Genomic DNA, 121,896 nt, shown 5'->3' with positions numbered 1-121,896 from the left:
TATTTCCATCTTACCTCAAACACAACACTACAACTATTAAGCATGATAACGTAATTTTCTGTGTATATCCAAAAAGTATATTCAACAGATAGTTAAGGGTAATGGGGGAATATCAGTAGATGTCCCTCTTCGACAGCTTGTTTCGTTTTACTTTTAAAACATAGAGAAGAGCACTAAATGGCCAAGGGTTAATTATATTTACATTTTATCCATTCCTGTGCCCAGCATGTTTCTTGTGCTCCATGCTGTCTCTCTGGGTTCACCATGCTAGATTGTCACAAATCATTCCTTAGAAGCAGGGTGTAGGCTGTAAAGTCAGTCCTAGGTTCAAATCTCCTCATCCTTTTATTGGCTGTGTGGCGTTGGACAAGTTACTTAATCTTTCTCATGAGATAGTTTTCTTCACTCTACAATGGGAATAGTACTACTTAACAAGGCTTTTGCCCACTGGCACATAGAAGGTTTTCCATTAGAGCCTGCATCACATTTTAAAATCTCATTAGCCTGCATCTCATTTTAGTATCTCATTGATTTTTTTTTCTTTGAGGAAAGATTTGATACTTTTTAAATTGATATAATCAATTCATGGAGAAGTCTTGTAACATGGTGAGTGATTAAACTGAGTAATACTGTCTAGGATTTTTTAAAATGAGGTGTTAAGAGGCTTGTTTTCTCATGTATCTTGTGTACTGATGCTGAGAGCAATTTCGTAAGAGAAATTTCAAAAATGCTTTAGCAGCGATTAGTGCTTGTGGTGTTATTGTATAATATCCTGAGGTGACTTCACCATGTGGTGTGTGAATTCTGATTTCTTTTTTTGTTTGTTTTGTTTTGAGACGGAGTCTCGCTCTGTCGCCCAGGCTGGAGTGCAGTGGCGCCATCTCAGCTCACTGCAAGCTCCGCCTCCCGGGTTCACGCCATTCTCCTGCCACAGCCTCTCCGAGTAGCTGGGACTACAGGCGCCCGCCACCTCGCCCGGCTAATTTTTTGTATTTTTAGTAGAGACAGGGTTTCACCGTGTTAGCCAGGATGGTCTCAATCTCCTGACCTTGTGATCCGCCCACCTCAGCCTCCCAAAGTGCTGGGATTGCAGGCGTGAGCACCGCCCCTCGCCATAAATTCTGATTTCTTATTCTACATCGTATCTTTCCCACTATTTGTATATACCTTATAAGCACATAAGCATATTTATATATATCTTATAAGCATCCCACTTCTTTCTTTCTCTTGCCAAATATTTTTCCTAGTGGATTTCTGTTTGAGGTTGTACTTTTTTCCCCTAGTCCAGAAAAGCCACTATACTACTAAACCCAAGAGACAGAGATAGAGCAGCTTTGTGCTCCTAGACTCGGATTCGAAAAGTGTGGGTGGAGGAAAGGGAGGTCAGAAAATAGGTTGTTATTTCCATTGCTGGCAATTTAGATTCAGAGGCATTTCATCTGCAGTTCCCTCAAGTGTTGAATTGAATAAAAGTAGTAGCAGAAACAGTGAAAAGGGTGGTTGGGGGAGGGGCTGTGAACACTTCCAGCTAAATGCAAAGAGACAGGCAGCTTGTAAGCGTGCATCCTCAGCTTGGAATAAAAACCGCAAAAAGCTTGAGAGCCAGCCGTTATTGAAACAAGATGCTGCCATAGTGAAACAAAATACAGACTGAAATCCATCTACACGAGCAGAATAGTGTGATAACTTGTGTGTGCTCCAACGACCAGGGTGGGCTGTGTATACGACCGTGTGAATGAAAGGAATAGAGCATTTGCATCCTGCCTAACGTGAATGATTTTATAATAGACATGTTTCACGTGCACCTTTACTAAGGATCAATGTGTCCACAAAGATTTACTCCATACATTACGTTTGATTTAACCAGCATTCACATTTGCATTGAGCTAAGCACTACAAAATACAGATTGTGTACAGGAAGCTTGTTGTTTACAAAGACATGATATCCCAAATTTCCTGTTTAGCCATTTTAAGCCAGTTTTCCTTAGAAATATTGTTACACATTATGGTAAGCATCATAAACTAGCCCTCAATGTTCTTTTTAACAAGTAATATTCCTAAAGGATAAGACAAATACAGGGAAAATGAATAGAAAATAATGTAAAGGAAAACTAACAATTTAGGGGAAAAAATTGGATACTGATTTATTTATCCTGTTTGCTTGCAATACTGAGAAAATTAATGGTTTAATTAGGAAAATGAAGAAAAAGACAAAGATGTAAATGTATAAAGGACATTTTGATGTGTTTCAAGGGTTGTAGAAGTTTGTAATACTGATCCTTTATTGTACCTAAATTTACCTAAAAAAACAAGACTTTCTTTTTCATTGGTATAGATTTCAGAGTTATATAATAGATATTGATTAAGCTCCTTCTACACAAAAGGCACTGCATTATGTGCTATAAGAGAGATACAAGAACTGTTAAAGACAAGAAACCCTTCCTCAAGATGCTGACAGTTTGGTTATGGAGATAAAATATACATGGTACGAAAGTGTATATAATCAATACCATGTACAGAAATATAGACTAACATAGAGACGTAATGTGGGTAATTGGGAGAAGCATGACCTCGAAGTCATACAGCCTTTGTTTTTAGTATAGACTCCACTGCCTAACTTGCTAAATAACCATGAATAGATTTCTTAATTTCTTGGAGCTTTGTTTTTCTTACCTGTGAAATGAGGATAGCAATATCTACCTTATGAAATGATTGTGAAGATTAAATAAACTAATATTAAATAGTTGACATGAGAGGTAAAAAGAATTGCTGTATGCTTCTTTTAGTTTGTATTTTTGTTTTTTAATCAGCACCTAAGCACTGTCTCTCTCTCTCTTTCTTTTTAGTAGAGATAAGGTCTCACCACATTGCCCAGGCTGGTCTCGAATTACTGGGCTCAAGAGAGCCTCCTTCTTTGGCCTCCCAAAGTGCTGGGATTACAGGTATGAGCCACCATGCCCAACCCTAATCCTTTCTGATAACTGGGAAATTCCTTTCCTCATAAGTCGTGTAGGAAACACCACTCAATTTCCACGTCTGTTTCCAGCTCGACATGACCAATCAGCCCTTGTAACTATTAGCAATATTTTTATACTTCTGTCTTGATGTTTCAACTCTGGCTGGTACCAAATAGATTCCATAATAATAAAGGCTGAGGTTCTTTGTACATTTAACATTACTTTCTGTCTTCTTTTGCACATCTCCTTCCCTACCCCCAATATTCGTTAGCTATATATTTTAAATTCGTCTAGCGGTTGCCTTCATGATTTTAAATGACATATTTTTTAAAAACCTCTTCCTTGATTTCTTATCCTTTGAAAACCTTTTTAAAATATTATAGAAATAGTGCTCCACCTTTCACTTCTCTGCATCTGCCACCAAATTTTTGGTAGTTACATTATTTTTATTTTTTTCAATATTTATAACATTTATAATATTTTCTATATAAATCTTACATGCATTGTCCATAGGGTGATTCTAAAGACTCAGGATAAAATGCAGCTTTTAAAAATCTTTTAAGTTGAGGGGTACATGTGCAGACTTTGGTATTTGATTTTCTGTTCCTACATTAGTTTGCTAAGGATAATGGCCTCCAGCTTCATCCATGTCCCTGCAAAGGACATGATCTCATTCTTTTTTGTGGCTGCATAGTATTCCATGGTGTATATGTACTACATTTTCTTTATCCAATCTGTTACTGATGGGCATTTAGGTTGGTTCCAAGTCTTTGCTATTGTGAACAATGCTACAATGAACATACTCATGCATGTGTCTTTATAATAGAATGATTTGTAACCCTTTGGGTATATACCAGTAATGGAATTGCTGGAGCAAATGGTATTTCTGTCTTTAGGTCTTTGAGGAATTGCCACACTGTCTTCCACAATGGTTGAACTAACTTACACTCCCACCAACAGTGTAAAAGCATTCCTTTTTCTCCACAATCTTGTCAGCATCTGTTATTTTTTGACTTTTTAATAATAGGCATTCTGAGTGGTGTGAAATGGTATCTCATTGTGGTTTTGATTTGCATTTCTCTAATGATCAGTGATGCTGAGCTTTTTTTTCATCTGATTGTTGGCCGCATGTATGTCATCTTTTGAAAAGTGTCTGTTCATGTCCTTTGCCCACTTTTTAATGGGGTTGTTTGTTGTTTTTCTTGTAAATTTGTTTCAGTTCCTTATAGACACTGGATATTAAACCTTTTCAGACACATAGTTTACAAAAGTTTTCTCCCATTCTGTAGGCTGTTTACTCTGTTGGTAGTTTCCTTTGCATTGCAGAGGCTCTTTAGTTTAATCATATTCCATTTGTCAATTTTTGCTTTTGTGGCAATTGCTTTTGGCATCTTCGTCATGAAATCTTTGCCCATGCCAGTGTCCTGAAAGATATTGCCTCTGTTGTCTTCCAGGGTTTTTATCGTTTTGGGCTTTACATTCACGTCTTTAATCCATCTTGAGTTTTTTTGTATATGGTATAAGGAAGGAGTCCAGTTTCAATATTCTTAAAATGCAACTTTTACATTATGATTGTGCAGTAACAATAGAACCATATCAGAATGATTGAACCCATAGAGAAACAAATGTAATCCTAGATCATTAAAAGGTTGCCATTTGAAGGAAAGTGCCCCAAACCCCAAGATCTCTACTCATTTCTCCTTAAATATCGTTCTAGCTTCCTTTACTTCTTTCACTTGGCCACCACTGTTTTTATATTCTATATAATCTTCTTTGGGTTGTCATTTATTCAAAATAATCTACTTAAGTAATTTTTTATGTAAATAAGTGGATGATAAACTTTCTGAGCACTTATACATCCAAAATTGTGTTAATTCTTCACTCATATTTAATTGATAGTTTAATGTTATATTACTGTCTAGGTCCAGGTCCATTTTGCCCAAATGCAGTAAATCAATCAATGTGACATGGGTTTTGCAAAAGAGAAGAGATTTATTCATAAGGCCACCAAGTGAGGAGGCAGGAGAACATCTCTCAAATCTGCCTCTCTGGAGATAAGGCTTAGAGATATTTATGGGTTAGGGGGGTGAGGTGGTGTAAGGCATGGGTAAAGGTCATTGGTGATGGGGAAAATGAAGTCCCAGGTTCATTATATGCAAGTACAACTGGGTTCATAGCATTTTATAGGGCATATATACAGAAAATGGCAGCGTTAGCATGATCTGAGGGTGAAATATCTGATGTCAGAAGGCCACTTCTCAGGCACTTGTACAGGCCCAGTGGAAGAGTTCATGGTCTCAACTGGTTTGAACTAGACAGGAGCTGGGCCAAATTCCTTAAAAACAACTGAAGTAACCATTACCATGGTGACCTGTGAATGTTATCTATAAAGTAGCCAGTGAAGGCTAAGTTTCGGGATTCAGCAGTGAGATCTTCAGCCACTACCACACTCAGGTTCATGGAAATGAAAAAAAGATAACAAAAAGCAAACAACCAAAAGCAAGCAGGGTAGACAGACCTATTCAAATTCACCCCTTGGTTTCAAATATTGTACAGATTTTTCTTTTCTTCCTAAGAGCTTTGAAGGTATTGCTTCAAGGTCTACTAACATCCAGTATTGCCAGTGAAAAATTTGGCATCAGTTTGCTTTCTTCTCTATTATAAATAACCTTTCCTCCTTCACTGAAAGCCGTTAGGATTTTCTGTTAACTCTGGAAGTTCTGAAATTTCATAAGGATATGTCTAGGTGTGAGTCATTTTTCACTTGTTCTCTTTGATATTCAGTAGTCCCTTCCAATCCACAGGTACATGTCTTTTTAATCACTCAGGGAACGTGTTTTATTATAGCCCATTATATTTGCGATTGTCTGCTCTTCTCCATTATATTTATTTTCTCCTTTTGAGACTTCTGTTAAACATATGATAGAATTCCTGATTCTATCCTCCATGTATTTTGACTTTTGTTTTAAATTTTCTTTCTTTTTGTCTTTTTGTTCTACATTCTGGGAGATTTCCTTGACTTTATCTTCCAGTTCACCAATGCAGTATTCAGCTATGTCTATTTCATTAGTCAACTCAACCACTGAGTTCTTTATTTTTGAAATTGTATTTTTAGTTTTCTGGAATTCCTTTTTGTTCTTTTACTGTTCTGTTCTTATACTTTCTTGTCTTATTTAATAAGTACAGTAGCTTTTCAGATTCATATGAAGGTATGATTTAGAATTTATATAAATTTCATTCCTGTTTTCTCAGATAGCTCTGTTTCTCCCATGGTAAGGTCTTCTGTTTATAAATTTAGGGATTTCTCTGTCACTTTGTTGATTAACTTCAAATAGCTAATGTTCGTTTAATGTCTATGCATCGTATGAATCAGGATCATGGTTTCCTCTGTGATTAATATATTCATTTCCCTGGTAGGCCTTATCAGTGAAAAGAAGGACTGACTTCCAGTTCCAGGCAAGTGAGTGAGTAGATTTTGACAGACAGGTGTGGAGCAGGAAGACTGGCTGGGAACTTCAGTGATTATAAAAGTTAAGGAGACTTTCTGAAGGTAAAACACTTTTGCATCTACCATTCTTGGATAGGATTGTCCTTTCTTTTTCTTTCTTCCCTCAAGGTCTTCCATGGAGGAAGGTCAATCTTGCTCTTCTTCTCTTTAAGGCCCCAGCAGCTTCCAAGAAGCCATCCCTAAGCAGACCAACCACTTTCTTCAGAGAGTAGATCTCAGGCTTTGACCAGAAAGCAAAAGAGCCTACTAACAAATGCTTGGTTTACTTAGGGAAAAGAAAAAAATCCCCCCAAGCTCAGATGCTATTTTTTCATAAGTCATTCAACTCCTGCTATTTGTAATTGTTCAAAAGATTCCCCACTTATCTCTGAGGCCATGGAGCTATTGTTTACACGTTTGTTTGCCAATGTGAGCCTATCCACTGCGTGCCTGTCTGTCTTTCTGTCTGTCTGTTTATCCATCTATCTATCTATTTTACCTACTTACCTAGCTATCTTTTATCTATCTAACTCTATATATGTGCATGTATATGTATATACTATAGCTATTAGCTTTGTGTACCTTTTTATTATAAAATATTAATAAAACACATACAGAAAACTACATGGCACAAATGTATAGCTTAGTGAATTATTGTAAGGCAAACAACCTTAAAATCACCACCTCGATCAAGAAGTAGTACTCTACTAGCCACCTAGATGTCCCTCCATGTTTCCCACCACAATTATAGCCCCCTTCCTCCCTCATGACTTTTGTAGTAGACATTTATATTTCTTTATGTTTTGTCACCCAACTACATCTTTAGCTTCTACAGTTTAGTCTTCTCTACTTTTTAAACTTGATATGTCATTGAAGTCTCTACAGTTTTCCTCTCCATTCCTTTTCTTTTCTTATAATTTATCTGTTAAAGAACCCAGGCTGCCTGACTTGTAGGATTCTCATAGTTTAAGTATTGACAGTTGCAGACTCATGATGAAGTTCAACATGTTCCTCTGTCCTCTGTATTTCTGCAATTTGGCAGCTAAATCCAGAGACTTGACCTCTGAAGGTTCCAACCATTTGGCAAGACCATAGGTGAATTGTGTTCTTTCATCAGTAGGCATATAATAACTGGTTTTTTTTTTTTTCTTTTTAAATGTTGTAACAATTATTAATGCTCAATCCCTAGATCTGTTAATTCAGTCGGTATCACAAAATGGTGATATTATCAATCTATTTCAGTTCATATTTTAACTGAACAATTTTATAAAGAGGTGCTTCTCCTTGTCTATTATTTGGCTACCTAGTAGGACGATTTATATAAAAAGAGCAAAATAAATGCTTGATACTATCTGTATTTTTACTCTGTTGTCAAGATAGTTAATTAGTTCCCTGTTGTCCTCAGAAAGTGACCAGTTAGTTGTTTTTAACGTATATGTAGTTATTAATTCATGGATTTAAACAGTTGATAGATTTCAAATCATTGCAATTCTTGAAGCTCAAAATATCTCATCTTTGCCTGTGAGACGAAATCTCTTCGTGTTTGTTCCTTAGTGTATTGAAATGACCCCAGTAGTCTCTGATAAGCTTCCATGCTATCTTGTATGTTAAGAAATGCAGACTTATCTTGTGTGTTTCCTGCCTCAAACCTAGAATCAGCTGCAGAAGAATGAAACTAGAACCCCACCTCTCACACTATACAAAAGTCAACTCAAAATAGAAAAAAGACCTATATGTAAGACCCTAAAAAATAAACTCTTAGAAAAAAAAAAAATAGGAAAAGTGCTTAAGGACACTGGTCTGGGAAAATATTTTATGAATAATATTTCAAAAGCACAGGTATCAAAAGCAAAAACAAGTAAATAGGATTATGTCAAATTAAAAACCTTCTGCATAGCAAAGGAAACAATTAACAGAGTGAAAAGACAACTACAGACTAGGAGGAAATATTTGCAAACTACTCATCTGACAGGAGATTAATATCCAGAATACATAAGAAACCTAAACATCTCAACAGCAAAAAAAAGAAAAAAAAAAAAAAAAAGGCCAAATGATCTAAACAGACATTTCTCAAGAGACATATAAATAGCCAAAAATATATGAAAAAATGCTTAACATCACTAATCATCAGAGAATTGCAAATCAAAACTACAGTGAGGTATCATCTCACCCATTAGGATTGTTATTATCAAAAAGTCAAAAAATAACAAATGCTGTCACGGATGCAGAGAAAAGGGAGCTCTTACACACTGTTGGTGGGAATGTAAACTAGTACAGCCACTCTGGAGAACAATAAAAAAGTTCCTTAAGAAACTACAAATAGAACTACCATGTGATCCCATGGAATCCCACTATTGCGCATTTATTTAGAGGAAAGGAAGTCATTATTCTGAAGATATATTTGTCCCCCATGTTTATTGCAGCATTATTCACAATAGCCAAGATGTGGAGTCAACCTAGGTATCCAACAAGAAATAAATGGATAAAGAAAATGTAGTATATATGCTATTATATATATATACTATTTTGCCGTAAAAAAAATGAAATCTCATCATTTGCAGCAACATAGATGGAACTGGAGGATATTATGTTAAGTGAAATAAGCCAGGAACAGAAAGTTAAACACCACATGTTCTCACTCATATGTTGAAGCTAAAAAAACTTGCTCTTATAAAAAAGTGAAAGGTAGAACAGATGATACTAGAGGCTAGAAAGTGTAGGAAGAATGGAGAGATAGGGAGAGATTTATTAAAAGATACAAAATTACAACTAAATAAAAGGAATAAGTTCTAGTGTTCTATACCACTGTAGGATGACTATAGTTAACAATAGTATGTTATTTAGATAGCTAGAAGAAAGATATTGAACATTCCCAGCACAAAGAAATGATAAATATTTGAAGCAATAGATACACGAATTACCCTGATCTGATCACTATACATTATATATATCAAAACATTACTATGTACCCCATGCATATGTGAAATTAAAAATAACTTTTTAAATGGGAAAAAGAATGAAAAGAAAAAAAAAAAGGATATTTGATACAGTTTGGCTGTATCCCCACCCAAATCTCATCTTGAATTCCCACGTATTATGGGAGGGACCCTGTGGGAAGTAATTGAATCATGGGGGCAGGTCTTTCTTGTGTTGTTCTCATGATAGTGAATGAGTCTTACAAGATCTGATAGTTTTAAAAAGGGGAGTTTCCCAGCACAAGCTCTCTCTTTGCCTGCTGCCACACATGTAAGATGTGACCTGGTCCTCCTTGCCTTCCACCATGATTGTAAGGCCTCCGCAGTCACGCAGAACTTTAAGTCCATTAAACCTCTTTCTTTTATAAATTGCCCAGTCTCAGATATGTCTTTATCAGCAGCATGAAAACAGACTAGTACAATATTCCAACTTATCGTGTATGTTTCTTGCATTAGACCTGGAATCAACCATTTCTCTAAGAAGCTTCGATTTCTGTTAATAGAAAATAGTATTTCAAGACCACAATCTGGGCACTAAAGATTCTTAATGCTAATGGATTGGTCGTTATTTCCAGGCGTTTTAAATGGATTGAACTATGAAATTTTATATATATATATGGATATTTTTAAATATAGCATTTATTTCCTATATTTATGTTTATAAATATCTAATTACATATACTTATGTTATTATATTTATTATATATATGTAGCCTATATTTCCCATGTAGTGAGATAAATACATCATAAGTATCATAAGTTCATATTGATATCTCCAATTCAAATTCAGGACTACAGGATTAATTTAAATGTTCTGTGTTGCACCTACATCTTTTTTCTTCCACACCAAGAGTTCTGGTTCTCAAGGACATATGGGATGATAGAATTAGAATATCCCATAATTACTCATTTACTTTATACCATATTACATATATGAGTTTGAAATTATCCTTATTCTACCATCAAAAACCATTTTTGATTACTAAAAACAGTTAAATATTTTTGGCATACGTTATCCTTATTTCTCTCTGCCCCTCCACTATTTTTAATGGTTAGACCATCTTTAGATTTTCAGATCACATAGGTATTACATACTATAAACTCTTTTTTTAATCCCCACTTAGTTCTACAAGTAACTATTTAATGTTTAATGCCTCTCTAGTAATTTTAGTCTAAAGTTTGTCCTCTAGTAGATTCCTTAGGAAGAGCTTATGAGTACAATTTCTCTTCCCATCACCTCCACTGTTACTACCCTAATTCAAGCCACCATTATTTCTCTTTTGGTGCTGTAATACTCTCCTAACTGATGTCTGTTTCCAGTTTTGCCTCCCTATGCTTTTCCCCCACATAGTGGCCAGAATTAGCCCTTTACAATGTCGACCAGAGAATATCATTCTCTCCTCAATATCTTCCAATGATTCCTCATCACTATTAGAATAAAATATAAGGTCTTACTTGGCCTGCATGGCCCAATACAATATACCCCCTGGCTACCTCTCTGATTCATTTTCTTCTACTCTTCTTACTGCCCTTCAGCCATGCCAGCCTCCTTGCTGTTCCTTAAATATACCAAGCACATTCCCATCTTTCAATTTAGGACTTGTGTTTTTTTTCAGCCAAGTATATTCCCCTGCCCCACAGATGTTCCCATGGCTCACTCCACTTCAAACAGGTCTGTGCTCAAACGTCACTTCCTCAGTGAAGCCTTCCTTGATTGCCCTGTCTTAAAAAAAAAAAAAAAAAAAAAAAAAAAAAACTCCATCAGTCTCTCTCTTCTGATCTTGTTTTATTTTTCTTCATAGCACTCAACTGTTACTTGACATTATAATGTATGTCAATTTATTTATTTGCTCAAGTCTTTCTCTTCTACTGGAATATAAACTCTGGAAGGCAAGGACTTGATCTCTCTTGCTCACTGCCTTCTAAAGCACTGGGGACCCTAAAGAGAGAACATCCTCAAGGCCAAGAACAGCCTTAGGACAAAACAAACAAAAACATTACAGACATTAAAGGTTTCAAGGCAACACTTTGAAATATTTGTGGGGCTCTTCCACATAACCACATTTATCTCCAAACTCCTAAAATAAGGTAATTTGGGATTTTGTTGTTGTTATTTATACTTGGTTCCATTTTCTGAAATTTTCAGAAAAAAATTTCAAAAATCACAACAGTGGAAAAAAACATGTCTGAATTCCTTTCTAAGAATCTGTGTTTATTCTTAACTTTCCTAGGAAGTATGGGCACGTACTTCACTCCCACAACCTTAACTATTCAGTCCACAAAAAGAAAAACTTTCAGTGGTCCTAACACAAAGCCAAGTGTCTGTGGTGTGTCTTTGTGTTGATCACAGGATTTGTGAGGGTTTTTTTCCCCCATCTTTACTCGCTTGCCATCAAAGAAGGAACCAATTAAGCCAAATAATAATATTTAAAACCTGACAGCCCTCGGGAAGCTGAAATGAAAACCTATATTTACCATGTGGATGCTTTAGAGCCCATGTTCTTTGTGTGACCATAGATTCACCCCAGCTTGATGCCATGTGCATTACCGGTGCCTGGACACAGCAGAACTAATTATAGACAGAGCTCACATTTTCTGTGTCTGAATGTCACTCCTTGTATTTGTTGATGCAACTTAGAATCCCTCTTCCTGACCCATGCCATATGAGAACAAAAACAGAATAGCCTAGAACACAGTGAATAGTGTGGAATACTTAGCTTTCCCCTGTAACTGCGTACACAAAGCAAAAATGGTCTGAGAGGGGTTTTAACATGTGAAGTGTTTGTGCAGAGACCTAGGACTTCTGTGATTTGTACAGAAGAATTAAACAACAAAAGCAATTTAAAGAATTTGTGTATTTTGTTGCTATGACTTCTCCCTATATTTTCTTCCTTCTTTGACTTTATCTCTTTTAGTATAAGAATAAAAATTTTCAGTCTTTTATAAAGGAAGAAAAAATATAGCTTTTAATATGGGCCAGATACTATGCATTGCTTTTATTAAATTAGTCAGAGATCACAGTATTTTTTCCTTGTATCACGCAGGAAAATGTACATGCATAGGACCTAGGGGTACATGAATATGTGCGTGAATATGTACATGCATAGGACTTAGGGGTACGTGAATATTTTCCTGCACACTCCATCATGTGTGTTTATGCCTTAGCACAACCATTTGTGAAAGTTTGTGTGTGTGTGAATGTGGCTGTGTGCAAAGGAAAGGGACTCCTGCTCCATTATTCCAAGCAATTAAACTCCAACAGCACAGGGATGAAGAGGGGGCCCTGATTTTCTTTTCCTTTGCAGTAATTGCCTCAGCATTCATCTTTGATCGGGAAGAGAAGAGGAGGAGAGTCCTGCAAGTTGACATCGCCGGTATAAATATATACATTTACATACACAGGGGTAGCGCAACTCTGGAGCTTTTTACTGACGTCTCTGACCTGAAACCATTGTAGCTCCATTGACACCTCATTTAATTGAATCCTTCCCTAGCAGTGCAGAAGCCAGAGACTTGAAAGGGGGAGGGAAGAGGAAGGATGGGTAATCAAGGCAGACTCTTCTGCCTGAATGTCTAGAAATGACAGGGAAGTAATTTCTTTTGAAAAGCAAAAAACCAGAAATAGCACAATTTGTTCTATTTAGCAAGATGCTAAAACAGGATAAAGATATGGGGATTTTGCCCCAAATATAGCAAAATCCCTACCCTGAGAATGAAATTGATTTGGATTTCTGTGCAAATAGGAATGAAATAGATTTTTTAAAAGAAGAAGAAAGAAAGAAAATACAATCCTAAAAAAAAATAAAAATCCAGAGGCTTTCGTGGTTCAAAATGGCCAGAGACAATAGTAAGATAATTCTGAGCCCAGAGCCACAGCACAGCCCCTTTTGTCAGCTTCAAATCAGTGAGCCAGAGGGTCGAATCAGTTTAACCTGCCTGTGTGACACATCACCCACCCGCCTGACCCAAGAGTGGCCTCATTTTTATGAATGCAGAAGCTCACGGTGTAATTCATTCCCCGGCACACCCCAGTCGTTCAATCTCCTGCCTTTGCCACAAAGCTACACTGCATATTCTCTGCCAGCTGAAGGGATGAGATATCAGTCAGCTTCCTGCTTAATGCAGGAGTTACCCTGCCTTATAGCTGGAGAGTAATGTCCCTTGCACAGCATCAATCTGGGGGCCAAATCACTCATGCAAATTAGCGCATGTCCACAAACTGAGGGTCTTAAAGTAATCCTTCTGGACCTGGAGGAATCAGCAAGTTTAGGAAAAATAAAACCTAAAGGATGATCATTTGGTAATCTTTGCCTCCTTGTCATCAGCTCTTCATTCGTGATTTTTGGTTATATGTTAAATGAGGACACTAGAGCAGGTGCACAGCAGACAGGTGCTTTACCTTTCCATTAGTGCATGGTAAAATGGCAAACAAACAAAAAAAAATGGCATATTAACAATACATTACTAGTATATAGAATCTTTACAAAGTACTCACATACACTGTTAAATTTACATGGATCTCTCAACAACCACGTGTAGTAGCAGAAGCAGCCAATTTAAGACCCCACATGCAGATCAGGAAACTGAGGCTCATATAGGCAAATACTGGCATAAGTCCCCACTGCTGACAAGCAGCAGAGCAGAGAGTCTAACGTACAGCAAGATGGGCCCCAGTTCTGTGCCTCATATTAGAGGGCTCTACTCTGGCCCCACTCAGACTCCATCTCATCCCTTCCCATTGTGTGGGGATTCCATGGGATCAGGGGGACAGGGAGCAGGGTGCCCACTCATCTCTTGCCAGCCTCCCTTCCTCTAGACCACTTTCCACTCCTCAGGACTCTAGAAATTCAAGCGTGCCTGCAAGACCTGTACAGGACTCTTCCCTGGGTCCATCCTTTTGATCTACAACACTAGGCCTGAGGGATATCCAAGGTGTGACTGTTTGCAGGACTGGGGAATGAATGAATTTTGGATGTGTAGGCAGAGTGCCCACACAGATCTGCATGAAATAATTCATAGTGAGAGACAAAGCCAGAGGTAGAAAGAGAAGGGGGATGGGTTGGAGTCTGGGACCTGTGAACTAAATACCCACACTGTCATGGTCCAAAGTCCAAGGGTTCCTAACTAGAATATGTGGTTTCTCAGGGTGTAATGAAGGTATGTATTTGTCAGAGTAAGAAGATACAACATGTTATATGTTTTTATGTAACCATTTGATTTGTAACTTTTAAATATTTAGATATATGGAATACAGACCTCCATTTGAGCTCCCACCTCAGGTTCTGTGACTGTTAACAGCAAGCTGGTTGAAGTGGCACTGGGGTACATGGTAGAGACGAGTGAAAATTTGGAAGAAATTACATAACCTACACTGACATAAATTTTCTTTAGCTCTCCTTAAGGGGCCAAACAATTTATTGGCTTTTATAATATAGCAGTTTCCCCAATAAGTCATTGAAGGCTAAGAACCAATATTCCTGATAGTTAAAGGTATTAATGATGAATCTGATGAGAAAGTAATAATGATTTTATGTTTTCTAAGTGTATTAGCACAAGCTGCTGGTTAATTACCCTGCCATGTTCCTAAATAATATTAAAGTGGCCCAAAAAAGTTAGTACCCTGGATTAAACTGAAACATTTCTTCCAAGCAAATATGAATTCGTCTTCATCAGCAAGATCAGGCTTAAAACTCTGCTGCAGATTCATAAGTAAGTTGATTAGCTGTCCATTTTCAGCAGGAGAATCCATTCTGAGAGAAGGCAGCCCAAAGCAGATGGGACAATGCTATGTATATGGCTCCCTGCAGCAGTTTACATCTGGCTTTTACAGAGATGCTCATGCTAACCTAAGGGGCATGCCAACTCTCACCTCTTCGATGAAGTTCTCTCTCCTAATACTGAACTTTCATACCACTTTGTATCTCCATAGGGTGAAAATTGTGGTCTTTGTTCGCCAGTCATTTCTCTATCTCTTATCTTTCCTAATAGACTGTAGAGGTCTGGGACCCTACAACTTCCACTTTTGAATCCCCACAGGGTGAGGTGCATATAACAGGCATTCAATGAATATTTAGTGAATGAATAGACAGAGGATTTCTACTTTTGTCATTTTTTGTACTTTTTTTTGTTTCTTTTTTGCCACATTTTTATATGTTCTGCAGTATTCTTCATGGTACATCCATGATTTTTTACCAACCCCTGAAGAATGCCATTAAAAGCATAGACAAGGCTTTTCTTTTAGCTTTGGGAATAGCCATCGGCTAAAGATATTCCTATATGTGAACAGAGCAATTTTGTATTAGTTGGTGTAGAGACTGATTGTGTCCCCTACAAAACTCATATGTTGAAGCCCTAAGCCCCAATGTCATGATACTTGAAAATAGGGCATTTAGGAAGTAATCAGGAGTAGATGAAGTCATTTGGGTGGGACCCTCATTATAGGATTCATGTCCTTATAAAAAAAGATCTCAGAGAGCTTGCTCTCTCCTGAGGCACAGGCATGTACTGAGGAAAGACCACGTGAGGACTCGGTGGAGAAGGCGGCTGTCTGCAAACCAGGATGCCCTCACTGGGAACCAACCTTACTGAACTTTGATCTTGGACTTCTAGCCCCCAGAACTGTGAGAAAATCTCTGTTGTTTAAGCCACCTGGTTTATGGTATTTTGCTTATAGCAGCACGAGCAGACTAAGACAGTTGAGAATGCTTTTAGCAGAAAAAAACAGAAAACTTGACATCTGTTAGTTGAGTATGTAATAAAGACATTTAATTTCAGACAGTAAGATGTTGGAAGGTGGTAGTTCCAGAGACTCAATATTATTATCAGAAACTCAAAACCTTTTCCTCCTTCTATCCTGTCATCTTCAGTATATTGGCTTTTTGTCCCTGTGCTTTTACTTTTGGTAATGCTGATGAAGCATCTAATCAGGAAGGGAAACAAGACACACACAAGGCCTGCCTCGTTTTTAGAAAGCAAACTATTTCCCAGTAAGTCAATAGACTTACCCATAAATATCATTGGCAGGGACTCTGTCACATGGTCACCTTAGCTTCAAGGAGCTAGAAAGGTAAGTATCAAACAAAGAGGCATAGATTGCCAAATGGTCCCAGGCCAATTGTGATCCATCCCCTGAGGCTGGACACATTACCGTTTGAACAAAATCAGAGTTTTGTTAGCAAAGAAGAAGAGCTGTAATGGTTGTTGAATGACAAACAAATAGTGTCTGCCACCTCTTCTGTATGTTTAGTTTTAATATTATCAGTGGATATTTTACTCTCTGTCTTAGGCTATTTGGGCTGTTATAATGAGATACCATAAACAGAGTAGCTTATAAACAACAGAAATTTATTTCTCAAAATTCTGGAGGCTGGGAAGTCCAAGATCAAAATGTCAGCAGATTCAGTATCTGGTGAAGGCACATTTCCTGGTTCATAGGTGGTGCCTTCTCACTGTGTCTTCACATAGTGGAAGGGCAAGGCAGCTCTCTGGGGCCTCTTTTATTAGGTCACTAATCCCATTTGTGAGCGTTCCTCCCTCATGACCTAATCACCTCTCAAAGGCCCCAGCTCCCCACACCATAACGCTGCTAAGTTTTAGCATGAGTTTTAGAGTGACACAAATATTCAGACCATAGCACTGTTGTCCCCAAACACTTCATCTTGAGATTATTCTAAATTAAAAGTTCACATTTCAGTAGAACCCTTCCTTTACCATGACAGACATATAGTTTGTCATACATAAAACCCACAAACTCAAGAAAAAAAGAAAGCATCCATGGAAATATATAAGTAACATTTTATAAATCATGATGGATTCTGGAAAAAGACTCCAGAGCTCCAAACAAGACCAGCTAAATCAGAATCTCTAGGAATGGGGCCCTACCATTGGTAAAGATTGCCTTGTGATTCTAACATGGAGCCACGATTGAGAACTACTGCGAGAAGGATTTATAGAAAGCAAAGATACAAGTCGTCTCTACTTTTAGCCTCTCTGGAAATCTTTTCCTGGCCCATGATAAATTTTGTCATTGTTTCTCAGTGTTCATATTTGTTTACTCATTAAGATACTGCCTATGTGTGTACTGTGTGCATATAGCTCTGTGTGAGAGGCTGTGGATATTAAGGAGATTTTAAACAGCCTATATTTCAAGAATTTTCTGTTCTTTGGGGTAAATGAGTGAAATATTTCTATTTAAACAAGGTCATGTTTATTAAATACCAAAATGAAAGATATTACAGGCTTTAGGAGGTCCCATGAAGGCCAAATAAATGTGGACTGGAACAGTTAGTTAAGGCCTCCTCATATCCGTGTTAGAAAACTTTGGATAGACAATGACAAAGGAAAGGCCATACTTGGAAATCACAACATGCTATTTCTAGTGTGTTTGGGATCTGTCTAACTCTATTGATTCTCTTGGGGAATGGAAGATAAGACTAGAAGTATTGAAGGAACTGATGGTTTTGGGGTTTTGTTGACTTTCTAATTTTTAATTTGTGTGGGTACATAGTAGATGTATATATTTGTGGGATATCTGGGCTGTTTTGATACAGGCATGAAATATAAAATAAGCATGTCATGGGGAATGGGGTATCCATCCCCTGAGGATTTATCCTTTGTGTTACAAACAATCCAGTCATACTCTTTAAGTTATTTTGGAAATGGTGTTTTGATGGTTTGATGTCACAGCTGAAGAAAATATCAAAGCAGGCCATTAGATCCTAAGTTTGCAGGAAAAAATTCAGTTTGTTGGGGCTAGGGAATGATAATTTGGAAATGTCCAGTAAGTAGTCAGAAATATAGGAGTATGCATGGGACAGAGGTGTGTTTGGGGCATAGAGATAATTGTAGAAGCTTTGCAGGTGGACACAGATAGAAAACTGGAAGCTCAGTTCCCAGGACTCCTCCTAGCTCACCCCCTCCTTGGAGCCAACACTGGGCTTTGTATATACCATAATGTAAGCATTTGACACCACTGTAGTGCAATTATTCATCAGTCAACAAATATTTATTAATCACCTAATGTGTGCCAGGTATAGGTGATGTAGCAGCAAATAATATAAACAGGACCTAAATTTGGAAGGAGAGTAAGAAATAAGCATGTTCAGGAATGGATAAGTTCAATGAAAAAAATAAGAGAGGATAATGTTTAAATGCATGGAGTTGGATGTGTCTCTGAGCTAGGGTGGTCAGGGGTCCTGAATGATGAGAAGGAAACAGCCATGTGAAGATCTGGGAACCAGCATTCCAAATAGGAGGACCAACATGTGCAAAGGCCCTGAGAAAGGAATGAGTTGGCGCATTCAAGGCACAGAACAAAGGCTAGAGCATAGAGCCCAAGGGGGAGAACAGAAGGGCATTCACCCATTTCTGTATTGATTTATGTTTTACAAATATTCATGAAGGGACGACTCTTCTAGGTTTTAAGGTACAGCAGTGAGCAAGCAGAGTTTTTCCCACATGAAGACTGCGTAAGGTCAACTGCATAGACAGAGCCTTGAAGGCTCTAGTAAGGAATTTAGATTTTCTTATGGTTGCCATGGTAAGTCTCTGGAGGGTTTTTATTGTTGGAAACACATGACCCAGTTTGTGTTTTATTTTTTCCCCATCTACTTTTTGCCAGACCCTGAGGCCCTTCAATGAAGAGACTGTCTTGCTCACCTTTGAATCCCCCAACGTCTGAGCAAAGGGCCTGTCCCTTGGTAGACACTTAATAAATATTTGTTGATTGAAAGAGCCTGTCATGAATGTCTGCACCCTGAGCCTGAGAAAACTGCTTCAAAAAGAGACACAAAAAGTTTTCAAAAAGTTAAACATAGGATTACCATGTGACCCAGAAATCCCCTTCCTTAGGTATATACCCCAAATAATTGAAAACAGGTTGACCAAATATGTGTACACTAATGTGCATAGCGGCACTATTTGCAATGGCCAAAAGGTGGAAGCAGCCCAGATGCCCATCAATGGAATGAATGGGTAAACAAAATGTAGTACATCTGTTCAATGAACTGTTCAGCCATGAAAAAGAAAGAAGTCCCCACAAGCTTGTCCAATATGCAGCCTGCAGACCACATGCGGCCCAGGATGGCTTTGAATGTGGTCCAACACAAATGTGTGAACTTAAAACATTATGAGTTCTTTTGCAATTTTTTTTAGTTCATCAGCTATCGTTAGAGTTAGTGTATTTTGTGTGTGGGCCAAGACAATTCTTCTTTCAGTGTGGCCCAGGGAAGCCAAAATATTGGACACCCCTGTTATAGTATGGATGAACCTCAAAAGAATCCAGACACCACGGGTTGCATATGTATGATTCCATTTATATGAAATATACAGAATAGGCAAATCCATAAAGACAGAAAGTAGATCAGTGGTTGCCAGTGTCTGGGGGGAGGAGGGAACAGAGAATGACTGCTTAATAGGTGCAAGGTCTCCTTTGAAGGATGATGAAATGTTTTGGAACTAGATAGAGGTAATAACTGGACAACATTGTGAATGTACTAATGCCCCTAAATTGTACATTAAAATAGTTAATTGTATCTTATGAGAATTTTACCTCAATAAGGGAAAGAGACAGATAGAAGTATCAGTCAATTTAAATCATGGGAGAAGTATAATTCCCATACTGGAGAAATTTGACAGAGAAAAAGAAGAGTGATATAGAAGGATAGCAAAATGGACCATTGACTCAAGAGAAGGTTTTTTGGGGTAACAGGAAGACTTGTGTGTATTTGAAGGCAAAGAGGAAAGGTGTCAGACTGAGATCCTAGGAAACACACTGAGGTCTTTCCAGGTCTGAGAAGCTGAAGACTTCAACATAACCCTATATGAAGAGATTGGTCATTCACTCAGGTAAAGAATGCTGCAATTAGGATACTTCCAGGAGAAATGTAGTTGGGGGGAGCATTAGAAGTGATCTAGTCCAGGCTCCCTACTCACTAGTGATGCAGTGAACTGACAACCCAGTGTTGGAAGTCAGGTCTCCAGACTTACTGCGCACAGCAACTGTGATGATTTTTACTTTACTAATAGTTTGGGATTATCCACAAAGGCCATTTGCTGTTAAACCTGTATTTTATCCTTCATTTTTTTTTGTTTCTGAATTCAACAAATGTGCCTGGTGTGTGCTAGGAATTCAGAAGACGAATATGTTTGGTGAGTTCCACTTACCCTAATTATAGCACAGGTGTCAATATGTCAGTAACTCCCAAAGCCCAATAGCCTGGTAATGTTGCCGAGAACTTCACTTGCCAAGGATTTATTCATCTTTCTGGGTCTGAGGTCTGATTAGCAAATGAAGTTTGATCTGGGTATACATGTGGTTATGGGTATGTCTATGTGTAAGAGCTATTTTTATAATATATTTATTTATTAAATAGAGAATATATCCTTCGAGTTCAAAAAGCAAAATACGAAAGGATCACGGTGAAAATCCTGTTTCTATCCACCTTGTTCCTTTTCCCAAAGGCAAAGCATGTTATGTTTTTGCGTACCCTTTTAGATATTCCATACATATATGAGCAAACATTAATACATGTGTATGCTCCTCTGTCCAATTTTACACAAACAGCACACTACACAACCTGTTCTACACCTTTTTGTTTTCATTTACAATGTATTATGTTCATAGATATTAAGACCTTTCTTGACCCCTCCTGTCATTATTTTATTTTCCTGCAATGGTTACAAAGAAAGAATTTCTGTTTAGGAGAATACTCAGTGTTTTCATAGCTTCATGATATCTCATTGTGTGGACACACCATTGTTTATGTAACCAGCATCCTACTGATGGCCATTTAGGTAGTTTCTAATCTTTTACGATTACAAAACTGCAATGAATAGCCTTCTACATGTGCCATTTCACATGTGTGCAGGCATATCTGTAGGATAAATTCATAGAACTGGACTTGCTAGATAAAAGGGTAGCTGCATGTAATTTTAGTGGGTCTTGGAAAATTTCATTCCATAGAGTTTGTGCCACTTTCCACTTCCACCATCAATGTATGAAACAAACCTATTTTACCACACCTTCACAAGTTCATTGTATTATCAGTAGTTTGGGGGTTTTGCAAATAGTATCTCAGTGTGGAGTTAATTTGTGTTTCTCTTACTGTGAGTGAGCTTGTTTACTTAATATGATTAAAAGTAATTTTATTTCTTTTCCTATGAACTATTTCCCTGTTTTCCGTTAGGTTATTAGACTTTTATATATGGATTTATAGGAGCTTCTTATCCATATGTTATAGAAATTAACCGTTTGTCTGTTATATGAATTATAAATTCTTCCCAGCTTGTCATTTTTCTGTTTACTTATGATGATTTTTTTCATATAGAAATTTGTTTTACTTTTATGATGATGAATTTATAAATCCTTATGTTTTGACTTCTGGGTTGTGTGTTATATTTAGAAAAGACTTCTCTCCAACAGTATTTTAAAAAATTCTCTCATGATTTCTTCTAGTAATTTTATGGGCCTATTTGTAATATTTTTATTTATCTGAATTTATTTTGGAACATTTGGCGCATTGTTGGATGTTGTCCCAGCACCATTTTGCCATCATCAAGTGAATGCCATTTGTATTTATTCATCTAGTACAATTTAAATCAAAATATTGCTGTCAATTTCCAAATGAAATAAATGTTGATTGAATTCCTACTATGTGTAAGGCATAATATCATGTTTTCTTTCTAATTTTTTTATTCAAGAATAAATGGAGACAGGATTTTAAGGCCAGAGAGCCAGAAACTTCCTCTAATAGGTTAAAAAAATATATTTAGCAATAGTCTCTTCGTATTGGTAGGAACTGAATACAGCCATATTCAGTGAGAAAATAAGCTAGTCAAAACTGCAAGCAGAGAAAAGAAAACATAAGTGATTATTTATAGGTATGAGTTTTCCTCTGTAACCAGGGAAGGAAAATGAAATAGATAACAGGAGAGATTGTCAAAGACCACAATATCTGTGAACATATGATGCTACAATATGAAGATCATAGCTATGAACACTATGTAAATATTCACTTGAAATAGAGCTTGTGAAATGGAGCTCAAAACGGATTAGTACTAAGAGATTCTAAAATAAGTCATTATCTTTTAAGTTCTTTCCTTTGGCATGAGAAAGACCATCATAAAGACTATAAACCTTAAATGCTATATTGAAACAATCCTAGTTATATGACTATTAATAGGAACCCTATGACTCAGCTATTGATGAACTGTTCCTCCAGCCTTCCTTTACCATGGCCTGGAACCACTGGGTGCTCTTCTGCCTAAGAGCTATTATGCTTCTAGCTAGAATTTATCTGATTTTGGGAACATCATTGGAATCTATATCCTAGAAAAGTTTCTAAAGAAAACCAAGTTGTACCATTGCATGGATTCATAATGTGCATGTTTGTGTGATTCATCCATAGAGAATGTTACAGAAATATTACTGGAAGGGGAAGAGACAGGGATAAGAGCCAGTGGTGGTATGAGTCAGAGGCAGGGGAGAGAACAAAATGCAAGGAGAAAATATATAGGATCCCTGTTCTTTTAAAGAACATACAGAAACTGAGGATGAACAGGAAGGTGATGTTTACAGTTTCATACTGCCCGTCTTTAGTGGGTTGAATAATGTCGCCCCAAAATTCTTGTCCACCCAGAATCTCAGAATGTGATCTTGTTTGCTCCTTGCAGATGTAATTAGTTAAGATGAGGTCATACTGGATGTGGATGGGTCCTAGAGCTGATTACTGGTATCCTTATAAGAAGAAGAAAGGACACACAGAGACTACAGTGATGTTGCCACAGGCCAAGCAATGCCAAGAATTTCGGGAGCCACCGGAAGATGGAAGAGGCAGGGAAAAATCCTCCCCTAAAGCCTTCAGAGAGAGCATAGCTCTGCCAACACCTTGATTTTGAACATCTAGCCTCCTAAACTGTAAGAAAACACATTTCTGTTGTTTTAAGCCATCCAGTTTGTGGTAATTTGTTATGACAACCCTAGGAAACAAATACACCACCCTACAGAAACATCATATACCACCCTAAACAAAAGCCTTTCCTCTGTGTATCCTATCTGTCCTTTTCCCAGTGTGACATAAATGAAAATATCCTCGTAAGGTTAGTCTTTGGGCCTTCAGGTTTGCCAGGCCATATTGTGACCTGATACTTACTGGCTATAGTGCCATTAGCACTTTTTTAAATCTGTAAAATGCAGAGAATACTACTTGTCTCTTTCATAAAGTTATTTTGGAAAAAGATGAGTTAATATATAGTAAAGTGCTTTTGAAAGTAGAAAATACTATATTGATGTAAACGTAATTATACATACTGCAACTTCGTAAATAGTAAGCTCAAATAGTTACTAGTCCAGACTTTTATTTTTATCAGTCGGATTTCAACCATAGTTACACATAAAAAATAATATTTATTCTGATTTCCTTACGTAAATGGTCTATCTTGAGACAACAGGCCAAATACTTTCTTTCCAGGGCAGACCAATTAATAGTAAGTTTTCTTAGTCCTCAGGTGTCTCATTTCCTCTGTCTTAGAAGTCATGGATGTCAATGAAGATATGGAATTCACTTCTTCATTCTTATAAATATTGCTTAGTTTCCTTGTGCCTAGCACTGTGCTTGGTCACTGCGATCTGCTGTTCAAAAGCAAGATCACATACAGGGTAAGGTGATGGGATCTGCCTCTGAGGTGCGTAGTCTCTGAGAAGATGGTATTTGAGCAAACACCTAAAGGACAAGAGGTGGGGCAGACCTTGTTGAGTAGACCTTGACAAAGAGGTGGGATTTTAGTCAAAGTGCAATGGGAAGCCCTTGGAGGATTTTGAGTGAGGGAGTGGCATTATCTGATTTCAATGGTAAAAGATGGAGCTGGCTGCTGTGGGGAGGACTGATTGTAAGTTGCAAAGTGGAGGCAGGAATGCCCATTAGCAGGCTTCTGGGGCATGCTATGATTGGTGGTGGCTTGGAACAGGATGATCTTGGGGTGGTGGGGTGTGAATAGCCCAGGACACATCTGAAGGAACAAGAAGCAGATCCTGTGGATAGGTGGGATGTTAAGGTGGGGAAGAAATAAGTGGGGCTCAGATAACCTGACCTTTTCATCAGCAGCCCTGATTGAAAGCAGCCCTACTGGATACACCAAGTTTTGCAAATCGTTGTTGTCTGAAGTATCTCTCTTCCTACCTGGTAAATCTGCATTCACTGCTAGAAGACAGATGAATGTGGTTGAACTCAGTTGCCTAATTTTGGCTGCTTAGAACAACTTGCTTTGAAACCATGCAAAGAAAGAAGTTCTCTATTAGCCCTTGCTCTTCTTAGGGCTCTGAATGACTTTGTCTCTATTTAAACCTGCTAAGGAAGGCTAAGGGCATTTATCCTATCCCTGGTTCTAACATAAGATGAGAATATTCGGGTCATTTCATTTTTCTGTATCTTTCATCCAAGAAGTGGCAATATTAGTGCCCACTCTGCAGAGGTTTTCTGACAATAAGATGAAATAACATGTGGTCAGGCAGATAGTTGAACTTCAATAAAAGATAATGATGATGGTGATGGTGATAAATGTCTCACAAGACAGAAGTGAGTGAAATTGACCTGATTCCAGCTGAGCTTGGAATCATCTAGTTCCGTCTAAGTCTCTCCACTACCAAAAACCCTCACTACAACTTTAGCCTGGGTCCCTAAAGAAATATGCTAGGATTTGGTTCATCCAGAGCACCAGCTCAGGCTGACTGGGTAACCTCTTGAGGTTAGTATATTACTTATTCTCAGTTATTTTGTGAGACATGGGAATAATTTTTGAAACAGTAACAAGAAAAAGTAGTTTCTGGTAAAATAACGAGACTTCCTTATTTTGAGCTTTCCTTTGATGCTTGCCACCTCCCTCCCATTATGGCTTTTTGTCCACCGTTGAAAAGGCCAGTGTCCTCAATTTGTGCCCAGCTGGAGAGAGAACATTGAGCTAAACAGTGCAAAGAAGCAAAGAAATCACACTGAGATGATATTTTCCTTTATGAGACGTTTCAACAACCACAACAGAGAGAATATCTTATGAGCTGATCATCAGTTTTAAATATGGAAAATGTTTCTTGCTTTGGAGCCATCATTATGCCCTTTTATATTTGATGTCACTGACAGAGCAAGCGAGAGATTTGTCCCATATAAATAACATATTTAACAGAAAGAGAGAAAATAAAAAAGTATGATTGCTTCCTAAATCCTGATATCATACCAAGAGTCCTGCACATTTGGGAAGAAGTTGCATTCTTTTTGAGATGGGGGTCTCACTCTGTCACCCAGGCTGGAGTGCAGTGGCATGATCATAGCCCACAGCAATCTCCACCTCCTAGGCTCAAGCACTCCTCCCCTCTCAGCCTCCTGAGTAGCGAGGACTACAGAGGTACACCACCAAACCCAGCTAATTTTTGTATTTTTTTTTTTTTTTTTTTTTTTTAGAGATAGGGTCTCATTATGTTGCCTAGGCTGGTCTCAAATTCCTAGTCTCAAGTGATCCTCCCACCTTGGCCTCCCAAAGTGCTGGAGTTACAGGTGTGAGCCACCATGCCCGGTCTAAAGTTGCATTCTTGATCTGAATGCATGACTTTTATCCTCCTCTAGTTTATTCTCTTTTTTTCCTTCAAAATGCTTTGCTATTTTTGCATGACACTTTCCTTTATGTCTTTAATCATTTTAAGCATACTTATTTGCAGTCTCTACCAGATTGTTCTATCACCTGAAGTTCTCAAAGGTATAAATCTGCTATTTACTTTATCTACATTCACTCTTGGTCTTTAGTTTTGTGATGTGTGGGTACATCCTCACCAGGGCTTTATTTACAGGAATTCTAGGTGCCCTTTGTGAAAGTGTGGCTCTCCAGAGCATTTTGAGTTTGCTCCTGCCAAATGCCACAGGGATATTCCTGGCCTGAGACTAAGTTTGATTTTAATTTTTCAGCTTAGAGGTTTCTCAACTTGGTAGATAGTAACTATAAATCCCCTTACCTTGTAAAGCATAGTCATAGATTCTCAAAGGACATTTGTTTCCTTCCTATGCACCATGAAAAGACAAGCACTGTTGTGATAATAGATGGATTTTTTTCCTCTTAGGCCATCTTTTTAAGGGTCTAGTTTTATGTGAGGATTCAGTTTCCCCTTGCTAGTTTTCATGGACCCTTGTCCCCATGTGAATACTAAAACCTAATCCCTGTAGTCACTGAGTCTGGGCAGTTCTCCTCAAGGCAGATACACCTCCCACAGCTTACTGATTTTGTTTCAGTTCCCTCTTTGTACCTGGCATTTGGGGAATTTTCTACTTGCAAGCTTAGCCCTATACTTAAAAGAATGTGTGTTCTATTTTATTCAAAATAACTTTCTGGTGGAAGGGTTTTTGAGTTATCCGGCCTACCCACCATATGGCTGGAAATGGAGCTACCAATTCATTCTTCATGCTTGCAGCCAAAGAGACCTTTCTACAATACAAGATTTTGTTACCAACCTTGCATAAAACTCTTGAATGGCTCCCCAGTGATCTTAGGACAGACACTGAAATCTATAATCTATAAGGCCTTGAATGGATGGGTTCATACCTCTTTCTCTAGTCTCATGTTGCATCATATCCTTCTCATTCTCTATGTTCTACTCATACTGGGGTTTTTTGGTTTCTGGACTGTACCTTACTCCTCCTTACCATATCAACTTCCCACGTTCTGTTCCTTCTTAGTGGAACACCCCTGTGTTCTCTCAGTATTCACCCTTCATATCTCAACATCATTGCATCGTGGCAGTTGTCTAGGTTGACTTTCCTCTGGCTCATGTTTGTTGCCTCAGATACCTATCCTTTATTATACTTATCACAATTGTGTTTTTACTTTTATTTGTAGTTATTTTATTAATATCTCTTTCACCCACTGGGCTTCAGGCTCTGTGAAGGCAGGGGCCATATCTGTTTTTGCTTTGTATTTTTGTTAGTCAGTAAAAGTAATGTTAGCTTCTACACTCACACTAACATAAACAATCCTAAAATCTCAGCTGTTTAACAACATTAAAATTGGATTCCTTTCACCATAGTCCAAAGTGGGTCAGGGCAGTCTTCTCCAACTGGATCCCCAAAGACCCAGGTTGCACCCCATCTTCAGCATGTCACCATCAAGGGTCACATTGGAAGGGAGGAGAAGGAAGGGCCATGAGGAAGGTTTTTATAAGCCAGCCCAGGCATGCCTCTGTCTCACCTACATTCCATTGGCCAGAGCTCAGTCATAAGGCCCCATTGTAAAAGAGCTGGGAAATACAGATTATCTGTGAGCCTGGGAAGAAGAGGAGAAAATGGTTATCGGCAGGCACTCAAGTCTCTGCCACACCATCCTATTTTTAGCAAAGAGTAGTTCCTGGTAATAGGAAGTTCTTGATAAGCACAAATTGAATGTATCAATGAATAGGTGGCTGGCTGATTGGTTGGGTAGTTGGGTGGATGGATGGTTTTGCTGTCAGTGAATGGCTCATGATTCATTTAGTCTGTAAGCTCTTTAAATATAATGACCATAATAACCATATCTTTAAGTATAATGACCATATCTTAAGTATAATGACCATATCTTTAAGTGTTTTGACCATACCGTATTGTTCCTTATGATATCCCACTGCTAGAGAAGGTTTTGGCACAAGTAGAAGCTCACACAGGAATGCATAATTACCACTGCTTGGGAGATTTCATGAAGGAGATGGAATGCTAGGGGGTCTTTAAAGAAGTGTATGAAAAGAAATTGGGAGAGCAACTTAAGAAATAAATTTGTGAAGACATGGGATGGATAGGGGAAAAAGTAGAAAACATGATGAAAGGTTAGTGTGCCTATAGCCGAGAGTAACAAAGGAGGGAATCAATGACGAGAATGAAGAACCTTAGAGAGGTAATATTTCACCTAGCTAGTGTCATTTGAACACCATGTCTGCTAAGTTGAAAATTCCTTCATTTTCTCTTTCGATGTATGATAGCCTTACACCTAGGAATAAAGTTGTCAGTGAAATAACATCTTTCCCTCTCCCTTCTTGACCCTTACTGACTAAAATGAGTACTATGTGCACAGTAAGTGTGTATTTGGATTGGCCAGAAGTTGGTACTGTGAAAGTCACTTTGCCCCTGACCATGCAGAATGGAAAACCACACTAGTTCCAGCCCCAGCTGTCAGGCCAGGATTTCGCCCTAGCCCTTTTCCAATCAATACATAGAAATGCCTGGTGCCATCGGGAGGGAGCTGCATTTTAAAAAAATGAATAAAGTAGGACAGCCAAAATCTTTACATTCTTTATGCTCTTCTCTGCAGCTTTCTGCCCAGGGATGGAGACTACTATGATAGCTGCAGATGGGCAGCCTGAAGGTGCCATCCTCCCCTGCCCTGAGAAGGGGATTGGGGATACAAAAAGTAGCCAGTCCTACAATACAGGCTTCCGAAATGCACCATCAGAGTTAGTGACAGGGGAGCCGCTCTACCTCTGGGGCTACAGCAGTGCAGGGAGCTTTAGTGGATCAATACTTTAGTCTTGTCATGCTAATTGCTCATTGGTTGACATTCATGATCCTTCCTTGCTCCCTCCCTATGTAAACTCTTTACAGCTGGAACAGCGAGATGCAAAAATCCCGAGCCTTCAAAGCCAGCTCCTGCAGAAGAGAGAGGGCCTAGCAGCTGAGGTATGGTGCTCCCCAATTTTCTTGCTCCCCTTAAAAGAGCTTCATGTGTGTCTGTATGTGGTGGTGGGATAGGGAGACGCACGAAGAAATGCCTCAGGAACTCTCCTGCGACACGTAAATGGTATTATCTTTTCAGAACAAAACAATGTCTCCTCCTCTTCCACCCCTGCCCCCCCCCAAAAAAAACCCCCAGAAAACAAAAATATCCACCAGTTCTATAAGTTTGGTTGCAGCCCCTCTTCTGTTTTGGTGAATGTGTCGCCCTCCACCAGTTCACAATGAACACGTACCTGCACTGTCCTCTTTGCTCTCAGACTAGGGCATGTCAGACCAAGCTGCTGAGAGAGAGAGAGAGAGAGAGAGAGAATATGTGTGCGTGTGTGATCACGCCTACCATATTGGCTTCCTGTCCCTGGAACATCAGGTTTTCTAGCTGGCTGAGCCTGTCCCTACACTCATTGTTGCCACTGAGACCATCCCAACTCCTACCCTGTATGCTCCAGGCCTGTGCTATGCAGGGTTTTGTTAAGCCGGTTAGTATTAATTGATTTTTTTTTCCATTTTTTTCTTTCTTTCCCTGGGCGGGTCAATAGCTGGATGCTTCAGGAGCAGAGGATCTATCAACTGCAGACCAAGCATAGGGAGACGCAGGCAAACCTGGAACAGTAACCCAGCCAGCTCCAGTTGCTCCCACAGTACTTGGTGGCCAGACAGTCAGCAGCAGAAAGCATGCCCCGGGCCATGAAGCGGGAAATCGACTCTGACTCAATCCTTGAGGTCAGGTAAGTTTCTTTACTTTTGGAAAGTAAGGCAAATGTTAACCAAGTCTTTATGTCTTGCTCAAGAGAGTCAGCAGCATCTGGGCCGATTTCAGTGAGTGAGCTAAAGATAAAAATTGGAATGCTCCAGCAGATCTGGAAGGATGGAGGGGTTGGGGGAAGGAATAGGGGCTTGCGGGATAGACAAGGGCTAACCAAACTCCGATCCTAAGGTGAGCCACTGCAGCCAAGCAGATGTCCTGTGTATCGATCCCTGCATCCTGTTATTGATTTCCTCTTGGGGCCAAGAATGGGGTGGACCCATGCAGGACAAGAGGGGAACTGACACCCTCCCAGAGGGCCAAGCAGCCTTAATCGGTGATAACAGTGTTAAGTGGTCAGCCTGGAGATGAGGTTTGCTTAGATCTATTGATCTGCATTCCCCTGGGATATAAATCCTTCTGAATTTGCTTCCATAGATATAAATATTTATAATTAAAATAGCCTAGGAGCTTTTTACAGGAACAGAGAGAGTGGCCCATCCCAGGATAAGGCTTGATACCGATCTCTTTCGTCTCCCTACTCAGGACACTCTTCTCACTGTCTTGCATCTGTTTATACATCTCTGTTCTCTGTTTTGAACCCTATTTTGCTCAGCCTCTGAGTGACAGGCACAATATCTCAGACTATCAGAGCTGGAAAAAATCCATTCTTTCTGAATGCAGCCTCCAGCTGAGGAGGGAGTGCCGATCCCCCCAGTCAAGGCTACACAGTTTCATGTGCATTCGGGAGCCTGGACTCAGAAAGGAATGGGCTATTTTGGGGGCAATGAGGGAAGACTTTTTGAGTTGTTGCTTTGTTTTTGCTTTGACTGGGGCATCCATTTGGATCCAGTAACAAACAAGCTTTGTAGCACAAACATGTTAGTCAATGCTAAGATCCTGTGTTGACTCACTTGTAGTATTACATCTGGGAGTACAACTTGAAGGGCCCCATAGTCTTGTTTCTCAGCACCTCATAAATCTAAGCTCACGTGAAATGAACAGATCATCCCTTCTTCAAGAGAATGGAAAAAGAAAGGATGCTGAGGAACTGGTGGGGGCAGAGTCCTTGAAGCCACCTAGCAAGACTGAGACCACTGATCAATGTTTCCCCCCTGAAAGGACAATCTTATAAAGAATTGGAACCATTAAGCTTTAATTTTTAGAAATTTGGACGCTAGGGGGAATGGTCTTTAGGGACCACTGTGGTGCCTAAACCCATCATCTGCTCTGGCCCCACGATACAAATCTGTTCACCCTGAATCGTTCATCTACTTGAATGTCCAGGATACAATATTTTCAGTTTGGGAACTTCTGACTGTTTTTCTCAGGTGTCTGCCTTGCTTCAATGCTTGTATCTTGAACAGCGTGTCTTTATGTGTCTGTCTTCGGCAGGTTTCATTAATTTGTAATTTATGCCTACAAAATTGTTTAAGCACTTCTGGATCTTACACTGGTCAAGGGTGTGTGGTAGTGGGTATGTGTGCACTCTACAGACTGTCGGGGAGAATCTACTGGGTTTTGCTTCTCCTGATTTGAAAATGTTTAGTCATTCTGATCCATATGTGTGAGTTTATAAGTGTGTGTCTCTGTATCTTGGTGCAAGTGTCTGTACTCGGGAAGCAGTGAACACGAGCAGTTTAGAATAGTGTTCCACATTTCTCTACCATTTGCGTTAACTGTGTCTTTCCCAAACGCATATTCAGGTTCATTGTTTTTCTTTTTATTCAGAGGTGGTAGTTTTCAAACTCAAATCTAGCTCATTTGTCTCTTTTAGCACGTGATTGAGGATTAGGGACTATTCTAACTGGCAGTCAAGGGTCAGTATTTTGGACTCCATTTGGCTTAGATAATTTATATAGAATAAAAGTCTAACAGATATAATCACAATAGCCTTGGCTTAATAATTTTCCAAGCATACTTGAAGTTGAAAAACACTTCAAACTAAAAATGGAAGAATGTTCTAGTTAGTAAGTTATATGCTTCTGTAATAATGGAGAGAATTGGAATGCAGTTCTCTTTGTTTGATTTATATGGCAACACCAAGAATGTGAAACATGTGTTTTACTGTAGAAATAAACTTTCAACATTTACCTAGAGAATGGAAGACTCAGGTTGATACTTAAATCCTGCTCTGCCAAGTTATAATGAAAAGCATCTTAATAAGAACAGATATTTTTAGGAAGAAAAATCCTAAGATTTGTGTCTTTCTGCCATTATTTGCAATATTTGTCAACATTTGGTTGCATGATTCCTGTGAAGAACCAGCTTATTTGGAGAAAGTGATTTGAATTTTAGAATTGAGTGTACTCCACTAATTAAATGTGTATGTCCTTGTGATCTTAGTGCCACTAAATCTAAATAGCACATACATAAATTCACTGCTGTCTTATGCTACAGGTCATATTTGAAAGCTTGTTGCCAGCCATAAGAAAGTGATTTTATTATGGAGTTATCTAAGACTTAAGATAACACATTTCATTGTCTACAGTCTTGTAAGAATTTAACTCTTATGTTATAGATATTTCATAAGCTACATTTACATTTTATATTTTATACATATAGAGGTCTTTAAAATACTATGTCTAAAAGGTTTCCTCTTCAATATATTTTATAATACAAGGATAGAAAATTTCACTTTATTTCTATATTCAAAACATAAAATGTTATAATATTGATATTTCACCTTTATTTCCATATTAATAACATATGTATTATGTTTCAAACCTTTCTAAGCATCTTGACATACTCATTTGATCTTCAGAGCAAATTTACAAGATAAGTTAGAGCAGAAGTCATTATCTTCATTTTACCAATAATAAAACATGCACAAGGTGACACAGATATTAGTGTCAGACTTGAAGCTGTGGCCTGAAGCTAAGGACTCCTGGTCAAGTACTCTTTCCACAGCTACTGCTGCTTCTGTTAATGTTTGATAACTTTTTGGCATACTCTGTATTTCCAGCACCTATTATAACCATTACAATGCATGTAAGGCAAATGTTGGTTGCTCTTAGATGATCCTTAGCATTCTAACCACACAAGAAAAGGTAGCAAATAAGTATTTCAGGCATCTTTCTTGGGCTTTTATCACAGCACAACCTGCTACAGAGTCTGATGTCATGATGGACCTTTATTGTCAGCTTCAGAAATTCTAGGTGAGCTATTAATATGCTTAATGAGTTTGCTCCCCAGCAACATGTTCCTGTGAAAACATGGGGAGTATATATTGCTCACTATGTTTCACAAAACAGTTAGGTACATATTTTGTCTTCATGCCTATCAATATTTGCCTTAAAGACACATTATATATAATTTGAAACATCCATGAAGCTTTTCCTCTTCCTGGAATAACTAGCACCCCTTCCTCAACCTCTTCCCCATTCAGGGGTTCTTGACCTTCACTGTGTTATGGACCCCACTGCCAATCTGCTATATACCTAAAGCCTATGTACCTTTCTTAGTATAATGCTTTTAAATACATAAAATAAAGAATAAAGCATGTAGAATTACAAAGAAAATCAATTTATATTGAAATTCAGCTATCAAAATATTAAAACCAAATATAAACACCAATATTTGGTATGATAATATGTATAGTCTCTGTTAATACATTAATAAAGTCCAGTGGTGGTTCTACTACTATAATTTTAAAGCAGTGATGAGTGTAAGAGATATTTTGAAATATCTACAATATCTGATATGGATGAGATATGAAAATAGCTATGATTTCTATTGGTGATGTTGTCACCAGTATGTTAATATTACTGTAGTTTGTTTTCTACATTTATGTTTTTCACTTTTACATCCATTATATTTAATGTGATTCTTACAACAACCTTGTGAGGTAGGCAAGATGTGAAGTCGATATTTTATAGACAAAGCAGCTGAAGCATAGCAGGAGCTTAACTGATGGAATCCATTTTCTCTTCCATCAAGCATCTTCTTGTATATTGTCTTCATCCAAATCCTTGACAGAAATGCTGAAGAGGACCTCTGTAGGCTACACCGATCCTGAATTCTTAAATAGTTTAAATAGATTAAACTAACTGGTACAGGAGTTTAAGCAAGTCAGTTTCACCTAGAAGTGTGATTATCCAACCCACATGTTGCCATTCTGTTCAAAAAGGATGGCACAAAAGACAGTCACAGTCACCTGGCTTACTGACAGAAATATTAATATTAATCCAATGAGTAAAAAGCACATGAGGATTGGATGCCACAAAAAAAAATTTCGACCTGTATCTACCAAGAAACTGTCATACCAACTAAAGAAGCCAAGTCTCTCTCTCTTCCAAAACCTTCATGGGGCCATGTTTTATTATAACGGTTTGTCACAGGTCCTAACCCACACTGTATTTGATTATATACATGTCTCATAATTAAGTCATTCCTCTTTATCACACCCGGCACTTAGTCCACTGCTGCCCATGTAGGAGGCACTCAAATTGGTAAAAGAGAAATCTATTCAAGCGAATGTTCTTCCAATAGTATCTGGCCCCCCTCCAAAAGCAAACTTGTGACTAGAAGAGGTACCAGTCTTTGCCACATTCCTACTAACATGACTGATTTAAATGCCGTTATAATTGGCTTGGTCATAGTTTCCAACAGGTGCAAAGGCTTTTGCTAGTTAAACCAGTTTTCATTGGATCATTTTGTTTTCTATGTGTGTTTTGACCAAAAACAAAGATGGGTTCTCTAACAACAGGGAGAGAATACATGAAATAGGAATACATCTATAAAATGATGGTCTATCAATAAGGAAAATAAGTGATTAATAAAATAAAACATCCGACTGTAGGCCTACCCAAAGAAAGGAAAAAAGACTAACAAACAAGAATATAGTGCTTTACCATTTACGTATCTTTCACATACATTCTCATTTGACCCTCACAACAGCCCTGTGAGGTAAGCATCACGGATATTCTTTTCGTTAAACACATGGAGACAGTAAATCTCAGAGTAGTTCACTGATATGCCCAAGGCTCTACAGTTAGTGAGTGATTTGTATTAACATCAGTCTTTGGCCTAAAAATTCAGCACCCAACTTCCCCTCATACTTGTCCCCACCTACTTCACAGGGATAATGAAGATAAAATGAATTCAGGCCTAGAAAAATACTTTGAGGGAAACAAGCGCTATATAATTATACCTACAAACTATGATTTTCCACAATATATGGCTCATTCCTCTTCTCATCCTAGCTTGTGTGTGAACCCAGAGTTGTATATTGCCTCTGTTCTATGCTCAATAAGCAAATAAGGCAGGCAGGGGGTACAGTGTGATCCTGTTTAAAGTTACATAAATTACAATCAGGGTAACCGCTGTTATTAGGCAAATTGAAAAACAGCACAGAAAGGTCAATGTGCAGCTAGGACCCACTAAAGCTCAGAGCAAAGCAATGCAAGATTATCAAACAAGGCATGATTGCATAGAAGGAAAATGTGATATCAGAGTTCAAACTGGCACACACACACAATTATCTAAGGCAAAGTGGTGGCAAAGAAGAGTTATTTGTTCCATGTTACACAAACAAGAGCAGAAGATTCATGGGAACATGTACAAAAGCATCTTGTGTCACACGGATCTGTCCAACTGCCTATAGGGAATGTACACAACTGCGTCACCTTCGAAGAATGACTGTACCTATGTTCCTGTCCTGAACTACACCGAGGAATAGCTCCATGCTAAACTGCCTTGGCTAAAATACAACCAGTGCCGTCATTCCTAATCAGACTAGTGAACAGAATGGCTTTCAAGGTACGGAGTTAGATGGCTGTATTTAGTTTTTTTTCGGGATTTACTTTGGATGCTCCTGCTTTAAGACCCAAAGAAAGTTATATTGAGTTTTTATTGATGATTCTGTGTGTTTATAACAGAGTGTGATAGGTGAATTAAACATATTAAAAGAGTTCTATAGCATCCATTCAGAAAAGATTACACACTATACAAAGTATTCAAGTCATACAAAACCGTTTTTCCATGTCTTTTCAACTGGGAAGAATCCTATTCAGCACACTTCTCCTCCTGAGGTGGTTCGTACTGAGCAAGCTGTGCTTTCAGTTTTTTTATTTTTTTCTACAGTAGCTTTATATTTCTCTTTCATTTTGACCAGTTCTAGGTGAAGCAGCTCTATTTCTGGATTTTCTGGGGTAGCAGCTCCTAAGTGATGCTTTAAGAAATCCAAAGCACTGTCAGGTTTCTCTGGTTCTTCATACCAACACCTTGGTCAGCGTGTCCAGCACACCTGACTTCTCCAAGTACCTCCGGAACGGCTCATGCTTCGAGTTGGCAGCTTTGTAATGGGCCATAGTGACAGCGGCAGCAGCATAGCTGGCCGGTTTTCTACATTTGTAATAGAAGGAAATGGTAAACTGTAGTTCAATATTAATGAAAATAAAGGTGGATTTTTTTCCCATCTAACATTCATAAACACATTGAACCCTATCCTTGGCTATCAGTGGATGACAGGTTAAGAACCCCTACTCTAGCTAGTTCCTACTTATTTTCAAAACTATATCATTTCTTCTAAAGAACTTCACCAACCTGCCCCTAGACAGAGTTAGCTGCCACTCTTCTGTATCCCAAGAGCACTCCACAACCTCTCCAGCCTAACACTTAGTACACCACTGGCTCTGCTTCAATGTGCTTGTTTGTCCCTCCTACAGGAGCACACATTCCTGAGGCATGGACCGTGGCTTGTGAGGCTTTATATTACCACCATGTAGCCCAATATCTGGCATATAGCAGGGGCTCACTAGACATTAAAAGGGAGGAGGAAGGAAAATTCAAAGATAAGGGAGCCATAGATCATAGACTATGATCTTTAAAACAGAATATTCAAGTTAGTAGCTTGAATGTTTCCTTGAGTCAAATTTCCTATCAACGGGATCTTCATATTTCAGGGAGTAGAGATGACTATGTGCACCTGTTCTACTTCCCTTTCAGCTCAGCTCTCAATTTTCAGCCTCCTAAGGAATCACAGTCCCGTACTACCGATCTAATAATAATAGTATCCCAATTTCACACCTATTTCTTTTAGGTTCTCATTAGTACAGATGAGGAAAAGGGGCAGCAGAGACATGAAGATAAAAGGCTTTCTTCACACCCTGAGCTATTTAGGGCTTTATCATTCAAATTTTCTTTATACTTTAAGTTCTGGGATACATGTGCAGAATATGCAGATTTGTTACATAGGTATACATGTACCATGGTGGTTTGCTGCACCTATCAACCTGTCATCTAGGTTATCATTCAAATATTAAAAGCCAGGAAAAATGATTTAATTTTAAGGCACATACATAATGTATATATTCTCCCTAGAACTCTATGTATTTGAAAATGATTGTTAATATTTCCTTAAAAAATAGAACACTAGTAATAAAACCCTCCTAAGTCCTCAGCACAGATGCTTTATGTAGAATAAACATAGATGCTTGTACACAGCAAGATACATTTTCAGACATAACTTCTTCTTATTAATGTCATATAAGCATTGGGACTTATTCATGCATATTCACTTAATTTTGTATGCGTCTCTTCTCTCCCAGTAATAAATACTTGCCATTCCTACCCAAATGAATGGACATTCACATATCAATGTGAGGCTGCATATTTCTTGGGTACAAGTTGATTTTTGCTCTACAATGAACGTGTTTATTATAGGAGGAAGAAGGTAGAGATCCACATGGAGATAAAATTGGAAAAAATTTATAACCATTTTTATTGTCTAATAGCGGTCTTCTATTCAGTGTTCTAATGTATGAGTACAGGTTGAACCAAGTCTTTAATTAGCATTTCAATGGCATTCAATAAACCCCTACAGACTATCCTATTGAAATATACTAGTCACCCTCACAAATTAAAGTTACTAAATTGAATCTGATTTAATATAAAGTTCTAAGATCTTGACTTGAATGAAGTTTATTTCACCTCATCATTTTATAAGGCACTGGCCCATTCTCACTGCATGTATTCTGTAAGCGGTATCTTATCAGGGTCTTTGGTAGGTAACCAAGGAGCAAATGCTAAAATATCCTTGTGGGTCTTGGTTCAGCATTCACCACCCTTTACCTACCAAGCAGCAAGTTGAAAGGCAGTATTCTGTGTCCTCCTTCCCACTAACTTTCCTAAATGGAGTGTTGGTTGTACACAGAAGAAAAGCTGGACAATGATTATGATGACAGATGAGAAGTCACTTGCATTGGAACTGTGGGTCAAGGAACTGATCTCAAAGAATTAGTCTATATTTGAGCCTCTACATCTTTTGAAAGGAAACCCCACAGCACCGTAACTGTACTTAGGATTCTAAAGTTCCACAACTTATTGCGTGCTCTTTTACCTGTTACATACCTGCATCTCTGATTTTATCATTCTTTTCTTATGTTATATTATTCCTTTCATTCCTGCTCTCTCTCCTCTTTTGAAAACATCTTATATTTTGAATTAGCTATTACCCTAAATTTACTGATTTGGTATATAACATTTGAGCTCTTCAGAAAAAGAATCTACCCCAAACTAAAAGTTTAGAAGTATGTTTAGAAGGCAGGCAAATTGATCTAATACATATAGAGAAACATTTGCTAAGTTTTTTTGCAATTAAACATAGTCATTCATAGTGGATATATTAGTATTACAGCAATAATTTTATACTGATTACCACCTTTAATTTACATAATACTGTACACATCTTTCCCAGGCAGAAGGGGAAATAGGAGGCTGGAAAAAACAATTCAAACAAGCAGAACAGGAAAGACAGCTTAAATACTGTTTTATGGTTCATAACAAAACTTATTTTAAAAGAAAATAAGGCCTGGGAAAATGTTTTCAGAATCATCGCTTGAAGTAAAGAGATTGTATTAAAGCAATTTGCTTGCAAATTTAACAGTCAGTAGATATTTTCAATAATCCACATTTTAAAGATTACTTGAAAACCTTAAATATTTTCTAAACAGAAAGAAAGGTGTTACCAGTAATTATCATCTGTTAAAATATAAACCCTGTGTCTAACAGTATAATGAATCAGATGTGAAGAGGGAAAAACTGAAAGGATGGAGAGGATAATAGAGCCAAGAGCAGGAGGCAGCTTTGGGGATGGATAAAGGACAAATCATTCCAGACAAATGTGATCACTCTTTTAAATCGCATTACAAGATTAATGGATGAAGGGAATGCACTAGAGGTAATATATATGGATTTTACTAAAGCATTTGATACACTACTCCATGAATTTCCACTTGCAAAATTAATTCAAATTGGGTAGAATATGCGCTATTGAAAATTGGCTCAAGGACCATAAACAAAGAGCAGTGACAAACATTGGTCCCTTATATTTAGGTGGGAGACAGTGTCCACTGCATTCGTGAGGACCCATGCCCACTTTGGCATCACACAACCACTTCACTGAAGATCTGGAGGAAGGAAAATGAAAGTACAGAATTCACAGATCTTGACATGGGAAGTATCACAAACCAAGGCAGTTAGAGCACAAAAAGAGTTAATAAAAATAGAAAATAAAATTAAATATTAGCAACACTTAACCTCTTTTAATGACTAAAAGAAGAACAAAGAATTACTAGAAAAATTGTTACACACAATTTTCATTTTAATTGTTAAAACACTGATTGGGGAAAGTGCTCTTAAAGTCATGCTGTCAGCTGGGCACAGTGGCTCACGTCTGTAATCCCAGCACTTTGGAAGGCCGAGATAGGAGGATTGCTTGAGCCCAGGAGTTCAAGACCAGCCTGGACAATATGGCAAAACCCTGTCTCTACAAAAATACGAAAATTAGATGGACATGCTGGTGTGCACCTATAGCCCAGCCGCTTGGGAGGCTAAAGCAGGAGGATGGCTTAAGACTAGGAGGCAGAAGTTGCAGCAAGCCGAGATCATGACATTGCACTCCAGCTTGGGTGACAGAGTGAGACTCTGTTCCCCCGCCCCCAAAAAAGTCATGCTGTCATTAAATAGGGTTGTTCTTCATTTAGTTAGAATCTGAGGCTGGGCGTAGTGGCTCATGCCTGTAATCCCAGCACTTTGGGAGGCCTAGGCAAGAGGATTGCTTGAACACAGGAGTTCGAGACCAGCCTGGGCAACATAGCAGGAACCCCCATCTCTGCAAAAAAAAAAAAAATTTAATTAAAAAAAAAAAAAAAGAGGCCTGGCATGTTGGCTCACGCCTGTAATCCCAGCACTTTGGCAGGCCGAGGCAAGTGGATTACCTGAGGTTAGGAGTTTGAGACCAGCCTGACCAACATGGTGACACCCTGTCTCTACTAGAAATACAAAAAAAGCCAGATGTGGTGGCAGGCGCCTGTAATCCCAGCTACTCGGGAGGCTGAGGCAGGAGAATTGCTTGAACCTGGGAGGCTGAGGTTGCAGTGAACCAAGATCTTGCCACTGCACTCCAGCCTGGGCAACATAGTAAGATTCCGTCTCAAAAAAAAAAAAATACATTGAAATGCTGTGCTCCTGTGTTGCTCCAAAATTTTAATTCATCCAAAGAAACTCATAGAAATGCTGAAGGAGCAAAGATAATTGATAAAGAATTCTTTTATAAATAAAAATTAAATAAATTTATAAAGAAGAATTTATTTATAAATAAAGAATTCCTTCTTTATAAAGAAAGAATTTAATGTCTACTTAAGTGAGTAACTAGGTATCAGTAATTTCCCCAAATATGTGACGAAAACAGGACAAATAATCATCTTAAGTGAATCTTGGCTTATTGTAGGAATCTTTCTGATGAAAAGTCTCCAAATACCATTTCGATAACTGCCAGGTCAAACTTAATATTGTTTCGGATTTTTTTTGTTAGAATTATTGAAATTATGTAAAATTTAATTGTTTAGAAGCAGCATGAGCTCTTAAAAAGTGGATGGGTAAAATATGATTTTCCTTTTACAGAGAGCAGGATCTTATTTATAATGAAAGCCATTTCATATTCATCTCGTCCATTCCTCATGACCACCTTGTGAGGGAGGTATCATCATCCCTGAATTATAGATGTGGAAACTGAGGCTCAGAGGGGACAAATCCTTACCCAAGACTATACCTTTAGTAATGTCAGAGTTACTAAACCCAAATTTTACAGACACCTAGTCTTGGAGTCTTTCCACTAAACAGAACTGTTTCTCATGTGTATGCCATGAAAGAGACTGTCTCAGAAGCCATGTGCCAGAGTCTGACCTTGACTTTAACTGTTCATTTTGTGCTGAATTAGATAATGTAATGGAAAGGGCCTAGCATAGAATCTGGGACAGAGAGGTGCTTAGTAATGTTCAGCTCATTTGCTTTTACCCTTACAATGTCTTCATTCAACAGTTATTAAGCACCTAAGAGGTGCTGGGCACTGCCCAGCAGGTCAATCATCTTAGCTCTTTTTAAGCTCAGGTGTCCTAAGTGAGACCTGAGGCCCCATGAGAGAAGACCCCTGTGTCTGCCTGTTCACTGCAGTGTCCTCAACACCTAGCACATACTCAGTGAAGACTTTCTGAGTTACAGAGAAAACATTTCACCTCATCCCTCCAAAGTTCTCGTGAGCTCTGGCCAGGCTAAAGCCTCATGTGCTCTCTTCATACAGCATCAGATAAATGACCAGCAACTCCCTGCACCCACTAAATTCCTGGATGGGACCATTAGGAAGCTACTTGGCTTCACTTGTCAAGGTTTTGGGTTTGTTTTGTTTTGTCTTGTTTTGTTTTGTTCTTTCTTTTCTTTCACCAAAGCATCCCTGGGGCCTGATAACAAGTTAAGGGCCATGCTAAAGCACTTGACGGCTTTGCTAATGTGGGGGACGGGTCTTCTGCTTCCCCTGTGCCTATTCTTGAACCTCTCCGCAGAAAATTCTGTAGAGGAGCAGTAAGAGTGCATGACTTTGTAGCTTTTGAACCATCTTTCCTGCAAATTTGGAAGGAGACTAGAGTAGGGAAGGCCCAGATGATAGAAAAGCTTGGGGCTTCCTTAGTGACTAGGCCAAATCTAAGGACAGGTCATGGGGCATGTAGCTCAGGTAGTGATGCACAACATAGAGATTCCCCATTGCCAGAGAAAAGACCTGCCCGTAACACAAAAACAAATGTGTGCATTCTGCCTGGGAATATTTTACACCACAGATATTTCCACCCACAATTGAATTAGTCTTGTTATTTTCAAAAGATACTTTTGTCATTTCCAAACCTCTTCTGCATCAGGCTTATTGCAGTTGGGGGAGTGCACCTGACGTCTTCAGTGAAGTGTCAGGTGTAATTTAGCACTGGGAGATGAATTATGGGATTGCCCTTTAGGAAAAGGCTAGGAGCTCAGCCCTGCCTGTCAAATAGGTCCCTGCCTTAAAGTGAATTCTGCAGGTGAATGAATCAGTATTTGGCATATCAGCATTTCATTGAGCCTCCATGCTAATGTCTTTTTGAAATGAAACCGAGAAAGCTGTTAACCTCAGTTAGCTGGGTGTCCCCTCTGTGACCGGGATAAATCATCAATGTAGAGGCTGAGAACTCTGTTCTTACTGCTTTGGGGAATGAGAGCCGGGAGTGTAGGGAAGCTGACAGAAGGAGACTCCAAATCTCAGAAAACTAAATCAGGATTTTTATCTTCCTTAAAAGGCGAAATAAATATTACTTTTCCTTGCCTCGTGATTTAGCAGATCTAAAAGGATTTTGGAGAATTTTATTCCATTAGATAGCATATCCTTATTTATCCTTTTTTCCAAGCCCTTTGATCATATATATATATGCATATGTGTGTATATGTTCATATACATAAATACATAAATTCCTGGGATGTCTCACAACTGAAAACCTGGTCTTAACTGCCTGAGTAGTTATGGTCAGCCAACTAGAAATTCTCCACCATTTGTTTTTTGTTTTGTTTTGTTTTGTTGAGACGGAATCTCTCTCTGTCACACAGCCTGGAGTGCAGTGATGCAATCTCAGCTCACTGCAACCTCTACCCCCTAGGTTCAAGAGATTCTTCTGCCTCAGCCTCCCCGGTAGCTGAGATTACAGGCATGTCCCACCATGCCTGGCTAATTTTTGTATTTTTAGTAAAGATGGGGTTTCACCATGTTAGCCAGGCTGGTCTTGAACTCCTGACCTCAAGTGATCTGCCCACCTCGGCCTCCCAAAGTGCTGGGATTACAGGTGTGAGCCACTGTGCCCGGCCTCCACCACTTCTTGAATATTTTTCCAAAACTCGGTTTCAAACAACATCTACATGAAATCTTCACGTCAACCTTGTGAAGCAGGAGTCATTATTTCTGATCTTCCATCTGAAAACACTGGGGTGCAGAGAAGTTTCGGGAGTGGCCAAGCTCAGGGTCAAACCCAGAGCTTCTGCTTCAGTTGTCTGTTCCTCAGTCGGTAGCTGCTGTGCAACCATTGTGGCCAGATGCAATGCCAGGCACCAGAAATCTTTCCCCTAACAATCCAGTGCAAACAGAAGGTTTATGACCTGGGCTTGCAGGCTGTTTTTTGCCTTGAAGGCTGTGGACTACTTCTTCCTGCAGCTGTCCCAAAGGGAAGGCTATTTGATTACTACTTACGTCTTTAGCCTTTGGTATTTACAATCAGTTGTGCTATTTATAGCTCCAATGTGCATGTTATTCCCTTTTTCACTTTGCCTGCCTGAGCTTTCTGAACTGGAAAAGGAGTAGATGAATGAAGTTAGGACCCATGATTTTGAGTGTTCAAGAGGAACACAGGGCAAGAAGCTAGAAGGATTCTCAATCAGCAGGAAAACAAACTAGGTTAAGTAAGCTGCAAGGTTTTTAGAACAATTGCAGATTCATGATAAAATTTATTCTCTAAAACTTAAATCCCAGAAAAAAAATTGAAAAGCACAAATTATGAAAAGGGCCATAGATGGCCTGTAAGCATGTAAGTGTCATGCTTGGAAAAGGAGCTTTCTTGCTTGCTCCTTTTATTCTTTGGTTGGAGGGAGGAGCGATCAGAGTGGGGATGAAACTGGCTTGTAAGGACAGAGTTCAAACATCGATAGAATGCAAGACACAAAGGTTTGAAGACCAGTAGGAGGGTCCAACTGCATGATTTTACGGAGGTGAAAACTGAAGCTCAAAAATGTCGGCCAATTTGTCCAAGGCCACAAAGCTTGTTAAATTGAAGAATTAGTACATAAGTACAGATCTTCCGGTGCCAAGTCAGTGTTCTGTATGACATCTGAGGTGGTCTAATTGAATTTCCTTCCTTTGTTGAAAGTCCCAAGTGGCAATTCCAAAGGAAAGAACATAAAATGACCATCCAGTGCTACTCAGTTTTGAAAGAATGCAACCTTTATTTCCAGGCCTGTTTTTCACTTTTGTTTACCCACACCCAGGTCCCACCCACCTACTCCCACAAAATCACATCCTCCACTAGCCTTCTGTTACCTCCCCGGAAAAATTTAACCATGTCTTCATTCACACTACATCTATAACTTTGAACATATCTCTATACTTCATTTATCCCTCATGTTGTAATTTATTTGTTCACAGGTCTCTTAAGATTCTATATATTGTGTTCCTATAGATTGTGAATTTCATGAGAACCCATTCACCTTAGCGCTTCCCCATATCTAGCATTGTAATTGGAAAATGGCAGGAACCCCATAAAAGTTAGTTGAATTGAATACCATCTGCTCTCCAGCAAACTGAAGTGGTCAGGCAATTCTATCTGAGTTTCATATAATCTGGCAATGACAAAGATCTATTGTCTTGGGCTTCATGTTGAAGTTTGAAGGTTCATTATAGCTTCTTCTCATCCCCTTAGCCTGTTTAAGGGTTGATCAGGGCCAGGCACAGTGGCTCACACCTGTAATTCCAGCACTTTGGGGAAGTGAAGTGGGAAGATAATTCGAGCCCAGGAGTTTGAGTCTGCAGTGAGCTATGATTGCACCATGCACTTCAGCCTGGGTGACAAAACAAGACCTTGTCTGGAAAAAAAAAAAAAAAAAAAAAAAACTGATCAGAATAGAAAGAAATTTATAAGTGTCTTCTTGTACTTGTGACTAACTGTACTTGTGCGAATAAAATTTGCAGTGATCTGGAGACCCTCGAAATGTACTTTCTCCTTGTGAATCAACTGAAATGGCATTACATTAGTTTTACTTCTTATTCTTTAATGACAGTGAATCAAAACTTCGTGGCAACTTTGCACTCTTTTTATATTTCCAGAAGCAGATATGTAGACAGAGCCAGAAATCACTCCTCAAACAGCAGAGAGATATAAGGAAGTACAGCTATATGACTTCACCTTTAAAGGAGTTACACTGATTGTGGAAGATGGTTTTCTTGTGAACCCCCCAAAGGAAAATTCTGAATCCACCTAAAGGAAATTTCTGGGTTTTCCAACTTGAACATCAAAATTAAATGCAGGGGAATTTAATGTTTTGCATGCCCAAATAGTCATTGGTTCCTCAGCATGTCAGTGGGATCAAATCAGAAGAGGTTCCCAATTAAACATTTAAAAAATGCATTCACACAAATCAAAACTACAATGAGATATCATCTCACCCCAGTTAAAATGCCTTATATCCAAAAGACAGGCAATAACACATGCTGGCAAGAATATGGAGGAAAGAGAACCCTCATACACTGTTAATGGGAATGTAAATTAGTACAACCACTATGGAAAACAGTTTGAAGTTTCCTCAAAAAGCTAAAAACAGAACTACCATACAACCTAGCAATCCCACTCCTAGGTATATATTCAAAAGAAAGGAAATCAGTGTATCAAAGATATCTGTACACCCATGTTTATGGCAGTACTATTCACAATAGCCAGATTTGGAAGCAACCTGAGTGTCCATCAACAGACAAATGGAAAGAAAATGTGATACATATACACAATGGAGTACTAATCAGCCATAAAAAAGAACGAGATCCAGTCATTTGAAACATGGATGGAACTGAAGGTCATTACATTAAGTAAAATAAACCATGCACAAAAAGACAAACTTTGCATGTTCTCACTTGTTTGTGAGAGCTAAAAATTGAACAACTGAATTCATGGAGATAGAGACTAAAAGGATGATTACCAGAGGCTATGAAGGGTAGTGGGGAGGGTGGGAGAGAAGTGGGGATAGCTAATGGGTACGAACAAAATAGTTAGAAAGAATGAATAAGACCTAGTATTTGCTAGCACAACAGGGTGACTATAGTAAAAAATAATTGCACATTTAAAAATACCTTAAAGAATATAATTGGGTTGTTTGCAACATAAATGATGAATGCTTGAGGTGACAGATACCCCATTTACCCTGATGTGATTATTACACATTGCATGTCTGTATCAAAATATCTCATGTACTCCATGAATATATACACATACTATGTACCCACAACTTAAAAAAATGTTTTTAACGCATTCACAATACATTAAGATTTTGGAAACTGGCTTGGTCTTTCTCTGTTCCATAACAGAAAAAGAAACTGCAATTCATTCACATTTCCACCACTGACAGGGAACTTACAAAGTATTCCATGGAAATAGGAAATAGGGATAACATAATAACTTCAATCCACAAATAACTCCCAATCCAATGTTAGCTGATAATTCCAACCCCTACTCACCCTTCCATGTATCAGAGCTGCCTTAACGAAGAGAGAAGAGGTGACAGATTGAGCTGCATCTCCTCGGATTTCCTTGGCATCACTTGAACATGCAAGGGCCGAAAGAAAGGAAGGAAAGGTAGGAAGGAAAATAAGAGAAAATCCACAATTCATATAGAACCAGAATCACTGAGATTTGATTATATTCACAAGACTAATAACCATCACAGGTCTCTCACATTCACCAATGGGAGAGGAAAGTGGAAGTTCTCCTTCACTGACTCCTTTATAAGAAGATCTATGTTGAGAGGGAAATCTCATACTATTCTCTCCACTCTCCAAACAGTATATGCTGTGGAAATACTTCCCCCAGGGGAACTCTAAATTCCTTCTGATTTGGTTTTAGCTGAGGGGTTGCAATCAGTCTTCCCTAAGGATCCCTCAGGTGAAGGGGGCAAGAAGGAAAAGAAAATGGACTGACACTGTCAGATCTAGGTAGAAACCCAGGACCTGTAGAAATTTGGAGCTATTTTCACTTTCTCAGGTGGGCTTGACTAAGATTAGGCCTTGACGAACTACGGCACATAGACCAACTGCCTTTCTTTGTACATAAAGTTTTCCTGGAACCCATCCACACTCACCATTTACATATTATCTATGGCTGCTTCCACACTACAATAGCAGAGCTGAGTAATTGTGACAGAGATTTGGGTCATGAAATCTAAAATATTTACTATCTGACCCTTTATAGAAAAAGTCTGCTCACCTCTATTAAGATTATCAACTGGCCAAGTGAGGTGGCTCATGCCTGTAATCCCAGCACTTTGCGAGGCCGAGGTGGGCGGATCACGAGGTCAGGAGATTGAGACCATCCTGGCTAACATGGTGAAACCCTGTCTCTACTAAAAATACAAAAAATTATCCGGGTGTGGTGACACATGCCTGTAGTCCCAGCTACTTGGGAGGCTGAGGCGGGAGAACTGCTTGAACCCAGGAGGTGGAGGTTGCAGTGAGCCAAGACTATGCCGCTGCACTCCAGCCTCGGTGACAGAGCAAGACTCTGTCTCAAAAAAAAAAAAAAAAAAAAATCATCAACCCTGAGCAAAGATAAGAAATGAGAAATCTGTGTAAAAGCATAGACCACAATCAAGAGTTTGTTATAAACTACATCTAGAGCCAACAATTATAATAGAATGTGACACATTTGTAATAAGTATAAATTTGTCTTTTCAACCAGGTGGGACTCCATTTGGCTGCAAGGAATAGAAACAACAATAGCAGGCTATAGCGGGGGGGGTGGTGATGTGTACCTGTAGTCCTATCTACACGGGAGGCTGAGGTGGGAGGATCACCAGAAGATCAAGTGCTAATGAGCTGAATCAATGATATACTGTCTATATCTTTCTACCTAGAAGTGAGCACTTGATCTCCTAGTGATCCTCCCTCCTCAGCCTCCTGAGTAGCTAGGACTCCAGGTACACACCACTACACCCAGCTATAGCCTAGTGAGGTGGGAGGATCACTAGGAGGTCAAGGTTACAATGAGCTATGATTGTGCCACTGCACTCCAGCCTGGGTGACAGAGTGAGACCCAGTCTCTCAAAAAAAAAAAAAAAAAAAGTGAGCTAAACAAATAGACTTTATTTCCCTCAAATAAGTCTAGGTGGCATTGATTCAATACTCAAAAATGTCATCAAAGAACCAAGCCTTTTCTATCTATGATGTCAGAGCCAAAGATGCTAAGATTCTTGACTTTTCCTTCATATTGGTTACACGATGAGTGCTATGGCATCAACCATGATGTGTGTGCCCAAAGAAGGAAAAAAGGTGAAGAAGGGAGAAAAATCATGCCCTCTGTGCCTATATCTTTCTACCTAGAAATGAGCAGCTTCCCCAGAAGTCCCATCCCACTGCTCTGGCAGACATCTGCTTACACCTCACAGCCAGATGGGTCCCAAAGCCACCCTCACTGCCCATGCTGCTGGGAAAGCAAGAATTTACCACCCCAGTCTCTATGTGGGAAGGCTGCAAAAGACAAGGGGTTAGGAATGGCTTTGAGCTAGCCAATCAGTAGTGTCTTCCATAGATAGTTTTTCTCGTTTTAGGTATGTAGGCACAGAGGGTAGTATCTATGAATATTTATTAGGTGGCCAAATGTACGGGTGGTTCAGTTGATTATTTATTTTATTCCATATCAAAGCAGTTATGTCCGGACAGGAACTGCAAAACCTTTTCTACAAATACTTCCAAAGATCTCTCAAGAGAATGCCGTTGAAACAGGGCAATCAGGTGGGAGAAAGAAATAAAGGTATTCAATTAGGAAAAGAGGAAGTCAAATTGTCCCTGTTTGCAGATGACGTGACTGTATATTTAGAAAACCCCATCGTCTCAGCCCAAAATCTCCTTAAGCTGATAAGCAACTTCAGCAAAGTCTCAGGATACAAAATCAATGTGCAAAAATCACAAGCATTCTTATACACCAATAACAGACAAACAGAGAGCCAAATCATGAGTGAACTCCCATTCACAATTGCTTCAAATAGAATAAAATACCTAGGAATCCAATTACGAGGGATGTGAAGGACCTCTTCAAGAAGAACTACAAACTACTGCTCAACAAAATAGAAGAGGACACAAACAAATGGAAGAACATTCCATGCTCATGGATAGGAAGAAGCAATATCGTGAAAATGGCCATACTGCCCAAGGTAATTTATAGATTCAATGCCATCCCTATTAAGCTACCAATGACTTTCTTCACAGAATTGGAAAAAACTACTTTAAAGTTCATATGGAACCAAAAAAGAGCCCTCATTGCCAAGACAATCCTGAGCCAAAAGAACAAAGCTGGAGGCATCACGCTACCTGACTTCAAACTATACTTACTACAAGGCTACAGTAACCAAAACAGCATGGTACCAAAACAGAGATATAGACCAATGGAACTGAACAGAGCCCTCAGAAATAATACCACATGTCTACAACCATCTGATCTTTGACAAACCTGACAAAAACAAGAAATGGGAAAAGGATTCCCTATTTAATAAATGGTACTGGGAAAACTGGCTAGCCATATGTAGAAAGCTGAAACTGGATCCGTTCCTTACACCTTATACGAAAATTAATTCAAGATGGATTAGAGACTTAAATGTTAGACCTAAAACCATGAAAACCCTAGAAGAAAACCTAGGCAGTACCATTCAGGACATAGGCATGGGCAAGGACTTCATGTCTAAAACACCAAAAGCAATGGCAACAAAAGCCAAAATTGACAAATTGGATCTAATTAAACTAAAGAGCTTCTGCACAGCAAAAGAAACTACCATCAGAGTGAACAGGCAACCTACAGAATGGGAGAAAATTTTTTGCAATCTACTCATCTGACAAAGGGCTAATATCCAGAACTTACAAAGAACTCAAACAAATTTACAAGAAAAAAACAACCCAATCAAAAAGTGGGCAAAGGATATGAACAGGCACTTCTCAAAAGAAGACATTTATGCAGCCAACAGACACATGAAAAAACGCTCATCATGACTCGCCATCAGAGAAATGCAAATCAAAACCACAATGAGATACCATCTCACACCAGTTAGAATGGCGATCACTAAAAAGTCAGGAAACAACAGGTGCTGGAAAGGATGTGGAGAAATAGGAACACTTTTACACCGTTGATGGGACTGTAAAGTAGTTCAACCATCATGGAAGACAGTGTGGCGAATCCTCAAGGATCTAGAACTAGAAATACCATTTGACCCAGCCATCCCATTACTGGGGATATACCCAAGGGATTATAAATCATGCTGCTATAAAGACATGCACATGTAAGTTTATTGTGGCACTATTCACAATAGCAAAGACTTGGAACCCACCCAAATGTCCATCAGTGACAGACTGGATTAAGAAAATGTGGCACATATACACCATGGAATACTATGCAGCCATAAAAAAGGATGAGTTCATGACCTTTGTAGGGACATGGATGAAGCTGGAAACCATCATTCTCAGCAAACTACCGCGAGAACAGAAAACCAAACACCGCATGTTCTCACTCATAGGTGGGAATTGAACAGTGAGAACGCTTGGACACAGGGTGGGGAACATCACACACTGGGGCCTGTCGTCGAGTGTGGGGATGGGAGAGGGATAGCATTAGGAGATATACCTAACGTAAATGATGAGTTAATGGGTGCAGCACACCAACATGGCACATGTATACATATGTAACAAACCTGCACATTGTGCACATGTACCCTAGAACTTAAAGATAATTTTAAAAATGTAAAAAAAAAATTAAAAAAAAAGGCCTCAGAATGAAACCTACCTTGCTGGCACCTTGATCTTGGATTTCCCAGCCTCCAGACTGTAAGAAATAAATCTCTCTTGTTGAAGCCAAAAAAAAAAAAAAGAGTTGGGGACTAGGCAGGTGGATGCTCTGGGTGAATGGCAGAGCTAAGATGCTCTCAAACACAGATGGTGCCTATCTGTTTGCTCACCAGATGGTTCTAATTGGATTGGCACAGGGTGGATTTATGGCTCATTTTAGGGACGGATTTTATCTTGGAATTTATGTTGAAGCTAAAAGTGTCCACAGCATTTCCTTTAGTAATGTGAACCTACTCACTTGACGTTAAATATTAAACTAGTCTCCTTAAATAAACCAATAAAATAGTAAGATAAGGTCAGAATCTGTAGGTTGACTTAGTCTCATCTACCTATGAAATTACAAAATAATTTCTCCTTTTTATTTTTCTTAGTCTTACTACTCACAAAGCTATTGTATTTATGTTATTATTCAATGCGTCTTTATAATGGAGAACCTCAAGAGTTGAAGATTTGTAAGTTTGAAACATGTTATGTCAGTCCTCTTAGAGGGTTAATGCCATTGTTATAGCCATGTCAACTTCGTCTCTTTGTCTGTAAACTTTCTACTTGTGGCTGGATCTCACCTCCTAGTCAGACAGGTGGAGGACAGAAAGTAATCATAGCTTGACAGGGATTTTGTTTTAGCGGAAGTTTGTCTATGATTCTATTGGGATAATAATAAAATAGTAATAATAATAGTAAAAGGTTGCTTGTTCTTTCAGGGTTTCACAGGAAAACAGAGCAATTCACAAATTTACAACTGTGGGAATTTAATGCAGGGAATTACAGGGAGACACTGAGAAGCCAATGGGAATGGTGAGGTTAACAATAGCAGGAAGCCACTACCCTCACTAGGCTGAAGAGACAAAGCGAGGAAGTGGCGTTACCAGAGCCCAGAGGCCAGGGTCATCTCATAGAAACTGGAATCATGGAAGAAGGCCTGTGTGGGAGAGCTAGAGCTACAGAGGAGACACAGCTGGGGCTGGAGCCCTATCCCAAAACAGAGTGGGAGGCAGAGATGTGCCTAATTTCTCCCTCCCAAACTCTGTTCTCCCTTCAGCTCCTTCCACTGCCTGAACCTATCTGGAAGCTAACTGACTGGTGAGCCTAGAAATGCAGGCTTTGGGGGATCAGATCCCAGCCACACAGAGCATAACAGGGGAAAGTGGGGAATGGAGTTGAAAGCAAACAGGCTTAGAAACAATACAGAAGCTCTATTCCTCCTCTTACCCCACTGTAGGTGAAAACATACACTTTGGCCTCTAGTAATTATTAAGTTGTGACTCTCAGCCATGTGTGGGTTTCTTTCTAGTTTTGGTTACGATGGTTATGTCAGCACATTAACAATCTTTATTGCTTATCCAATGGATGATAAATATTACTAGACTCTGTAGGAAATAGAAAGAAATCGGAGACAACATCACTGACTATATGTCATTTACCCTTACACTTATAGTTACTTGGAGGTTTTCTAAAACAGGTAAATCCTAAAACAAGAGGTAAAAGGTTTCCTATAGAGTAGATAAGAAGAGTGTTTTAGGTAGAGGAAGTACCCTAAGGAAGTGTGAAACACATTTTGCATGGCACACAAATATCCTTAACAGGAATACACAGTCTAGATGGGCTTGGGTGACAGAGAAGTCAGTGGAAAACTTTGGAGGTCCAACAGAGTACTTTAAATGTGATCACTAGGAAACACAGTAAACCTTCCATATGAAAAATGACATTGAGCTCTGCTTGGTGCCAGATAGAGCACTAAGGAGCTATTGGGATAGTCTAGTCAGGAGGTAGAGAGCAAGTGTCTGAATGTAAGGAGGCATCATAATGTGGTGGTTAATTAAGAACACAGATTCTGAAGCAAATCTGTCTGGGGTCAAATGTCAGTTCTACCACTTACTAGATCCTTCTCTGGAGGACAAAGATGATAATAGTAAGCGCCCCTGCTTGTAGGGTTCCAAGCATTAACTCCATGCCTGAGACATGATAAATGTTAGCCATTATTGAAATCATATTAGAGGACGAGCTTACCAAGGAAGGAAAAGAGAAAGAGTAAAATGCCCTTCAGGCAGCTCAGATGTATATTTGGAACTGTTTGTAATATAAATTGTAGTTGAAATCACTATGAATGCATAAACTCACTGCAAGACTGAATTCAGAGGAAGGAAAAACAGAGGATCCAGGACAGGCAGGAGACAATAGAAAAGCAGTCAAGGAAATAATAAGGGAATTCTGTGGAACAGCATATTAAAACCTCAGAGAGTAATAAAGTCATACAAAACAGTGGTCATTTGACAGGATATTGAAGCCCTGGATGAATGTCTTCTGTTCAGTTTGCTGAGTTGGTTTTCTGCTTACCATCATTTTTGCACGTTGCAGCATTTAAAATATCCCAATGTTGTATAATACAAATCCCAATGTTGTGTAAGTGCCTGTCATCAGTGACCATAAGTGATACATTTTTTAAATCATCCATAGGGAGTTGAGTGTACATCTTTAAATCTTCCAAGGAAGCTAATTTGGCAACAACAAGAGCACAAGACTTTCTTGTAGGGTGCCAGAGCCACGTCGCTAGTACCAGTTTCCCTGCTTCTCACTGGAGCCTAAAAACAATAAGGAGAAGGAGTTCAGGAAATGAAGACATTACCAACAGCCACAAAGCACCCAGAATTGGTGCAAACGGTCTGGCATTAGCCCAATACCAATTTTGGCTGAGGCTGTACATCTATATGACATATCGTTATTGAGCCTGACGTTTGGCATGAACAGTGAAGTGCTGGCCTGAGAGTAGAGATAAGGAAAGGAGATGAGGAAGAGAGAGATGGGTGGACAGATTTGCTGTAGGGTTTTGTATGTTCAATTTCCACCACTGCTTAAAGAATAGGTGTGCAGAACTTCATTTGGTGGCAGCTTAGAGAATGTGCCTTTCTGTGTTTCTCCTTTAATTAAAACCAGTAGGGTTGAAGTGCTTAGTAGTATGGAGGCCACTAGGGTTGTGGAAGGGGCTGTGATCTTACCAAGGGAATCAAAGAAGCTGGCTCTTGTGGGTCTTGTAGTGTGTCCTAGAAAGGCAGAGCCATTTCATTTATTTTTCTTAAGTGCCTTACAGTTCTTAGTCTCTATACATCACATGAGCCAACATTGAAGAGTTTGAAGAAAAGCCCCGTGGTTGATCAGTTTCTCTTATAACTAAAGTAACCATGTAATTTGTCCTCCAGGATTTTTATTGAAAGAGCATACAATGAATAGTTTTGCTGGGACAACAGGTATAAACTGGACCATCCCAGAATGATTAGAATATGTAATCATTGGCTGGGCGTGGTGGTTCATGCCTGTAACCCCAGCACTTTGGGAGGCCAAGGTGGGTGGATCACCTGAGGTCAGGAGTTCGAGACCAGCCTGGCCAACATTGCAAAATCACGTCTCTACTAAAAATACAAAAAATTAGCCAGGTATGGTGGCACACACCTGTAATCACAGCTACTTAGAAGGCTGAGGCAGGAGAATGGCTTGAACCCAGTAGACAGAGGTTGCAGTGAGCCCAGATCATGCCATTGCACTCTGGCCTGGGTGACAGAGCAAGACTCCATCTCAAAAAAAAAAAAAAAAAAATTTAAAAAAGTAATCATCCTACTTATAACCCATTTCAAAACTTTTTAGTTCATATAGTAGAGTGATTAAGACAACAGACCCTGGAACCAGACTCACTAAAACCTCGGCTATGCTGGCAACTAGCTATGTGACCTTGACAAGTCACTTAACTCCCCTGAAATTCAGTACCGTCACTGGCAAAATAATTGTTCCTACATTTGAAGGTTATGGTACTCAGTTAATATGGTTAATATGTGGACAGGCACTTATAGCAGTTCCTGGAAGATAGTGCAAGCTGAGTGTGTACTGTTCTTGTTATTTCACACACTGAAGAGTAAGTAACCTAATCTTACAAACCTGATGCCCAGCCTTCTTTTCCCATGACATGGCATGGAGGGGCATTCAGCAAATTATATATGCTGAATGAATAAATTAAAAGAAAGAAGGAAGAAAAGAACATGATTTTTATCCTTTACCTACATTTTTTCTTTATTATTTATTCTTTCACTACTTTTAGGCTACTTTGAAGGACAAGGAATAGACATTCATGCAAGAAGCCTTTCAAATGCCTGTTCTAATCTAGCCTTTACTGTGACCTGGGATCCCTTGTATTTTGAGCTTCCTCTGGAAGGAAGAGAGATGGATTTGAATTAAAGAGAAAATTAGGCCTATAACCCACACTGGCCTCTCTTCATCATCTGCTTTTCCACCTGCACGCCTCTCCCAAGCTGGTAGACCTTGTTGTAGAAAGTTATGTCTTGTCAATTAAAATTAAATATGTCCGTTAGCACTATTGCTACCACCTCAATTAGGTCTGTTAGCAATTATTTTATTTACTCTCAATCATATTCCCCAAAGATATCATCTTTCCCATCCCTCAAGCTTGCAGCCCACTCACCCACACATCTCTCTCCCAAGTTGATCTGCTTTCTGCTTTACTGAGATGAGACTTTCCAACATGAACTTCAACTTCCTCCTTCCACATCCAAGTGATTTACAACCCATCCTATTATTTCCTTGCCCGTGCCAGAAAGGAAACTGCCCCATCTGCTTTACAAAACTAATTTGCTCCTTAATCGAAATCCATCCTTCTTCCTTCCAGAGCCCTGTTCCATCAGTTATCCCATTCTGTTTTGTTTTTTACAAGTCTTCCAAATTTCTAGTTTCTTCTCTTTTACATATTAATATACTTAAATATTTTCCTATCATAAAATGACAAGAACAACAAAAAGTTCATCTTTCTCCTTCTTTTCATTACCAAACCTGCCAAAAGAATAATCCATGAATATTAGCCTCTCTTACTCTTAATCATTTCTAAACCCTTTTAAAGTGACCTCTTATACCATTAATTTGAAATTGTCCTGTCCTAAATTGCTATTGACATTCTAATCCCTATATCTGATGACTTCTCCTGAGTCCTTGTCCTCCTCAATCTCTCTGCAGCATTTTATGTCATTGATCACCCTCTCCTTCATAAAACACATCCTTGGCTGCCTTGACTTGGATTGATCTTGGCTACGCTCTTGGAACTCTAATTTACATTTGCCTCATCCTTCTGTCACATAGAGGTGCTCCCCCAGTGTTCAACTCTTCCATTGATGATCACTCAACTCTTGTGGTGATTGCAACCATTTCCAGGCCCTTGACTATGTCCTCAGTGCAGCTGGCTCCCAGATCTATATTTTTAACCCGACACATACTGCAGGTCCACATTTCCAGCATTCTGCTGGACATAAACATTTACTAAAAACTAGACTTTTCTCCTCAACATATTCTCCCAAACCAAGTCTACCCCCTGGGTTTCCTGTTTCCCATCTCCAGACTCAAAAGTAAAAATTATTTTTGTGCCTTCTTTACCTAATTAGTGTCCAGGTTCTATCAACTCTACCTCCACCCCTGTCAAATCTATCACTTTCTTTCTGTGAGCACTGCCACTGTCCAGCATGTCACCTCTTGTCTCAGATTTCACAGCAACCTGCCACCTGCTCCCACTTCTTCCAGTCTATTCTTCCAGCACGTCCTGAATCTTCCATTATTCTCTCTCCTAATAGTGCTTTATATGCTACAGATAAAAGCCCCAAATGCCACCATCTGGACCCTTTTTTTTCTCAGACATAATCTCTATAATTGGTCTTTACACATACTGCTCTCCAGCCAATCCAAACTTCACCTTTCAGAATAAGTCCCACACTTCCTACCTTTGGGCCTCATCTTTTTCCCTCTTGCATTAGCTTCCTAAGGCTGCCATAACAAAGCACCACAAATTGGGTGGTTTAAAGCAACAGAAAGGTAGCCTTGCCCAGTTCTGGAGGCTAGAAGTCCAAAATTAAGGTGTCAGCAGGGCCATCTTCTCTTTGAAGGCCCTAGGGGAAGAACCCTTCCTTCCCTCTTCTAACTTATGGTGTTGCTGCAGCCCTAGGTGCTCCTTGGCTTGTGGATGCATCACTCCAGTCTCTGCCTCCATCTTGTCATGGCCTTCTCTCCTGGATATCTGTGTCCAGATTTCCCTTTTTTTAAATAAGGACACCAGCTCTAATCCAGTATGACTTCATCTTAACTTGATTACATACATCTGCAGACTCAGTTCCCAAAGGGGGTCACACTCTGTATGCACTGAATGTTTGTGTCCCCATCAAAATTTTTAGGTTGAAATTCTAACCTCCAGTGCAATGGTATTAGGAAGTGGAGATTTGGGGAGGTAATTAGATCATGAGAGTAGAACCCTTATGATGGAATTAGTGTCCTCATCAAAGACACCCTAGAGAGCTCCTTGACCTCTTTCCACTTGTGAGGATACGAGAAGATGGTAGTCTGCAAATCAGAAGAATGCTCTCACCAGAACTTGATCATGCTGGTATCCTGATCTTGGACTTCCAGCCTCTAGAATTGTGAGAAATGAATTTCTAATGTTTATAAGCCACTCTGGCCATGGTATTGTCTTATAAGTGCACTTACAGAGTGTGGCTAAGACACACTTACAGATTCTGGTGGTTAGAACTTCAGCATATCTTTCTGGGGGACACAGTTCAACCCCTAACACTTCTCTGCAGAGACCTCTCCCTCCACCCAGTTCCATAGGTCAGAATCCTTCCACTGCTCCAGAGTTTGGTTGATTTTGACCTCTCCAAAGAAGTTGCTTATAATCCCCTGAGATAACACAGCATTTTGCCCCTTTTTATAGTGTAGCTATTTCTATATATCTTCTTTGTGCTGCTAAATTCTAAACCCTTCCAGACATAGGACACATATATCACTCATCTTTGTATTCCCTCCCTCACCCCATGCCTAGCAGAGTACCTTTTACTCATGAACTTACCTGGTTAAATCAAATTAAAATAAATTTCCTTTTAGATATGAAATTTTGACCATTCCTATATTTTTGTCACTTAAAGTAATTTTTCACTTTCGTCATTAAATCTAAATGTTGGCCAGACCCAAATAATTTCAATCTGGATTTACTTTTCATTGAAATGTTTCAACATTAATAACATATCTCTTTCCCCTTTTTTTGAAACTCTATAAATTGGTTTCTATAGGTCATTTTTCTATGCATCGATTTCTTCCTTGGATTATTTTGAAGTTAATATTGCAGGTGCCCTGAATTCTATTGGAATCTAATCATCTAGCATTCAGAAGATATATCAAAGAGTGGTCCAGGGAGCCTGGCTTGGACCTTCAACTTCAGCCTTGCAGGTAGTATGCTGAGATTAAATAAGCATAGTCAAACACAGGTTCCTTCAGGCCTAATTTTTATGTTTTAAATATGTAAGTAACTCTTTATTGTAGGGTGATCATAATTAATATGGTATCCCCAATCCTATATTAATTAATTTTTTATTCCTGCAGTTTTCAAGTTTGAAAAAAGATAGAATAACTAAATGCTTTGCTAGCTCACAGCATTATTGCTCAAGAGGAATAATGCTCTTGTACTTTAAAGTAGGTAACTATCCTAGTTTTTCATCTAGAGTTGCTGCATATGTATATTCCTCTGTGTGTGTCTGTGTGTCTGTGTGTGTGTGTGTGTGTGTGTGTGTGTGTGTGTGTGTGTGTTCATGGAATGGCTGGAATCTGTTTAATCTCCTAAATAGATTGAGCACATACACAGCAAGAGCATTCAGAATTTGGGCTTTTAGTCAAGGACATGATTCTCTTTCTAATGCATATTTGGGACTGACAGACAGAATTACTGAGGATCAGCAGTCATGGGGAGAAAAGGAAAAACAAGTGAAATGGTAGATTGAAATGGTGTTTAAGGGCCAGTTTCACTGCATGTGCTGGCTCTACAGAAAGGGTCCTAGGGGCTGTGGGGAAATAGGTGGCCTGCGGGCTGTGAGCTAATGCGGCACTGCTGCTGTTTGCATAGCTGTACAGCCCTAGGAGAGACCTGGGAAAGCTAGCTTGAATTCCAATGAATATTTACAATTACCCTGCTCCATAGCAGAATGCAATCACAGCGCTCCAGTCTACAGGTTTTATGCATCAAAAGAAAATGAGAGGAGAGCAGCAAAAATGGAGTTGCCTTTGGAGAGACTTACAAACACAGATCTCACTGCTTGTGGCAGAACTAAAATGCTTTCTTTCTGATAGGAGCCATTTATTCTTCAGGTACCTTCCTTGACAGTAGAAAGCACCTGACTGGGTTTTGAAGTAAGAAAGTCTTCAGTAGACGGTTTTTAATTCTGAGCAAGAGAAAGGCATAGAAGGAATTGTATTGCATAATTTCGATTTTGTTTTCTAACAGCAGACCCTAGAGAGCAGTGGGAAAATCCCTAAGCCTGTTCACAAACTCCTTTCAGTTTGTGTTTTCATTCTGTTCTCACAGATTGTCATTGCTTCATTGGGTAGCCCTGGGAAAAGCTGCCACCATTTTGTATCTCCAGTTTAAAGCCTTTGGATAATTGATTACCAGTAAGGCATGCAATCCCCTTGCTCATTTTTTTTCTCATGAGCTGTTGATCCACACCAATTCAGAGAGAGCTAGATGGGAAAAATCAGTCAGAGCCACTTGGACCCAGTGAGGCAATTCTTAACTTTTAGAGGTGCCAGAGTAGATGAAATGGAATGCTTTAAAAGGACTTGACCAGAATCTGGTTTTGGACTCAGCTGACTAATCTCCCTGACTATTAAGATTTATATTGGATTACTATCTGCTAGCAGCCTGGGTTGCTGCGCTAAGCAGAAGCCCTGTCTGCTACCCATCCGCACGTTTACCCATCATCAGTCCATTTCCTCCCATCAAGATGTCCACCTGATGCCGCTGTCTCCCATCCACCTCCCTGCCTGTTGCCCTGTCCTACCACTAATCCACGCATCTTTTCACATATCTGTATATCAACTTGCTTGTACATATCCAAGCTTGGAGCAGAGGCAGGCAGGAGTCAAGAACCTATATTTTTGTGACTAGGCATTGGCAGATCTGAGAATGCATTTTTCCTTCTCTGATTATATCTTCTCAGATTCTCAGTGGATTATGGATGCGGCAGAAGTGTCAAACCAGGAGCTGGGAAAAGGGGAGGCTTTAGGTCCTCATGACCTCCATCAACTTTCTGCTGTTCTTTGTTGTACATGAATCATGTGTTCTCAGTCATACATAAGTGCTATGCAAGCACAACTTCAGGGCACTCCTCCTGCCAACTGGATTGCTGCCTCTAAGTCCCTTCTTCAAGGAAATTCGGTATCCACTAAAGTTATTTAGTAAGTCTTATGGTATGCAAAACACATATGGCCTATGAGTTTGCAATAAACGAGTAGATATTTGTTGTAAAAACCCATGGATATGGTATTACTTAGTGCAGGACAAATAATCATCTTAAGCTAATGTGATTGCTTGTTCTTTACTCTTACAGTCAAAGAAGTATTACACTTAATCCCTAGTGATGCCAGGAGGCCAGGCATTTGTTCCAATATGGCTACTACTGCTGAAAACATTTGAGTCTCCTCTTCTGGAAGTGCCCATTAAAAATTTTAAAGTAAAGGACTTCAATAGACATTTTTTCCAAAGATGATCTACAAATGGGGCTGCGCACAGTGGCTCATGCCTGTAATCCCAGCACTTTGGGAGGCCAAGGTGGGTGGATTACTGGAGCCTAGGAGTTTGAGACCAGCCTGGGCAACATGGCAAAACTCCATCTCAATTAAAATTTTATAAAATCTTTTAATAACAAAAAAGATATACAAATGGCTAACAAGCACATGAAAACAAGCTTAACATCATTAATCATTAGGGAAATGCAAGTCAAAACCATGCAACACCACTTCACATCCAGTAGGATGGCCACATTTTTTAAACGAAAAACAATAGGTGTTTGTGAAGATATGGAGAAATCAGAACCCTCATACATTGCTGGTGTAATGTAAAATGGTGTAGCTACTGTGAAAAACAATTTGGTGGTTCTTTAAAAAGGTAAACATAGAGTCACCATATGCCCCAGCAATTCCACTCTTAGGTATATGCACAAAAGTATTGAAAACAGGTGCTCCGACAAGGACTTGTAACTGAATGTTCATATCAGAACTATTCACAATAACCAAAAGACATTTGGAGCAACCTATATGCCCTTCAACAGATGAATGGATGAAGAAAATATGGTACATACATACAATGAAATGTTGATTTTAAAAGGATTGCTACATGCTACAAAATTAATGTACCGTGAAACCATTCTGCTAAGAAGTTAGTCACAAAGTACCACCTATTCTATAGTTCTGTTTATATGAAATATCTAGGATAGGCAAATCTATAGAAAGTAGATTAGTGGTTGCTTAGGGCTGGGTTGGGGAAAGAGGGGTTTGTGAAAAGTAGGGACATAATGGCTAAAGGATGTAGGGTTTCTTTCTGTGGTGATGAAAATATTTTTAAAGTGTCTGTAGTAATGGTTACACATATCTGTGCCTATACTAAAAATCATTGAATTGTACACTTTAAATGGGTGGATTATATGGCATGTGAATTAATTTTCAATAAAGCTGTTTTATTTTTTAAAGCAGGTTGTAAACTGTACTTATAAAAAGTATTAACTCATTAGTTTATGGTCCTACCCAATATTTTTAAGTAACAAATAATATTATCCGCTTGTTGACTTACTTATTTTAGAAGTTTGATCCCAAATGACCTTTAGCTATTTTTAGAAATCTCCTTTGAAGTGGTAAATATTTGCCACCAATGATGATATTCACAATAAAGGCAAGAGGTGATGAGAGAACTGCCCAGAGAAGAGTTCCCAAAATGTTTACTTGTATCTGTGAAATAAATTGGTCATCTCATGACTTCAGAAAGGGAACTCTCATTTGGAGCTAAATGTTCTGGTGTGTTAAAAAAAAAAAAAAGTCACACTTCATCATATATCTGTGTATACTCTGGTATACACATATAAGTGGTATATACATCTACATTTACACATATAATTTAGTATACACATATAATAGGTAAATCTCCGTGTGTGTGTGGTCAGTCTTTGATTTGTAATAGGGCAAGTAGAAAGAAATGGAAGTGAGATTGTTTTTTCTACGCTTTCAATGAATGGTTATTGGGCATTTAATAAAGCGTATAAAAATCATAAGACACATTTGTCAGGAAAACCCCTCATCCAATTAAACAGACGTAGTGCAGATTTTTGGTAAACTCCAGACTAGAGTTAGGGGCCAAATCATTCATTAGTGCTTAAGAGCAGAGAAAACTTTGTACGATAGTCGAGGCATGTGTTCCCCCGAAGAAATTCCCTGGCAAATATTTTTTAAAGCTTCTAAAAGGGCATTTGACCAGCAGAATATCCAAAGGTAGTATAACTAATTGTCTTGGCAAGAACTTATGTACAGTTGTTATTTACCTACAGAGAGGAATCCATCTTCAGTTCTTCCCGTAGTTTCAAGCCCTCCAACAGTAAGTACCCAATAATTTTTATTAAAATGATTCCCGTTGGCCCTCTCAGCTGATGACAACTGCATAATCATACAGCAGGAGAGGGTGTTATAGGTATTGGCTTCTTTGAAATACTGTCCACAGTACCAATGAGCTATGGGTAAAAAGAGTCACTCGTGTATTTGTATAGAATTATTTTAGGTTTTTGTCATTTTTCCTTCTGCTAAAAATGTGCTAAGTAAGTAAAGTCATAATAACTAGCTAACTAATTGCCTCCCCCACTGATGTCCAACTTCTGTAGCGACTGGGTTTGAGTGGAAACTTAGCCAGAAAATGATTTTTGTGAACTTAAGTGAAACTCTAATGATACTACCACATAAGAGAAAAACTGCTGCCATCATATTAAAAAAGTTAACGCAGAGCAGGTTGATATCTAACAGAGGCCTTTTCAACCCTGCAGGCAATGGTGTTTTCAAAAGTTTGCAAGCTGACCATTCTATCTGGTATTGTTTGAATGTTCAGATGTGCCCCAGAAGGATAGATAACATTTTTTTTCTAACCTTGAAATAGATACTCAATGGAAATGGGAAATAATGAGATTTGCCTGTACATTTCTACTAATGTATCAGTCCTCACTAATGGTTGATGTATCCGAGATTTCATTCCTTAGTCAACTTGAATCCCTAACAAACCACCTTCCACGACTATTAGTTTTATTGATGATAGTTCAGCATTTATTGTTTTGGGAAAAAAATAGTTATTTATTTATAGAGTTAAAAACTACTTGGATTCCTACCTCTGGGTAACTACTGGTCAGTCATATCGCCCTTCTATGTTTATGTGTACATTTATAAAATAGGTATAAAATGCGCACAATTATACCTGGAGGAATATGGGAACCAACATCTGTTGCAAACATACCACATTTCAGACATTGTACTTGTTATTTTACAGACATGATTCCATTTGAATCCTCAAAATAATTGTGCCCAGTTAATGAGATTCCCGTATTACAGACAACAAAATAGGAATTCAGAAAGTCATTCAACCTGTGACCTTTGGCAAATGATGGTACAAGGATTCAAACCTAAGTGGAAGGTCCGTATAATGTTTAAGGTCCTTGTAATTTTTAAGGTCTTGCATGCACACCCACTCCCTACACCTTATGTCTTGGATCTCAATTCCTATTATCTCCTCTCCTTCACTCTCCTCCAACCCTGCAAGCCTACTCCCACCTCAGGGCCTTTGCACTGGCTGTTCCTTCAGCCTGAAACCTCTACCCTCCATGTCTAAATTACTTATTCCCTCACCTTCTCGGGTCTTTGCTGCAATGTCACCTTCTTAGTGAGACTTCTGATCATCCTATTTAAAACCACAACCTACAACCCACTCCCCACTCCCAATCATTCTTACCCCAATCTGTTTTCTTTTCCTGTAGCATTTATCACCCTGTAATGCTATTTTTATTATCCGCTCCTCTTGCTAGAATGTATGCTCCACTAAGACATCAATTTTTGTCTGTTTTGTTCTTGATATTTCTCAGCTACTAGAACTGTACCTAGCACATAGTATGGGGGCCATTAAGTGTTGACTAAATAAATGAAAGACTCAGTTGACTCCAAAGCTGTGCTCTTTACTCAATGGCCCCAGTAATGAGCTTCTAGAGATTTTCATTTTAAACATTATTAATCTGAATCTCTCCTGCTCTCTGACTTTCCCCTTTCACCAAGTAGTGGGAAGAAACCCTTCCCTCAACTACCTGGCTGGTGTTTATGTGATTGAGGGTCATGGTTAAGGATCAGACTATGCAGGATATTATTTGTCTCATATCCATGAGGGTCTCTGTTATGTGTAGAGCTTTGAGAAGATGACCAGGGGTTCTGTGTATACAAAAGCTAGATGTGACATGCTTCTAGTTACCTAGCAAGGGGATTGCCAGCTCTGCTAGCCATTCCACAAGCAGGGTGAGTGAAGCTCTGGTGCTGGCCAGCATGGACACTGGAGCTGCAGGGGAAGGCAAGGAGCTCATTCCTCCCCTGTCTTCTTAAAGCCTCCTAGGCCTGAAGACAAGGTCCATGCTGTACTTGGCATTTGCAGTCTTGGAGGATGCAAAATAACCCTGAGCTTGGATTATGTTTCTAGATGGTTACAATTCAAAATTTCATAACCATCATCAGGCTTACTGGATTTTGTGCTTTGCTTTCACTGTTGGATATTTGTTGAAATTCAGTGTGGAACTAATTCATCTTTGAAAGCCATCTTAAACTTTCTAATAACCCATAAGCCTGTTGGAAGAAAGGCAATGATAGAAAAGAGGCTCTTGGCCAGGGGTGGTGGCTCACGCCTATAATCCCAGCACTTTGGGAGGCCAAGGCGGGCGAATCACGAGGTCAGGAGTTTGAGACCAGCCTAGCCAACATGGTGAAACCCCGTCTCTACTGAAAATACAAAAAATTATCTGGGCGTGGTGGTGGACACCTGTAATCCCAGCTACTCGGGAGGCTGAGACAGGAGAATCACTTGAACCCGGGAAGCAGAGGTTGCAGTGAGCCGAGATGGCGCCACTACACTCCATCCTAGGTGATGGAGTGAGACTCCGTCTCAAAAAAAGAAAAAGAAAAAACGTTCTTATCATTTCCTTGGTGTCATTCTTTGTAGGCCTGAAATGAACCCACTTTTTTTTTACTTTATTAAAAAATTTGTATTTTTGGTTGACTCACTGTATAATAAAGGAAAACTGTATAATAAAGGAAACCCAATAAAGTGTTCAATACAAACATACATAAATGTGCAAACTATCTATCTCCTTTCAGGCTTTTTCAATGTGTACGTGTGTGCGCATATATACTAACAAGAAAAGTTGTTGAGGAAGTTGTTATTTCTGAATCATAGGATTCAGGGTATTTTTATTTTCTTTTTCAAAAATGTTTCCAAAATCCACCCTCCCATCTGCACAGTGATACTTTCTTTATCTGTCTGCATATTTTTCACACTTTTTGCAGTAAATGTGTATTACTTTGTAACCATGCAATTAATTTTCTCAGTAATGTTTATAATTTTTATATCATTTTCTTTGAAGATCTACAGAAAATTTTCCCTATATTCATTATGTTGCTTTGAGTCTATTTGCTTTTTCTGAATCCCTGCCATAAAACTAAAAGCAATGAAAGTGTTTTACTAATTAAAATTAAAAAACACTTTTTGATTTTTCATGCTAAAAAAATACATTTAAAAAATCATGAAACTATTTGTTCAATGATTTGTCAGGAAAGATTGGTAGTCTTCTCTATGACAGGATAGGACAATATTTATAAACCAACAACTTAAATGCAGACTTACCTTCTGCCTTTGGTTAATACTGTCCTGCCATTCCATATTGCCATCCATGATAATAGTGGGGAGCCATAAGATGGAATACTCCATAGTCATTGAGAAGAATGGGGTAAATCAGCACACTTAGTGGCTGGAAAAGATGCTCATGAGACACCCTTAAATAGAAGAAAAAGTTCAAATCAGGATTAAGTCTGCTCATATGTTCTTAAGAAATTGTTTTGTATATATATTTGTAAACAGACAGAAATCCAAAAGGACATATAGCAAATTACTCATAGTGATTATTGCTTAGGAGTAGAGTTGGCAAAGATGTTGGTGTTTAAATTATTCTGTGTTTTTGAAATGTTAAAAATAAAATAAAATGATGTTCATATTTTAAATATGTTCATTTACTCAATTTTTCTAAGCATTCCTTTCTAAGATTCCAACAGCTATTGACTGGTGCATGATATCTTTTTTTTTTTTTTTTTGAGATGGAGTTTCGCTGTGTCACCCAAGGCTGGAGTGGAGTGGTGTGATCTTGGCTCAGTGCAACCTCCACTTCCTAGGTTCAAGCGACTCTCTTGCCTGAGCCTCCTGAGTAGCTGGGACTCCAGGCACCCGCCACCATGCCTGGCTTTTTTTTTTTTTTTTTAGTAGAGATGGGGTTTCACCATGTTAGCCGTGATGGTCTCAGTCTCCTGACCTCGTTGTTCACCTGCCTCAGCCTCTCAAAGTGTTGGTATTACAGGTGTGAGACACTGCACCCGGCCTGATACATGATTTCTTTCCCCCAAACTCAGATATCAGATCAAGGTCACTGTTATCTTCCCAAGAACGTGCAAAGTGCTTGACATAGAGTAGGTGCCAGTAAATAATTATTGAATGAAAGAATAAACATATCAAAATGGTATCTACTTTCTAAAGGTTAAAAAAAAAAAACCTTAACAAATTTTTCTTTATAGTTTGAGAAAAAAATCTTGTTTCCTGGAGAGCTAATGAAAGGAAACACACATTCACATATACAATACTTTTTTTTTTTTCAAACTTTGGGGAATGGATCCATAGTAAATACTCCTCCCCATACATTCGCCTGCTTCATGTTTTTTTAATTTTCTAATATATTATCAAAAGTCCTGAGGTGACATCTAAACTTCTTCTCTCCTCAACTTACAGGCAGAGAAAACAAAAGCTCAGCTGGAAGAGACTGAAATGGAGGCACCTACTTTCAAGCCCAGACTTTAAGAGAGGTAAACCACATACCTAATCCTTCCTAATAGATTCCAGAAAGAACATCGATGAAACTTCTCTTGATCTTTTTTTTTTTTCTTACACAAATTTAATACTTTGATCGCTTACAACCAAAAAGCAGTATTTAAAGAAACAGCACAGGCCACTTTTATTATATACAGCTCTGTTAGCAAGATACTACCTTGAGTAGCTGTTTAAAGGAATCAGACTTCAAAAGGTAATTGACCTAAATTCTTCTTCCTGCTCTGCACTCAGTGAGTCTTCCCCATGTGCAGCCCTCCCATGGATATCACACATGGAAGAGATACAGTGAGGTCCTGGGGAGCATGAGAATCTAGGTCACTGTTATTAAAACTAACTCAAACATTATTTTAATGGCTGTGTTTAGTTTGCTAAAAATTCTCAACTTCATTGGGTGCCTAAAAGCTGACAGCCCCACTTTGGAACAAACCAGAAGTTGATTTATAGAGAAGAACACTCTAAAATGATCACACCTGTTCTGATCCCATCTGGTTGGGATATGCTGAAATGGAATTCTGTGTTTCTGCTTTCAAAGTATTTGTTTTGGTCTGAGTCATTAACAAAATTACAAAATACATCTCAAAGAAGAAACTGTGCTCTAGCCAGTTGTCCTATGAGTAGCCTAATGCTACCTCATTTCTTTTGTTCATCTCAAAGAGATTTTTTTCTTTTGGCAGATACTCACTGATTCAGTCACATTATCTGGTAATTTTCCTATTCCAGGTCCATATCATTGCTTTGCCCCAATGATATAAAGTGTTTTAACTTGTACGTTTAAGCGATATCTCGTAGTCATATTCTTAGGATAATTGTGCAATTGGTTGAAGTTCTTTAGAATTTACTGGAACACTGATTTAAAGTTTTAAATGTCCAACACATTTCCTAGTTGTAGAAATCCTGTCAGCACCAACTAATCATTGTTCCAAACATCTTTGGAACAAAACAAAATCAACCAACATCTTTGGTACATGATCTTCCTGGAGTGTTTTTATGGCTTTCTCCCATTATTTTGGAAAATAATATTGTTGCTATCATTTTAGAACACTTCCAGAAGCCGACTTGGCCTTGAAGTTCTGACTCATTTATAAGACCATGTGTTACAAATCACAGCTTTCGGTTCGATACTTGGCAGACCAAGGCAGATGTTTGGCTGGAAAAATTGCTGTTACCTGAAGTTGTGTGTTAGCAAAGAAAGGTGTGCGAACCAAATTTCTAACTAATATTCATAATTCTGATGTGTGTCATCATATGAGCAAGTGTCCTCATTGTGTGTTCCCCAAACAAAACCATAGCCATTGCCCTTTAAATTCTAAAATTAAACAGGATAAAAATAAAGAGATATACATAAAATCTCTGATATATAAAAAGGGAAATGGCTGGGGAAAGGAAACAAAAATCAAGCTCTTTCTATCCTAAGATTATATGAATATGAGCAAAAACCCTTATGAAGTCACTTAATAATGAGGTCAAGAATGCTGAATAATTTAACATACCCTTGGATCCTGATTTGTGATTGTCCAAAACTAATATTTCACAAGCCACATTGCACCTTGTCACTGAATCCTATTTCACCCTCAAGATAATGTCCAAGTATTAATGGACCCAATTTGGTGGAAATTACCTAATTGGCTGCAGTCACTTCAACTTGAATGTGACATTTTGGGCTGTTCTGTAGTCACAAGGATAAGTTAGAAGCTTGGGCAGCAGACTTGCTCTTTGTGATAATTGTAGCTGAAGCTTGTGTTATCACTGAAGCTTATTATTTTGCAAGTTGTACACTCAGCTTTTTGTAAAAATTGTACTCTAAGGAAAAATCCCTGAGGAGGCTGCTTTTCTCTCCTGGCTTTTCTAAAACCTCCAGATGAAAATGACCAAACAAAATGCTCTGTGATTGCATTTAAGCACACTTAACTACTTGCCACCTTATAAAATATCTTAGTATCATGCATTAGACAGAGATCCTTAAGTCTCTGTGTTCTTTACTTTGTGTGATTATTCAGTTAACTAAATTACTGCTAGCAAATGGCATTAATGAAGGGCATTCCTTGTATCCTGGGGAAATCGTGTACCTCTTCATTGGGCAGGTAAATGGGGAGTGAGAAGTCAGCTTCCTGCTCTCATGGTTGCCTGCCCCATTTTGTGTTGGAGCATTTTGCCTGTGAAAACAGTAAGCTCATTCCTGAACAGTAGGAGGGCATCAGACAGTGGGCGTCTTTCTTTTGTTAGTAATACTTCGTATTTATAGTATATAGTGCTTTATAGTTTCAGAAGGATATTCCTTCCCTCTCTCCCTCTCTTTCTTCCTTCCTTGTTTATTCAGAGTAAATAAGATGGTCCATGCCCTTTGCTAGGCACTGAAGATACAAAGAGAAATAAATATAGTCTCTGCCCGCAATAATCTCCCTGGTTAAGAAGAGAAGAGAGAAGAATAACCAATCAATCATTATCCTATACAGTGAGCATTCTAACCATGTGTACTATGGAAAATGCTGAGAAGACAGGAAGCCTCACAGAGAAAGTAACCTTGTGGCCAGATTTTGAAAGGTGAACAGGTGTTTACAGCTGGAGAAAGAGGAGTAATGAGAGGGGACTGGGGAAGTGGTCACCTCAAGCAGAAGGGACAGCAGGCGTGAGGACATTAAGGCATGAAAAACGTGACTGAAATGGCAGGTGAGGCCAGATAACAAAGGACCTATATGCCTTGTCTAGGTGTCTGGAATTTGTCATATGGTGCTTTCATTTCAGCTGTTCCTCACAGTAACCTGAGGAGTCTGATGTTATCCAACAGCAAACCAGTGTCCTGAGAAATAGAGGACCTAGGCTGTAGTAGGGTTCTGCCACCTACCACCACTTGTCAACTTGAGGCAAGGGAAGTGGCAAGCCTGGGGAGTGAAAGGGATTTGTTGCACTGGAAGAAATAAAATGTAGCCTAACTTTAAATAAACTAAAGAATATTTCTCCCAGCATTTACAGCTCAAACATCTTCTGTTGGTCCCCATACCAGTAGGAGATTTGATCATCCTTTTGGAGAAAGTGAAGGGATTTTCCACCCAATTTGGGGGAAAAAGAAATCTTTAGATGTGGCCCTTTGTCTTAACCACCCATTGCTCTTGTTTTATGTGGCTGGAATCTCAGTCATACTTGTTTCCTTTCTGGTACAATTATGGCAATTCTTCAAAGGCCCAGTAAAACCTGAAGAAGCGGGGAGAGGGGAGAAGAAGGAGAGGGGATGTATTTCCAAAAAACTGACCTATCCTTTATCCTTTAGTGTCAATTTTGGCAATCTTTGCATCTATATTCTTTTCTACACATTTACAACCCACTTACACATAATAGAGACTCTGGTCTCTAGCTACTGGAAATGAAGCTTTCCTCTTTTGTTTATTATCTCTCTTTTTTCTTGTCTGTGTCCATTTCAATATTAGAATAATCGTTACCCCCTTAAAAGCTAAAATATCTGTGCAGGGTTTATTTTTTTAATAAGTATTTTTCATTTGACTGAACCAATTTCATCAAAGGAGGTTAATGTGATCACTTTAATTTGCAAAATGTCTTCCTCTTTTTATTTCTTCTACATTTGATTTTGAGCACACGTTTAATTGTTTTTGACGGTTTGTGTTTCAGCCTCAGCTGGACATGCAGAATAGGCTCTAGACAGTCTCAGAATTTCATTATGACCAAGGAACCACTATTCTATAAACACTGAAAATTGGAAATTATCTCTAGAGCTGTTTGTTAACGAAGTCGAAGGCTAACCTTTAGGGCTCATTAAAATTCCACTGATGAAAACTCTTGTGCCGGTCGGTCTCTCTTTCAGGAATCTATCCCCATGTTACGAGTGCTGATGTGCGGAAATCGGTCTGGGCCCTCCCCTTTGCCCTCCCCCTTTAATCTCTTGGTCTGGTTTAGGCAGAGATTTTTAAAGCTTATAGATTTCTCTTTCTCCCTACTCAGAGTATGTGTTGTGAATCCAAACAAACATGAGTAGGTCTCTGAATGTGTAACTGTGAGTGAGCCACGTGGACTGGCAGTCCTGCCGAATCTCCCTTCCTCCATCAATAAGGAACAGAGTTATTGATACTAGGGATAATTAAGAGGGGCAAAAAGAGGGGTACATTTTCTGTACCTGACAGTAGAAATAAACATGGCGGCAGGGGCAGTAAATGACAAATCTCCAGTTTACACCGGTATACAAGTACACTGCACAATTGATGGAATGCAATGAGTTGTTTTAATGACTCTATTTGCAAATGACAGTTAAAATACAGCCATTCTTTTCCAGAGATCCCTGCATGGTGACAGTGGCCACTCTCCTGTCCTGCTGGCAGATGAAACCTCCCAAATCCTCCCAAAGTGCTGCAGCATCCACGTGCAGAAGGGTATTTGCATTCACTTGGTGCCTCATTGTAAGGAAGGACACCATTGACAGCACATAGCATCACTATTATTATTGCTAAACAGATGGAAAATAATTGTTTATGGAATTTGTGTTTTAATCGCATTAATGTCTTTGGCAGGGAGATCCACCTAAGTACACAGTTCAAAGCCTGCCTTTGATCTGGGCCCCATGGGGGCATTTTCCATGACTGATAAAATGCTCCTCTGAGTTCATAGGCAAATGATGAAAATGATAAAAAGAAAAAAGTCAGGCACCAACCTCCCATTTGGATATTTTGTCTCCTTGGAGAATCACAAGCTCACCAGGCTTGCAGTCATGCTGATGATACAACACATCTCACCCTGTTATACCTACCCAGGCCTCAATATGAACGCCCTCATCTCTCTCCTCCCTCCTTCTCCAGTTCCCTCCTCCCCTTTGCGCACGAACACACACATGCTTGATGCAAGAATTCATGTGCTCTCTCTTTTCAAAGATTATTACTGCCTTTTTATATGGGCCAGTTTAGATACTTATAAAGTATTTCTCAGTAATAGCCCTTACACATATTTTTCCCCTCTCATCCATTGCACATTTCTTGGTTAGCATTATATTGTGACAAGATAGAAATCAATGAAAATGAACGTTCTAATTGTGAAAGTTTGTCTTCTAAATATTCTGCCATAAATCAGGCTGAATGCAGTGTAGTCAAGACCAAACCCTGAAAATTTGACAGTTTCCCTCTTACCAAGACCCAAAGAACAGAAGCTAGTGTAGAAATTTTGATAGCCAGTGAAAAAGAAAAGGTTCTATAGATTTTTGTCTCAGAAGCACAATCCCCATCTTTTCTTCTCCTGAGAAGGTTGATTACATACTTTCTTTTCCTCTTAGAATATAGAGAACTAACGAGGTTTTAAATTCATAAATGTATTTTTTTGTTTATTTGTTTGGTGGATTTTTCCCTCTCATTCTTTCTTCTCTGCAGAACACAACTAGTAAATGATTGGATCTTTGACAGAACAAAGGTATTTTTGATGGGCTCTGTAATCTAGTGCGCTAATGCGCCCAGTCCCCTCATTGTCTTGCTGTCTGATCCCATCCCTTCTGCCAGACAGTCACTGCAGGATGAGTCACTTTTAATGTCTGATAATCAAGGTGAATTTTCAAAAAGCTGCCATTTTGGAATTATGCACTATATCACGGTGTCAGGGAGGAGAAGAGAAAGAAGGATGAAGGGAAGGCTAAGATAGACACCTACTGCACATTGGGAGAACTGCAGGACACGACCAGCACTGTGCCAGACAAGATGTGTCCGGAGGGTCCAAGTCGATCAAGGCGTACATAATGAGAAGGAGACTATGTTAATTATAAATTAAAAATAACTTCTACGATAATGAAGATTATATGCACAGGAGGAAATGTCTTAGTTAAAACAGACTGGAGGGATGGAATTAAACACCAGCCATTTGGGGGTATGAATTCTGTACCTACTGAATATATTGTGGTCCATTAAATAACCTAATACAAACTTACATTTGAAAAAGAATAGAAGTGAACTGTGGCTGTCTCCACGGATGCTGTATTGTCTGCCATCCTTATTTAAAGCAACGTCAGCAAAGGGATGTTACTTAGTAAATGAATACAGCCTTCCTTCAACTAGGGAGACTGGTTATTTCTGGAATCATTTAAAGAACTGAACCCCCACCCCCATGAAGTAGAGAGGGAGATACTGGAAACCCTGGGTAAACAAAGGCCAATCAAATATTCTTGCTGGGTTTCGGCTGTTCGAATATATGGCAGTCAGTGTCTTCTCTAAGGTAATTAACTGACCCCACTGTTAGGTATGATGGCTTTGAAATTTTTTAAATTATTGGCATTGTATTAAATAGTAGGATAGCTGAAGGAAAATGATAAAATATGATAATAACTTGCTACTTTTGTTTATTATTCAGAGAAGTGAATACCTATAAATAGAACCAGGATGTTTTGACTAGGGAAATGCTGTCCTCATTACAGCTGAGAGATGCTGGAGCGATTTAAAGCCAAAGCTTCAAAGCTTTGTCCTGCTTTATAAAAGCATGAAGGTTTTCATGGCTGTTTCTGTGGTCGGTCAGAGCCTGCAGGTGCTTTATCTGTCCTGGAGGAGAGAGGAGAGACATTTCTGAGAGTGCTATTTTATAACCATGATGAGTACTTACATATTTCCTCCAACAGAGGTATTTAAATACCTACATATCTTCTTCAACACAAGTTATGTTTACAGATTATTACACTTTCATATTGTCTACCAAGGTTAACTAGTCCCTCCTGTCCTTAACCCCCTCCACCTTCACCTTTGCCACTATCTCTCTCTCTCTTGCATGCTCTCCCACTCTCTCTGTCTCTCTCTTGCACGCTGTCCCTCTCTCGCTCTCTCTCGCACGCTCTCTCTCTCTTGCACACTGTCCCTCTCTCTCTCTGATACACACACACACCCACACTACCTAACATACAATTGCAAAATAAGCAAAGATAACATAGAGTTACTGTGTTACTACTGTCATATTTACATATAAAAAGATTCAAAATATAAAGAATATTCGAGATGGAAGGGACCCTTTAGAGATCTTTTGGCACAGCCCTAATTGTACTGAGATAACAGAGAAGTGACTTGTCCTAGGACACTCAGCCGGAGAACAGCAGATGCCAGGCTGGCATGCTTTCTGCCACAGCATGCTATCTTCCTATTAAAAGAATTAAGCCTCTACAGCTTGGCTACACCATGATTCAAGCACAGATGTCACAATGAAAAAATAAAAACCTAAGGAGGAGATAAGAATCGTATGCACTTTCAACCATGATACAAAGAAATAAAATAGAATATGGTATGAAATTAAGGAAACCAAAATGCTAACGAACATCTATCTAACAAAATGATCTGTCTAGTCAGGAATTCTATTAGAAGGCAGAATTGTCCTACTTTTAGTAGAGACATTTGGAATTAGCCAAGAAAGCAAGCGCTGCTTGCAAAAATCACAATGCTTTCTTTCTCTCTATATATTTTCATCTGCAATATTAGAATAATTCAGTCATATTTGAGTATGTAGTCATTGAGATCCTGCCTAGGCTCTGTAAACTAGTGAAACAACTGAAACTAGAAAGAAACCAGCATTTCTTTTTATTCTTCCAGAATCTAGGTCTTTAGCAGGTACAGCCTCCTTGCTCTCTGCGCCAAAGTCTACCTGATATGACCTGTTAGGTATTTTTGCCTCTATAACTTGTATTTACCTCCTGATATGTCCTTCCTCCTGTTGGACTAATCTCTAGCTGAAATGTTCTGTGCATTTTTATTAAAATACTTCTCTGGTGCTTAAGGAACCTGAGGTTCTGGGTAAGAAACCCCTAAGCCCTCGAGTGTATCTCCTATTTTAATATTAAACCTTATGGATTTTCTTCACAAACACCTAATGACAACAGGAACATTCCTTTTTTTTTTTTTTTTTTGAGATGGAGACTCTCTCTGTCGCCAAGCTGTAGTGCAGTGTTGCAATCTTGGCTTACTGCAAGCTCCACCTCCTGGGTTCAAGTGATTCTTGTGCCTTCTGAGTAGCTGGGATTACAGACACGTGCCACCACACCCAGCTAATTTTTATATTTTTACTAGACACAGGGTTTCACCATGTTGGCCAGGATGGTCTCGATCTCCTGACCTTGTGACCCACCCGCCTTGGCCTCCCAAAGTGCTGGGATTACAGGCGTGAGCCACCGCACCCAGTCAACAGGAACATTCTTGGAGACACAAGATGATAGTAATGATAAACCTGACATTATTGTAAACCAAATAGGACTTCTCAGTAGCTCTACTTTTCCTTCTAAAAAGTTTTAAAGAAAGGCCCACACTAAGAATTAAACAGTAAAAAAAAAAAAAAAAATGCATATAAATTGAGAATGTGTTTTATTTAGCATCGCGGAGAATTTTGGGGTAGATAAAGGAATGGATCAAAAGATTATGTATCATGTAAAAAGCCTTAACAAAATAAAAGATGGAGATGTGGTGGTCAACAGACAATGAAAGGGTTACAAAAGAACAAACTGTGATTCCTTCAAGTCTCAAAACAAATGGCCTTTCATAGTCTTCCTGATCCTACTTTTTGCTTCTGAGGAAGAAAAAAATTGAAGAATATATGTGTGGCTGGTGGGGTAAACATGGAAACATGTTATCTTTGTTTTTGCTTAGAGAGCCATCGGGAATCTTAATGGGATTTCAGTTTCAATGGTACTATTAGGAAAAAAAGTTTCTCAATCTCAGCACTAATAACATTTGGGGCTAGACAATTCTTGGGTTTTTTTTTTTTTTTTTTTTCCCTTTTTTTTTTAAGAATCTTTTTTTTTGGTTTTGTTTTTTTTTTTTTTTTTTTTTTTTTTTTGTATATTTTATTATGCAACACCCTCTTCATAGAATTGGCAGGATAATTATTTGCTGAGGGGAGGCAGAGGAGGGGCTGTCCTATGCATTTTAGAATGTTTAGCACCATCTCTGGCCTCTACCCACTACATGTCAGTAACACCCACCCCGCCAAGTTCTGACAATTAAAATGTCTCTAGACATTGCTCCATGGGGAGCAAGAGCACCTCTGGTTGAAAACCACGAGACTAGAGTGAATGATCATTATTTTAGAAAATAGGCTTGGTTGTCTCATGTTTTGGAGACATTATCTATGCAATAAAGTCTCTGTTTCTGAAAATATGCTCAAAACATAGCAGGTACTTTATGGTTCCTGATATTGCCTGTGAATAGGCCCTTCCACAGAACTCTGAAAGCTCAAGATATATAATTAAGTCTAAAGGAAAGCATGTTTCAAAAAGAATGGAGCAATTGATTACTGACTATAGACTATAGACTATAGGGAGCTTATACAAATTTACAAGAAAAATTCCCATTAAAAAGTGGGCAAAGGACGTGAACAGACACTTTTCAAAAGAAGACATACATGCAGCCAACAATTACATGAAAAAAGTCAACATTGCTGATCATTAGAGAAATGCAAATCAAAACTACAATGAGATGCCCTCTCACACTAGTGAGAATGCCTGTTATTAAAAAGTCAAAAAATAACAGATGCTGGCAAGGTTGTGGAGAAAAAGGAACACTATACCCTGCTGGTGGAAGTGTAAATTAGTACAACCATTGTGAAAAGCAGTATGGCGACTCCTCAAAGAACTAAAAACAGAACCACCATTCAACTTTGCAATCCCATTACTAGGTATATACCCAAAGGAATATAAATCATTCTGTCACAAAGACACATGCACACATACGTTCATTGCAGCACTATCCACAATAGCAAAGACATGGAATCAACCTAAATGCCCATCAATGGTAGACTGGATAAAGAAAATGTGATACATATACACCATAGAATACTACGCAGCCATAAAAAAGAATGAGATTGTGTCCTTTGCAGGAACATGGATAGAGCTAGAGGCCATTATCTTCAGCAAACTAATGCAGGAACAGAAAACCAAATGCCACATATTCTCACTTATAAGTGGGATCTAAATGATGAGAACACATGGACACACAGAGGGGAACAGTAAACACTGGGGCCTATTAGAGGACGGAGGGCGGGAGGAGGGAGAGGATCAGGAAAAACAACTAATGAGTACTAGGCTTAATACCTGGGTGACAAAATAATCTGTAAAACAAGCCCCCATAACACAAGTTTACCTATACAACAAACCTACACATGTACTTCTAAATTTAAAATGAATTTTTTTAAAAAAAGACACATAGAATTGGCCAGGATCAAGTAGATACAAAACCAATGACATTTTTAAAGAGATTTGATGCCAAAAAAATTTTTTTTTGAAAGACATTGAAGACCTAAATAAATGGAAAGACATCCCATGGTCATGGATTGGAAGACTTCATCTTGTTAAGATTTCAACCCTCCTCCAAAGAGCCACCATCTAGAATTTTTTTAATGTGACTATTTGAAAGAAAGATGGCCTGGAATCCCCAGTCTTCTATGGAAAGCAAGCTAAGCCACAGTGGAAAGCATTTTTTTCAGTGCCTTTCTTTGATGTGGCCAAGGAGGGAAGTGAGAAAAAATTACCTCCCTGAGCTATGGACAACAACAGTATAGGAAGCTTCCCCCAGGGAGCAACCAGAACCAAATAACAGCTCCTCCTACCTCTAGGGGTCTCTTACCATGTCATCCCACAAAGAATGTAGAGTTGGCTGTGAATCAGTAACTGCTCAATGATTTTCCTTCTTTCTCTTTCTAAACGGGAGTGTTTATGGTAGTTACTCTGTCCCTCTCCTACCACATGTTGGGCATGTGAGAACAGGTAACTTGGCTTTTACTTCACAAGTGTCTGGAGCAAGAGGAGTCACGTGAGATCTGGTGTTTTGAGTTTGAAATGTGATTGAATAAGACTTTGGGACTTCTTCAGAGAAGAGGTGAAAGTATTTTGCTTATAAAAGGGAGGAACAAATATTTATCACTAAAGGAGCCAAGTGTAGTAGATTTTATTACTCTTCTCAATTATTTGTTGCCCTTTCCCGTGAAAGTACTATACATATCACTCATTTTCATTTTATTTTCAGCACCTATCCATATGGGATGACTGTCTCTTTGACATCAAGCTTGGTAAGACTTTCTTTTGCCAATGAAATATGGGTGTAAGTGAGGTGTACAACTTGCCAGCCGAAGTTTACACAGCCGTGTTATGGTTTGATCATTGTTTTTTGTTTTTTGTTTTCCCCAAAATGGGGGTTTCAGTCACTTTGTCCAACTGAAAACGTTTAGTGGGTACTGCCAAATCAATTCAGAGATTACAGCAGAAGGAATGATGGCCTTAATTTTATTTTATTTTATTTTATTTTTTTGAGACAGAGTCTTACCCTATCGCCCAGACTGGAGTGCAGTGGCGCGATCTCAGCTCACTGCAAGCTCTCCCTCCCGGGTTCACGCCATTCTCCTGCCTCAGCCTCCTGAGTAGCTGTGACTACAGGTGCCCGCCATCATGCCCAGCTAATTTTCTGTATTTTTTTAGTAGAGACAGGGTTTCACCATGTTAGCCAGGATGATCTCGATCTCGTGACCTCATGATCTGCACGGATGGCCTTAATCTTGATCACGTCTTGGATGTGGGGCTTTTAAAAAATCAACCTTATTACTAAAGACATTTCTCAATGTTATCTTTTGCTGGTTGGAAATTAAAAATAGTTACTTTTTGCAATCTCACTTACAAACTAGCAAGTTCCTTTGAGGACTGTCTTTTTTGTAGTACCTTTGTAAATGTAGCTAACAGAAACTAAGACAAACTAGTACCATTTTGTTTCCTGTCCTCTTCACTTAAGTTTACAAGTTCATTAAGTACATGATCTGCCTTTCTGGAAAAACTAGACTTAAACAATGCAACTTTTGAATTCAAAAACAGAGAAATAGCAGAATAAGCATTTGACAAAATCTAATACCCATTTGTGATAAAAACAGTCAACAAACTAGGAATAGTAGAAAAATTCCTCAACCCAAAAAGCAGCATTTACAAAAACCCCAAAACTAATATCATATTTAGTGGTGAAAGACTAAATGCATTCCCCCTAAGATCAGGAACAAGAGAAAACATCTACTCTCATCATTTCTATTCAACCTTGTATTAGAGATTTAGTGATGATAGTGAGGCAAGAAAACCAATTGAAAGCTTCTAGATTGGAAAGGAAGAAGGGATACTCACTTATTTTTAGATGGCATGATCTTGTATGTAGAAAATTTTAAGCAATCTAAAAGCAACTCTTACAACTAGTGAACAAGTTCAGCAATGTTGCAGAATACAAGATAATAGGCAAAAAATCAATTGTATTTCTATATAGTAGCAATAAACAATCCAAAAATGAAATTAAGAAAACAACTCCATTTATAATAGTATTTTTTAAAACTTGGGAATAAATTTAATAAAAGAAGTTCAAGACTTGTAACTGAAAACTGCAAATCATTTTGAAAGAAATTAAAGACCTAAATAAATGGTCATGGATTGGAAGACAGCTGTCAAGATGGCAGTATTTCCCAAAATGATCTATAGATTCAACACAATCCCTATCAAAATCCCAGATGCTTGATTTCAGAAATTGATAAGCCGATACTAATATGCATACAGAAATGCAAAAAAAAAAAATGCCAAAACAATGATGAAAAATAGGATTGTTAGAGAACGCACACTTTCTTATTTCCAAACTACTACAAATCTATAGTAATTAAGGCAGTGTGGTAATAGCATAAAGATAGAAAATAGTAGATAACTGAAATAGAATTGAGAATCCATAAGTTTCCCCTTACTTTATTATAGTCAACTGATTTTCAAAAGTTGTGGTATGACAATTCGATGAGGAAAGAATCGTCTGATAAACAATGGGGCTGGAAAAACTGGATATTCACATGCAAAAGGTACACCATACACAAAAATTAACTCAAAATAAATCATAGACATAAATGTAAGAACTAAAACTACAAAAATCTCAGAAGAAAACATAGGAGCAAATCCTGACCCTGGATTTGGTTTCTTAGTTATGACACCAAAAGCATGAGCAACAAAAGAAAAATAGACAAATTGGACATCAAAATTAAAAACTCTTGTGCTTCAAAGTACACCACCAAGAAGGTGAAAGTATAACCCACAGAATGGGATAAAATATTTGCAAATAATCTATCTGATAAATAACTTGTATCCAGAGTATTTGAAGAAGTATTACGACTCAACAATAAAAAGACAATTCAATTTTTTAATGGGCAAAGGATTTGAATAAAAATTTACCCAGTCCAAGATATCCAAGTGGTCAATAAGCACATAAAAACATGCTCAGGGCCGGGCGCGGTGGCTCAAGCCTGTAATCCCAGCACTTTGGGAGGTCGAGACGGGCGGATCACGAGGTCAGGAGATCAAGACCATCCTGGCTAACACTGTGAAGCCCCGTCTCTACTAAAAATACAAAAAAATTAGCCGGGCGTGGTGGCGGGCGCCTATAGTCCCAGCTACTCGGGAGGCTGAGGCAGGAGAATGGCATAAACCCAGGAGGCGGAGTTTGCAGTGAGCTGAGATCCGGCCACTGCACTCCAGCCTGGGTGACAGAGCGAGACTCCATCTCAAAAAAAAAAAAAAATGCTTAGTATCATTAGTCATTAGGGAAATAAAAATCAAAACAACAAAGTTGTCAGTAGGTCAGTTCAGGTTCTTGACTTTGTGACACAAAAGAATTTGAGCGCGAGTTCAAAGTAAAATAGGCAAAGAAGTTTATTGCAAAGAAAAAGTATACTCTTATAGCAGGCTGCTCAAGAATAAGACAGTCCCATGTGACACTGGGGAAATTCCCTTTATGGGAAGCTTATATAATTCATAAGAGGGTGGGGTTGGACGTTGCTGTTAAGCATGTTGCAGGTAGTCTCCTGGGTGCACATCCCAATTGCTGTACATGCTACATACATCACATGTCTCATTAGCATCTTAATTCTCCACCCAGGGGTGTGTGTTTTTTACTATTATAATGAGCATAGGTCAACTCAGGGACACTAATCATGAGTTTATGTGTTTGCATGAATTTGGGGATTGTCCCTTCTGCTCGTTGTCCTCCTTGCTGTAGGCTGTTTTAATCACAAGTCCCAGATAGTTTGTGCACTGTCGGATGATTTGTTCTCTCTATCTATTTGGCAAGTTTGTTCCCCTTTAAGGGAAGCTATGACAACAAATGCTGGTTAACATGTAGAGACTGGAACCTTCATACATTGCTGGTGGGATTCTAAAATGGTGCAGTCACTTTGGAAAACAGTGTAGCACTTTCTCAACATGTTAAATATATAATTACCAAATGACCGATAATTCCACTCCTAGGTTTAAAACCAGGAAAATTGAAAACATATATCCACACAAGAACTTGTACAGGAAACCTCATAGCAAAATTATTTATAGTAGCCCAAAGTGGAAGAAGCCCAAATGTCAATCAACTAATGAACGAACAAAATATGGTATGTCCATATAATGGAATACTATTTGACCATCAAAAAGAATGAAATACTGATACCTATTAACAACATGGATAAGCCTTGAAAACATCATGCTAAGTGAAAGAAGCCAGACACAAAAGCCACATATTGTATGATTTGCATTATATGAAATGTTTAGCATAGGCATATCCATGGAGGTAGAAAATAAAGTAATGGTTGCCAGGGTCTGAGGGAAGGAGGGAATGAGGAATGACTGCCAACAGGTATAAGATTTCTCTAGGGGTGATAAAAATATTCTAAAGTCAGATAGTGGTGATAGCTACACAGCTCTGTACATGTTGTGTGCATGTACTACAAATCGTTGACCTGTATACTTTAAAGAGTTGAATTCTGTGGCATGTGAATTATATCTCAATAAAGTTGTTATAAAAACAGAAATAATGAAGGACAATAGTATTGGTAATTATTCTTTTTAGTTACCAACCTATCACAAAGATGCTGTATTCCATTCAGTCTGTTCAAAGCATTTATCTGTTGCATATTTGTTCAGAGGATCTAAATGTGTCCAAGCCCAACAAAGATGTAGGATGACCATCTCTTCTGAAGATTTAAGCCAAGTAGAGTTCATTCTTTTCATCAGTTATTATTTGCCTTTTTGTGGATCCCTCAGTACTCACTCAGAATGGTTATTTCTTAAAGACTTGATCCTACTTGAATAAGAGCTTTACTAGGTGGTTTTGGGTTAGGGCTGGGGTGTTGGTTGTGTACGCATAATTTTTGGTGGAAGGTAATTGTCCTAATGAAGAGTTTTTAACCTAATCCCTTAATATTGGGGGGTTCAAGTACATACTGGACTACAGATAAATTAAACCTTAGTTTTCCCTTTAGCAACTTATAGAAATGATTTACCTTAACATTTTGAGAGTCACTTAACCAATATAAATGGCTTTGTAAGTTTTTATGTTTGCTGACAATTCTGACAGTTAATCACTGTCTCATCTGTATATCAATATCTTGTATAAATTCCTGTTTCTGCATATCTCCTACCATTTTGCAATCATTTTTTTTGTATACATGTCTGCCTCTGACACCAGACTGTAAAAATAGAGACAGTGTTTTATTAACTTTGCATCCCCAACACTTAGAACATATTCAATGCATGTTTGCTGATCAGAACTCCCACTTCCATAGGATTTGTTTTTCATTGCTTGAAGGTTGTCTCCCTGAAGTCTTCACTCCTCCAACCTCTTCATGTCAGTTCTCTCAAATTAAAGTTTGATCTATAAATTAATACTTATCCTCTTCATGCACTATATCCATTTTCTTATTTCTAAAGTTACTACTAACCATTATTTCACCATTGGCTATAATGAGAAACAGTCCATGACAGTCATGTTAAATGTGTCTTCTAATGGGATTTCAAGCCACAGTATAAGGATAGCTTATCTGTAAACAAGATTTTAAGTAGTAAGAAATAAATTTCTCTGTTCATTCTTTCTTTTGACTATCCCTGCTTTACCAACCTTTCTTAGCCTTTTTAACCTAAAACAATAGCGGGTCTGAGAAGCTGAGATCTTCTTTCTGATGTTTAAGCACAAGACTATGCTTGTCTTTTCCAGAGAGAGACAGCTGCCCTTGTGTTTAGAATAAGGACAGCAAGAAGCCTGCATATAGCTTGTGCTTGACGGATATTTATTGTTCAGCAAAACCTGCCCTATCACTAGAGTTTCTATCACTATGGCTATCAGCCTCTCAAATCAGACATCATGATAATTGATTGAGATCTGAAAGGCATGGAGGGACATTCTTTATAATTGATTGAAAAATCCATCACTAAACAATACAGTGAACATTATAGTCACAGCTTATATATTCTCTAATGAGGGCTTTTAATCCACACAACCATTGTTTTTCTAGAGATTGACTTCGAGCTCACTAGTTTGATAGGTATTTTCTCATGAAATCATGTCAACTTGACCTGACCAGAGATTGAAGTTCTCCAAGACCCAAATAGCCAAAATGTTTCCATCTTTGAAGGAAAAAATCCAAGAATATCAGATGACAAATTGGTGTCTTCCCAAAAGTGTATCTTTGTGAGGAAAATTTTTCCCATCTATCTTTAATAAATGCTTTAACACAGTGCTATTCAAAGTGAGGTCCATGGACCAGTTTGTTACTGGTTTGTAATAAAATAAATATGAAAATTAAGAATGAACACTTAGAAAATTTTGCAGCAGCATGACAGAGTAATTATATATCTCTGCAATCCTCATCATTAAGTACAGGCCTTGTATTTTATATTTCTTTGATATTTTATATTTTAATATTAACTGTATTGTATTTTACAAAAATATTAGTCCATAATGTTTGGATATGTTTTAAAAACTGGTCTTTAGCACACACAGTTGGAGAAACACTAATCTAAACACCATGTCTCATCTCTACTTGTTTCTAAAGCACCATGTCTCGTCTCTGCTTGTTTGCTAGTCTTATTTGCCTTATTCCAATTTTCAGGCTTCATCCCATTTTATACTCACTGCTATTTTCTCTAAACATGTAAAACTTAGGCTGTTTTCCCTTCTCTAACCTTCAGGCAGTGGATGTGTCAAAGGTTTGAGGCACTGGTAGCCTCCTCTAAAGCCTCTCATATTTGGGGGTTCATTGTGGTCATGAAACTGAAAGAGCCTCCTTTTAGAGACTGTAGTAATGTATTTGTCATTTTGAGGGGAGAAGAGTTTGTTCCTGTTGGTTGTGACTTTGGCTCCTGGAATTATCAAGCTATAATAGGCTTTCGTAAATGATCCTCCACCTGCCACGTTCACAAAGACCACGTGGCCCTCAAGACACTGGAGAAGTTCCCCTTAATCCTCTGTGCCCTTCCAGCACTACCCCCACATCATCTCTGCACAATCCAATCAATGTCACTTCTCCCTGAGTGTTATTTAAAGTGAACTGATATATCATTCATTGTTATATTTCATTTGATTCTCAAGCCAAGCAGTCAACCTGTCTCCAGGAGAACTATGTTTAACTGATTATGTCTTAACCTATGACATCATATTTTTTAAAGAACACGATTTGAAGACTTTGATATCTATTGCCGTTTACAGCTCTTTTTCATCCAGATTGATTATATGCTTATGACAGAAATATGAGTGATGGAATGGAGGGAGCAAGACCAGAATCAGGGAGACCAGTTGAGAGGTCACTGCAGTAATCCAGGCAAGAAATAATGAGGAGCTGATTCAGGGTAGCAACAGTTGAGGAGGAGAAGGGATGGGTGTGAATGATATCTAGGTGTTGGAACATCAGGATTTTGTGACTAATTAGATGTGGGGGTGAGAAGAGGGAAGTGTTGATCATGACTCCAAAGTTTTTGGCTTGGGGTAACACAAGCCAAATGATGATGATATGGGAAGTTACACAGGAAGAGCAAATTTGGACAGAAATAGTTGGGAGTGGGGATGCATCGAGCTTTGAGCATGCTGATTTTGCCATACCTGGACCATCTAGGCAGTTGGATAGATGAGTCAACTCAGGAGAAAGTTCTAGACTAGAGATTTGGATTTTTGAAGTCATGGACATATGAGTAATTAAAACCATAGGATTGAGTGTAATATTTTAAAGTGTCTTAGAGTCATCTCAACCTATTCAATTTCCCTTTAAATGTAAGATTTTTGTAGTTGTGGTTTCTCTACCTTCCATGTGACAAAATGGGATAACCTGGTTATATCCTAATGGTTTGTGTATGAAAACTGTGGGATCTTATGAAAAGGGAAGCCAATCAGAGAGGTCAGTTTAAATATTTCCTAAACTTGGACCTCTATTCTCCTAGTGCCTAGCTCTCCTCATTACCAGTTAGTAAAAACACACAAATGAATGTGTTAGGATTCTACGTGTGTTCACCCATTTGATTCAACTCAATCATCACATGATCCCCTAAGAGGTATTATTAAACCCATTTACAGATGAGAAAATAGGTTCATAGAAATTACATGGATGGAAAGTGACTAAAGTCACCAACCTTCAGCAGTGTGTACCTCCAGCCCTCTGGTAATTTGTGCTGCTGGACAGCAACATTTTCTAGGGCCCTAGTTTGTACTAGTCACCCCAAGCACTGGTACCTCTGTTTACCTCAACCAAATCAGGCGCCACAAAAAAATAGCCAATTTTTATGGTTCAAAAATTGGCTTCTTTAGCTGCATTCCCAAACACAAATAGCAAACACTAATGGACACAGGAGAGACAGTTGTCTTTCAAATGAATGTCTTATAATTTTTTGCCATAAATCTTACCAAGAGTGCATCAAGAAGCCTAGACAAAGGACATGAACAGACACTTCTCAAAAGAAGGCATGGGCCACAAGCATATGAAAAAGTACTCAATGTAACTAATCATTAGAAAAAGGCACATCAAAACCACAGTGAGATACCATCTCACACCAGTCAGAATGCCTATTATTAAAAAGTAAAAAACAAAACAAAACAAACAAACAGATGTTGGCGAGTTTGTGGAGAAAAAGGAATGCTTAAGCACTGCTGTGGGAATGTAAATTAGTTCAGCCCTTGTGGAAAGCAGTTTGGCAATTTCTCAAAGAACTTAAAACAGAACTACCGTTCAACCCAGCAGTCTCATTACTGGTTACATACGCAAAGGAATATAAATTGTTCTACCATAAAGACACATGCACACATATGTTCATCACAGCACTATTCACAATAGCAAAGATATGCAATCAACTTAAATACCCATCCACAGTGGACTGGATTTTTAAAAGTGTGGTACATATATACCATGGAATACTATGCAGCCATAAATAAGAATGAGATCATATACTTTACAGCAACATGGATGGAGCTAGAGGCCATTATCCTAAGCAAACTAACACAGGAACAGAAAACCAAATACTGCACGTTCTCACTTATAAGTAAGAGCTAAATACTGAAAACACATGGACATAAAGAAGGGAACAACAGACACTGGGCTAACTTGAGGCTAAAGGGTGGGAAGAGAATGAGGATCAGAAACTACCTATGGGGTATTGTGCTTATTACAGGTGATGAAATAATCTCCACACCAAACCCCCATGCCACCCACTCTACTCATACAACAATCCTGCACATGTACCCCTGAACCTAAAATAAAGTTGGAAAGTTAAAAAAAAAAGTATATATATATATAAAATATACACGAAAAATATTGTACTCATCTGTAGAGAAGTAAGGAAAAAAAATACAAGATAAAAAAAGAAGCCTAAAAATGGTCATCCTTTTGACCCAGTAATCTGCTTCTGCAAAACTATCCTAAAGAAATAATCAGAGAGGCACCCCAAACTTATTCATAAGTTTGTAGATTTAACAAATAGTTTTGGTGAGCATTTAGCAGTACCAGACGTTATGCTGGGGACTGGGAATACAGCTGTCAAAGAGATACAGTCTCTGTCCTATAAGAGCTCACAGTTCAGCTCTGTGTTCCACACAGTGATGGAGAACTTGACCAGGTGTCCTGGAAACAGGGGAGAAGAGTGTCTCAGCAGCCTGGAGCAGGGATGGCTTCCTGGGTGAAGTGATGTGCAGATGGAGTCCGTTGTAGGTGTTAGCCTTGGGAAGATGGGAGTTAAGGACATCCCAGGCAAAAGCAACAACATAACAAAATCATAAAAATAAACTGCATCGGGGTCTTTCAGGAACGAGCAGTTTGGATGTATCATACGCCATACTCAGAGCCTTCCTTTTACCCGGTAGGCCAAAGTTCCTCCCAGTGTGTTCAGAGTAGCCTTAGCATTCCTCAGAAATGCTTTAGGGGCCTATGTCAACGACGGTGGAAGAAGGGCTGGGAATTGGTCCAGGCTCTGAACCCCACCCCTGCCACAACCCAAGTTGCCTGGGAAGTTTTCCTTAAGATGTTTAACAAAAGGCTTCCACTTCTGAAAAGAAAGTTTGAAAACCTTTGATGGGGAGCTACAGATAAGAATAAGCATAACAGATACACATTTCAGGTAGGTTACCGTGGTGGCTACAGGGAAGATATTTCACCTGGTGTTTAGGTGTTTACTTATAACTGGAAACAACCTAAATGTCCAATAATAAGAATGTGATAAAATAATAACAATAAATAGCTACCATTTATCAAGCACTCACTGTGTGGGGGCACAATGCTAAGTACATATATAAGACACATCATTTAACCTTGATAGGAACCACATGTGGTGAATATTATCAATATTTTGCAGATGTGAAGACTGAGGCTTAATGAGAATAAGCAGCTGGTTTTGCGTCACCTAGCTGTTAGAGGGGTGGGGCTGCAATTCTATCCCTCGTCTCTCTGACTCTTAAGGGCATACTATTCTGCCTCCTGAGCAATGATAAATCCACATGGAATAATGTTATATGGCCCTTTGAAATCACATTTTCAAAGACTGTTTAATAATATGGGGAAATTTCAATAGAATAATGTCAATTTTTTTAACTCAAGTACAAAAAAATATATGGAATCTCCCAATTTTATTAATCATGCCAAAATGTTAAAAATATTTATCACTAGGTGATGAACTGTAGGTAGTTTTAATTTTCTTTCTTACACTTTTCTTCCAAATGTTCTAGAATAAGCATGTGTCCCTTTAATCATTGGAACCATAACAAAAAGTTATAAAAAGGATTCAAGGTGAATTGCTGTCATCAGTCATTCTCACCCTAGACTCAAGAGGAAGGATCAGTTCTTTAACACATCTTTCAGAATAACAGTGCAGACTATCCTGTGTGCAAAATGTAAGGGAAATCAGCATGCTAATTATTAGCTATATAACCTTGAAGTTAACGTCTCTGAATCTCAGTTTCTTTTCCTATTAAATGAGGACATTAAGCTAAGTAGTCTTTACAATTCCTAAAAACACTAAATTTTATAGGTTTTTTTTTTTTTAACTACAAATGAAATCAAGCAGAGGGGCATAAAAGAAATATATTAAATTCTTCTTGGTTTAGTTAAATTTTCATGAGCATTTAGGGAGGGTGGGTTTTTATTAGGTCTCAGCTATTTGGTAATATGGTAATATGCTCAGATGCATTTGACATCCAAGCCATGCCAGGTACTTTCATAAAATTTTTTCTCATCTCATCTTCACTAAAACCTTTTTAAGTGAGCATTATTATCCTCATTTTTGCTGATGGAGATCAAGGGGTTAAGAAACTTACAAAAGATCTCTCATGTTGTGGTGAGATTGAAATCCAAACGCTTCTTTGTGAATCTCTAGAATATTGTTAGTTCAGATGTGGAATTGTTTGTTTATCATTTCAACCACTTTATGTACTGGTTACCAAATAAAATACAGTTTCTGCCCTCAAATATTTTTTGTTCTAAGACAGAGACAAAATTCTTACAAAGAAACAATTCTGAAATTAAAATTAAAAATGATCTATAATGGGGACAAATGGAAGCTCTTGGCAATGTGTCTGTATCCTTTAGTGAGAAGCAAATAAAAGGACATTATTATAAAACTGCAAATGGGGGCAGAAACAGTCACTTGTCATTAGTGTCAGCGTCATTTTAATGAAAATTAACCCCAGAAATGCTTGACTAAGCAGTGGAAGCCTACGCACCACTTGGACCTTGACAGAACCAGGGCAGTTAAATCTTTCCTACCTGCACATGAGCTTAAGAGAATAAATCAGTCCAAAGCTACTGGCCATGCTAATTGCTCTAATTATTATCACTGGAAAGGCTGGATAATACCTAGGAGGTATTGAAAGATAACCACAGCCCAGAATAATCTAGTAACCCAAGAATTCCCAGAGGAATACTCAGACACTGCTCACAAAGCCTGGGCCAGTCAGATTGGATAATAAAGCAGACAAATATGTAGCTTGACAGAGAGGATGGATTCCATAGCATAGGTTGTAGTCTTCAGCTGGGATTGACCATATTCAGTGGGAATAAAGCGCTGTTAGGAAGAATTGGGTAGGGAATCTCAGAAAGTAGTGTTTGGTAGCTTAGAGATGCTTTGGCTTCTAAAGACTGTTGCTCTGTGTGTGTGTGCGTGTACATGCACATGTGATGTCAGGAATAAGAACTAACCAATTTTTCATCTGCGACCTAGATTGATTTCTTCAAATGTGACTACACACCTAGCATCTATGGGCTATGTGAAAAGGATTATGTCTAAATAAGAGCTTCTAGGATTTTGTGAGGCTTTTTATGATTATTATTATTATTATTATTAGAGACAGTCTCACTCTGTCACCCCAGCTGGAGTGGAGTGGCATGATCATAGCTTACTGTAACCTTGAACTCCCAGGTTCAAGTGATCCTCCCACCTCAGCCTCCTGAGTAGCTGAGACTATAGGCATGCACCACCACACTTGGCTAGTTTTTTGTTTTGTTTTCTTTTTGTAGAGACCCCGTATAAAGACATGGGGTCTCGCTATGTTACCCAGGCTGGTCTTCAATTTCTGGGCTCAAGTGATCCTCCCACCTTGGCCTCCCTAAGTGCTGGGATTATAGGCATAAGCCACTGTGCCAGGCAGGTGGGGGGTCTATTGACTTCTTAATTCCCCTGCTGTCCTGAGATAAAAGAGTGACCTAAGGTGGTAAGCTTGACCTCGGAGATTAAGTGAAACAGGCATCTCGTGCATGAGCAGCAGAATGTGCCTTCTGTGCATCATCTGGGGTGTGGGGAGAGCACATGGTTTCTCCTACTCAAACATTGCTTCTCTGATAGGCTCTTCTTTCAGGTGGTTAAAGAAGTAACTATTCTGAAGTGTTCTAGTTCTTTGAGGAATGCTGATGTATGGATAAAGTATGATGTAACACTGGACCAGAAGTTGGGGAGGTGGCCTCAGCTCCACCACTGACAGAGAGGATGGATTCCGTAGCATAGGGTGTAGTCTTCAGCTGGGGTTGACCATATTCAGTGGGAATAAAGCGCTGTTTTAATACACCAGTAAATTCATCTACAGGTACCATTAATTCTTCATTATTAAAGACAGAACTACATGCTTGTTTATTTAAGTAACTCAGAACAAAAAATATGTCAAAACATATAAATTCTATTGTTAGTAGAGTATGACTAAATTTAAGAAGCCCTTACCATGTGCAAAGTACAGATTCTGTGTGGGATACAAACAAGGCCTGTTTCATATCTTTAGGGATCCTGGAATCTCGGAAGGTGACAGACCAGTGCATGTATTGCAACCAGTTGAGGTGTAAGAGACAATATGATAATTGCTATGAGCAAGTTCATTCAGTCACTCAACAAGTATTCACAGGCACTGTGTGAACTCTAAAAGCAAATTACTTCTCTCTGAGGCAGGCAAGGCAAGGTCACAGAAGCTTTATGGAACTGAGCATTTGGGCTGGTCTTTGAAGCGGAGGTTAAAATTTGTCAGGCAGAGCAGAAGGGAGGCAGGTGTGACAAAGGTCATGTGGAAGTCAAAGGCGTGGGAAATTATAGGGTGTGCTTGGGAAATAGTGAGTAGTTGGGTTGGGCAAGAATCAAAAATGTGTAATTAGAAAAGGAGGAGATAGGGAGAGATACGCCTGAAAAGATCAATTGTGGCCAGATTCCAGGTGGTAACGTTGAGAAGCTTGAACTTTATTCCGTAGACATCAAAGTCTTGGGGCACAGAAGTCACGTGGTTTCATCTATGCTGTAAGACAATCTGGCAGTCAACGGAGTAAAGGAGGAGAGACTGGAGGAGGGAAACTCAGGAAGAGGCTTTCGCAAGAGCTCAGACAAGAAAGAGCCAAACTAGGGTGGAGTGGGATGGAAAAGAGAGATGGATATAGAAGACATGGAGGATGAAGAATCCACAGAACATGACACCGATGTGGACATGAGGCCAAGAAGAGGACAGAGTTGCTGATGAAACTTCTCAAGTGTGGCCATCAGCAGCCCAGCCCTGGACAAATTTTTGAAATAGGTTGGCTTTATTTTTTGTCGCTTCGGAGAGCTCAGTGCAGTACCTCTCTTCTGCAGACCAGGGTCGTGTCTGTTTACTTCCTTTCTACTGTCAAATCTGTCATCTGGAAAGAGTGTGAAATTCATCCTGAAGGTAAGAATTTACGATGCTATCCTTCCAGGTATTTGCCCTTCAATAGATCTCTGGCCTTTAAGGTACAGATAGGAACCTTTAAGAAGGAAATTTCTATTCTTAGCTAGTCATTTTCCAATGTGTTTCTCTTCATGTATTCGATTCCTTTCAGTATAAGCTTGAAGTTTCAGAAGGTAAGTCCTGTAGCCCCATCCTCTGATAGGTTCCTGGTGCCTGTGACCATGCAGCAGCCCTCCTTTGTCATGTTTACTAGTTTTTGTCCTTTTCCTGTTCAGGGTACTCTACTCAGCAGCTGTAGCTTGTTGGCCCTTACTATGATTTGGGCAGGTGACCTGCTACCTAGGAAGTCTTTTATTGTCATGCTTCATATATTTCAAACTTTGCCTTGGTCCAGCGTAGTATTCAAAACACTGAATAATTTTACAGCCCAGCCGCTGACTTGTCATAAGGAATACTGAGAGCACTGACTGTAAACAACTGTTAGGGCCCTATCAGAACAGCCAGCTGAGTATCCACTTGGATATTGGCATCTTCTGGGTTACGACAGCCTTGCAATTAAGGATGAGCCAACAGACCTGTAATCGGGAACTACACCCAGTCTTTTAAAAACTAGATTAAAACAAAATGAAAAAATAAAATGCAATCCACTGCACTGTCACTGAATTTCCAAAGATTAGTAATGCCAGTCCACTAATACTGATCCACAACTGTCTCTTAGGCAAGGCAGGAAAGAGCCATGGAAATTCGGTGCTGTGACACACTCCCTCAGCTTTAACCTTTCTTCGTTGTGCAGGGTGGGATTTTTTTTTCCCCAGTGCCTTTGAGATGTCCTGGAGAACAGGAAGCAAAACTTCCCCCCAGTTCTTGCCCTGCTGTATCCCACTCCCCTGTACAACCCGGGGCAGCATATTCATGACCCAGTGAGGCTGTGTGTCATGACAAGCTGGCTAGTCTTTTATTAATACCCAAGATTATTCACTCCCCTTTTTATTTGAAAAAGCCAAATAATTTTAAATACCACCCATAAGACTGCAGCTGTCCCCAGAAATGGAATTCTGATTGAATTCCTACTGCTCCTTTAAGAGTCAACTTAAATGTCACCTTTAAATAATAACTGCTGACATTTACCCAGAGCTTACTCTGAGCCAGGCACTTTGCTAAGGACTTCTCATGGATTTCTCATTTCATCCTCAAAAAAGAAAAAAAAAATCCCTCCAAGGTAAGTACTAGTACTCTCCCCATTTTACAGATGTGGAAACTGAGAGGTTAAATAACTTACCCAACGTCTCATACCTGGTAAGTGGGAGAGTCAGCAGTCTGACATCTGGGTCCTCAGCACCGTTACATAGCAGGTATTTAGTAAATGACCTGAGGGATGGGCACAGTCTTTGTTTCCCTTTGTGCTATGTTCTCTACAGTGGCCCTCACATTTGCAGTGACTTAACCAGCACCCATCTTCCCAAACCCAACAAGGCCACTGCTCTATTCCCCCAGACCTGATACCATGCTTGGTGTATTGCAAACATGCAATAAAATATTTGTGGAAATAAGAGATAGAAGGAGGAAGGAGGGAAGAACAAAAAGCCTTTCTAGTTTGAGGCTTGGAAAATACAGTGACCCGAAATGAACTTTGGAATGAAAAGAAGCTGAGGGCTGCACTGGTCTTAGGTTTAACATGCCAGGGATATGCCAGGTGAGTGCCTTTAACCCAGCTACTTGAGAAGCTGAGGAGGGAAGGTCCCTTGAGACCAGGAATTCGAGACCAGTCTGAGCAACATAGCAAGATCCAGACTCAAAAAAACCCAACCAACCAAACCAAAAAACTCCACCAGGATTGCAACCCCAACTCTGCCACTTACTGGCCGCACGACTCCCACGCATATTGCTTTACTTTGAGCCTCAGTTTCCACATCTTATAAAATGGTTTTCTTTTTTGGAGTTATGAAAATTAAATGAGATGACACATGTACCTGAGCCCAGCAAAGTGCCTGCTACTCAATAACTGTTGTTAAGTGAGAGATAACAGGGAAAAGGTTGGCATATTTCACCTCATATAGAGGAACATGTAGTCATCACTGATATATAAAATATTGCAAGAGACCAGTAACTGTTTCGAGTGATTCCACCAAATGACTATATATGTCTAAACATTAAAGTATGACATATGAAGTATCATCAGGAACATCAATTTTATGTCTCAATGCCAGCTTTACTGAGATGTGTAACTGTTTATATTTATAATGCAAATGTATTGCACGATTCCTGGTCAGAAGAGTTTAAACGTCTGTTCTTTTCTCTCCCCCTTCCTCCCTCCCGAGAGTATGTACTCCTTCCCCACACTGTCCCTCCAGCACCCTTCATCTGCCTGTCACTTTTCAAAGACAAGCTCCTCAGAATGAAATCTCTGCTGTCTTTGTTTTCCTGGTTTCCATTTTGTATCCTAAAATATTCACTCCAAGTTCCGCCTGACAGACGTCCCTAATCTAATCTCCACGTCTGCTTTCTAATTTTCACAGTCAGGATAAAACAAATAGGTTGGAGTTAATTGCCGGAGCAGCGGGCCGGAGCGCTGAGCTGTGATTTATGAGCTGAGTGCAGGCGCTCTGCAACACATTTTTCTTAATTTATTTTTAATGAGTCTCTCAATTAATTTTCTTGGAAACATCTTAATGATGTTGGAGGCGGGTGTTAATGAGGTCTGCACCAGCTCCTAATTTTGCATATTTTAAAGTGCCTAATGTCATCATGCACCCTTTCTTTCCATTTTAAGAAGAGATGTCGGGGGTGGCGGGGGGCGAGGATTATTGTTGAATGAAGAATTTTCACTCTTCATGCCTCAGTCTTTGCTTAACCTTTCAGACTTTATGGGTTTTTGGTGTTCTCAGCACAATCCCATGCCCCCTGCTCTCCTTTCCCACCCATGCTGTCTCTAGGCTCACTTAGGCTGAGAAGCTGCAGCAGGAAAGGGAGGGAAAGGGCACAATCCTCAGTAAACTGAGAGTTCTGGGGAGCAGTCAGTGGCCCTAGTGAAGATGTCCAGGCGGTACTTTTGCTAGGTTGATTGACCTTTGCCAAAGCAGACTGTGATTAGGGAAAAATGCAACTGGAAGAAACAACTCAAGGGATGTGTTCTTACCATCTGGCCATTTGTTCAGAGCCCTGGATCCCCTCAATGTGTCTGCAGAGTCTGGGGCACAGATCCACAGGACTGCAGCACTGTCCACCTTGCATCCTGCAAGGCCTGGAAAAAAATGCCCGAGTACTGTCTCTGAGCCCTGTCTCATACCTCCTGTCTCCACTAAGTCTTCATCATTCTTCGCTCTGCATTTGCTAGTTGGAGCTCATTTTTCTGATTAAATAGTCATTAAATGTTTATATAGAAAATCAAGGAAATGCAAAAGAATTTATGAATTAAGGGAAAACCAAGCTCTAATGCTTAAAGACAACCTCTTTTCAAATTATGGTATGTTTCCTTCTAGATATTTTTTTCCTGTTCATGGGCTTTTGGTTTTTATTTTATGCATTTGTGATGATACCAAATATCCTTTTTTCCATTTAACATTATAACATTAGATAACATACTTCCTTCAAACATCGCTTTTAATGGCTGTTTAATATTCCATCTAACAGATTTGTCATAATTTACTAAACCACTCCACTGTAGTTGGGCATCTAAGCTAATTCTCAAACTGTTATTGCAAATACTTTGTGATGAACATCTTTGTACCGAAGTCTTTTTTAAAAAAATTAGAAATTAGTTTCTTTGGAATAACCTGAGGAATTATCAATTTAAAGAGTTTAATTCTTTTCAAGACTCTTAATATATATTTCCAAGTTACTTTTCAAAGAGTTATGCCAGTTCATTTCCAACTGCCATACATGAGTGTATCTGTTTCTGCAATCTTGTGATAGTATGGAGAATTATACAAGTGTAAAAAATATTTGCTAAGCTGGCATTTTAAATGTATTTGTTTAATTTCTCCACAAGTCCCCTCTTTGGGTAATGTTTCAGTTAAACTGAAGGCTGCTTTTTCTAAAGAACTTTCTAGGCCATAAACCCTAACATGGCCAAGACCTGGATTCTTCTGGCGCATAGCAGAGTCTAAGCAAATGTGTGTTATATTGACTTATCCACAAAACAGAAAATTGAGGACGTATCTCTCCTTTGGCTTCCCTGCTTTCCTCTGTGAAGGCTCTCTGCCTTCACTGCCTCTCTGCTGATAATTCCAAACCTGTATCTCATCCCTCTTCTTTTTCTGGAATGCCAGCCTCAAATTTCATACCATCTGGGTGTCCTACCTCCACCTGGATCTGCCAATGACCTGTCCGGCTCAGCATTTCCAAAACTGAGTACACATCTCTTCACTCATGTTTTCTAGCTCCCATGGGCACCAGTCTTCTGCCGGGCCCCGTCCTCACAGGCCCCCAACACATGCACATTCAGTCAGTGAGCAAGTCCTATGGATATAACTGTCCACACCCTCCTGGGTGCCTCTTCCCTCCCATCCCTGCAGCCCTGCTTCAGACCCATCTCTCGCCCTACACTAGTGCAGAAGTCGTCTCCCCGCTGTCTTCTGCCTGCAGTCTTTCCCTACGCGCCTTAGCCCTTCACAGTCCCAGGGCACTTTCTAACACAAGTAAAAAGCCCTACATCGATTCTCTCCTCCTTGAATAAAGAATACAGTTCACAAACCTCAATAATACATCATGGTGACTACAGTTCATAACAATATATTGTATATTTGAAAATTGCTGAGAGAGTCAATTTTAAGTGTTCTCACCACAAAACATAAGTATGTGAGGTAATGTATATGTTAAATAACTTGATTTAGCCACCCCTCAATGTATACATGTCTCAAAACATCATGCTATATACCATAAATTGATAGTTTTTACTTAATTTAAAATACTTAATTACTTAGTTAATTAATTTTTTAAAAATCTATAGTATGTGATGAGGGGCTTTCATACCATTTGTCCCCTCGTGTATTACACATTTTTCAAACATTCCATGCCCTTTGTTGGGGTTACTTCCTAAGCCTGTGATGCCCTTTTACCCATACCCCATAGAACAGTTGCATGCAACCTTTTCCCTGGAGGTTTATTTACCACTGTGGTTCAACACATCTGGAATATATTTTGCACATGGTAGATGCCTAGTGAACTTTAGCAAGTGAGCGTAGGGATAAGGCATCTGTAGAAATGTGTGTCTTTCAAAGCTGTTACCCACTGTACCTTCTGGAATGTTTTGCACACGAGGTTAGAAGCTGATATTTGAAATTTTAAAGAGCCTTTCAACTTGAGGATTAGATGTTTATATTTAAAATGTTTAAGTAATAGACTGGGTGCGGTGACTCACACCTGTAATCCCAGCACTTTGGGAGGCTGAGGCAGGTGGATCATTTGAGGTCAGGAGTTTGAGACCAGCTTGGCCAACATGGGAAGACCCCTGTCTCTACTAAAAATGCAAAAATTAGCCGGCATGGCGGCTGTAATCCCAGCTACTCAGGAGGCTGAGGTAGGAGACTTGCTTGAACCCAGGAGGTGGAAGTTGCAGTGAGCCAAAACAGCGCCACTGCACTCCAACCTGGACGACAGAGTGAGACTCAGTCTTAAAAAGAAAAAAAAAAAGTTTAAGTATTAAGAATCCTTCAATCTCGGAAAAACAGTTTTTCAAGGCATTTCTGTTTTCTGGTAGATTCCATTGATTTTTTTGCTGGACATTCATTAATTTCCATTAAAGGATCTATTGAGTGTCTCCCACTAATTCCTTGTGCTTAGTGTAGGTATTATCAGAAGGTTCCCTGAGAAAAGAGCACAGATTTTAGCTTTAGGTGCTAATTGGTTCAAATAAGATTTTGTATCCAGATGCAGACCTAAATATCTAGTAGTCTTAGAGTTCAAACAGGATCTTTCAGGCATTATCTTAAAGCTAAAGGATTTTTTTTTTAAGCCTTCTGACCAGTAGCAACAATTCCATTACAACTGTGTGATTCTAGCCTTTGGCCCAAACATTTGTCAAATAAATTAATACACTACGAGTGAAACTGTAACATCAGAGGCATTGTTTTGGAGGTATTTTTAAGCCATGGATTTACACAGAGATCATCAATGGAAGAAAGCAAGATGGGAAGGCAAGGATAATATCAATGGTTTTAGATATGAGGTTGAAAATAACTGGCTTTGGATCTGATACATAACATTACTATTATTTCTAGTATTGACCATTATGTTTTAGAGTTTTTAAAATAGTATCATTAAATTCCTTGTTTTATTTTTAATTTTTAAAATTTTCTAGCAAAGTATATTGTCATAATAGATTTTGCTGTGACAAATAACCTATTAAAGTCCTAATAGGTTTTGCTATAACAAATTTCAGAGACTTAACATGACAAAAGTTTCTTTCTTGCTCACACCAAGTTTAAGGTAGACAATTTTAGTAGGATGGCACTTCCAGGCCTCTCCCTGGTGACCCAGGGATCCAGGCTCTGCTTTCTCCTATGGCAATCTTGGTGTCTTCTGCTGGATCCTCTGTGGTAGGCTAGCCAGTGAGTGGAGGAGAGTTTATGAAGGGCTATCCTGCAGACCTCAGGGGCCAGCTGTGGAAGTGGCATACTTCATCTTAGTGGTATGCCAGAGCTGACTCATTATAACTCTCAAGAGTCACTTGTTAAATTTTGCAAGCTAATTTTGAAGCACAGGCATTATTACAAATTAAATTATATAAGTATACCATTAAGTAAAAATAAATAAATAAATAAAAAACAAAGGTAATAGAGGTTGAATATCCCTTATCTGAAATGATTGGGACCAGAAGTGTTTCAGATTTCAGATTTTTTTCAGATTTTGGAATTTTTGCATATGCATCAGGAAATATCTTGAGGAGTGGGCCCAAGTCTAAACATGAATTTATTCCTTTATGTTTCACGTATACCATACACACATAGCCTGGACATAATTTTATATAATATTTTTAGTAATTTTGTGCATGAAACAAAGCTCATGTACGCTGAACTATCAGAAAGCAAAGGTGTCACTGTCTCAGCCACCCGTGTGGACAGTGTGCGGTTGTTTGGCATCATCATCATTCCTGACTCTGACTTCGTATGCTACTGATAAATAATTGTTGTCTTACATTCATGCACACACAAGTACTTGACAGTAAAAAATAGGACGTACCATTAATTCTGTAAAAAAAATAATGTGTTCAGAGTAACTAAGCAGCTTAGTAGCATCCCCAGAATACCCGCATCAGCTCTGAAACAACAGCAGCAACCAACAATGGCAGGCTTTCTGCCTCCACCTATGATGCTGTGTTTTGATTACGGGTTACCATGCAGCGTATTTTTTTTTTTTTTTTTTTAGGTGAGAAGAAACATCAGAAGTAGTTAAGGAATCAGGAAATGTTTCCTATAGGGACGAGGAGGCATTCTGCTGACTTTTTGAAATGTTTCCTCCAGAGTCATCTGCCTCATTAACAAGGGTTTTTGTCTTAGAAGTTGCTCTTTGAGTTTATAAACTGACATGATTTCTTGTTCTGTTATGAACGTATGCTGCTTTAAATGCTTCGGGAAGCCCATCACACATTTTCACCATGTTGTCTCTAAGCACTTTTTCTACAGTGTTAACAATATCATGTTGGCTGGGCACAGTGGCTGAAGCCTGTAATCCCAGCACTTTGGGAGGCCAAGGCAGGTGGATCATCTGAGGTTAGGAGTTCGAGACCAGCCTGGCCAACATGGTGAAACTCCACCTCTACTAAACATACAAAAATTAGCCAAGTGTGGGGGTGCGCACCTGTAGTTCCAGCTACTGAGGAGGCTGAGGCTGGAGAACTGTTTGAACCCAGGAAGCGGAGGTTGCAGCTCAAATTGCACCACTGCATTCTAGCTTTGGTGACAGAGTGGGACTCCATCTCAAAAAAAAAAAAAACCACAACAATGTCATCTTCAACATTGTGCACCTGTGTTTTAACTGCAGCCCATCAAATGAGGTCAGGTGTGGAATTTTCTACTCATGGCATCATGTCTGTGCTCAAAAAGTTTCAGACTGTGGAGCATTTTGGATTTCAGATTTTCAAATTAGGGATGCTCAACTTGTGACTATTCAAGCGTCATCATTTCCTACTTTACTACATTCGGCTATTATCTACACTTGAGATTATTTAGGCAACTTGTATGGATAAGCAGGAAATACTATATAGCAATAGCTACTGTGCATTTCTTCCTGACCCCATGTTTGGAGGCATCATGTTGATAGTTTGAAATTGACCATGGTGGGGATATTTATACCATGGAAACAGGCAAACACTATAAATCAGAGCTTGACTTACTGTTCTGTTGATTTTCTAGAGACTTTTGTTTTGTTTTGTTTTGTTTTATTTTTGAGACAAACTTTCACTCTTGTTGCCCAGGCTGATCGTGGCTCACTGCAACCTCCACCTCCCGGGTTCAAGCAATTCTGCCTCAGCCTCCCGAGTAGCTGGGATTACAGGCACCTACCACCACACCCAGCTAATTTTTTGTATTTTTAGTAGAGACGGGGTTTCACCATGTTGGTCAGGCTGCTCTCGAACTCTTGACATCAGGTGATCCACCCGCCTTGGTTTCCCAAAGTGTTGGGATTACAGGTGTGAGCCACCGTACCTGGCTGGCCTAGAGACTTTTAAAAGTTATGAAGTATTATTAATTCAGATTAACTAAAAGCATGTTGTGTCTGTAGCCATTACATTCCGAATAGCACAAAATATTGAGAGAATATCCTTACAGTATTTGAAAACTGTTAACTGATTCAGCAAAGAAGTTGCCCACATTACCGATGACGAAGTAAATTCTGACATACATAAAAATCAACAAAAGCATTCTGAGAGAATCAATCTGCTGTATGGAAATGACAACAGAGTATTGTGTATTTTAAAATGTAATTATAATATTAACTATAAAAACTTGCTATGCAACCCTTATATTAGCAAATTTATCATAAATTCAATACATATGCATATGTTTTTTTCTGGAGGGCCAATTGTTAAACTTTTACCAGCATATCCTTCCCTCTTCTTATGCTTCATGGGCCAGAACTCAATCATGTGGTTTCACCTAGATGCAAGGACTGGAGAGCAATTAGATTAGCTGTGTGTCCAAGAAGAAGAGAACTATCTATAGGACATCTCTCATCTCTCCCCAGGCAAGACAACTCAAAGTCCTATCCAGTCACTTCATTCCAGCTAAAAGTCCGGGATCTCTGGATGATGCAAAGATCTATCATGTGACTCTTCTTGGCATGGCACCCAATGAACTAAACGAAGTTATATTTCCTCCCTTTCTCGCTTCACTACTACTTATACTGTAGTGAAGCAAGCTGCCTGCAATAATTGTAATTACAAATTCCCGCTCAGAAAAGGAATGAAAAGGGGGTACACTGAAGCCACTCACTCTTAACAAATGCTGGAATCCTATGGGGCAGATCTCTGCTTGTTTCTCTGGGCCTTTGTCATTTATGCTCTACTGGAAGCAGTAAGTTTTTTCAACCCTTTGACTCAGCAAATGTCTGGACTCTTGGTATTCCCATTTATTTCTGTTTACAAACCTGCTAATTCTCTCCTGAGTTTATCTCCTTAATAGCGTAGCAAAGGCTGCCAATAAAAAACCAACACACATTACTAATAGTCTGCTTTCTAGACTCCTCCTCTAGAGCTGCCAGCTAGAAAGGAGACCTTATATCTAGTGCATTACCACAGGTGACAGTTTTTTGTTTTTTTTTTTTTTTTTTTGAGACGGAGTCTTGCTCTGTTGCCCAGGCTGGAGTGCAGTGGCGCAATCTCGGGTCACTGCAAGCTCCGCCTCCCAGGTTCACGCCATTCTCCTGCCTCAGCCTCCCGAGTAGCTGGGACTACAGGCGCCCGCCGCTGCGCCCGGCTAATTTTTTTCTATTTTTAGTAGAGACGGAGTTTCATCATGGTCTCGATCTCCTGACCTTGTGATCCACCCGCCTCGGCCTCCCAAAGTGCTGGGATTACAGGCGTGAGCCACCGCGCCCGGCAGGTGACAGTTTTACCACTGCATACTCTGGGCCTTTTCTTTCCAGCTGCTGCTGATGGTGTCCTTGTCACTTACTGCCTGACCATTAAACCAATGCCACATATATTTGGTTTTTATTAGGGCATTGTTTCACTTCCATTTCTGTATTAATCAAATAGGATAGGCTAAGCTGTGATAACAAAGAAACTCTAGCAGCTTAACAGAAGAAAATCATTTCTGCCTAATGGAAAGTTCATCCAGATTCTTGTCATAGGGCAACTCTCCTCTAAGTAATGATTCTGGGATGCAGGATTCTTCCACCCAGTAGTTCCATGTCCCCTGGGGTTTCCTCAGAGCCCTCAACACTCAACTGACCATCAAGCAAAGAAAGAGCAAGGAGGCCCAGGTGTACTTTAGGGGCCGAGCCTGGCAGGGGTATATCCCTCTTCCACCCCATGGGCCATTGGCCAGGACTCAGTCACATGTTCCCACTTACATGCAAGATAGCATATGTGCTTTGGTAGTGTAGAAAGAAGAGAAAGAAAGAAGAAGAGAAAGAAGAGAGAGACTGGTGAACAGTAGCATCTACATACAGCCAAACAGGGTAAAGGTATTTAGTATATTTATCCTCTTCCTGACAAAAAGATCTTAAAATGCCTGAACTTCCCTCATGACTTCTTCCACCCATCTTCCCTATTAGGATTTTCTAGTATTGTAGTTTCACCAACCTTTTGTATGAGCCAAATGAGGGTTTTTTGTTGTTGTTGAATGGGTGAGTGGTTAGTTTTTGTGTGTTTTTACAGTGAGTACTTAGTTATTTAATCAACACATTTCACCTGCTTTGTTCACTGTTGCCTCCTGTGTCCTCTTCTCTTCTGGTATAATTTGCCTTCTTGAAACTATTTCTTCTATTCATTCTTTCTGCAAGGGTCTAAGACAAGTAAACTTCATCTTTATATGTCTGGAAATGTCTTATACAACCTCACTTTTGAATTATAATTTAGTTGGGTATAAAATTCAAGGTTGTCAATTATTTTCCCTAAGAATTTTGAAGGTTGTTCTGTTATCTTCTGATACGATTATCCTGACAAAAGTTAGCTGTCAGACTAATGACTTTTCTTTTGTAGACAATCTTGTTCCTCTCTCTCTCTCTCTCTCTCTCTCTCTCTCTCTCTCTGTCTCTCTCTGGAAGCATGTATTACCTTACCTTTCTCTGCTTCACTACACTGTGTCTAGGTCTGGATTTATTTCTCTTTATTTTGTCATGTTTGGGACTCTGTATGCTTCTTAAATTTAAGGGCTCATGTCCTCCTTCAATTTTGGAACTTCTGTTTTCTCAAATATTGGTTCTTCTCCAATCTTGTTTTTCTTTCTCTGGAATTTCTATTAGACATATATTGGCGGGTTACATTCTGGGATTTCTCATTACTTCTCTTTCACATTGTACATTTACCTCACTGTATAGTATTTTTTATTATTTCCTTTGGTCTCTCTTCCAGTTTGCTCATTCTCACTTCAGCCATGTCTAATCTCTTTCACCCACCACTGAAGGTATATCTCAGGACTGATTTTTATTTCTGGAATTTATATATTTTTTTCAATGTATGTTGGGACTTTCTTTTTTATGGTGCCCTAATCTTACCTTAAGTTTTTCATTCCTTTCATTATATTTTTGAACCTTTTAGATACATTGCTAAAGTCCCTTTTATATTCCTCTAATTTCCATGAGGTCTTTGATATGATTTCTCCCTTTTGATGTACCTGCTGCCATCTCTTATAATGTTGGATTTATTCCTGTGTTTTGTCACATTGTCAATTAGCCTATTTTGCTGGAAATTATCTTTTGTGGGGTCCTACACATGCTCTGTATTGTGAATGTGTCTTTATTATGCATTTCCATCATTATGCTGGGAACTCTACAGGATTCAAACATTCCAGATCAATTTTTATGACAGTTTCTAGACTCTGAATTTCCATAGAGCGTGATTAGTAATAGAATTTGGCCCCACATAAATTAGGAATACTAATTTCTCATCATTCCTTCTACCCTGTGCCTGGAACAGGCAGACCATCAGTGCTGCATCCTGAAGCTGACAGACTTCTTCTGACTGCAACATCTTTTCACTGTTTGCAGAGAGACTCCTTCTAGGTTCCTCTCAGCACCTATCCCCAGATGGATCAAATCCCAGGCCTTAAGGCACATATGGTTTCTGGTTACTTCCGTGAGCCATATGACATCATGTGCTATGAACTATCTTTATTTCTGACTCCTAGAATGTTAATTTTCTTGATTTAAATTTTGCCTATGTAATATTTAAATTTATATTTATTTTTGCATTTCTTTGTGTTTGCATATCAGTCTAGATGGTCAAGTTGACATCAAAGTAATATATGCAAAATTAGGTATTCAAATAGTATCAAAAACTTATAATGGGCCGGGCGTGGTGGCTCATGCCTGTAATCCCAGCACTTTGGGAGGCTGAGGCGGGCAGATCACGAGGTCAGGGGATCGAGACCATCCTCGCTAACACAGTGAAACCCTGTCTGTACTAAAAATACCAAAAATTAGCCAGGCGTGGTGGCGGGTGCCTGTGGTCCCAGCTACTCTGGAGGCTGAGGCAGGAGAATGGCATGAACCCAGGAGGCAGAGCTTGCAGTGAGCAGGGATTTCATCACTGTACTCCAGCCTGGGAGACAAAGCGAGACTCCATCTCAAAAAAAAAAAAAAAACAACTTATAATGAAAAACAAGAGACTCCTTTCTACCTGTCCCCCATGTACTGTCCTAGTTCTGCTCCACAAGGACAACCACTTTCAACTCTTTTAGCTGTTTCTTCTGATAGTTACCTCCACACTTAACACAATGTATTTAAACTGGTCATTTTTTTTCAATGTTAGAAATTATTCAGTGACTGCGTATTATGATAAATGAGAACATAGTTATCTTATTCCACTTATCACTCCTTGTTTTGGTTATATACTCAATATTTATAACATAATGATTATGTTAATACTGTTCACTATGGAGCCAAATAGTGAACTATGATTGCATTTTCTTTCCAGTGCAACTTTGGAATTTTCTGTAAGTTTCTATTTGCTGTTTATGGGTAAAATTTGCTACCTACTAATCCTTGATCTCTTCCCCAAAATACTCCATCATATCAGTTTTCGCTCAGCTTTTTTTGTATTAGTTATCTTTCACTGTGTGGCAAATTGTCCTCAAAACTTTGCAACTTAAAACAATGAGCATTTATTATCTCACAATTTCTGTGGGAAAAGAATCAGACTTGGATTAGCGGGGTCCTCTAATTCAGGATGTCTCACAAGGATGCGATTAAGGTGTCAGCCAGGACTGTAGTCCTCTCAAGGTTCAACCAGGAGAAGATCTATTTCCAAGCCCACTCCAGTGATTGTTGGCAGGATTATTTCCTCACAGGCTTTGGCCAGGGCCCTCCCTTGGTTTCTTGTCACATGGGCCTCTCCACAGGGCAGCTCACAACCTGGCCGCTGGCTTCATCAGAGCAAGCAAGTGAGAAAGCAAGATGGAAGCCAGAGTCTTTTTAAACCCTCATATTGGAAGGAACACCCTATCACTTTTATCATATTCTATGAATTAGAGCAAGTCACTAGGTCCAGCTCAAGAGGAGGGGATTATAGAAGAAAGGACTGCAGGGAGTCTGAGATGACTAGAAGTCTCTTTAGAAGATGCCTAGCACAGCTTTTCCCCACCCCCCGGGGCTCTTGCTCTAATCTGGACCAGTTAATCTCCAGTGAGAGTTCCTTCACCACTTTCTTAGGCTGATGTCTGTTTCCTGGAACCCATGGTCTCCTTTCGTGGTTTACTCTCTCTCATTTTAGGAGAGCACATCTGTAGCAAGTGCTGTCAATTAAAGATACTGTGAAGATAAGTGTTCTAAGTCTTTCTGTGTCTGAAATGCCTTTATATTTATATTCCCTAACATTTGGATAGATATAAAATTCGAGGCCAAAAATTACTTTCCATCAGAATTTGTAAGGTGTTGCTCCATTTTCTTCCAGCATCAAATGCAACTATTAAGATGTCTGATTTTTCATTCCTCTGTAAGTGACCAGTTTTTATCCCCCCTGGAAACTTTCAGGATCTTTTCTTTAACCCAGATATTCTGAAATTTTACAGTGATATTATCGGTTTAAGGTTCAGTCTTCATTTATTGCGCTGGATACCCCGTTCACCTTTTCAGCCTGAGATTCATGTCCTTACATTTTGGGAATTGTTCTTGTATATTTTCTTTGATAATTTCCTGTGTTCAGGAAATTTATCTCTTCTCTTCTCTTCTCTTTTTATAGAATTCCTATGAGTTGGATGTCGGACCTGCTAGAACAGGAGTAAGCAAGTTTTTTGGTAACGGGCCGGACGGTAAACGTTTTAGGTTTGGTGAGTCACATGTGGTCTATCACGTCATCTTTCTTTTTTTTTTTTTTAATACAACCCATTACAAATTTTAAAAGCGCTCACAGCTTAAAGAACATATAAAAACAGGCCACAGGCTGGATTTGGCACATGGACCATTCATTGCCAACCTCTTCTAGATAGGTTTATCCTCTATATATCTTACCTGTTCTCTCCTATTTTCTATTACATCTTGCTATAATTTCTGGGAGATTTTCTTGAGGGTGTGCTAGGCATCTTCTAAAGAGACTTCTAGTGTTCTCAGGCTCCCTGTAGTCCTTTCTTCAATAATCCCCTCTTGAGCTGGACCTAGTGACTTGCTTCTAATAAATAAAATATGATTAAAGTGATGGGGTGTTCCTTCCAATATGAGGGTTTAAAAAGGCTCTGGCTTCCATCCTGCTCTCTCACTTGCTTCCTGTTTTCTATTACATCTTGCTATAATTTCTGGGAGATTTTCTTGATGTTACCTTCCAACTATTTTACCACTGTTTTTTATTTTAGAAAATTTTTTTTGGATACAAGGTCTCACTATCTTGCCCAGACTGAAGTGCAGTGGCAGGATCTCAGCTCACTGCAACCTCTGCCTCCCAGGCTCAAGCAATCCTCCCACTTCATCCTCTCTAGTAGTTGGGACTACAGGTGCACACCACCATGCCCAGCTAAGTTTTTTGTATTTTTTGTAGAAACAGGATTTCACCACATTGCCTACACTGTTCTTGAACTCCTGAGCTCAAGCAATCTAACCACCTCAGCCTGCCAAATTGCTGGGATTACAGGCATGAGCCACTACGCCGGGCCCTAGAAATTCTGTTTTTAAATTCTAAGAATTCTTTCTTATTCTACAATTGTTCCCTTTGCATAACATCTTCTCAAATCTCTCTAAAGATTTGAATTAGAAGGGTTTTTTTTTTCTTTTTTAAGTTTATTTTCTATTTCCCACATTATTTCTCTTTCTGTTTGTCTATTTTTGTTTCCTTTCATTCAGAAGCTTCCCTCAAAAATCCTTGCCTGTCACTATATTTAAATGTGACATTCTAAACAGGGGGCATTTTCTTTGGGAGTGGGAGCAGGGCTTGCCAACTAACAGGCTTCACTTTAAGGTTATGAAGTAGAGAATGTTTGTATGGGAAAGTTTAGTCCCTAGGGCCATCTAGTTTATTCAGAGAAGAAACTTCTGGTTTTCTGCCTGAGGACAGATGCCTTGCCTCTGGTGTTCTGTGCATTGAGACTGGGAGGTGGGAGGAAGGCCAGCTGTTCTGGTCACTGATTTTTATCCAAGCCCTTCAACCATATCACACTCACCACACACAGACTTAAGCCCCAAGCTCCAAGTCTACTTTGTTTCATAAGACCTAAGTCCCTATGTTGCTATAGGGCTTGAAGAAGACAACTTCTCTGAAAGCACCTAGCACACCCTTAAGTGCAAAAGAATCTCTTTTCCTTCAGCTTCCCTTTACTAATCTGTCCTCTAAGGTGATAAAACCATCCCTTACCACCCTTCACCAACTGTTAAAGAACTTACCTAGCAAAGAATCCGCTTGGCAGGGGACTATTTCTAGCCCCTTCTGGCGTATGGTAGATCTTGGTAATCTTGGGCTACAGAAGAGTCGGCTACTGGATCATTTTAGTAAAGGTGGCCATGAGACTAACTTAACGTGTCATTTGCCCCGAGAACGAACCCCTGGCAAGCGTCACTCTTACTGTACTAGGGAAGACTTCACCTCCTCAACACTCTATTTTGCTTTGAGTCAACCACTGGTGACCCAGTAGCCAAGGGAGTGAAATCGCCCCTGGTTTCCTCACAGCCTGTCAGTCTCTATTAAATCAGAGAAAGCTGAAAAATTGATTCTTTTTTGTCCCTGTCCAAATGTGGCAGCTGTTTAATTTCAATTAGCAAAGCTTGAAAAAGAATATTATGCCAGGAGTAATTAAAGCAGGAGGGGGATCCTTGCTCACCTGCACTCATCCTCCTAATTGAGGATCTGAGGTGTCCCCCAGCAGGGCTGTGAAGTTTGGGTTCTCAGGAATTCTGGTGCCTGGGGCTTTGATGTAGCTCTCTCTTCAAACAAGTGACAGGACAGGAAGCACAAGCCTCCAGGAAGGATTCATTTAACTTTTTAAAGTCTAAAAATTAGCTGTACAGATCAGACTTGTCTACACCAAAACGCCAACTTGTTCACTTCAAGCCCTTGCTTTTGCTCTCTACAAGTCATCTGTCTGCTTTCAAAGCTCCTCCTCCTCTCCTGCTGGGGAAGGCCAACTCCTTTCTCCTTTATCAAACAAGTATTTGTTCTGGTTGACACATTTGAATCTTTACCAACAAGTGAAGCAACCCCCTACCTGCAACTTCATAAGTTTCACTGCATCCATCATAGTCCCAGGAGGAAACAGAATTCACTCCTAATGGTACAGATGGATGGAATTTAAGGAAGGTGCTACTGACAGAGGAATGGACAGGGGTGTGAGAACAAGCAAGGAAAGCTGCCCAGAGACTAGCAACACCAGGAAGCTGTTACTACCCACGGGGTGAAAGGAACAATGGAAGGACCAGAGCCAGTGAGAGCCGGGGGAATGGCCCAGCAGCAGCTGCAGTCATAGAAGGATGTGACCTTCCCAGAGAGGCTGAAGCAGGGTAAGAACAGGGAAGACAGGCCCTGCTGCCTTTCCATCTTCTGCATGTGCCTCCCATGGCCGACTAGCCAGGAGAGTTCATTGTCACTTCTCGTGTATGGGTCTTGTTTCCTAGCTTGTGTGTGGTCAACCTGAGGGTCAATATTATGTCTTATAGTTGTTCTGTATCCCATGTGGCTTAAACTAATACTGAGCACATGGTGCTTAACAAATGCTCTGGTTAGATTATTTGAGCATAATTTGTTATTATATTTTAGAAAAAATTGAGAAGATGTCTCCATATATTGTATTTTACATATATTATGATGACAATGCATATTTAAGAATATGATATACAGATATATTACATACAGATAATACATACATGGATTATATATAGATAATATCATATATACAGATATCTGTATACAAAATGATACGTAGATAACTATATATGATAATAATATATAATTGAAAATATGTGTGCAGTATCCTTGTAAATTAATAAGTGGGTCTCAACTGAAAATATAGAGATGACCTTCTTTAAAATAAAAGTAAGAAAACAGTGAAGTCAGTGACAAATGACAGCTAATGGGCATGTTTGGCAGCAACTTACAAATCATGCAAAGCCAACCTACCTGGGATGCTTGGAGTAGAGATACAGGCATGCTATGCATGTGACTTTCTGGACACAAGTGCTATTTGAGGGCTATTTGTATGCTCTTCTTTAAGAGATTTAAGTGATGGAAGATATGGGGTTTCCAGGAAGAGGGCTCACCAGGGCTGAGTGCCCAGGCCCACTGGCCATGTGGGATCTGTCTAAGAGCAGAGTTGTGTGGAGGAAAGGGAGCCACACTGGTGAAACATGAAACTAGGATTATAGAAAACAGTTTGCAAGCTCAAAAAGGATTTCATCACTCTTTACACTTAACATTCTGCAGAGTCTCAAGCCCTCCATCGTGATCATTGCACTGATCAGATGGGGACCAATGCAAGGACATGTCACCGTGCCTCAGCCAACTCACCACCTGCTCCAGCTCACACAACTGCAGGTTCTCTGGCTTCTTTCTGACCCATCTCGCACCAATGCCTGAAAGGTGTATTTCCGTGTATTTCTTTTAAGTAAACACTAAGGTGGTCAACACACTGAAACATCCATTGTTCTGCACCAAATGTTGAAAAGCCACGAATCGCACAGAAAAATTAACTTTGATGATATCTTTCTAAGAGGCATGCATCTTTATCCACAGCACACTTTAGATTATGAACTGGATTATTCCTTTGCCCCAGAGCCCTTCTGAGCCACCTGCTTCTGCCAACAGTTGGCATGCCTGCCAAAAATGCAAACTACTTTAAAGTTACCTTTGGGAAAATATCATTAGAATGGAAAATTATATATTCAATTTAATAACCTGGGGGAAGAGGAATGACAGAACAAATGTCCACATGGATTAGCATAAAAGCATCAAGTCAGAAGGTCTCTTTTACCATGTAAAGAAATGTTGAGTAACCCTGCTGCCCATTCAGATTAGTCTGTGACTTTTCTGCTTCTTTTGGCTGACAACATTCTCAATTGTGTGGTCTGTGTCTTCCTGCATCCTTTTCCCTACCACACATTTCTTCATTAGCCTTCAACAGCTAACTTCATGGCACTGTGGTGGTGAATTTTATGTGTCAGCTTGATTGGGCTACAGGGTGCCCAGACATTTGGCCACACATTATCTTGGATGTGTGTATGAGGGTGTTTGTGGATGAGTTTAACATTTGAATTGGTGGACTGAGGAAAGCAGATTGTCCTCCCTAATGTGAGTGGGCCTCACCCTATCAGTTGAAGTCCAAAAATTCAGACCAAAAAGGCCAAGAGGGAGCTTTTCCTGCCTGGCTGTCTGAACTGGGACATTGCTTCTTTCTGACCTTTGAATGTGAACTGAAACATTGGCTCTTCTTGGGTCTTAATTCCGCTAGCTTTTGGACTGAAATTTGTACTATGCTCAGGCATTTGGACTCTCACTGGAACTACACATTGGCTCTCCTGGGTCTCCTTCTTGCTGACTGTAGATCTTGGGACTTAGCCTTCATATTCATGTGATCCAATTTCTTATAAATTTCTTTATATATGTATATGTGTGTGTATATCAATATGCACACACACATGCATGCGTGCGTGCGCGTGCACACACACACACACACTCACACCCTATTGGTTCTTTTTCTCTGGAGAACCTGGACTGTACTCTTAAATGTCACCAGTGGTCTTCCTTCCAGGCTCTATGAGAGGCTCTCCATGTTCACCTTGTTGATGCTGGAGTTACCTCTTAGTTCTCAGCCCTCCTCTCACAAACTCCTCTAATTCTCAATGCCGTAATTCCCATTTCTCTACTAAACCTCAAGCTTGAGTTATTCTGTGTCCCAGCACAAGATCTCCTACTACCTATTAGCCTTGCAACTTAGTTCCCCTGTCTCTCCTAAAATTCAGTGGGTCTGAATCTTGTTTCTCTCAAAACCATTCCTTTTTCTTCTTAAGTCTCTTGCTTCTGGCTGAAAACCTCCATGTCTGCTTCTCCCACCCCAGGATCCAATTAATCACAAGCCCTGTGGCTTTTCCTTTTATTTCTGAGGGCATCCCCATCTTTTCATTCCCTCTTCTTCAACCCTAGCCCAGCCTCCTCCTCACATGCAGCAGCCTTCTCATTGGCCTCTCCGTCTTCCATCTCCCTTCAACCTGCACTCTGCACCGTCAGCCTGATTGCAGCAGAACAGTCGTTCATCCCATCTGTCTCCACTTGAAAATCTCCAGTGACTCAGGGCCAAGCCCAGACTTCTTTACTGAGTCTCTAAGCCTCTCCACCATCTGACCTGCCATTCCAAGGTAGCTACCGAGACAAAATGGAGCTCCAGGCCATTGGAGCCACAGGGCTGCCTTCCTCAGAAAGCTTGTATTCCTTCCAACTGTGAAACATATAGTATGGGAAGGACTCATCTTTTCCAATTTAAAATCCCCTTTCTACAGGCATATTTTTTAAATTTTGAGATCACATGCACTCTGGGTGAAAACACGATTCACATGAAGTTCACTATAAAGCTTTTAGGAAGGTAAGCATTTCCTAGCCTCCTTTGCTATTGTTACTTTTAGCTACTGTCATCATTGCCATGTTGAGTTCAGCTAAAAGCCGTGTGATGGGAAGCGATGATTAACAGTGTGGACTCTCAAACCAAACTACCTGGATTTGAATCCCAGCTATACCACATACAAGCAATATGGCCTTGGGCAAGTCAGTTAACCTCCTGGGGCCTTAGCTTCATCATCTGCAATATAGAAATAACAATAATCACACCCATGGACTGTTGTGAGTTTCCCAGAAAGTGGTTAGATCAATGTAAATGCACATTACAAAGGCCGTATGCATTTCAGCTATTATCGCATTGCTCCTGATGGTGAGCTACCAGCTGTATCAGAATTGACTCACCTGTGGAGCTGCCTTCCTGGAATGCTGATGTCATGGCCATGAGTGAGCATCCCAGTGTTCCTCCAAATCTTGGCTCACCTACAAAAGCTGTCAAGAGGTGCAGGTCACAGAGGCTCCAGACCACAATGTGCCTTTGGTTCTATTTGTCAAACATCCTATGTGACAAATAGGACTGTCACATACATTATCTCATTTCAACTTCTCACCAACCCATAAAATGAAACAGAGACTCAGAGAGACCTTGCCCAAGTCTCACAGCCAGAATGTGAGCCCAGATCTAACTGTACATTTAACTCATGCCTCTGCCTCTGTCCTGTCTCTGCCAGACCTTCCCAAGTCACTCTCACTCACTTTCCCAAACCCCCAGCCCATTTCCCAATAGCAAGCAATTATCTAGTCAGGACATTCATTCATTTTCAGTGGGCCCTAAGTGAAGCAAAACAAAGCGGTGAGGTTTCTCTCTGGCTCTGTGTGTGTATTTGTTGTATTTGGAGCTTCTACTTTCGTAGACAGTGACCCTAGAGCAGTAGAACAGGAAGAGACAGAGGCCCTCAGAGCACTTGATGCTTCTAGAATGTACCTGCTTACGTTATGCCAAGGGCATCAAGGGTGATGGGCTGTGCTGAATTCTGTGGATAAGAATATGAGTGCGCAGCAGAGTGGACCAAAGCGTAGTTGATGATCTCCAAGAACTCTATGAAAGAGATGACTATAAACAAAAGGGCCCTGCATGTGTGCTCTAGGAAGGAACCTCATGAAAGGAGGCCACTCTGCAGCCAGGTGACCATATATGTGCACTAAAAGTGTGTGCCATGCTCCGTCTTGGCATCATTATCCTAGTTCTGTCCTGGCATCATACCCTTTTGTATGTGTATGGAGAGCTAGCAAAGTGGCCAGGCCTGGGGTGTGTTGAAGTCACCCTACCCACAGCAATCCAGGGTGCTCACAGGGGCTGTTTGCACTCTTGCTGTCCAGCTGCAATTGGACACACACATGTGGTGGCTGTAGGAGATGCCACAGAGCAGGACAAATGTCCTCATTATGCTCTCCAAAAGGAGCTATCCATTCAGGGCCAATCGGTAGCAGGAGGCTGCTCGACACAAGGCCAACCACCCTTCTAGCAATGTGCTGCCTCATGCTGCCACAGCACCACACCAATACATCAGCACTTCGGAGTGCAAGCAGCAGGCAGATCGCTTTTAGAAATTAGGGAAAAGAGTATTTGAGAGCTGCTCATCCATTTTTAAAGCTTCCCCATGAAGCTTCCACATCTCTGTCTTTCTCCTGCACTGTAAGGCCCTGGTCCTGGGCCAGAAAGTCAGAGTCACAGCCTAGACACACTGAAGATGGCATCCAGAGTGTCCTGGCCTGTCATCCTGTCCATGGCAGAATGAGTAGTTAGTACATAGGGACTGTGTGCCCGCCAGGCTAGGATGTGATTTGATGGCGCACTCTCCAGTATGGCAGCCAGTAACCTCAGTGGCTGCTTGGATTTAAATTAATTAAAATTAAATAAAAGTTAAAATTCCATTCCTCAGCCATACTGGCCACATTTCAAATGCTCAATAGTCACCTGTGGTTAGGGGCTACCTCACTGGACAGATAGAACATCTCCATCATCACAGAAAGTTTTGTTGGGTGGTAGCAGCACCATCATTGGCACCAGTGCCATCATTTAAACTGGCATGAGGTCTTTGAAAGGCCAAAATCCACGTGGAGGAAAATGAAAAATGATATATCAAGTCCTAGGTGGGGAGCACAGCTACCTGTACATGCTTTCCTCCACTCATTCATTTGTGTCAGGAATGTCATCGTATACCTGTATACATAAGGCACACCAGTGTTGACATACTCAGGACCTGCCAAAATGATCCAGACTGTGCTCCTGCTCTTAAAGGACTAACCATTTGGTTCAGGAGATAAGAAATATGCACAATGGCCAGGTGTGGTGGCTCAGGCCTGTAATCCCAGCACTTTGGGAGGCCAAAGCAGGCAGATTGCTTGAGCCCAGGAGTTTCAGACCAGCCTGGGCAACATAGTAAAACCCTATCTTCACCAAAAAAAACTAGCAAGGTGTATTGGTGCACGCCCCATCTCTAAAAATAAAATAAAAGTATTCCCCACAACTCAAAAGGCTGAGGCAAGACAATCACTTGAGCCCAGGATGTTGAGGCTGCAGTGAGCCAAGATCCTGCCACTGCACTCCAGCCTGGGCAACAGAGCAAGACCCTGTCTCAAAACAAAAAAAAATGTGCACAAGTAACAATAACACAAGAAGAAAGTGATCATTTCATCATAAGAGAAGTATGCTGAGTGCTCACAGAGTTCAGACAAGAAAAATCTGCTTCCAGCTCAGGAAAAGGAGTAGCTTTCAAAGGAGAAACATGGAAGTGGAAGAAAAACTATCCCAAGCAGCGGGAAGGACATGAGCATGGCACAGAGGCAGACAGGGTCCTCCCTGGCAGAATGGTGGCCCTCCTCCCGGAAACATCCAGCCTGAGGCTGAGGTAGGACCCCTGCTGACTGACTGATTACCTCAGTGCACCTTGCTCAGCAGTGAGGGATTAATGTCCTAGCCCAATTGCCCTCTGTTTTGATTAAGGGTCAGTCATAAGGAAGTCGTAGGGAATTCACTTTAGCAAGTGAAAGAGGGGTATTAAATGACTTACAAAATTACCAGGAGAGGCCGGGCGCGGTGGCTCAAGCCTGTAATCCCAGCACTTTGGGAGGCCAAGACGGGCGGATCACGAGGTCAGGAGATCGAGACCATCCTGGCTAACCCGGTGAAACCCCGTCTCTACTGAAAAATACAAAAAACTAGCCGGGGGAGGTGGTGGACGCCTGTAGTCCCAGCTACTCGGGAGGCTGAGGCAGGAGAATGGCATAAACTCGGGAGGCGGAGCTTGCAGTGAGCTGAGATCCGGCCACTGCACTCCAGCCTAGGCGACAGAGCGAGACTCCGTCTGAAAAAAAAAAAAAAAATTACCAGGAGAGCTGAAGAAATAGACGCTAGATTGAGCTTTCAGGAGTGGCTTGGAACACCAGGGCACCGAGGAAACTGCTGCCTCGGTGGTGATCAGGAAGCCACCAAGATCAGGAAGTGGTATAATTAGAAAGTGGCCACCATCCGTACTTGCCACAGAAAACCCTAACACAATCGTGATGGTGCGGCCAGAGAAGCAGCAGCCCCAAAAACACGAGCTCTGACTCACTTCCCCTTCCACATTTCATCCGGGCACACCTGACTGGCAGAACTTAAATCACATCCAGAGCCCCAGGGAGAAACGCATCTGAAAAATAGAAAAGAATGTGGAAAACAATGGTTGCTGGTTTTCCAGACTCCAAAGTATGGGAAGGAACATTGGAAAAGTGGAAATCCATTTCACCTCCAACCTGTCACACCCTCCTACGTACCAGTGGTGGGGGATTAAGTGACCAGTCATACTCCAGGGTGATTAGAGCAACTTTCAAAGGTGAGAACCTGAAATGTTTTCTGCTAAAAGCAAAAATCAGGAGACAACACTCATATAAATGCATTAACAAGAAAGAAAAGTGTGGAAAATATTTGAAGGAGACTGGGTGCCATTTAGAAACCCAAGGTTCCAGAACTGGGCAACCTCTTTGTTTCAATGCAGCCGCTGTGCTTCCTAGCTTTTCGCAAAGAACTGCAAGAATCAGCAGGTTTTACAACACCCTAGACAGCCACACACTGTAAGGACTGAGGGAGGCCACGGGTGGGGTGAATTTCCAAGTCTGAAAAATACCAGGGAAGCCAAAGAAACAGACACTAGCTTGAGCTTTCAGGAGTGACTGAACGTCGGCACCCAGCTCTTGGTTTTGTTTGTCATACCAGTCCCTGCTGAGGAAAGCAAACAGCAGGTAACTGTAGAACACACCTGTCTATAGCAGCTGTTTGATGTTAGTAGGCTTTGATTGTCAACCAAGCAATTTGCTTAGGATTTGGAAACAAAGGAAGGAGATTGTCAAAAGCCCGAGGAGCAGGTGACATGCAGCATGCCTATGTGCTCCCAGCAGTCAGGAGGAGGATGCGTGAGCAAGAGATTGGCACCAGAGCTAGTGCAGTTTGGGGAAGTGACAGCCTCCTACAGGGCAATAATGGGATCTCTGCAATAAAGTGCCAACTTCCTATCCCAATAAAGTGTTGATGTCAGCAGAGACCACACTACACGCGAACGAGTCTAACCAGTGTCGGGGTGGGACCTAGGGAGGAAAATTGTTCAATTCTTAGTATGGTTAGAGAAAAACGTCAGGGCCAGGCACAGTGGTTCATGCCTGTAATCCCAGCACTTTGGGAGGCGAAGGAGGAAGTATGGCTTGAGCCCAGGAGTTCAAGACCAGCCTGGGCAACAGAGCAAGACCCCATCTCTAAAAATAAAATAAAATTTAAAAAAGAAATACATCAGTGAGGAGTCCATGAAGGATGCCAGCCAGAATGACTTATAGGTCATAGTGACTAATCTATAGTCTATTGTGATTGAGAAGTGAATCAACCCTGCTGATTCTCGCAGTTCTTTGGACACTGAGGAGTGTCTAAACCGAACTGCCCTTTAAGATCCAGCTCCAGTCCCAAGTCGAGTAATTCACTCACTGATTCATTCATGCAAGGGTCTCTACTCAGCACCTTTTGTGTACAAGATATACAATGAACCGTGCTAGTCATGGTGTCCACAGGGAGATGAATGAAAGTAATTTCTCTCTAATATGGTAGGACATGAATAAATAACTCTAGTACAAAGTAGCAAGTGAAATAAAGTAATGTGAAAATTCCAGGATAGGACAGTTACTTCAGTTTGGTGGAGGAAAATGAGAAGGATCTGGGAGGCCTTCCTGGAGGAGGAAGTGGTCTTGGTGAATGCCTCGTGGAATTTGTTGCTTTCAATATATCTGATCTTTTCATTTATATCTGACTTAAATAATGGGCTTTGAAAGTATTTTTTAATGAATCAAGATAATGTATATAAAGAAAGGTGTTTAACCATATAGTGGGTAATTAATCAATATTAGCCCTTTTCTGGGATGGAAATGGGCCCAGAGGGAAAGGTAAATGTTGTGGTTGAATATAAGCGGGAAATGCACTGCAGTGCCTTGAGCTACTTCAGTGTTAAAGGATTGGGATTGGCAGCTTTGCTGGAGTTCTGTGTTATTTGTTTTGGAGCCAGGCCCTTCTGTAACCTGGGAAAGTGTTCCCCATCGTATTCTAGACAATTACTCTGAGCATCTCTGTTTGTTTCTACCTATGATATTCAGAAGAGGCATACAGGATTTTAACTGAATTGAAAACAAGATGTAATGTGGGAAGTATTGGAGATGTAATAACTGTTGGGAATGAGGAGAATATATAATGAAAATGTGGACATAGTTCCTGTAACTTTTGCACCTTTCAAACTCCAATTGAAATTTAAATCAAAAATGCATTATTCTGAGGATAATTGTTCAGCATAAAATTATGAACTCAAATTAGTATCTCATCACCCTCTCAAAGGAAAGCCTGAGAACCAAGGACATAGAACCAAATTTTAGCTTTCCCATCGGACCCCTCCAGGTCAGTGTTAAAGCATTGTTGGGGGAGGGGGGAAGAACTGGGAAAGCAATGGTGTGGTCACACATTATGCATCTGCACCAGTCTTGAGAGCTCTGCAAATCTGTCCCATAGGTGGGGTGGGGACGAGGAACTAATCAGGCTGTGAAACAATAAATGGGGAAATGCTAAGTGGACAATTGTCCAGGCAGAGAGCCATAACCAGGCTAAAGCACTCAGGGACCCCCCACGGCCAGTCTCTGTGGATGTCACCAGCAGCATACACAGCAAGCAACTCCCTTTCTCCCCTGGCAGCACTGGACCAGGGGTCCTAAGATCTAGATCTTGTCCTTACTCTGTGTGATTCTATTCTAGCCCCGACCTTTCTAGATCCAAATTTTCTCATCTTTAAAATGCACCTACCTACATCACAGGGTTGCCATGCAGTTGAAATAAGGTAATAGTTATGAAAGTACTTTGAAAAGCTGTAAGAATTGTAATAATGTTATTCCTTGACTGTAGATTAACGAACATAATAAAATTGCTATTGCAGATATTAGCATAATAGCACAGATTGTCCTTCCCTTTAATGAAATTCATCAGGAATAAAATGCTCCTGCTTTTTCCTGACATTCTCTCACTGTCTTTCCTCTGTAGGAGGCCATGAGGCTCAGTGGTCTCCAGAAATGTACCTCTGTGTGTGGAAATGTTCCAGAAGGCCACTCTGTCTACAGGGCCGTTGCTTCACTGCAGATTAGATGTCCTCCCAGAACCTTCCAGGGCACTAATGGCCTAAACAGCTCTGGTAAGAGGATCAGCAAGTATTTTAGACTAGTAAATGTGGAAATTCTGCTCCAGCATAAATCAAACCAATTTCGATTAGAAAATATACTCTGTTTCCTGAACAGCTGGACAGTTTACTCTGCCAGTTAAAGGACAGTGCTTCGCCCATCCTAGCCAGAGGGAGCTTGCGCTGGGTTGAAGTCCCTGATAGGAGTCAGAGGGCTGGCTCTACCTGAAGTCACCCTGCTCCCCTGCTCTGTGGACAGGTGACAGTAGATTGAGCCTGTTTGGCAAAGGCTGCTCAGAGGCTCCATCCCAGCAGGGCGGGCACAGAGCCTTGTGTGCTACCCACAGCTTGCTGTGTAGTTTTCTCCCTCCAGATCCCGATGTCACACTCAAACTGCTGACATAAAATTCACCACAACGCTTCCCTTCATTTCCTCTCAGGCTGCTTTTCACTCCCAGGCTCCATGAAGATTTCCACAGTTACCAAGCTCTCTATGTAGAGTCAGCTCTGACCACCAGCAGCCCCATCCTAATTCCACGCTGCCATTCCCTCTCTTCTTGACTTCTCTCCACATTTCCTATTCCAGTGCAGCATTAGAACAATGGCTTGGTACTAGCTGAGTAAGTGATTTGCAACTACGTTTCCCCCTCCCACTAGAGGAACCAACCTGCTAAAGGAAGTCACTGCAGAAAATACCCCCCCCTTTTTTTTCTCTGATAAGAGCTTTCCAATAATCTCCCTACCTTTTTTTTTTTTTTTGAGATGGAGTCTTGCTCTGTCTCCCAGGCTGGAGTACAGTGGCATGATCTTGGCTCACTGCAACCTCCACCTCCTGGGTTCAAGCGATTCTCCTGCCTCAGCCTCCCAAGTAGCTGGGACTACAAGCGTGCACCACCATGCCAAGCTAATTTTTGTCTTTTTAGTAGAGACAGGGTTTCACCATGTTAGCCAGGCTGGTCTTGAACTACTGACCTCAGGCGATCCGCCTGCCTCGGCCTCCCAAAATGCTTGGATTACAGGTGTGAGCCACTGCGCCCGGCCACATTTTTAATGTTCCTTTTGCATGACCTTCAACATGGACTTTCTGAGAACTGGGCTCTGCATTGTCTTCATTTAGCTCTTCAAGCAGGTCTTTCGTCTTCTTAAAAATGGCATTCATAAAGCAGGGAGGTCAATGGAAGGCTAGGGCCATGCAAAGGCTGTCAGCCACGGAAGATGCTGCCCCCTGCCTCAGAACACAGGCGGACTGCTGACAACACCTGAACCGGCAGGGGAGAGGTGACCTTGGGTTGGAAACAAAGGGCTGAGCCCTGGAAGCATGCTTCCTAGTTCCCTGCAACAACACAGCCACTCACCCTAGGCAGCGCAAGAGCACAGAAAACAAAGCCTCATTTGGCATCTCTGATATCATCTTTGGAAGTGAATAAGACAAATAACTTAAAAGGTGCAGGGGAGATCGATGACGCTGCTAACTTGAGACTGTCCATATGAGAGGTTCTGATTTATCAGCCTTCATAGGAGCTGATAAGCTCTTGAAATGAGTGTTCTGTGATCGGCGGCCGTACCTCCTGGTAGTCTGTGTTGCTCTCCTGGTTGGGGTGGGTGGGGGTGGGGGGAATGTGACTGTGACAGGGACTGAAAATACACACTATGATTCCATCATTCACTGATCCACAGGCTTGCCTTATTATGATGGGGCTGTTAATTGTGTCATCCCCAGGTATAGCCCAAAACTGGTGGGAATTATATTTCAGCACAGGTTTGGGGTGGGGGGAGAAAAAACTACTGCTAAAAGTGGAGACCTGTCATTTTTTAATTGGTATTATTATGAAAGCTATGTTGCTTGCATTAGCAGACGGAGTCAGAGAAACCGTGCAGCCATTCGGAAAGGAGGAGGGCAACTCTCCCCAGGGCAGGGAGATGTGCGGGATCCAGCAGGGAGAAGGAAGCTATTATTTAAAATAAGAATAAGAAAATAGAGCTGTAAAGTGGGTGAGTAGCCCTGCTGAATATTGGTGCTGTACAGTGTCTGAGAGCACTGGCTGGGGCTGCCTGAGTAAGATTAAAATCTGCAGGGAAATTTTGTTCCTTAGCACTGGCAGAAATTAGGAATAAATTCAATTGCATTCTGCACAATAGCTGGAAGCGATTGAGGTTAAGTGGCCCCGCTCTCTGATGTGTTAGTATTACTGAGCACTCTCCGCTCACGTGACTCGGTGCGAGCTGCTCTTGGAACACGTCGCCATGGCAACTGATGATTTCTATTACAGTACATTCAAGTTCACATTCTAGGCCTGTCATACGCTTGGAAATTTCCAGTTAAAATATTTATTTATGAAAAAGGCGAAAAGAAAAGAAAAGCCACCCCCAGACTCTTTCAGGGATAGAAAACAAAAAGGTGCCCCCAACGAAGAATGATTTATCTGCCGACAAGAAGGGAATGCTGCGTTTTCACTCAGCTGTTGCCGCCAAACAAAACATGTGCCATGGGGTGGCCAACTTTGTCAGGGAGGGGACAAGTTGGAATCTCAGCTGCTGTGGTTCGGTGTGCAGATGTGATATCGCACTGGATGCAGAGTGACAGAAGTGGCCCTAAAAACCTGCAGAGCAGAGTCTCCATTTGACCCTCTGAGGCACATGGCTCCAATTTCAGCTTCTCGCTGAGGTTCTGCACTTCATCTTAGTCAATCCTCAGCAGGGAGAGAGCTGCACTCTCCCCTCAGCCACAAAGAAGGGGTGGAGGGAGCTCTCACTGGGTGGGTCAATATTCTGGGGTCCCTGGGGATTCCAAGGCTGACCCCAGTGGAGGAGGAGGGCAGACGGGGACATAACGTGGCAGACTGCTCTCTCGAGGAAGTCATAACCTTGTCCATGACAGAGTTCCATGTGGCTTTCTCTGTACTCCTCCCAGACACTGCCCATGGAGCCCCAGGGACGCCCAGCCCTTTTAGGAAGACTACTATTTAAGTGTGTATATGCCCGCTGGCTTCTCCCTGGAGAAAGGCAGCCAAGGGTTAAACTAAACCTCTCCTGAGAAAGAAAGCATTATTTCTTCGCCATGCATGATGCAGGGTGGCTAGCAAGGCCTCCTGGCTTCTCATACTCTTTTTCCCTTAGTCAAGCACGTTAAATATGTTAATAAAAGATTCCCCAATGCTTTCTCTATCAGAAGCTTCCAGGTGGCTGCAATGACCATAGGTGCCCAATTACCTGGTGAGGGCGTCCCATGACTCACAGATGGTTCTTTATCTGGCTATTAAAATCTCCATGATCTTTTTTTGCATTGTGTCTTCTGTTGAGTCTGATAGGACTCACTCACTGGTTTGTAGCTGGAACCCACTTTGTACAGAGGGTCAGTGTTTCCTGGACTTGCTTGATCATAAGAGTCACTGGGCTGCTTGTTTAAAATGCGTATTCCCAAGGGGACCTCAGACCAACTGAGTCAGAGTCTCCAGGGCAGAGACCTGGGCATCTGTATTCTTATAATCAAGCAAATGTAAGTCACACTGCACTTGGATTGTGGAGCCTATCAGCAATATTAGGGCTATCTTTCAAAAATTATCTTGCTGACATACTCCTAATGTCTCTCTATAAGGCATTGGGCCAGGAGTCTTCTGGGAAATTCCTAACCATTATAGGTGCAGAATGGGACAAGAGATTGGGCAATATTAGAGTGGATTGATGGTTGTGGTCCTGGAGATTCCCCAGTGGAGGCACGGATGAATTCAGTCTCGTTAATATGAATGTATTCTCTATGCAACCAAATAGTCATCCCCTATGTAAGAAAATAACTTCTTCAACTCAGATTAA

At 39.8% G+C, this 121,896-nt stretch overlaps 1 long non-coding RNA gene and 1 pseudogene across 8 annotated transcripts; one reads left to right on the top strand and one right to left on the bottom strand.

Annotated features, from left to right (window-relative positions):
* The first annotated feature begins 2,899 nt into the window (after nucleotides 1-2,899).
* Nucleotides 2,900-118,837, top strand: LOC108583549. Of its 8 annotated transcripts, none has more exons than XR_004179649.1 (8): nucleotides 2,900-2,942; nucleotides 23,091-24,075; nucleotides 29,018-29,092; nucleotides 29,686-29,874; nucleotides 59,844-60,081; nucleotides 66,734-66,807; nucleotides 105,575-105,662; nucleotides 117,954-118,837. It is a non-coding gene; the product is annotated as an uncharacterized LOC108583549 (long non-coding RNA). The 8 variants fall into 8 exon arrangements; XR_004179651.1 differs by lacking the exon at nucleotides 2,900-2,942 and having other exon boundaries at nucleotides 19,581-23,334; nucleotides 23,918-24,075; XR_002519404.2 differs by lacking the exon at nucleotides 2,900-2,942 and having other exon boundaries at nucleotides 19,581-23,334.
* Nucleotides 35,898-36,202, bottom strand: LOC116271222 (annotated as a pseudogene).
* Nucleotides 118,838-121,896: the final 3,059 nt, after the last annotated feature.

The sequence above is a fragment of the Papio anubis genome, chromosome 18 (assembly GCF_008728515.1).
Source record: "Papio anubis isolate 15944 chromosome 18, Panubis1.0, whole genome shotgun sequence".
Lineage (NCBI taxonomy): Eukaryota > Metazoa > Chordata > Mammalia > Primates > Cercopithecidae > Papio > Papio anubis.
Note: the sequence above shows the minus strand (reverse complement) of the source record. Positions and strands in the feature narration are given on the sequence as shown.